At 40.1% G+C, this 144,179-nt stretch overlaps 1 protein-coding gene across 1 annotated transcript; it reads left to right on the top strand.

Annotated features, from left to right (window-relative positions):
* The first annotated feature begins 34,447 nt into the window (after nt 1-34,447).
* NEBL (nebulette) lies at nt 34,448-136,809 on the top strand. The gene is given in 37 exon segments (XM_075211934.1): nt 34,448-36,257; nt 37,200-37,330; nt 37,567-37,757; nt 48,807-48,945; nt 50,006-50,038; nt 54,814-54,870; nt 54,946-55,017; nt 59,266-59,361; nt 68,476-68,586; nt 74,255-74,365; nt 78,150-78,251; nt 81,055-81,156; nt 82,637-82,750; nt 85,409-85,513; nt 90,049-90,153; nt 90,304-90,411; nt 91,272-91,376; nt 91,584-91,691; nt 93,861-93,965; nt 94,116-94,223; nt 98,757-98,861; nt 99,014-99,121; nt 102,624-102,734; nt 104,081-104,191; nt 104,289-104,399; nt 111,650-111,760; nt 113,526-113,636; nt 115,016-115,126; nt 116,376-116,480; nt 117,065-117,157; nt 117,587-117,679; nt 117,808-117,955; nt 118,218-118,363; nt 119,407-119,511; nt 120,219-120,390; nt 131,343-131,467; nt 136,051-136,809. Coding segments are annotated over 34 exon segments (3,663 nt in total). The 5' UTR covers nt 34,448-36,257; nt 37,200-37,330; nt 37,567-37,757; nt 48,807-48,867; the 3' UTR covers nt 136,228-136,809.
* The last annotated feature ends 7,370 nt before the right edge of the window (nt 136,810-144,179 follow it).

The raw sequence follows: 144,179 nt of genomic DNA, 5'->3' as shown, positions 1-144,179 counted from the left end.
CACTGTTCTAGAATGTACTAGATAAATAATAGCTAGAATTTGATTGGTTGCTATGAGCAACAACTTTTTAAAAGGTTTTACTTATCCACCAAGTGTACAAAGTATTTCCTACAATAGAAACATTGGAAATATAACTAGAGTATTATTCAGCATGCTTTTGTCATTATAAGAGTGGAGAATATGAAATACCCTACACAGGGGCGGAACACTACATGGCCCTGTTTGGACTTCGCACTAGCAGAACTACTGCTATTGCAGGACATGTGTCCACTACGGGAACTCCTCAGCTCCAGATCCTGGGGCCGCTCCACGACTTGTTATGGCTGTAGTTCCACCACTGACATCACAGGACCTGATGCATTGAGGCACGTATCTGCCAGTGTTGTGTGTATCGCACGCAAAATGCCCAGAATCGGGCCATACGCAACTAAACGCAGCGACGTTCAATGCATCTACATACATAAAGCACATTTACTACAGCCTACGAATTCTGGGAGGGGGCGGGGAAGGGGGGTTCGCCCGCAAATGTACAGTAAGGATGTGCCAAACTCAAGTGCATGCAGCCACAGACGAATCCAGCTTTAGGCATCTCAAAGTTACTTGTTTTTCTACCGTATCTCTTGCTCCAGCTACTTTGCTAGTAGAAGTCCTGATTATTTTTAATGACAGTCTTGTATGCATGCTATAACATGTGTTTGCCATCAGCAGCAACTGTAAACATGTGTTTTATGTTAAGTAGACATTCAGGTCATCTTAATAAATGTATTTCATAGAAATAAAAAAAACGAATAAAAAAAAATAGAAAATGATATATATAAATGTTTTTGTTTTTAACTGTCTTTGATGCCTATTTTTAACTGGTGACATTAATTTAATAGTTTTTTTGTGTGTTCTTTTGTGAATGTATATTACCCATATCCTGCAGTGTCTTGTGTACTAGAGCAGACCTAGACACAAATTCATCACCAAACGTATCTTCAGATCCATTTCTTGTTGAATTCAGGAGTACGCAAAGCCGATTTCTGTGCGTTAAATCAAACGCACGATGCGCTCAGTATGCGTGCCATGATGAATTGGTTCCTCATTCCGATTTTCATTGAATATATCTATATCATATGAAACGCACCTTTATGTAGGTTTTACTTCAAGAAGCACATATCACTTATTTTTTCTAAAGTTAGAAAACAATCCATATACATTAACTGTTACTGTGTACTCACTGCTGCAAAGTCTGCTCAGACATGTACAATACATAATATAGTTTATTTATGTTCCCGTGTGCACTCAGACTTCCCGCTTACAGCTCCCCTGCTCTGCAGTGACTGACAGTGCGCTGTTCATGAGTGTATGTCCTCACCTCCCTCACGTACAAGTGGGGACATTAGAAACAGGTCCCTGAATGCTGTTTCACTGTATTCCGGCAGGAAATAGGACTGGAATGAATTAAATATGGGTTGCATTGAGCATTTGTACACCTGCATATTCTGCAGCCTTTATGCGCGTTTCTACTTCTGCACTTGTATTACTAATTTTACAAAAGTTTCTCTCTGCATGTTTAGTACATCATTCATTCTGGGTGGAAATAAGCAAACAGAGATTAATAGGTTATACATGACTGCCAATGATTCATGGGAGGATGCAACTTATAAATGATTTACAATTCTTATCTAGACTCCTAATGTAAACAGGCCTGTTCTACCAGGGCTGTATTTCCTGAACTAATAATTGAATAACTGAATATAAATATACATTTCCACTTGTTTCCACTTGTTGCTATGCATTTACCTGTTCTCATTTGAATCAGTACGATAATGAAATGAGAGAGTTTGTCCACTGAACTTAAAGAGCAAGTTGGTTTGTACAATATGGCATGTGAGATATTTAAGATAAAGCTGTGACCGGGGGGGACAAATTACTCATACTTGCCAACTCTCCTGGAATGTCCGGGAGACTCCCGCATTTTGCAAGAGTCTCACGGACTCCCGGGAGAGTGTGGCAATCTCCCGGATCAGCCCACTTCACTAGGAAGTGCCCCACTTCCTAGTGAAGTGGGCAGAATTAGCTGCCAAACGCAGCGATTCCCGGTGAATAGTGGCGTTTGGCCCCGCTCCCACTGTCAAATGATGCGTTTGCGTCATGACGTCACGGGGGCGGGTCCAAAATGGCGCACATTTTGGAGCCCCGCCCCCATCACGCCCACCTCCCATGGCAGGCTCCCGGGAAACCAACTAGTCAAAGTTGGTAGGCATGAAATTACTGCTTTTCACAGCAGACTTCTGTGAGTAAACTTATTAAAGAACAATACAGTCAGAGGACAGATAACAGAACAATAACTCTTACTCATCTGCAGAACAATGTGAAATAATGACACAATATAAAATACAAGACAATAAACATTCCCAAGCGTTTACATTATGTAAACGTTTTAGAATGTTACAAAAATAGAGATATAGGACTCAACAGCTTGATCACTGCAATGTGCATCAGACCCTCCAGTTATGCTTCCAATATTTTTGGATCTAGCACTGAGACATACTTCTTAATATTTATACAAAGCAAAATCAGGACACAAATAAGCCCCTCCCATGGTCTGCCCAAATGATGCCCAGGTATGCCAGAACCACGCCCACATTATCATGAGGCCACGCACCTCTCTGGGTCTGTGGAGCAGGACCCAGTAAGGTGCCACCAGAATAGGAGCTGTTGTGATGTAGGCTCAGATGATAGTGTGCAGTTCTATTTATCATTTAGACATTTGTTTCACTGTCCTTTCGTTCACTCCTGTATATATTAGGGATGCACCAAATCCATATAAACAATCAGACCTATTATAAAAGATACTGCCAAAGCCCAATTTTATCATAATCTACATATTCAAATCAGACATTGATCACATGTTATGTTTGGTACGGCTCCAGAAAGTTAACTAAATCTATAGGAGTATGCAGACTTTAATGATTGGGTTGAATCCCACACCAAAATCTGCAGATTACACATCTTTAGTATGTATAAAATTGTCAATGCCATCCCAAAGTTTCTGCCACCCAAATGTATGTATGTCTTACTCTCTCATTCATATCCACCACTCGAATATCTGTTTCATATCTCTATCTATCTATCTATCTATCTATCTATCTATCTATCTATCTATCCATCTATCCCTCCCAAACTTCCTGATTTAGGTGAGACACCAGCTCCTATTCTGGTGGCCCACCATCCCAATTGTGACAGCTTTGTACGAGGAATTGCCTGCTCACTGTTACTCTGTATGGCAATGAAGAGTTTTGGAGGGGAGGAGAGAATGGGGAAGCCTGGCCGTTCAAAAGCATTAGGCATGCCTCCGGGTGTGGCCGTGCCCCAATGTACTATGGCCATGACCCATCGTGCCATGGCCACGCCCCATCGTGCAATGGCCACGCCCCATCAATATAAATATATAATGCATTAACCTAATTAAAGGAACACTGAAGCGTGAAATTTAAAATATTTTGTGAATTAGTTGTGACCAGCAATTTTCAGTTCTACATCTCAGAGACAAAGAAGATAGTTTGAAGGAGACTTAGGGGCCTTGTCATGAATGCCCTGCCTGTCCCAGATACAGCAATCTGAACAGCTGGCCATGACTGGCGTCACCTTAGTCACTTAGCAATGAATACACCTTTTCTGCCACCACAAAGGATTTATTATGGTGTCCTTACATTCACCAAAACCACTTATTAATGTTTCACACTTAAATCACATACACTTGTAGCATAAGCCTCCCTGGGCTTCGTAAGTTCACAAGGAATCATTGAGAATACGCTAGATAAAATTTATTCAATCTGAAATTTTTTTCAAGGCTTAGTTACAAAAAAGTAATAACAAGACATACAATATGTTGCACAAATAAGTTTCAGAAAATAAAATAGGAAATAAAACCAGAGTCACTACTTACTTAGTTGACACTTGGTGTGTGTGAGGGATCACAATTGAGAAATGTGGGACATTTCAGTCTTGATAGATCTCCTCATGAAAATGCCCACGTTATTGTCTAAGGCAGAAGATTTTAAAGTTTTTTCCACATAGCTCTCACCTCCCACTTTTGGAGTTGAGCTGTCAATAAGGACAGATTGATCTCTCAAATGTCACAGGGCTTTCGATGTGAGCTATGGATGTCCTGAGATTTGGAATGTTCACAGGACCTGAATTCTCACCTCTGCTCGTTCAGCTTGGCTGGTCAGATCCACATCCTCTGCATACCAAAAAACTCCTCCGAGATGCTTATCTATCTCTTTCTGGCTAGTTTCAAAAGATTATTGACACTTGCATAGGTTCATCTAGCAAAGCACACGTTAAGATTACATTACAAGGTTACATACAATATACATTGTCATACATGAATTTAACAAAAAATAACAATCAGTCATTAGATATACTACATAATCGTCACAGGCCTATTCAATAATTAACAGGTTTTTGTCCAGTTATTTATTATCTGTCATTGCAATGATGACTGGTAAATGTTTGGCTCAATTTAATATAGAAGTCATGTTGGGACAGCGCACCTGATTGGGGGCTTTTCTCAGTGATTACTTTTTTAATGAAGACTCCGGGTTCTGACCCTGAGACGTTTCAGTGAATGCAGAACCTTGGGTCATGCATGTGCTGTTGCTATTTGTGGCAGAAGAGAGAGAGAGTGATCCGAAGTTCCCTCTCCTGTGATGCTCTCCCCATAGCATTCAATGGCTAACGCCATCTGGGTCAAGCTCCAAATAGTTAATCTTCTCCGTGCTTAATAAAATTGCCTTGTTAATGTGGGCAAGATCTCCTGCATTAGGCTTTTATTAAATTAATATTTTTCTTAAAAATGCTAAAACCATGCAGACAAAATCAGTTTCCACATGCTTTGTAGCTTCATAAACAGACTCCTTAGAGTGAAACTTAAACCGAATCCCCCATTGGTTATGCACTTAATCTGTTGTGCTCAGCATGACAAACAGATACTCTTAGGAAATTCAAACTTTTGGATCCTCTCTTGTGTATAGCAAGACAAGAAAATAGAAATGCATTTTATTAAAATTCTAAAGGGAAACAAAGACACCATATAAAACAACTCATGTGTACATTCCTAGCAGAGGAAGTCGGTTAAAGGGCAGTACTTCAAATTGGAGAAAGGATTCCCGGGTAATCCTTATCGTGCACTCTCTTCCTGCAAATTATGTTATGCCTCGGGCTGGATGTCACAAACTCCCTGGCTTTCAAATACGTTTCGACATATCTTGCTAGCTATCTATCTTAGTATTTTATATTCTAAAACATATATACTATGTGTGGCTGGATCACTTATAATGTACTCATGTAGAAATAATTTATTGTAGAAATGTATTTTAATTAGTGGTGCAGGCACCAATGTATATAATTGCAAATGCACTTGTTGTGTTACATTGGGATGTGTTTTGTATGGAAGTGTCATTATTTGGGTTTGTAAGTTTGCTAGAGGAAGTCTGTTTTGCTGATAGCAGGAAATGCTAAGTAAGTCTTTTTTTATGTAAAGTGACAAACACCTGTTTAGCCTGTATGCCCAGCAGGGGGGCCACTGCCTGGCTGTCTGGTGTGGCTGCATCTCTGATAATGCAAGCATCAGTTTTTAGCACATAACAGAGTAGTGTAAATATTGTTAACTTTGCATTGCATGCAAATCCATGTTTGGGGAAACATATTGTATCCTGATACTAAAAATAGCTCAGATGTTGCGGAACCATCTCGGATCAGGGGGCTGGCTTACCCCCTGCCAAGGAGTTTTGTCAGAACTGTATAAAAAGTGAGCTGTTTGAGCATGTAATGTATCATTCTTGTATGATCTATACTTCTGGAAAGATCGCTAGTACCACAGCGATCACACGCCACAGACTGACATGTGAACTGTCCTTGTTAGGACTACTTGAGCTAATAAACCATATTTTGCTTCAGGAACCTGTTTTGACGACTACTTTCCCCCCCTGTAAACTCCTGTGACCTACAGATTAGACCCAAATCTAATCCGTTCTCCAGTTGATCTGAGTTGGGCCTAGCATTCCAGTGCCAACGTTTTGCCCACTACCTGCAGCTCTGGCCAGTGTGATAGGCCAGGGGGGAACCATCCAGAGCAGCCCTGATCTGAAGGCAAGAGGTCAGGTATACCAGCCCAGATGTACCAGCAGGGGGGTACCCTAGCAGCGAGAGTTACCCACAAGGAAGCAGTTCTAGGTGTCGGTGTAGGAGCCTAGTGATGGCAGCAGGCTGCTCCTATTGCGACAGGAAGGACATGTTTGGGATAAAGAAAGGGGACAGTGGAAAAATAAGCCCAGCCAGTCCCCAGCAACAACAGACAGGGTGGCATAGGCGGTCCATCCTGTTACACTATGATTTCTTCTGCACGGTGGCTAAGTGGTTAGCACTTCTGCCTTACAGCGCAGGGGTCATGAGTTCAATTCCTGTCCATGGCCTTATCTGTGAGGAGTTTGTATGTTCTCCGCATGTTTGCATGGGTTTCCTCCGGGTGCTCCGGTTTCCTCCCACACTCCAAAAACAGACTGGTAGGTTAATTGGCTGCTAACAAATTGACCCTATTCTGTGTTTCTGTGTGTATGTTAGGGAATTTAGACTATAAACCCCAATGGGGTAGGGACTGATGTGAGCGAGTCCTCTGTACAGCGCTGCGGAATTAGTGGGGCTATATAAATAAATGATGATGATGATCTTCTAATGCTAGTGAGCACATAAGCATGGTTTAGTTAACGCCACAATAAAAAGGTTGCATGTTGCAGTCCCTGGTCTGGGGGATATTTAATCTTGGTGGTAGTGCATTTTAATTTTAACACCATATTGTGAGTCTTTGTAAGTGCACCGTGACAGTTCTAACATATTGTGTCAGAAAGTGTTTGAATGTGATACCAATAGTTATTGATATTGTTTATCCCAGCCAAACTATTTTTCTTTTTAACTTATATTTTTATTTTACTGCAGTCGCAGCTGAACAATATTCAACTGCTATGGTAAAAAATATCCAGAGTGATAAGGGTTACTTGTCGCACTAGAGTGCCTCCATTCTGCTCTGCTGAGCCGAGTAAGCCTAGAGTAAGCCTGGACTTTATGCGAAAAATATATAATAAAATAAAAGCTTATTTTCTGGGGGTTAGGCAATAGCACCATTCTCTCTGCAAACGTTTCAGGTTGAAAATAAAATAAAAATTAATTTACATTTATCAACTTCTCTATGCAAGTGCCATCCTGAGGTGAAGCATGTAACAGCAGTGATGCTTGATAAATAACCTCTATGATGTATAGGACTAAGGAACTTCAGGAGGTGCGGCCACTAAATGGAGCAATGCTGGCTCAGACGCCCCCGCCTCTCTCAAAAGAGCCGAGCAGAGGCCTCTTGTGAGCTGGCACATGCGTAGTGAGCTAATATGCTGGATCGCACATACTCAGAAGAGGTCCTAAATTTTGCTATGGGACCCTGAGATGAACTGTTCTGCCTCTGTATAAGACCATATATGCCTGGCCATTCTCCCGCATCTGGCCCATCTGCCCACTTCAATAAAATTGGAGCCGGAATGTACGGGCGGAGGGCCGGGGCTTCGCGATTCGTGCCATTTTGGCCCCACCCCCAGCGATGTAATGCTTGTTTGGGGTCTTTTTAAACTGTAAAAAGACCCAAAACAGACATTACTTCACAGGGGGCGGAGTCAAACAGGGAGCAAATTGCGAAGCCCCACCCCCTCCGCCCATACACCCCTCCTGCCCTCCAGGATCTCCCGGACTCGGCCAACATAAGGTTGGCAAGTATTTATAAGACAGAGTGAAGAAAAACCCAATCGCTGGAGAAAATTTTTATTTTCATTGGAATTGGAGCTTTTAGCCCTTTGATAAATAGGTTTTCCAGTTACCATGTTACCTTGGACATCTGAGCCATGGGTTGTGAGAGAACAGTGGGAGTCTAAAGTAATGGTGACGAATTCAATAGCTTCCAAATGATTTCTGTTTGTCACAGCTAAGAGTAGAGTGATTGTTCACTGTCCTTTTCCACGTTCTTGTTAAAGAATGCATGCAGTGTGTGCTTGGGTGAACTAATGTTATGTGCACTTATGTTATGTGCCGTTTTCTTTTTAAATGACCATAATATCACTTTATTAACAATTAAAAAAGAGCAAATGCAGTCCTGGTATAGACTTCTACATGGGGTAGCTGAGAATCAGTGAGCCAAGATCTGGCACTTAAATATATATCGAGGTTAATAAACAATACAATGTATAAAAATTACATAATTAAATAATAATATCATCTTTAAAATAATGCATATTAGAATTAAAACCTGGGGTATCTAAATTCACACAGCATAGTTTGACACAGTCACAAAAATATTTTGTACAAAGATTTCATACTGTTTGTGGTCTCCTAACTAGGAAGTGTTAATGTTGCTCTCAGCTGTAAAGTGCCTCTGATTAGGAATAAAAGGAATACGGCTAAAACCAAGCGTACTTACAAGAAATCTTAAATCTATTGCATCTCTATCGGAATGCCCTTACTGTGCATTGCCCACATTCGTCTGCCCTTTCTTTCTGCCGTTCGAGTTGTAGGTAGTCGTAAGTGTCATTTGCGTTCAGACATGAACTTCCTGCAATTATGTTCACTGTTCATGTCATACTTGTCAACTTTTCCTCGTTGGCTTCAGGGAGAATCCCGGGGGAGGTGGGGTGTGCGTGGGCGGGGCTTGATAAATCGCATCTTTTTGGTCCCACCCTAAGATGACGTGATATTTGCGCCATTAAGCCCCACCCCTTCCACTTATCTATTGCGGGGTAAGAACCAGGAGGTTGCCCTGCTCTCCCGGGAGACCGGGAGATCTCACAGAAATGCGGGAGAGTAGGCAACTATGCGTTAAAGAAAGTCAGCTAATGAGTCTCTAGAGACTGAAGTGTCTTTTACATTTCTGTGTCCGTTACTGAAGTCATGTGTTCTTACCTGTCAGTCTTTGATTGAATATTGGTCTCTATGAAAATGGCCACCTCCGTGGGCATCAATACATGTACATAGGACACATTTTCTGAACTGTGTCACCATGCCACAGATGGAGAAGCCAACCACGTCTTGTACTGGCTCAGCATCAGGGAGAATGCCAGACTCTTCAGGGAGTGAGGGGGATCACCCCTATTTCAGGGAGTCTTCCTGGTATTCAGGGAGAGTTGGCAAGTATGGTTAATGTAGATAACAGTTTCTCAAGCTGTACCAACATTAGTAATATTCAAAAATTCAAGGGGTACCAACCACGCTTTGCTATATTGTACTCAAAATAGCAATATAGTGTATTCTAATGAATATGTATATAAAAAGCAGATGGGATCTGTATTAAATATTTATAGATATAAGAGTGTACTTGCTAAACATATCTAAACAAAAGGGGATATTTAATAAGCATTTAAATTAGGATGAAGTTTGTGTACAGAGTACGTGGTTATAATTTACAGACATAAGATTGCGCTTTTTAATTATTTCTAGATAAAAGGGTTATGTGGTAAACATTTCTACACATCATCGGTCTACTTGGTAAACAAAATACACCAATAAATGGTGCTTTAATGTATAATTAATAAATGCACAGTGTTCTCATCAGTAATGGTAATTAATTCAGTAATTTCAACACACCTCTCATTTAGAACCCATTGGTATGGTGGTAAACGTTAATATGGAATGGTAGGTCCATCTGAAGTAATAAAATAATATGAGTGATACAGCACCTCCTCACTAGGTGGCGCTCTGGGCTACGGCCTAAACTACCCATGTCTTCAAAGTGCTCTGTATGATTGCATGTTCATCTATAGATACAGTGTATATATGAATTTGCATGCATGGTTTAGCAATGGAATATATTTGCGGTTTTGACCAATCTCACTGTGAATTAGGTATTAGAAAAACAGGGCTACCTTGGAGTAATTTCCTGACATATTGATAATAAGTGTGACAGAAAGCTTCCTGCTATGATTACCTGTGGCCTCGGCTGCAGTGCTCAGTAGGCAGCATTTCTCAGATACGCTTCTAATGAAGCCAGGGTTTGCTGACAATTGGAATGTTGTCCTTGAGAAGGGTCAGGTGAGGGACAAGTCTGATGCTGAGAGAAATATGTGGTATTTAGTGCTGACATTGTGTAAATAGCCCGTGTATAGTAAGTAAGTAATGGAGGGAAAGGTATGCACATTAAGGTACAGTGGTTATAGGGCAAACATGGCTTATGACATGCTCAGGTAACTACATTTGCCACTTGCCTGGGATTATACCAGCTGGGAGGAAACATTAACTGCATCTGCTTAACTTTTCAGTAAAACTATTTATAGAGCACATAGCAAGGATCTTATTTTCTGCAGGCTTAAGTGTTTGGGGCCTATTTATTAATTAACGGGATTTTGCCCCGTTAATTATCATCTGTCTTTGCAACGATGACCGATGACTTTTCTAATGCATTTATTAAAAAATCATTCTGGGACAGCGCATTTGATAGGGGGTTGTCCGGCAATGACTTTAGTTACCTTAGATCTGTGATAGTCTGCCTCTCCCCTCTGGTTACTATCGCAAAGTAGATTTACATATGCTCCACCTAAGTTCATGCATGCGCAAAGCCACAGGGGAGAGCAGGAAGGTTTACCGGAGATGCTTTCCCCATAGGGTAGAGTGGCTAACGCGAACAGCCTCAAGCTCTGAAAAGCTAGGCTTTTTGGAGTTTGTTGAATAACCCTAAACCGCAGTCCCCATTGAAAATTATGTGGACCGCGGTTTAATGCGAAAATTAGCCTAATGCAGGAGATATCTATGATATCCAAGCATGGAGAGAGGAGCGAGGTGATGAGAGCGAGCATGGAGAGAGGTGATGAGAGCGAGCATGGAGAGAGGAGCGAGGTCATAAGAGCGAGCATGGAGAGAGAAGCGAGGTGATGAGAGAGAGCATGGAGAGAGGAGAGAGGTGATTAGAGCGAGCATGGAGAGAGGAGCCAGGTGATGAGAGCGAGCATGGAGAGAGGAGCCAGGTGATGAAAGCGAGCATGGAGAGAGAAGCGAGGTGATGAGAGCGAGCATGGAGAGAGGAGCCAGGTGATGAGAGCAAGCATGGAGAGAGGAGCCAGGTGATGAGAGCAAGCATGGAGAGAGGTGATGAGAGCGAGCATGGAGAGAGGAGCCAGGTGATGAGAGCGAGCATGGAGAGAGGAGCCAGGTGATAAGAGCGAGCATGGAGAGAGCAGCGATGTGATGAGAGCGAGCATGGAGAGAGGAGCCAGGTGATGAGAGCGAGCATGGAGAGAGGAGCCAGGTGATGAGAGCGAGCATGGAGAGAGGAGCCAGGTGATGAGAGCGAGCATGGAGAGAGGAGCCAGGTGATGAGAGCAAGCATGGAGAGAAGGTTAGGTGAATGGCTGGTAGGCTTTGAGAAAGAGGTGAGTTTTAAGTGCCTGTTTGAAGAAGGACAAGTTAGGGGACAGTCGGATGGTGCCTGGGAAGTCATCCCAGTGCAGGGGGGCAGCTCGGCAGAAGTCTTGGATTTTGGAATGGGATGAGGTGAACTTTAACAACTTTAACCCTGGAATGGGGTCGAGGACATTTCATGTAGGGGTTGTTTGGGGGAGAAAAGGTCTATTTATTAATTGAGAATAGTGTATTCTCTAAGTGTATGACTGACTGTTTATTACAATATTTTTGCCCACAAATTACAAAAGTGATCTGTGGGCAGATGTAACACTCACAACATGGAAAAAGTTGGAAACCTATGTCAGTTTACATATATATACTTGTATATATACTAAATATGATATTCTGCTTGGATGTATCTGCCCAGCAATAAGATGTCCATAGAAATGTGAGTTTTGTATGAATATTATTGAGTTTTCAGGCTTCTTTTGTGCGATTTTGAGACCAAGTGCATATAATTCATTGTCTGCTTTGTGTCTATAGTACAAATGTATTTCACAGCATTTTAGTAATTGCCTACTAACAAAGCCCACATAAATGAGATCTTTGTAGTCTCAACTTACTAACTGCTGACTTCTAATAATTCAATTCTTTATTCTAGTTAATGTGATGAAATGTCATTGCAAAGCTGCTCACCCACTCCTTAAAGGAACATTAGATATTTATATAGTCCCAAAAGGGAAAGGATGGCTTTAGTAAAAGGTAAACAGGTTAAGAAAATACAAAGGGGAACTTTAATGAAAAAGCTCATTGTGCAAGAATAAGAATGTTGTCACCCATAGCAACCAAAGTATGTTAATGTTTTCTTGTAGAGTTTAGAAAATCAACATTTGATTGTTATGGGTTACAGCACCTTTGAGCCTCCACTGCCTGCATATATTGTGCAGCACTATACATACATAAATAATAATAATAATAATAATTAATAATATAATAACACTACTGTGCTCCCACCACTGCCCAGACCTATGGTGAAATGGTGACCTTTATATACATTTAACCTGCTTCTCTTTCACTCTAACTACCTTTCTATACCTCACTCCTATTTCTTACTCCTTGCTCCTCTCCCCTCAGTGTTCTCAGCCCTCACCCCCTCTTCCCACTCTGTGTCTCCTGTCAGTCTCCCCCTCACCTTTAGATTGTAAGCTCCCTTGAACAGGACTCTCTTTCCCCGTGTCCTCGTCTTGTTCCTTGTCCCTTTGCCCTTAGCCCTCCACCTCTTTTCTCCATTTCATCACTTGACTCCTGCCCCCACCTTTCCTCCTCTCTGCTGCCTCCTCTTCTTCACCTCTGTCTGACAGTGACTCCTCTTCTCCACCTCTGTCTGACAGTGCCTCCTCTTCTCCACCTCTGTCTGACAGTGCCTCCTCTTCTCCACCTCTGTCTGACAGTGCCTCCTCTTCTCCACCTCTGTCTGACAGTGCCTCCTCTTCTCCACCTCTGTCTGACAGTGCCTCCTCTTCTCCACCTCTGCCTGACAGTGCCTCCTCTTCTCCACCTCTGCCTGCCAGTGCCTCCTCTTCTCCACCTCTGTCTGACAGTGCCTCCTCTTCTCCACCTCTGTCTGACAGTGCCTCCTCTTCTCCACCTCTGTCTGACAGTGCCTCCTCTTCTCCACCTCTGTCTGACAGTGCCTCCTCTTCTCCACCTCTGCCTGACAGTGCCTCCTCTTCTCCAGCTCTTCCCTGATCCTGTAAATGTTGCCCACTCTACTGAGCACAGGCGCATCCCTTTATTCACTCCCCCACCTCTCTCCTTCCCTTCCTATCTCTACATTGGAATTCACCTCTTTGCCCTGTGCACTTCTCTCTGCTAAATTGGCACCTGTTTATACATTTTGCACTTTGTCTTCATTTTTTGCACTTTGCTTTTACTGCACTTTGTTTTGTACTACCTAGTATGCCATGTATTGTATGCTATGTATTGTCGCCATGTATTGTATGCTATGTATTGTCACCCTGTACTGTTATCCCAAGCTCTATATACGGTGCTGTGGACCCTTTGTGGCGCTTCATTAATAAAAGATAATAATAATACATTATGATAAACACTTAATGTAGTGTACACAATAAAGGCCAATTGCTCTAAATGTAATCATTACACACTGTGGAGGCAGACATTTTTCGTGTTGAATTCACTTTTATAAGAATACAACCAATCAGTTCACTGGGAACTGGTGACATCACTAGGCTCTAAAGCACAAAGTTTCTTTTTTTATTATGCAAATATCAAAAATGGTCAAGAGTTAATGGTGGTATTGGCATTTTTTATCCAGACGTTTCACTTGACTTCTCAGTCACCCTCCAGTGGTAGTTTTGCGGTTTAAGTTTTTTAACCTACAGTTCCCGTTGTTGAATTCTCCTCCTCTTTTTCCTTGGCATGGATTTCCAAGAACATTCCATCAAAGCAAACGAGGAAGAGAGATAGGACTAAAGGAATAAATAACCAACATTGTAAACGTTCAGGAACACATGGCTATTATGATATAATGTTTGTTTGAGGTAGACTGCTAAGTTAGAATGTTAACATACTAGAGTGATTTCAGTTTTAATACTGCATAGAATAATAATTTTCAAGTTCTAGAATGCACAGTCTGTTATTATATAGGGCTGTATTCTGTCCATAGGTAAACCTCTCACACACTTGGGACATAACTAAACATCAGAAACACATATCTTATAGCAAACATTTTCTGCATGCTTCTACACTCTCTGTTGTATCTCTGGTGTCATTGACAAATGGAAACATAATTCCTATCCTTATATCCTACCTTGCAGCTATGGAGCAGCTCAACATGATGTGCCAATGGCAAGGTTGGTCACATGGGGTTGTCACTTCACATTACATGTAATATCTGACCATCTGTGTCCTGTGTTCTAAAATAGAGTGAATAGAAAACAAATAAACCCTTCTAGTACCACATTGCTTGGCAGTACTCCCAACCGTCAGAAAACATATGTCTGGAGATGTCGCACACATTATGTTTCAATACCCTCTTAGACTGTAAGCTCTTGTTGACAGTGACCTTGTTCTTATTATTTCCTCATGCTTGGTATTTGTTTTACTGGAATGTGCTTATAATTGGCGCTATAAAAAACTTTAATAATAAGTGATAAGTGATAAGGGTTTATTGGTATTATAAAAATATTTTTTAATTATAATAATAAGTAATAAAAAAAAGAAAATATGTCTGGGTACTTTCTGTTTCGCTTATAGTTTTGAAATGGTGAAAAATATCTATGCACAGATTATATAGGACAGTTTGGTTGATTTCAACCATATGATCCAAAATTTTAGCATGTTTGTCCGATAACCACAGAATCAAATTACATTCTGATTCAATTGGATGAAAGTTGTCCAGGTGTTGGAATATCCAGTCGGTCTGTGATACACATTTTTGCATATATAGCATCATCGACCGAAGGTATTGTTATTATCGTAGATTTGTAAGGTGTCATAGTGCTGACATTCTTGAAAACAGGACATACATAAAACAGGCATACGCAAGGTAGACAAAATAAGTACAGCTATGAAAACATAGGGCAGGGAGGGCCCTGCTCGTTAGAGAGCTTACATTCTAATTGGAAGGGGGCACAGCTGAAACAAGAGGAGCGAGTGTGAGTGGAGAACGGGACAGTTGTGAGTGTGTATTAGTGTGAGTAGTATCATTTGAATTGGGTGCTGGAGGACAGTCAGTGTAGAAAGTGGTGCGGCAGATGTGGACAGAGGAAGATTGAAGTGGGGATAGATGCGTGAGGGGAATGCCAGATAGCAAGAGGTTGCAGTAGTCAAGGCAGGAGATGATGAGACAATGTATAAGAGCTTTGGTAGCATCTTGGGTATGAAAATGGGGGTATTCTGGAAATACAATAAGTTGGAGGCAACAGGACTGGAAGAGAGTCTGGATGTGAGGAATAAAACAGAGGGTGGAGTCAAGTGGAATTGGATATTTGAGGGGAGGTTGTGACTCTAGGAGGAGGGAAGATGATTGGCTCTGTTTTGAACTTTAGGTAGCATTGGGACATCCAAGTGGAGAAGTTCCATATTTGGCAGTTTTGGCCAGAATGGGTCTGATTCATTAAAGAACGTAAATGCCAATACATGCCATATTTTGCGTAAAATCGCTGTGCGTATGTCCAGAACTGGACTATACGCCAGTGAATGCAGCACCATCCAATTCATCTTCGAGTGCAAAGGACACTTACGACAGCCTATGATTTTGGGGACAGAAGGGAATGGGTGTATGCACAGGGTCAATGTTCGGTAAGGGCATACCAAGCTCCAGCACACGCATCAACGTCTGATTCATCCTTTGGGCATCTCAAAGTTGCATGTTTTTCTAATCACTTGCACCACCTACAGGTCTGGTGTCAGTGCCGAGTGATAGTGATGATGGCTGTGTATACACCTAGAACATGTCTTTGCAATCAGCAGCAACTGTATAAATGCATTTTATGTACAGTAGACATTAATAACATCATGATAAATGTATTTTATGAAAGAAGAAAAAGATTGGAAAAATGTTTTGTCATTATGACCATATTATTAGCAGGTGACATTAATTAAGTAATTTTTTTCTGTCCGTTCTTTTGGGACGTTATATTCCACATATGTATGGGACGTGTCCTGCAGTGTAATTAATGTCTGTTAGAGCTGAGCGGAACTAGACCCGTATTCAAAAAGAGCCATTTTTATTTAGAATTTTAAAAATAACACAATTTACGTTTGCTTTGCGTGCCTTAATGTTTTAGACTTAATGTGTATGACCTAATTCCGTGATGGCTAACCTGTGACACTCCAGGTGTTGTGAAACTACAAGCCCCAGCATGCTTTGCCAGTAGATAACTAGCTGATAGCTGGCAGAGCATGCTGGGACTTGTAGTCTCACAACACCTGGAGTGTCACAGGTTAGCCATCACTGACCTAATTTCAAACATACCTGGTGATTTGCTGATCCGGCCAAATGACCAGATTGGACCATGTATAGCCTGCCATCTTTTACTTTCACTAGAATGATAGCCGATTGTTATGGGTTACTGCACAGTCGCATTGATTCTTGCTTGTTAGAGGAGATAAGAGAAATGCTTCAAATTGTGTACAACTATTGCTGATTTTCATGGCCTGAACAATTTTTCACAGCAAGACACTTTAATAGAAGTTTCAGATAGACTCAGATACCATGAGAATGTTGGTGGAAAAGACATAATCACTTTTGATTACATAGAACAGAATATGAAGAGAATGTATAGGAAATGCAGGTCAGAATATTTTTCATCTGCCCACTATTAATAGACATTAATACACTTGCTCGAAACTGGAGGGAAATCTCACTATTTCCTGATCTCATGAACACATATCCCCCCACCATTCCTTAATACAAACAAAAACCAGAATAAAACTAACCAATCTCTTGATTTGCCCAGGCATCCGCTGCTAATCCTCCCACCCATGCCTTCAATTTTACAAGGCTGTGACTCCAGTCTTCCTTTAGTGAAAGGAAAATCAGGGCTCTCATAATAAGATGGACTGTTAGGGGTATATAATCACTTGAGTTCAATAGATAATTACATTTAAAGTACCTCTGTTACATCCTGTCAGTGGCATAGCTCCTAACCTTGCCTCGTCTTCATATTGTGCCATGACCACGCCCTATCGCAATGGGCGTGGTGATGGCACAATGGAGGCATTTTTAAAGTGCTTGACTGCCCTGTACTTTCCAAACACCATTCATTACTATGCCCCACAGTGCCATGCAGAGCAGCAGTGAATGTAACATACCTCCCAAATTTCTCACCTGCGGGACACAGCTGTCCCGGTTGGGATGGCGTGACAGAGCCCTTAAATCGGTACTGTCCTGCTTAAATTGGGACAGTTGAAAGTTATGCAGTGGATTTGTCTTGTAATTTGTATGCCTAAAGACTAACAGACAATTTATAAACTGTAAAACTATTTTACAGTTTTGCTGGGGTGGCGGTAAGCAAGCATTGCATGCTGGGCGCCACGTAATGATACATTTAAATTACTCTTGTGACCGAGTGAGGGGTCACAAAAGTACCATCTTCTGGGGCAGATGGCAGCAAACAGTAGCAATAAAGTCATACAAGTCCATTCATTTCAGTGTAACTGACCTCAGCCAGTTTTATTAGCACATTCAAATAAACCAAACAGAAATAAAAACATTGCCAGTCCGGCACTCACTACAAATTTCACGTAGACCCTCTCTCAAGGGTGAAGGACCTTATGTCTCACACATAAATCAAACACTTATTATTGCTCACCACAGCAGAGTCTCTCAGGAGGCATCCAACCTCCTCCCCATGTCTGAGAGACTGATTGCACATTCTAGCTGCATTTTAACAAGCATCACACAGGTGCAACTCCTGATTAGTCTGCTTAGAGACTGGGCAGACCAGAAGACCCGGTCTGGACCTTATGTATGGAGCTAACCCTGCTCTCTCCATGCAAAGCACCAGGGACCCTTACCATGTTTTGTTACAGCAGGGAAACACCCTCTGGGAAGCTTTTCCCACACACCTACACATTCTCTCTGGTGTTTTGACGTACACAAAACAGAAAGCCTGGGACACATACCTATGCCATTTAGCCTCATTCCAGTGACTCTGTCAAACTCTATTTAGATTTTAATTTGCGATTTACTATAAATTATATCCCTTTTCCAGTGTTGTGAGGCTGTCAGAGGTAGCAGGCAGCCATGCTTGTAAAAATAAAACAATAACCCTTCATAGGTCACAACAATCGAAATAAACCTGAAGCTCTCCAGTTATTAAGGAACTACAAGTTCCAGTATAGTGTGCCAGACAAAATACAGCAGAGCATGCTGGGAAGGGTAGTTTCACAACAGCAGAAGAGCCATGGGTTTCCAATCTCTGGACTACAGTAGGTGACCAGTAAAATTAAGAAGTCTTATAGTTAAGTTGATGACATAATTTTAAATGCAATTTTATGATGATAATTTACATTTTCCTATATTTGTGTTTTGTAGACACTATCCAAAACAGTCCTTTACCACAGTGGCAGATACTCCAGAAAACCTTCGACTGAAACAACAGAGCGAACTGCAAAGTCAGGTAATTCTGATGACACAAGAGCCCGTATCACTCGGTGAGAATTGTTCGGCACAGGCAAACAACATTTACCATGAGGATTTCTTACTTGCCGTTCTCCTATTTGCTATCATCTACTAGGTCCAGTTATGGCCATTCTTGGTCACTGACTCCAGGTTATCTGGAAAGCGAGTATTTTGTGGAACTAATGTGACTATTCCTTGCTTCTGTCTTTTGGGCCCAAATTCCTTGCAACCTTCTGTCTTTCAGACAAATACCCCCAGCACACTGCTATAGCCAGCAACAGATCTGCTATTTCTACTGTCGATAAAAATGCAAAAGTCTTAGTTAGCCTATAAATTGATTTGAGCAACTTCCATTTTCTTTATTTGTCTGAGAGGCATGTTGATGTCAGTAGCTGAGGGGGAGTGCTGACATTGGATTGCTATTTGGAGGCTTCTGAGGTACCTCTTTGGTAAGTTAGCTCTCAATTTAAAAACACATATGTATGGCCCAAATATATGGAACTCTCATTGTTTAGAGTAGGACCACCCTATTAACAAAAGCGCCGTGGAGTGGTGGGTGGCTTCAACATACATTTGCAAATGTGTGCAACAAAGACTTTTGCATTTTTATCTACAGTAGAAATAGCAGATCTGTTGCTGGCTACAGCAGTGTGCTGGGGGTATTTGTCTGTGTTTGTTCCTTTTAGGATAACCCCGTCCTTTCATGCACCGGATATAGCCTATAAATTGATTTGAGCAACTTCCATTTTCTTTAACCTTCTGTCTTTCCTCTGTGCCTCCAGATTAAGGGTCTGTTGTATTATCAGGATCCCCTTCGCTATGATAAGTTAGATTTTTTTCACTGTTGTCGTTTATTAAGGCGATAAAAAAATCTCTTGTCCTTGCAATTTATCAAACAAATATTAGTATAAAAATAAACAATAATTGTCTCTACAATTAGTGCATGTTTGCTAAGCTTCACGTTGTAACTATCACTAAATCAATAAAAAATGTTTTTGATGGAGCTCCGTTGGTTTGGCTTCATATAGGATATAGAGGCACGTGTCTATTCAGGAGGCAGCTGTCATTATATTCAGTGCATCACAGTCCTCCACTCCTGTACAACTCTCGTATAGCTCGTGCAACTCTGCAACAGAAATGGGGAAAACTACATCACACTAATGGTTTGTTTCACAAGAGAAGGAGCCCCAACTCTTGAAGTATGGGTGTAAATAGTCTCCTAAAATGTGAAAAACTCCTTAAGGCCCCTTGCCCTTTCAATTGACAGCAATGTGAGGCTTGACCATGATTAATTGACATGAGATTGGGCAGGGCTCAATCTCGCGTTTTGACTCATTTACAAAGCGCAATATCTTCTTTGGTAGAGCAATGTGCCTCGATTTGTGAAAGTGAGTTTAGATCTTCATCAGAGTGCATTGGCTTACAGAGCACGATGGCGGTATTTGCTAAGGAGCAGGAGTTTGCACTGGACAATGGGAAGAACTGGGTGGATTGAATGAGATTTCTTTTTGTTAAGAAAATTATTGAAAGGTGATGAAGGGGTGGAGATGGCGCACTTTTAGTGACTTTACCTGCTGTGCGGTGGGGGACATGGTGATTTCCACTCCACACAGTGTCTTGAATGTTTCACACTCTCAAAGCAGAAGGAAATCATGTCTCGTCCTACACGTTAATGGGATGCACACCTTGCCCAATGTAAACATAGCTTCAAACACACACATGTACTAAATGTAATAAGCACAGTCCCAGTGTTCTCTAATAATTAATTTGTAATAAATAAGCAGAGCAGTATCTTTAATTAAGTGAAAGGGCTGGTTCTAAACTGGTAGGAGGTTGGACTTTGACCTGACATTTACACTTTTGAACTTTTTTCCTATTCTGATTTTTCTGCCACTCTTCAGCCCTAGGTGCACCTCTAGTTTGCAGAGAGTAGGGGCTACACCTTGAGGTGCATCTAGGCGCACGGATGGAAAGCCAAAGTGTTCTGCACTGTCCATGCATGAATGCATACAGAAACATTGTACATTTTTTATTTCTATTAAAAAAGCATATATGAAATATGTTATTTATTAGGCCTTTTTTGTGTTGCTTATGGAATATGTTCTCTTAGGTGCATTTGGATAATAATTATTATTGGACATTGTTGGTCTATGATTGTCAAAAATGACCACTTTTGGTGCATATGTGGTCATCTTTTGACTGCACAAGGTGACTGCAGTGATGCCGGAAATGAACAACCAGATTTCGGCAACTTAGGCTTTCTATTCGTCTGCCCAAATTGGACATTGAATTGTATAGGACTGGAGAGCAGGGGCAGGCTGGAATGGGGGCAAGGGGGGCATGTGCCCCCCGGACCAGTCCCATAGTGGGCTACCTTGGGCTGGGACACTGAGCCACCTGCATTTTTTTTCCTTTAAATTAGGCTGCTGAATCGTATTGCCCTCTGTGCCAAAATTTGCCAGCCCTCCCCTGCTGGAGAGCCAAGTGTTCGGATCAGCATAGTTGTTTGATTATCTTTTAGATATTTTCTTCACACAATGAACAGAAAGAAAATTCCATAGGGCACAGTGACCAAAAACCTGCCTCAAAGAATCTGATAATAATAAAATCAGTTATCATCATTGTACAGTTTTTATAGTTTCAGACATACATAAGCTGACCATGAGAGCACTTTTGGCCTGTTATCTGCCTGTTAATCCAGGCAGATAACAGCACACACAGCCTGGAAGGCAGTCACCCTCCGACCTGATTTACCAGCCTGTCTGATAATGATCCTATCCTATGTGATTGGATTATTTTTGGGCATCACTATCATTTTGGCAACACAAGTGCTGTAATATTGGGCCAATTATTTATATTGCCTGCAATATCACAGTGTGTGTGACCATTATTATAAGGAGACAAATTCTAGAAAGTGTTGATGTCCGCTTTATAATAGTTTTCTATTATTATTAATATTATTATTATTATTATTATTATTATTATTGTATGCAGGTTTTGTTGTTGTGTGGTTGCTGAGTGCTGGAATGATAGTTTATTCTGTCCATTGTTCAATGATTTTCCCCATACACAACTAGGATATATTTGAATAGAGCTACTCACCTGTGTACATTTTGGGGTACATTTGACATGAAATAGAATTCCACGTGATACATTTGTATTTTTACCAGTGGTGGAAGTGGGGGTGTATATGGTAGTATGCCATACTGTCACTTCTCTTACTGCCTTCATTGTAAAACTATCTAATTCCAGTCACTTACATTCCATTACATCTTCCATACTGCCTCTTCTAATTTCCATACCGCTCTTATAATTTCCATACCATCACTTCTAGTTCCCATACCTCCGCTTCTAAATTTCCACTTCGACCACTGATTGTTACCATAGATTTTCACCCTTTTGCTAAATAGAGCAATCATGCATGAAACAGCTATACTGCTTGTACACCAGATTTGTACTCCATTGACTTCGCCTGAAAGTGTCTGAATTTACCAAGTCCGTAAGACAAATAATACACAAGACTTTATTGAGTCATTGCACAGGTCCAGTGTTAGTCACTCGGGATCTATATAATCACTGGTGCAGGAATGAGGTAATTCAGACTCGCCCGTTGCCTTCACAAATAGAACAGGGGAAGTACCTCCCTTCCCTTCTGAAGACAGCAGATTTTATTATGAAGCTGTAGATTGTATGGCTTTCATAATTTAAGATTTCCTGTATATCAATGCTGAATGTATAAATCAGACCCAAAAGAAGGATAATGTTATTTCTTATAACTGCAGGATTCCTGAAAGGTATTTAATATGTCTGCAAAAACGGAAGTATATACTGTGTATATGTACTAAATGCAATAACAAAATAAAGCAAGTAAAATAAATATAATACATATTAAGGGCCTGATTTATTAAGGAACTTGAATTAAGAAGTTTCTTATTTCAGTCTCCTGGACAAAACCATGTTACAATGCAAGGGGTGAAAATTAGTATTCTGTTTTACACATAAGTTAAATACTGTCTGTTTTTTCATGTAATTTTCACCCCTTGCATTGTAACATGGTTTTGTCCAGGAGACTGTAATAAGAAACTTCTTAATTTAAGTTTCTTAATGAATCAGGCCCTAAGTGTCTTATTAGGACATTGAATTGCTATGAGCCTTCAGAACAGTTTGAATGCATCTCGCCTAGTCTAGATTCTTCCACAAGAAGTTCCACCAAAGGATGATTTATTAATGGCGGTGGTAATTGCTCTCTTTCTGGCAGTGCTCCAGAATCTCTTTTGCCCATAGCTGCCCCTACTTGACGATGCCTTTCTCTCAGATTTCTATGTGAACATCTCAGACGCTCTTCCTGGTGAAACATCCGTAGACTGAGCAGTGATCACTGCTGCTCCTGGCAAACCTGTCCCAACCATCGCTTCTCTCAAAGTGATTGAGGTATTTTCCTGTAGCCCAGAGTCTCTTTACCAGTAGATCGCGGGCAATTGTTTCATGACATTAGCGTTACCCCATTTACAATTATCATACCCCACAGAGAGTATGCGTAAGATGGACAAGTGCAATCTGTGAGCTTTGCTTTGTCACATGACTCTGCAGAAATAAATCAAGGAGGCCCCTTGCAGGACAGATATCCAGAGCCTGAATTGTTATTAGTATTTAGTTTTTTGTATTAGCAAAGAAGAACTGATAACAATGGGCAAGTCCACAGGTGGAATCTGTTGTGTTATCTGATAGAGTCATGCATTATCATCATCCAGCATTTATTATATGGCAGCATATGTACAATACAGGAATTGTTAAAACAAATCACAAACACCGCACATATGAGAGATGACAGATCAGCCGTATAAAGCTGGATACAAATGCTGCATTACACGTAGTTCAGATGCGTGCTGCATGCCTTGATTACGTACTATGGCGGATTGCAAAACATTTTAAGTCATTAAGGAGCGTAAATCATAAAAAAGGAGTAACTTTGAACCTGGGCAAAACCATGTGGCTTTGGAGGGGGAGGTAAATTTAAATTGTAGGGATCGGTTTATAGTTGGAATAGGGCATGTCCTAGGTCAACTATAAATTTCAGTGTAAAATAAAGCTATCAACTATTTGTGTGCTAGATGAAAAAACAGCCAGTATTTAACTTATGGGCAAAATAATAAACTAATTTGCTCCCCTTGAATTGTAACATGGTTTGTCCCAAAGAACATTTACTGCTTTTTTTTTTGCCTTACTTTCCTTAATGACTCAGACTCTTTCTGTCTTTAGAGTAGATCACTGATTCCAGAAGTCTGGCCACCCCTGTGCTTGCTGTGTGTTATCCATCGAAGTACCTCATACACTTATCATCCTAGCAGGCTAGATGCCTAGGAGAGCTCATCTCTTCTGCCTGCTGTAAACAACATTTGCATTTTCATTTTAGAGGTCATTTAAAAGACTACAACCTACATTTTTTTTTCTAGTGTTTGTCACATGTATGTACAGCAAAGGTGATTTTAAAGCTGCTACAATTATTGTATGGTTTTTAAAACATAACATAAAATGTATAATATATGTGTGTTATTTGAATAGGTATATAATACATGGAAAAAAGAGCTTATGCTCGGCAATAGCTGTGACTTAAGCCCATGACAATGTTATGCTTGCCACGTATGCTATAGAAGTAGAAGTATTAAAAATTCAGAAGGCATACACACTCCGTTATCAATTCATGTGATCTTCATTAAAGCAGAACTTATCCCAGGATGAAGTTTACCTCCTGCAATGATTCTGATTCATGTAGAAGGCGGCACAACTTACTGTGTAATATAATATCAGCCAAGATACTAGTTATTCCTTATGAAAGAATTACCGGTATATGGTAAAATGCGCTGTCATTTAATAAACAGCAGCTTTTTTCGTGAAAAACTGACAATATTTATAGCATAATCTACTGTAAAATAAAGCTTTATTTATTAAGCAGTGTTTAGAAAATTTGTATCAAATGATGGAATAAGACACATGTTCCATAGTTTAAAGAGGACCTGTAACCAGAGGTGGTGCTCTAGGGGTCCTTATTTAAATGCCATTTCGAGCTATGCTTAAAATCTTAATATGCTTAAAATTGGTTACCCCCATTTGCTCAGGAGAAGGTCCTGTAAAAAGCATTCTCAGCATGCTAATCTTTACCTGGAAGGGCTCCATTTCTCCATCTTTAGTTGCCCTGCTACATATTAGCACTCCTTACTGGTCTGATACTGGACAAGGAAGCATAACCATTGTCAAGCAGATTAGGATGTTAATACCTCTAGGTCTGACTCTATTTGTTTTCCGTTCAGTTGGTAAAGATTTCTGGAGACTGATAACCACACAGAGTGGTTACATCAGAGAGTCTGGAACGTGATAGGAACGATAGACGTTCAGAGCGAGAAAGGGATAGAGAGAGAGAAATGTGGGAGGGAAGTGTTATGGCAGAGCATATGTCATGTTCAAAAGAGAGCTTAGAGTACATCTAGATGTGATGTGAATGGCAGATTCTAAGAACACGAGTCCACACTACAAGAGATTTATGTGTGTTCGGGTAGCCTAGTCCAAAAGATCATCTTGGCCAGGGAAGAAAGTAAGACGAACCGTAAAAAGTATTTTAATTATGTAAACGCCAAAAGGATTAAAAAAGACAATATAAGAACCCTAATAAGTGAGATGGGTGGATTGATTAATGATAATAAGGAAAAAGCAGAGGTATAAAGCACCTTCTTTTCTTCAGTATTTACTAGCGAGGAACAAATGGTAGGAATAATACATAAAAATAAAAATGCAATTGTGCCATTAATTAATATTTGGCCAACAAAGGAAGAAGTCCAAAGGCGACCGAATAAAATGAAGACAAATAAAGCTCCAGGTCCAGATGGCATACACCCAAGGGTTCTTATGGAGCTAAACTCAGAAATAGCTAGACTGCTATTGTTAATTGTCATAGATTCAATTTCATCAGGCTCAATACCAAGGGATTGGCGAATAGTAGATGTGGTGCCATTGTTTTAGAAGGGAATGAGATTACAACCGGGGAATTATAGACCTGTAAGCCTGACATCAATAGTGGGGAAACTACTGGAAGGTATATTAAGTGATAGTATTCAGGATTACTTGGTGCGCAATAAGATTATTAGTGGGAATCAGTATGGATTTGTGAGGGATAAATCAGGTCAATCTAATCTAATTAGTTTCTATGAGGAAGTTAGTGGGAACTTAGACCATGTTAGTACAGTAGATGTGGTTTACTTAGATTTTCTGACAATTGCAAAGGCCTTTGATACAGTGCCACATAAGAGGTTGCTTTACAAAATAAGGGAACTGGGCCTAGGAAACAACATTTGTACTTTGGTCAAAAACTGGTTGGAGAATAGGGAACAGAGAGTTGTGTTAAATGGAACATTTTCTAATTGGTCAAAAGTTTTAAGTGGTGTACCTCAAGGTTCAGTGCTGGGGCCACTTCTCTTTAATACATTTATTAATGACCTTGGTGATGGTTTAGAGAGCAAAGTTTCCATTTTTGCAGATGACACCAAACTTTGCACGATAATCAGAGAAATATGTAGTTTCTCTGCAGAGGAACTTGAATAAACTGGAGGATTAGGTGGCCAAATGGAAGATGAAGATTGACATAGGTAAATGTAAGGTTATGCACTTAGGGATCAAGCAATCTATAAATTAAATGGGATAAATTTAGGGAAATCTATAATGAAAATGGATTTGGGAGTGTTCGTAGACAGTAGACTTAGCAATAGTGCTCAATGTCAAGCAGCAGCTGCAAGGGCCAATAAAGTATTGGCATGCATAAAAGGGGGCATAGATGCAAGGGAAGATAGTGTAATTTTGCCATAAATTACTATAAATCGTTGGTAAGAGCTTATCTTGAATACAGAGTACAGTTCTGGGCACCAGTCTATAATAAAGACATTTTGGGTCATTAGAGTCACTAAGTTATGAGAAAAGGTTAGCTAGTTTAGGCATGTTTATTTTAGAAAAGAGGCGTCTAAGAGGGGATATGATTAGTATGTACAAGTACATTAAGGGTCACTACAGAGAAGTACCTTGGGAACTTTTTACCCCAAGGACTATACACAGGACAAGCGGTCACCCCCTAAGGTTAGAGGAGCAGAATTTTCACAACCAGCAAAGGAAGGGGTTCTTTACAGTAAGGGCGGTCAAGATATGGAATTCACTGCCAGGGAAGGTTGAGGTGAACAATTCAATTGATATGCTTAAGATAGGGTTATACAAACTTTTAGTGGAAAAGGGTATCCAGGGATTCGACTGTTAATTAAAATGAAGGATAGTAGTGGATCCAGGGAGAAATAGGACTGCAATATTGGGTCAGGAGGGATTTTTCCTGATTGAAACAAGTTGGCGGTTGCTTCATCTGGATCAATGTTACATATAAGAACTGGATCGCAGGACATCCAAAATAGGTTGAACTTGATAGACTGGTGTCTTTTTTGAACCCCATCAACTATTACTATCTTATCTCAAGCCAGATGGGGGGCCACAGCCACCTGCAGACTCAAAAAGATTTTTCTGGGAGAAGGGGGACTTTGGACTCCGCTTACTCATCCCACCATCCTACCCTGACAGCCATGTAGACAATGTGCTAAATTGTGAACATATATTGTTATTATTTACACTCTAGAGTAGAATTTGAGTTGTTTTTTGACAATGCACAGCAGATGCTACTTTTAAGGTATGTTTGACTAGTATTTTTGTGTTATCATACTTCATCTTCTGTTTGTCCGCTTCTACCCTGTTTTGAAGTGGGTGGGAAATAAAGCTGTCTGCAGCCAGTCAGATGGCTTCAACATGTGACCATTTCAGAGTCAACTGAAATGGTCACCGCAGCACTGACTACTTCAAGAAGTTGTGTGCTGATCTTATGGGAAGCAGAGCACTGTCCACTCGTATAGTTATGTTACTGAGGGCTGCATGTGACAGAGGCAGTGTATGGCGTGAACGGAGGCAGCAGAAAGCCACAGACTGAGAGTTTGATGGTGAAAGGAACAGTGTCCCCCAACAGCAGAGAGCAGTGATGTGAGATTACTGTCAAAATCATGGGGGAATATGGAGATGTTAAATGCATCTTTTTCTGCTTTTCCATGTTTGAAACTCCTCCACTTTTCTCAGGCCTCACTACCTCTGCATATATTGTACATGTGGTTTTATTTTTATTATGTGGTGAGATCCACAATATAACCTCTGTTGGTGAAGCCTGACAACAGGACCGAGAAACTATCAATCTGGGAGGATCCACTTATAAAGCCTGGAGTGGTTGAACAGGCAGCCAGTTGGAGAGATAGGCACCATAATCTGGTACTTTGTGCAATGGATATCAGACATATACTATATGAACAAAAGTATTTGGACCCTGGTCCATTACACTAACAGAGACTGTAATGACATTGTATTTAAATTCATATACTTTAATAAGGAGTTGGTCCCCTTTTTGCAGTGTTAACAGCTTCCACTCTTCTTGGAAGGCTTTCTACAAGACGTTGGAGTGTTTCTGTCGGAATTTGTGGCCATTCATTCTGTAGAGCATTTATGAGGTCAGACACTGATGTTGGATGAGAAGGCCTGGCTCACAATCTCCGTTCCAGTTCATCCCAAAGGTGTTCAATGGAATTGAGGTCAGGGCTCTGTGTGGGCCAGTCAAGTTCTTCCACAACGAACTCGTCAAATCATGTCTTTGTAGCCCTTGCTTTGTGCACTGGGGCACAGTTATGTTGGAATAAAAAAGCACCTTCCCCAAACTGTTGCCACAAAGTTGGAAGCATAGTATTGTCCGAAATAACTTGCTATGCTGAAGCATTAAGATTGCCCTTCATTGGAGATAAGAGGCCTAGCCCAAACCCTGAAAAACAGTCCCATACCATTATCCCTCCTCCACCAAACTTCACAGTTGGCATAATGCAGTCAGGCAGGTAACGTTCACCCAGCGTACTCCAAACCCAGACTCGCCCATCTGACTGCCAAACAGAGAAGCGTGATTCATCACTCCACAGAACACGTTTCCACAGTCCAGTGACGGAATGCTTAACACCACTACATCTGACACTTGGCATTGGTTTTGGTGATGTAAGGCTTGCATGCAGCTTCTCAAACGTGGAAACACATTCCATTAAGCTCCCACCACACAGTTTTTGTGCTCCCATTAATGCCAGTGGAAGTTAGGAACTCTTCAGTTATGGAATCCGCAGAGCGTTGGCGGCTTTTTCGCACCATGCGTCTTAGCAGTTGTTGACCCCGCTCTGTGATTTTACGTGGTCTTCTGCTTCGTGGCTGAGTTGCTGTTTTTCCTAAATGCTTCCACTCTCTAATAGTATCACTTACAGTTGACCGTGGATTATCCAGCAGGGATGAAATCTCACGAACCATCTTATTACAAAGGTGGCATCCTATCACAGTACCACGCTTGAAGTCACTGAACTCTTCAGAACGAACCATTTTGTATCACAAATGTTTGCAGATGGAATCTACATGACTAGTTGCTTGATTTTATACACCTCTGGCAACGGGTCTGATTGACACAACTCCATTCAATAATTAACAGGTGTGGCCAAATACTTTTGTCCATATATTGTATATACCCGCAGAACACTGACGATTGGCTGTAGACAGGGGCGCATGACTGAAATAAGGCGAGCTCAGAGAGGACAGAAACCTCCTGTGGAGCAGAAGGGCAAGTTCTACGAAATGACAGCTGTCATTTACAGCTTCTGCTGCGGCTCACCAGACAAGTACCATGTTCTGTAGACCCACATGACCTTGGGATTAAGTCCTGTGATGTCCGTTTGCTTTTTTTTTCTTTCTCTTTCTGGTGTCCGTGTAAGCCTGATAAATGTCAAGGAATCATATTTCTTGGCAAGGTGGTAATATTTATTGGCTTTGACAGCAGAAGAAGTTAGCAAAGGTTCATGAAACATAGACCCAGGTGTCACTGTAGCAGCAGATTGTGACAAAAACAATGTGCGACACTTCTAGTGCTACTGGCAAATACCTGTAAATGAGGGCAGAAAAATGCATGTTAAGTTATACTTATCTACTTGTCATACCTTTCTTCTATGCGGCATGAGAAAGAATAGATATAAGGGGCAAAATGTCTATGCTATTTGGATCATTATGCAGCTGACCCGTCCACTTGGTGTTTACAAGTGGTGGGTTGGACTTGATTGTGCAAATTGAATCATGAAGTGGGTGGTGCAAGGGATGTGATGATGCAAATTGTGTCAACATGTCCCTGCCCACTCCCACTCTCCAGGTGTCTGAGAGGTCTCTCTGCTAGGTGCAAAATATTTATAATTACAAATGGAACAGTTTTTCACCCCTTCTTTATTTGTTTGTTATATACTATTATATCATGATTTTAAAAAATGCATTAAAACTAAAAAAGCAGTATGATTGCAGCGCTTTTAAGGTACAAAATAGGTTGCTAAAAAAACGCCTGTCAGGCAGGATTTTTTAGCACAAGTGGTAAATATATAGGAGTGCCAGAAATTATTATTAATGCTTGGAATTGTGTTGCACATGTTTTATTAAGTAACGGTTGTCGTTAATGTTGCTCGCTGTTTGAACGTGGAACTAAACCTGAAAATTAAACCAATATTTATGATATGTTGGGTAGTGCGAACTGCATGGTTCATTTTCCTGGTTCATTACAACAGATTTATTGACTGATTAAAATATTTGCATAGTAATTCTTTATTGGACTGCAGCTGACCTTTTTATTTACACCTCTCGTTTAAATATGAGCCGAGCGTTTCCATGATGAAGTCCTGTTAGCAGTGCAATGTCACTTGTTATGTGTGTGATCACCAGCGCCCACCGCGGTCAGTGTGTCCTGTCTTCCCACTTAGCTGTCACGTGTATATATAGTCTATGTCTAAACAATCACCCTAAATACATATTATTATCAGGGCTGGATTTATCATATAGGCAAATTAGGCACTTACCTAAGGGGCAGTATAATAAAGGCTTACTGTTTATACTACCATTTATTTTCTCAGTAAAATGCAGAAGAAGGGCAGGTGTTTTATAAGGTGGCATGAGCATGTGGGGTACATGTTTGCTAATTTAGGCCATACTTGCCAACTCTCCCGGAATATCCAGGAGACTCCCAAAATCTGGGTCAGTCTCCCGGGTTCCCGGGAGAGAGGGCAATTCTCCCGATTCCTGGGCGGCTGTAGAAAGTAAATAGAGGAGGCGGGGCTTATTGGCGTCATGGACGCGTCATTGTGGTGCGATTCTTCGAGCCCCGCCCCCACACACCCACCTGTCCCCCGGACCTCCCAAGACTTAACTTGCCAATGTTGGCAACTATGATTTAGGCAGCATTTACTTACAGTGCTAAGGGCTGAATAGATTTTATTAAATGTTCAGCATGAGGTTTTCATTGGCAGCGCAGGAATTGGGGACTATAGGTGTCTCTAGTCACCAGGCACGTTGCGCTACCATTTCTATATCTGCCGTTATTGAGAAATCATTTTCCTGGACACCTGTGGTGTGATCATGGGGTTAGATGTAGATAACAGTGACTATGTGCCAGGTGAATGATGTAGTCATGGTTATGCATATTAGTATTTTTTTAACACATACAGTAGTCCTGAGTTTGATTCCCGACCATGGCCTTATCTGTGAGGAGTTTGTATGTTCTTCCTGTGTTTGCGTGGGTTTCCTCCGGGTGCTCCGGTTTCCTCCCACACTCCAAAAACATACTGGTAGGTTAATTGGCTGCATTTAAAATTGCCCTTAGTCTCTCTCTATGTCTGTGTGTGTGTATGTTATGGGATTTAGATTGTAAGCTCCAATGGGGCAGGGACTGATGTGAATGAGTTCTCTGTTCAGCGCTGCGGAATTAGTGACGCTATATAAATAAATAGATGATGATGATTAATTATTCACATTAATAAATATAATACGCTGTTTGGCTGTTTTCAAGAGCTAATTACATATCAATATTTTTATTAATGTGCCTTTATTACAATTACAATTAAAATAAAATATCTGTAAATCTTCTAGTAAAAATATAAGTTGCTATAAGCTGTTTGAACTTTACATTGACCATAAAAGAAAAAAAAAATAGTAATGCAAATATTTTTAATATTTTATGTAACTTTAGTTTCACCTTTAATACCTTATACACACATAGTATATTGCAAATACCAGTAACACTTGTACATATTATACATACACAGTACATCCATATGTGCACACTGAATACACCTATACAAAGCAGACACATCTGTCCTGGAGAAAATAAAATGAATGAATAACTAGCAAGATCATACACAGTGCCACTGTCTGGGCCTGATTAAAGGTTTTCTTAAACCTAGGCTAATACACTCGTAGCTCCCCTTCCTCGTCAGGCTAATAATTGTGTTCCCATGTGTTTGAAACTCCGCTCCATTTGGTTTATTAAAAGGGTCACGGCAATCTTTGTCACTCCTTTCGCTTTCATTAAAATCAGAACTGTATAGCGTAAAGGAGGTATGAACCATCGCTCCTAAAATTGAAGATGTGAAAGGGGGTGTCACACCAACGCCTGCCCCATCCTTGTCTCGCTGCCGTATCTCTTGCTCCAGCTACAGGGCTAGTCTAAGTCATGATTACTAGTGATGACAGTCATGTATGCATGCTATAACATGTGTTTGCAACCAGGAGCAACTGAATAAATGTATTTTATGTCCAGTAGACAATAAGATCATCCTAATAAATGTATTTCATGGAAAAGAAAATAATAAACAAAAACATTTTTTTTTAAAACTGATTTATCAGAAATGCTTTTATTACTAATAAGTGGCATTAATTAAATTTTTATTTTATTTTTCTGTGTGTTCTTTTGAGACTTTATAATCCACATAGTTATTGGACGCATAATGCAGTGTCTTGTGCAGTAGACCACAGCAGACCTGCCCCTGATTTCAGAAGCACACATATCTAGAGATCATAAATTCGGAATTATGCAAAGCCTAAATACGTGTGTTTAATACTGCACACAGCTTGTGCTCTGAATACGTGCTTGATGAATCAGGCCAACAAACTCCACACAGTAAGGCCCTGGTTGGGAATCAAACTCCTTGGGGTAAATGTATCAAGCTAAGAGTTTTTTTGAAAAGTGGAGATGTTGCCTATAGCAACTAATCAGATTCTAGCTGACATTTTGTGGAATGCACTAAGTAAATGATAACTAGAACCTGATTGGTTTTTCAAACCCGCCGGAAAACTCTCAGCTTGATACATTTACCCCCTGGTTATATTATACCAAATTATAAATAAAAACCAAACACTAATTAAAACCTATTATTTTAATGAGGCTTGGAATGGGGAAAGGCCACATAGACCCAAGTCCAGGTACCTGGCTTCTGATATAAGCCTGCAAAAAAAAAACATTAAGTGGCTACAAAATAGTTTTTTGGTTACAAAATAATCCTGCACAGAAAATCTATCACACCTGTTGAAATCGATTGTGTGCTACAAAATTAATTTTGTGGGCCAATTAACAAATTTTGATTGGTCAATTAACACAATTATTTATGAAAATGTACAAAATCAATTGTGTTACCTGCTGCAAGGTTTTGTTCAGATAATAGATTTTGTAGACAGAATATTTTTTTGAGAAAAAGCACCTAAACTGTAGACATATTAAGGGCAATTCTCTGTTATAACCCCATTCCTCTGGTATCCTGAACACAGCGCACAGCTTAGTGCTACTGGGGAGAGGGTGTTATAGGGATGTGGAGCACCCCTTAGGAAAAACATTGCTTGAGAAGTAGATAACACCTAACAGCCATTCATTCAATGCTTATTTATTAGACCCCTTATTAGATCCTTACTAACACCTGTAGTGGACAATGAATACATGTTTGTATTATATATATGATATTGATATATAAAGTGTGTTTTGAAGTAGTTTTCATTAATGAAATTGCTAAGGTGAAACCCCCTTTCAAAGACTCCCTGAAACTCTACACTGCTTGGCATGTAGCCCCTCTACTATGGTTTGTAACCTCTCTAGTACAACACACAGCTTCTCACAGTCTCTTTATAGAACTACTGATAGGACAGTCATTCTGCCTGTTACATGTCTCTGAGCCAGGGAAGGGTATAATTACGCCCTGCGGTCTGTCTATGAATGTGGCTCCCATCATCATCTATTTATATAGCGCCACTAAATTCACAGCGCTTACAGTCTAAATTTCCTAACGTACTCACACACACGCAGATGCAGACCAAGAGAGACTAAGGTCAATTTAATAGCAGCCAATTAGCCTACTAGTATGTTTTTGGAGTATGGGAGGAAACATACAAACCCCACAAAGGGAATCAAACTCATGACCCCAGTGCTAACCACTAAGCCACCGTGCTGCCTGTAGTTTTGAACAGAAAAAGAGAGACACTTACGTGACCTTAAGTTTGCATAGGCCAAAAATCCACATCTGAACCAATTACAATGTGCCCTGTTAATTTGTATTCAATGGGGATTTCAATAATGTAAAAATAAGTATTATAAATGAAAGATTTTGTTTAATAAAAAAAAAATCCTTTGCTGGGAACATGGGAGCACTGCCTGTGAATTGCCTGTCAGCATAAGGTAACATTCTGCCGCTAGCCAATCAATGGCTACAGTAACAGTGCATTAGGGCCATCAATGATCATGTCGTTTAGCGTGTGTAGTGGGACTGTGATTGATGCTTCTTTTTATATTACATACAAATATGTTATCACTCATGGATATAATAATTTATGTTGCAGGTGAAATACAAAAGGGACTTTGAAGAAAGTAAAGGCCGAGGCTTCAGCATTGTAACAGACACACCTGAGTTACAAAGGTTGAAAAAAACCCAGGAACAGATCAGCAATGTACGTTGAAGATCCATCTCCATGAAAGATTGGCGACACCGGTGTTGGTCTGAAACTGTTGTTGGTGTTTGTATGTGGAGATCTATTGAACGAGCCTGTGTTTGTGCGAGTGTGTGTCAGGTTCACCTATGTATAAATATATATTGGCTCCAGTTACAACATCATTAAGGTATTTAACCGTACCCGTACCCTAAAAATTGTAGGAACGCCCATTTTGTGGGCTGAACCAACAACCATGAATATGCTATCTATTAATATACTAGGGACCATTAACATTGTTGAGGAATGAGCTAATTCACACCTCTTGTCTCAGTGGTGGTGCTTATTGAATTAATCATACTTGCCTACTTTTGAAGGCAGCTGTCCGGGAGGGGGTCCGTCGAGGGGGCGTGACCAAGTGTGGTGCGCCATTAGGCTCCGCCCCTGTCAATCTTAAGCAATTTTAGCCAATCGCAGTAGGGGGCGGGGCCACGATGGCACATTTAGCCCCGCCCCCACCATCTTCAACAACGACAACAGCTGGATCCGGGATTTTTGCCTGCTCTCTCGGGAGTCCGGGAGAACTCCCAAAAATTTGGGAGTCTCCCGGACGTTCCGGGAGAGTAGGCAACTATGGAATTAATATGATTTTTTTAAATGAAAATTGGTTCAGTCCCAAAAATGTCTTCCACACACAATTTAAATTTGAAATTTCCAGCAAGCAATGGGAGAAATTTGATCCATGTCCGGCTTCCAGGTAGAAGTATATATTTTTTTCTATTTTCTGTTGGTTTTATTACGTTTGAGACCATTACCCCTAACCGCTTTTCCCCACACTAGTCTCCAGGGTCCCTGCAAATCACCTCTTTAGTGGTCTCTGATTTACAATAGTAACATTGCTTTATACATTTACTCATTAAACAAATGTAGATGACGTGAAGATATGTAATGCTTTAATGTACACAAACACTGTACTCTTGGGTGAAATAAATTGCTCACAGAGAGAGCACAAAGTCTGGAAAAAGACAATCACATAGATGGGATAGACTAAAGATAACAGACTTGTCTCTCTCCGTGCATCGCTCACGGATGACGTACTGTGTATTGTGGGTTTTGTTAGTTCTTATCGTTCTTGTAGACATAAAATGAAATACAGGTCTTTATAAGAACTTTTTGCTGGGACAACTTTGCACTTATTTTTTTTTTGTAGCGTAAGCAATTTCATTCCCTTTATAAGAGACGCTAAGCTATTTTTAACCACAAATGCTGAATATTGAAAATGCATCCTCATGTCTAATGGGTAAGTGAAAGGTTTGTTTATTCGTCGTACAAATATATTTCCTGGGGTAGTCCATTCCTAAAAGATCTTATTTCAGCATTCCACGCTAGAAACTAGAAACTTGGCATGAGGTTAAAAAGGATTTTGCTTTGCCATGCATTACAACACAAATGAAGAATTCTTTCATCGATTCCTTCTGGTATCTACTTCAGCTTTTTTTTGTGACTTATTAAGTAGAAGAATGTTCTGTATCTCACATATATGAGGTGAAGTGTCCTTTCCAGCACTCTCCAAGAGAAACATTAATAGAGCTGAAATAAAAAGCTTCAGATGACTTCAAGGAGAGTTTAGGAGCCTTGAGCAGCGTTATCAATTTTTCACGGATAACATCTTGGCATTAAAAATGTAAGTGATCAAGAATTGGATATAACGTAACAATTGTGCCATACTTTTCTACTGGTGCATTAACATTTGCATCTACATTCATCTTTTATCTACAAGACTGAGGCGCTAAGAGGAGAAGCCAAGTTCCTGAGAACAGAGGATTCATTGTGAAAGGTAAACACTTTGCTTAATGTTATTTAGTAACTTCAATATGCAGTACCTGTATGGTATTACTCACTTCCTGCTGTGGAGTATAAGAGTATTGTAAATCACCCAGGATGAGTGCTTTTATAGAAGTTAAAGAACTCTGTTTTAATATAATTTTATTGTGTTGTTGAGGTACCCATTATGTTTTATAATGTACATTATAAATACACAGATATGCAGACAATTATATTTACAGACATAATATAAATATAAATGATACACATTTACCTAGTGCCCATGTGACAGCAGGGATGACCTCTTAGCTTACCTGCCTTAATATGTTACTTAGTAGACTAGTCCGGCCTAAGGGATGTGGCCTGTTCACAATTCAGTAAGTCACGTTATTGCACCTTACTAATATCTGAATGGATAGTGCCCCTCAGAAGCTCTATAGGCCAGACTGGCTCCAGATGATTAAAAAAAATGTGTGTTGGCAGATTAGGAGCCCAGGGATTGGACAAAAAGCTGAGCATAAATATAAGAAAATATAACTCCGGCCTTATATCTTAATAATAACAATGCAGTATGCAGGTAAATATACTACCGGACATTAACATACATCAAAGCGAGTGAGTGCATTACCAAGGTTATCAATAATGTACCTGAAATACCTGCAGTGTTTCTTCCTACATAGATAAACCTCCCTGGCATGTTGAGCAAGAAAAGCCACTTCCTGGCATTAATGCCAGGTAGTTTGTTTTGTATTTTCAGTAAAGTATACTGCTTAAGCAGAATTGTCCCTGACTCCAAGGTGGAGTGTGTTGTGCATTTAAAAACGATATTGATGAAAGGACACGTTTTCAAAGGCTGGGACTTCTGATAGCACTGACAGGATTACCTGTAAGATTTCTGCAATAGCAGCATTTTTTGCCAGCTCTAACATACAGTTCTGCCATCCTCTCTCTCCAGCCCCTTCTCTTCCAAGGAAAGACATCAGAAAGCAGTCACAAGTGAAAAGGCGAGGACTGAAAGGAAATAATTGTCTTGTCCCTCCTCTGTTATAGCCAAACTCCAAAGGGACACCTGGCAAGGTTTATGAGGTACGGAAATTAGATCTACTTGAGAAAATAAGTTGATGGTTTCCAGGGGAATGCTACTGTTGAAAGCAAACTCTCATGAGCTAAATGGGCCTTTTGTACTGGGAATGTCTTTTATGCACTCCTGGTAGCTCTGTTGAATTTTAAGTTGCGGTGTCTTATTTTCTCAATCTGGCAAACAGTGGATTTAAAAGGCCCCAATTGTGTGACTTGCACTTTGTATGTTTCTCTTGTTGCAGGAAAGGATAAGCTGGAAATGACAGAAAGCAGCAGTTTGCCAACGTGCCATTGTTACAATCACAATGATAGCACTTTATTTCAAGCTGATTCAGTTGACATTTGTCTTAAAGTGTACTCATCGCATCTACGACTTACAATGGAGGCAGCTATGGTTGAATCAATCACAGGCAAGCAAAGCAGGGGATTGTAGGTAATTGGAATCTTAAGCCTGATATTCCATTTATTGCACCTGTTTGAGGGCACTGTGATTTGTACACTCTTCAGAACAGTACATACATTTTATTTTGGTACCTACACTGTATGTAGTATTATATATTTATTAAGGATCTTAACGTAAGAAACTTCTTATTTCAGTCTCCTGGACAAAACCATGTTACAATGCAAGGGGTAAAAATTAGTATTCTGTTTTCCACGTAAGTTAAATACTTCCTGTTTTTTCATGTAGCACACAAATATCAACTTCAAATTTCAGTGTACAAATAAGCTATCAAGTATTTGTGTGCTACATGAAAAAACAGTCAGTATTTAACTTATGTGCAAAACAGAAAACTAATTTTTACCCCTTGCATTGTAACATGGTTTTGTCCAGGAGACTGAAATAAGAAGATTGCGGCATCTAAGGATATCTAATAACGGTCAAATCAATGACTTACACAGTTGTAACACTGTATTTACTATTATATCGGCCTTTGCAGCAGCTGTCTTGCACTGAGCGCTGCTACTCAAGATGTCATTATACATTTAGCAGCCAAATGTAAATTTATATTTAGGAACCAAATGTATCTGTTTAGATGTAAAGACAGTAAACATCAGACTCTTAAAAGGAATAATCTTAAAGGAAAGGGGGATTGAAGGCCAGAAGAGGGAATTGCCTGTCTTGGAGACACGTTTTTTAGGTATATTTAAGACAAAATAAAAAATGAAAGCACTGAGCCACAAATGTAATTTTCTAAAACAAGCTTAAGTTGTCATGTAGCAATTGGTTTCAAAGCCGAATTGTAACAAATCTATTTTTAGCAACAGTCTGGAATTATTCCCCCAGGACAATCTTCTCTAACACATTTATAGGTGAGGAGTTAAGATATAGTTAAATAAGCTATTTGCAGATATCAAACCTTGTGCCAAGTTTGATTTAAGCAGCAGATTTAACATAGTTGGAATAGTATATATATATCTGAAAACTTTCCAATATGCCGGCAGACATGTATGGATGAATAAATTATTAGACAAACAAAGTAAAAAACTGGGATAAAGTTACAGTTTTGTCCATTTACACACATGCTTTTCTAATGAATGCCTTAAATTGAATTTACAAATGGTAGTATTTCCTGCATAATACCGTAAATGTAACCGCCGGCACAAATATTATATTACTGTTTGTGATTTTAGGCATTATTAAGAAAGAATGTATTAGTATTTTAAGAAAAAGTTACTTTTGAATGAGAAAAACACACAGGGCTAAATTCATTCTGGATGTAAGTTCGTTTGTGTAGTGCATGTTGTGTGAAATTGCTCTGCGTATGCTCTGAAACGGACGTTACGCCATTGAATGCAAGTGAATTTAATTCATGTCTGAACGCAAATGACACGTCTGCCTACAAGAGGTGGAACAGGAGAGGGACCAACGTAGGCCAGGTAGAATAATGACGTACTGATGTAAATGTATGATTGGCTTCACCCGTATCACTTGGACCAGCTACAGGGCAGGTGAAGGTGCTGATTGATGGTAATGACTGACATGGCATCGTTTTTTATTAACACTACACGTATGCATTCCAGTAGCTAGCACAAAATATGTGTATGCAAGTAAGATAGACTGTAAAAACACATTGGGCCCTGATTCAGTAAAGAAAGTAAAGCAAAAAAAATGAGTAACTTTGCACCTTGGCAAAACCATGTTGCATTGGAGGGGGAGGTAAATTTAAAATGTAGTGGCAGATTTCTAGTTGGGCTAGGGCATGTCCTAGATCAACTTTAAATTTCAGTGTAAAAATAAAGGTATCAAGTATTTGTGTGCTACATGAAAAAGTAGCCAGTATTTAACTTATGTGCAAAACAGAAAACTAATTTTCACCCCTTGCATCGTAACATGTTTTTGTCCAGGAGAAAACTTACTCATTTTTTTTGCCTTACTTTCCTTAATGAACAGACGCTTGGGCATATAATGTTTTGTCTGACGTTTAGGCAGAGTGCACTTTATACCTAGATTCAATTTGAAAAGTACATTGGATTTGAATACAATTGGAACTACGTTCAAGTTCCGTGATCTTTTGAAACACAACTTGAGTGCAGGTTGCGTCTTAAAATTAATCAGGCCCGCAGTGCTTGCCTTGGCATGGGACCTATACAGTTTTCCCACAGATATGGCATTGTGTCTTAAAATTTGCAATAAACCCAGATAAATAACTAGCAAACTAACTTATCAAAGTGCTGGGCACTCACTAGAAGCAAATGAGCAGGAAGGTGAGTGGCAGTGTTTTCAAAACAATTAGTAATTATATAAATATGATCATTTTAAAAAGATGGGGTTTGAGGACACCCTAGCAAGGTTGAGTCTTCAAACAGCTATTTCTAGAGTAAGCATTTGTCCTTGTGCTATAGCATGCAATGCATAGCAGATGAAAGTTGCATTACCACCTATGTGGAAGGACATTTCAGTTGGTCACTTTAAAATGTCTGTGGACGGGGATTGTGAACAGGAGGACCAATTACAAGCCACAATCTCCATAGCTGTGGGTGCTGATAGTTCCTGTTACTCCCCCCCGCAGCATCACCAGGTTTTAGACCACCGCTATGAGACGGATCACAGAGGACCGGAAAAAAACGCAGCATGGTCTCTGGGAATGGGAAGTAAGAGGTTAGTATATAGATGGTGATGCAGTTTAAAAACTATGCAATATGGCATGTTAAGGTAGCAAAGCTATTAGTGTTGCTGGCCGTCCATGGCTTCATAATGAAATCTTGCTGGAATCACTGTTCCCCCACGTTGAGTCTGTCTCTATCCCCTTTTGCTGTACAGTCATGCAAGTGTAAGCTGACGCGGGTGACAATTTCAATTACCGCCTCTTTTCTGTCCTGTGAACCAGGAGTGGCGGGGAGTAAGGGCTGTGGCGGGAGATTCCCTGCAGTTGGAGTATTGCAGCACTTAGATATCAGCCAACATATTGAGCTTCTGACCCCGGCCCCTTTGGTATGTAGAAGTACTAGTGCAGCCCATTTAGTACATTTTTGCAGGAGCGCTGTGCAGTGATGTCATGGCATAGGGATCTGTATTTAGAAAGAGTCCCATAACTGCTAAAATGGCCGTTACCGGTGCTTCCATGGGCTCCCAAGAAAACAAACGAGCCAGGTAGCCTTCAATCCGCATATTGGGGTCATTGTGAGCCTGTGGGACCTGGTTCACTTGCTATCACTGCTCCCCTCATTGCTATGCTAGGGAACCGATGTGTTCATGTTCGACCACACAGCACAAGTGTTATCATTCTATTCTGCCTTGTGCTGCCATTTGTAAATAACCCCAAATAATTATTTTTTTATTTTTCCTGTAACTCAAGCAGTATCTTGTATAGTCTGTCGCACATAAACACAGCAATATGAAGTGCCTGATTTTGTACAGGTCAATACCATTTTTACTGTGACCTACAGGTATCCTGTGTGACTGAGGCACATTATGTCATAGTTGGGTGGATAAGAGAGAGGGCAAAGCCGATCCATTTAGAGGTCACGTATGTTCCAGTTGTACATACATATCTACAGAAAGTACATCTAAGCTGCGGGTTTGAAAAAGTGGGGATGTTGCCTATAGCAATCAATCAGATTCCAGCTATCATTTTGTAGAAGGTACTAAATAAATGAAAGCTAGAATCTGATTGGTTGTTATAGGCAACATCCCCACTTTTTCAAACCCGCAGCTTAGTAAATCTAGCCCCAAGTTTGTTTTGCAAAATATAAAAATGAAAATAACACCATACACAATATGAATGACATTTCAGTAGTGATTTCTGAACAATTGAAATGTATCAGCAGCTATAGATTTAGTTATGTTGCCTATCACTTTATGGACTCTGTAATGTAATGTCTTCTAGCATAATGTGTAGCAGAGTATTCCTGGTTCACACTAGACAGTGACCATGTGATTGGCACAACTATTTATTTATTAGTGCAGAATGCATGCGTCCTTGCTTCAGTTCAATACCCTTGTTCATGCTGCCTAAGGAAATTGTATTGATTAGCACTTACCTTCAGCCAGAACCCATAAAATCAGCCATTGTCTCTCTGAGTAAACCCATGATAAGCTTAGAAAATGAGTTTTGACCTTATTGAATGCCGAGCAGGTCGAAACTGAAAACCAGTGTCTGTATGTGAAGGCTACTTGAGATATATATATATATCTATATATATCTATATCATCACCATTTATTTATATAGCGCCACTAATTCCGCAGCGCTGTACAGAGAACTCACTCACATCAGTCACTGCCCCATTGTAGCTTACAGTCTAAATTCCCTAACATACACACACAGACACACAGACTAGGGTCATTTTATTAGCAGTCAATTAACCTACCAGTATGTTTTTGGAGTGTGGGAGGAAACCGGAGCACCCGGAGGAAACCCACGCAAACACAGGGAGAACATACAAACTCCACACAGATAAGGCCATGGTCGGGAATTGAACTCATGACATGCTGTATATCAGAGAAAAAACAAGCCGGTATATTCCACATTATATATGGTACCAGCTGCTTGGCAATAAGCCCGCGCTCGGTATATCCCATATTGTATGTGGTACCAGCTGCGTGGCAATATAAATGCCCATATATGTATACAAAATAAAAAGACAGTTGTCAGCGCTTATCCTTTACACTGCATATCTGTGTATGTCTAGCAAAATTAAAAGATGAGGTATTAGTTCATATTTTGATCAAAACATTTAAGCCTGCATCCCAGCATCAAGGGCACCTCATTATTTGCAGGTCTTACACTGACCTATATGCTTTATACACCATTAAAATGCAGTTAAAATCATATGCACTCACCTCCCAGGTATAGGGGTTTACAGTAAGCAAGGGCTGGCTTGTGAGCCACACCCAAATGTGCCTTAAATAGGTTTGATGGACAGCTGCTATGACAATAAGGCAATATTTTGAAACAAAACCAAATATATATTATATACCTTGAGCATACTACTGGATGCTGCCACTTTTCCTGACACACTGCTACTGGGGTTATTGAGCAGATAAGCATCTGTGAAATTCTGAACTTTAAAGGTTAGCAAACAGACCTTTGGCCATCATTATCACTACAAAGGGCATCTACGTCAGTTAAAAAATAGAACAAATAAAACCCTTTAATCAACTCGGACTAGGGGGGAAATTTACTAAAAATCTTTTTTCGTTTTGTGCTTTTCAAATCGCCACACATCGCCAGCGGTTTTCACCCCCAAACAGCAGGATTTACTGCGTGTGCCTGGTTTGCATGCATGTAAAGTAAAATGATGATGATGTCATTTATGTTCATTGTCAAGTTTAGAGTGACAGCTGTTGTAGCAAACCCTGTGTAACTCTACACGGAGGGAGGGGGGGGGGGGCGTCATTCTGAACTGCATCTCTCCAAGAAGTTCACCTGGCTGCAGCAGGTGTTATATCCAAAAGACACCCTAGCAGATTACTACGATAGAGGTGCAGAGTGAGAGTTTACCCATTATTACACCACCGAAAACTCTCTGCAAGTGACTGATGCCTTCATTAATCCATTAACTCTAAATAAACTATAAGCATTTTTAAACCTGTTCAAACAGCGTTGTTTTCATAACAAATTATAGAAATAATGAAAACCCCAGCTGCATATATGGTTGATAACATTATATTATTCTGGTTTCCAAGAGTACTGTGGTTCGAAGTCAACTTCCGAAAGGATTTCTAATTTGTACACTATGGTCTGTTTGGCATCTCATTAATTGCCACATTTGCGTCAACCAAAGGTATAGCTACAATTGGAACAAGTGACTCACTGCTAATTTACCCATTTGTCCTTTATAGTCTGGATCATGAGCTGATAGTGATAAGTAAAAACTGCTGTCACATCATTTGTTGCTATATAATGTCCAGTGCCGCTATATTCCGTAATTGAGCGTAATAGTTGATGGGCCCCATTGTGTCGAGCTTCTATAGAATACTAGTGAAGGAAGAGGGGATTTTATTTTTTAACCAGGTATCGTCAACCTTGCTCAGTCAATGTAAGCTGCCCATTTCTTCCTTTTAGTTCTCAGATACATTACTTGGTTATACGAGCTAATTCCCACGAACAATTTGTTCATTTGAATGATTCAAAATGTAGTTGGCGGACATTTGAAATGGAAAGTTTTTCCTTTTCTTTAGTGATCTATAAATTTACCCAATTTTTTAATGATTGTTGTGGAATATATCACATTTCATTGGGATCATTCATTTTTAAAGCGTTATTTCTGGAATATAACCCATCTAACACCTATTATATATATCTCGCTCATAAATCCCCGGTATTTGACATCAAGCCTGGAACATTACCTCACTCTTGGCAGCTCTTGTGTCTCCGCTCTCATTATGTACAGTACCTGCTGACTTGGAATGACCTCTATGTTCTATGCTTTAAATTGGTTACAGTCATTGTTTAGATTAAGGCTGCTGTAGGCAATCAAAAACTCAGCGGGCTTCACAATGGGGAACCAGCTCATTCCACCCAGGGACCAACGTACCAGCTTAGGATAACTCGCAGCACATACTTGTAGAGATGTTATTTATTCAGGAGTTTATCTTACCCTGATGTGTCAGTTTTATTGGCCGCATCACTTCTGCAGAAGAATGAAAAGCTGCTTTGTAAGTATTTGTAGCAGTTTACAACACGACACAATCTGCCTCCTTCATACAGCAGACAGCGTACCACAGTGACCTGTATTTGGGAAGGTCAGCTTTCGTGTTGAACTGTAGTTTTTGTTTTAAGCATTATAGAAAATGTTTTAGCACTTACTCAATATTTAACATCATCATCATCATTTATTTATATAGCGCCAACATATTCCACAGCGCTTTACAATTGGGGACAAACATAGTAAACTAATAAACAAACTGGGTAAAACAGACAAAGAGGTGAGAAGGCTCTGCTTGCAAGCTTATAATCTATGGGACAATGGGAGTTTGACACATGAGGTTAAGTCTACATTTTGCATTTCGGCCCAGCCAGACTGCAAAGGTAAAAGTGAGAACGCTTGAAAGTTTGTAGACCAGAGGAGAGTCTTATTGTGCGAGGGAGAGAATTCCATAGAGTGGGTGCCGCCCGAAAAAAGTCCTGTAACCTGGAATGGGAGGATGTAATGAGTGTGGATGAGAGACGCAGATCTTATGCAGAACGGAGTTGGCGAGTTGGAAGATATTTTGAGACAAGAGAGGAGATGTATGTTGGTGCAGCTTTGTTGATGGCCTTGTAGGTTAGTAAAAGTATTTTATATTGGATTTACATTACAGCATGTATTAACAGCTGTCTTGATGAATATTAATCAAAGTCATAATTACCATTACCTTAATACGCAATGGCATTTTATATCATGCTTTTTTTGGAGTTTTTAGAGATAATAGAAGGTAAGGGATGGAACCTATTGGTTCCAATGACCCCTTACCCACCTGCGCTTACGGCTAGGAGCACCATCGTCGTCTTTTGGACTTTGGCTGCTCTATTTACTTAGTGTCACAATGTCTCAGCTGTTTTCATAACACCAGTTGATAATCAGCAATAGGTCTATGTCCTTTATTGTGTGAGTTTGTATTTATTTTATTTTTTGAATAAACATTTTTATTGGGTTTTACGAAAGGAAATGCAAGACATAGGGAAAAAGCAAACAAATCTCTAGGGATAGGAAAAAGACATCAATTGGATGAGCAATGAACAGAAAAGACATATCAATGTAAGGCACGGTTAACACTTCTGCCTCACAGCGCTGAAGTCATGAGTTCAATTCCCGACCATGGCCTTATCTGTGTGCAGTTTGTATGTTCTCCCCGTGTTTGCGTGGGTTTTCTCCGGGTGCTCCGGTTTCCTCCCACACTCCAAAAACATACTGGTAGGTTAATTGTCTGCTATCAAAATTGACCCTAGTCTCTTGCTCTCTGTCTGTGTGTATGTTAGGGAATTTAGACTGTAAGCTCCAATGGGGCATGGACTGACGTGAATGAGTTCTCTGTACAGCGCTACGGAATCAGTGGCGCTATATAAATAAATGGTGATGATAATGATACAAACAAAATTATGCATGTTCAATACGGCAATGGGAGAAAGTGAGGAAGGGAAGAGAAAAAAGGTAGAGAGAGGGGGAAGTCACTGTTCACTAGAGAGCGTATTGGTACAATCGTGCAATACTGAGTTTTTATTTTTAATAAGAATCAGGCTAATATTTTTATACTAAAATTTACACCAGTCTTATAGGACAACTAAATTCTAAAAGTAATTTGTTTTAATATATGGACAATGTAGCAAAATTGTTCAACCTGACATTCCACTGCAGTTCTGTTCAAAAGTAAATCATTACCTCCCCTCTGCATTCTAGACCATACTTACCTACTTTCTGTATTCTGATTCCGGGAGATGGGCGTGACTGGAGGGGGCGGGGCGGGGCAGGGCAAGACAAATCGTGTCATTTTAGGCCCCCCCCCCCGCGACAAAAATGACGTTTTGTCGTGGGGGGCGGGGCCAAAATGCCGCGATTCTGGCTGAATCGTGCCATTTAGCGGTGGCTGCAGCGGGATGCGGGAGATTTGCCAGCTCTCCCGGGACCCAAGGTAGAGTTGGCAAGTATGTTCTAGACAGCTGAGGCAAGTGACATCATTATCCCTGCCCCTGTGTGGGAATCAACTAATGCACACTGAATTTCTGTACAGCAAGTCTGCCTGCCTGTCCGTCAGTCACTGTCTGTTTGTTTAGTTAGAGAAACACCTAGCTCCCAACAGGCAACCTGCTGCAGAGGAGGGCAAGAGACCTTGCTGACATATTTAGTTAAGTATAAACACACCAGTTATTGTATGTATATTACTCTATTGCCCTGTAATGCACAACCTTTTGTTTTATATTTATGTCAGATAGTGACTTTACTTGCATTTAAGGACCATTGCTTTATATCTGCTTCTGCAGTGACAATGGTCCATGGCTTTAAAGATTTGACTTTGGATTTCTTTTTTTTGTTCCAATTGTCCAATACTACCTATGTGGTTTTGACTGTCGAATTCAGTTCTTAGTAGCTCTTCTTATTGTGTATGTTCTATAAGCTTTTTATTGTAGGAGATTAATTATAGAACAATATATTTGTTTTCACAAATTTGTTCAGTGATAATGACATGCTGGATAGGTAAAGTGTCCTAAGTATCAATGTTAATAAGGGCCTAAATTCACTATGATATCCCTGACCATCATAATGGGGAGGTGGACAAGTGACTCCCCCATTTGGGATCCATCATCATTCAATGAACTTCTAAATTGTAGATTTTGCAGGTCAAAATATTTTTTCTTCCTCTTTACCAAACAAGAGTGGTCAACCTCTAATCTTATTAAATTTTCTACCCTCTGCAAGATGAGCAGAATTATTTATGCATTAAGCTAATGGGGGGTGGGGAGAAGGGGTCTGGTTGACACATGTTATGATCTGTTTAGAAGCAGATTTAATTTTGCGTTCTGATTCCACAACAAACAAGCTTGTGGACAATTTGGTGGCACATTGTGATGCTCCAAATTGCTTACATATTTGGTACTTAGAACAATAGGATCTCATTCTGATTCAGAGATGCAGAAGCAGCAATAATAACAGGGTATGCCTCCCTGGATCCTTATAACATAAATAGTGGGTAATTATGCACCCTATTGACTTTTTGATAATCAATTAACCAACCTAATGATAAGCAACAGTAAAATACCATCAGCTTAATTGATCAAACTGGAAGCAATTCTCATACAATGAAATTGCATAAACGAAGAGTAATAATACAATGTGAATATGAGAGACCACCCACTGGTAGATATTACAAAGTTGCACTGGAATTTAGTGCAAAATACATACACAACTTCCATCAATAATAATAATGAACACATATGAAATTATATAACACATCTTAGGTCTGTGCTAGTTCATTCACACATAGTACAGATGGGTAGGAATCGATGAGGATTCTAGAAATCCATAATTTTCATGACATATGTAGAAGTCCTGTAATGATCTTCCCTATTGGTGGTAATCGATATAAAGTCCTCCAATATTGATATATGTTTAACAGTATAGTTCAATCCCATCAATGGACTTGTAAATTTAGCATTACATCATTCAAGTCCATTGGTGGGATTGAACTATACTGTTAACATGTATCAATATTGAAGGACTTTATATTGATTACCATCAATATGGAAGATTATACTGAGGAGTTCAGTGGCCATTTAGACCTTTATACAGGCCACAAAATTCAGAGGCGACTACTAATTTCATTAATCTAAATGGTTTAGGATCTGTATTCTCCTATAGTATAACATAAAAACAAAACAAAAGTAATCCATGTAGTGAAGAAAATCCTGATGTCCCATCATTGTTCTAATTAACTTAAGACATAATTGAGACAAAACAGAGCAGCATTTTCTGGGGAAATGTATAGAAGTAGAAATGACTAAAGTGCTGGCCCTAGTTAGTGAGTTGGACTTTGATGTGGGAATTATTATTTTCAGGTGAGCAGTTCAAAAGACTGGAAAGTGGGCATACAACTTGTAAAGGGCGCGATGGACAAGAAGGCACGATTACTTAAAGCGACAGTAAGGGGTCCCCATTTTTTGCAGTTTATAAATGAGTCTTGAGGGTAGATTTATCAACCTTCTAACAAGGTTCTAGAAAATGATAGCTAGAATCTGATTGGTTGCTATGGGCAACATCTCTAGTTTGCCTTTTTAGAATGTTTAATATTTCTACCTTAGCATGAGTTTGAGTATTGTTTAGAATCCACAACACAGGGTACACTATTCACTACATGTTTCCACCTTAACCTTGTATGTCATTATATTTACAAATCATTATATGTAATTATATTTGTGTGAGCTGAGATACTGCCTTGAGGGAAAACATGAAATATCTCAATTGAAATGAATAGCAGCAGTACCACCACTATGTTTAAAGCTCCTATATCTGGTACAAAAATAGGTAAGAATCAAACTATTTCTCACACTTACTCTTTTGTTACAGAGACGCCACTTTTTAGACATCTTTGTCTGTTTTTTCCTGACATTTTCAACCCGATTCCAGGATGCAGATGAAACAGAGGAGACAGACTCAGCAGCAATCTAGTAGCGGAAAGATCAAAAAATGGACTCAAATTCAAAAAAGGTAATTACACCTATTTCTTGTTATCTAATATTTATTTATTATTGTTTATTGCTATAACACCAATCATATTCCATCATTCACATCTGTGTCTGCCGCATTGCAATGTAAATTCCCTATCACATACACACAGACCAGGGTCAGTTTTGTCAGAATTAACCTACCTATAGTTGTTTGGAGTGTTTGGAGGATGTCGAGACAAACACGGGGATGACATACAGAGATAATGTGCAGAGATAATGTGCTGCCCGGCTGCTCTGATTGTGTTTTAAACACAATCAGAGCAGCGGGACAGCACATTATCACTGCCGAACGGACCTGCACATACTGTGCAGCCGCCGGCAGCCTTAGAAGCCTTAGAAGTTAGAAAGGGGGCGGGGCCTAAATCGCCCCCCTATATCGCCCGGGGTAGAAAAAATTTCTAGATCCGCCTTTGCACAGGGCTGTGAGGCAGAAATGCTGACTGCTTTGAAAAATGAGGAACTGATAGGTCCACTTAAACAAGTGTAATAAGGTTTTTAAAATTGCTCTGATATAACTGATAATTGTTTAAAAGCTGTGAGTTTTCTTGGGGAAAAAAAAAAGTTTGAAGTGAGCATGAAAAATCTGCCACCATAAACTGTTTTTCTTAAAATGTTGCAGCCAGGCAGAAAGATTACTTACCGTATTAAATATTAACCTGCTTTGAACTGCTGGCTGAGCAGACAATGAGTTATGCACTGCCCAAGCGCTGTGTTTTGCTGCAGAGCATAGAGCATGCTTCATTGGAATGGTTTGTGTTCTATGGCAGGCTTATCTCAGAGCACGCTGCTGAAGTTCATATTATCATTCATGCTGGCTTTCATGCCAGCCTAAATGCTATTCCTGAGAGTGTATAACCATTAATCTTTTTATACTCTTTCAGCATGGCAGTATTGTGTAAGAGACCTGTTTGTTGAAAATGTGCACAAATTATGATTGTAAGTTAAGAGACCCTTTCTTGTTTAAGGGTGTTAAAAGGTGAACAATAAACAAATACACTCTTTTTATCTAAAGTCCATTTTCTCCCCTCCCTTTCTACAGAAACACCAGCTCACCTCTCAAAGAGAAAGCCGGTAAAAGTGACTTATATGGATTTGTATGAATTACTAGGAATATTTACATATATATAGAGATAACTATTTTCAGACACATCAGTACCTGGCTCAGTGGAATTTACAATCTTGTTTCCCCACCAGAGGCAACTTAGTATGTATTTGGACCATGGGAGGGAACCAGAGCTACCATATGAATGCAATGAGTGTTACCCATGCGATTAGAGTTACCCATATGAATAGGATGAGAGTTACCCATATGATGAGAGTAACTCAGTGGTGGGATTCAAATAAATTAACAACCGGTTCTCTGCCCTAATGACAGTTTTAAGTGCACAAAAAGATATACCAAAAGGTAGTTTAATATTTCATGAATTTAATACTCCAATAAGAACAATAAAGAGTTACACAAAACTAGATTATGTTATAAGAAAGAGTTTTGTGCCATGCTGCTTTTACCCTTTACACTCTGCCAGGGGCGGATTTAGAAAGATTTTCTACCCCGGGCGATTTAGGGGGGGCGATTTAGGCCCCGCCCCCTTTCTGCCATTTAAGGCTGCCGGCGGCTGCACACTATGTACAGGTCCGCTCGGCAGTGACAATGTGCTGCCCGGCTGCTCTGATTGGGTTTTAAACACAATCAGAGCAGCCAGGCAGCACATTGTCACTGCTGAGCAGACCTGCACATAGTGTGCAGCCGCCGGCAGCAAGCCCCTGCTAGGGGGCGCGATTGCCCTGATCGCCCCCCCCTGGATCCGCCACTGCACTCTGCCAAGCTGCTTTTTCCCTCCTTCACATTGTGCCATGCTGCTTTTACCCCTCTTCACATTGTATCATGCTGCTTTTACCCCCGTTCACACTCTGCCAACCTGCTTTTACCCCCCTTCACATTGTGCCAAGCTGCTTTTACCCCTCTTCACATTGTATCATGCTGCTTTTACCCCCCTTCACATTGTATCATGCTGCTTTTACCCCCCTTCACATTGTGCCATGCTGCTTTTACCCCCCTTCACATTGTATCGTGCTGCTTTTACCCCCCTTCACACTCTGCCAAGCTGCTTTTACCCCCCTTCACATTGTGCCATGCTGATTTTGCTCCCCCTTCACATTATGCCATGCTGCTTTTGTCCATGTTCACACTCTGCCATGCTGCTTTTGCCCCACTTCACACTTTGCCATGCTGCTTTTGCCCCACTTCACACTCTGCCATGCTGCTTTTGCCCCACTTCACACTCTGCCATGCTGCTTTTGCTCTTCTTCACACTCTGCCATGCTGCTTTTGCCCCTCTTCACACTCTGCCATGCTGCTTTTGCCCCTCTTTTCACTCTGCCATGCTACTTTTGCCCCACTTCACACTCTGCCATGCTGCTTTTGCCCCTCTTCACACTCTGCCATGCTGCTTTTGCCCCTCTTCACACTCTGCCATGCTACTTTTGCCCCTCTTCACACTCTGCCATGCTGCTTTTGCCCCTCTTCACACTCTGCCATGCTGCTTTTGCCCCTCTTCACACTCTGCCATGCTACTTTTGCTCCCATTTGCCTCCATTCCTTCACTTACTTTTTCTATCGGCTTATTTCCTTTCTTTTCTTTTCTTCTTGTCTTCTTGCTTGCAGACTCCTCTCTGCACCGCTCCTCACTGAATGTCGAGCGTGACGTCATCACGCCCCACATTCAGTGCGGACGAAGCAGGGAGGAGGAGTGCGATACGACGATCAGGTGAGTATATATTTTTTTTTAAAAGGACCCTGCTCCCCCCACCAACAAAGAGGGTGGACTCAGTCAAGAGCCACCGGTTCGCCGAACTGACCTTAAAATTAGGTATCGGCTCTGGCGATCCGGTGTCGAACCCATATGATGAGAGTAACCCATATGATGAGAGTAACCCATATGAATAGGATGAGAGTAACCCATATGATGAGAGTAACCCATATGAATAGGATGAGAGTAACCCATATGAATAGGATGAGAGTAACCCATATGAATAGGATGAGAGTAACCCATATGAATACGACGAGAGTAACCCATATGAATAGGAAGAGAGTAACCCATATGAATAGGAAGAGAGTAACCCATATGAATAGGAAGAGAGTAACCCATATGAATAGGAAGAGAGTAACCCATATGAATAGGAAGAGAGTAACCCATATGAATAGGAAGAGAGTAACCCATATGAATAGGAAGAGAGTAACCCATATGAATAGGATGAAAGTAACCCATATGAATACGATGAGAGTAACCCATATGAATAGGATGAGAGTAACCCATATGAATAGGATGAGAGTAACCCATATGAATAGGATGAGAGTAACCCATATGAATAGGATGAGAGTTACCCATATGAATAGGATGAGAGTTACCCATATGAATAGGATGAGAGTTACCCATATGAATAGGATGAGAGTTACCCATATGAATAGGATGAGAGTAACCCATATGAATAGGATGAGAGTAACCCATATGAATAGGATGAGAGTAACCCATATGAATAGGATGAGAGTAAGCCATATGAATAGGATGAGTAACCCATATGAATAGGATGAGAGTAACCCGTATGAATAGGGTGAGCGTAACCTATACGATGAGAGTAACCCAGTGGCGCACGCAGGGGGGGTTTCTCCGCTAAAAAAGTGCCCTACATATTGGCATTGTACTATACATCAGCCACGGCGCTGTCTAAGAAACGTCCGCCGTGGTGCTGTATTGTATACAGCACAGCCGCTGACGCTTCTTTGACAGCGCCGTGGCTGATGTATAGTACAGTTCAGCCGAAGCGGAGCTGCCGCGCATGCGCGGAAGCTCTCTAGGGTTTTTTTTTTTGGGTGGTGGAGTAAATCCCCCCTGAAAAATCCTCCGTGCCCCCCTGTAACCCCTATGTATATGATGAGAGTTACCTATATGATGAGAGTAACCCATATGAATATGATGAGAGTTACCCATACGATGAGAGTAACCCATATGAGTACGATGAGATTAACCATTTCTAGGAAACAGAAGTGTGGTTGGCATTGATCACATAATCAAACATCATAAATATATAAGGGAATTGGATCAATTATCTGAAATGGTTGGGACTTCACATTTGAAGAATAAGGAATATTTGTATTATTTAAAGCACAATATCTACTTAATAATTAATTAATACTTAATAACATTTAGAAATGATACTTGTCTTTACCCACAATGCCCTTGGCACTCCCCTCCTCATTCAATATTTTAGCAGTGCTCCTCACAGTGACTGCAGGAAGAGGCACTTGTTGATCTTGCTTAAATGACATTTCTCTTTGTCACTGTGACATGGGCACCCTTCTAGTAATGCATACACAGACAACTTCTTGCTGGGTAAAATACGTTTTTATTGTTAGATCACAACAAAACAGCATACACTTCCGTCAGGGTGACACCAGGAAACCTAACACTGACTCGACATAGTCCCCCTGTCTAGACACCGGCCCCTGTCTGGCATCGGTTGCCCTGGACAAACACACAGCTCAGGTTTATATGCACCAAATCCTGCCCTTTGGTGTAATGGCTTCATTAGACCATGTCCACCACCTGTGTGTGTTCAGTCTAGGAGTTCCACTGGGTAGGGAATTAACACTACATTTATTGATATAAAATATGTAATTGTTGCTGTCTCTGCTTTGTTTTGAGAGTTCAGCTCAGCAGGGCACAGGATGAAAAGAGCTGTGTTATCATGCATTAAGCAGGCTGTGTGTAGCCCGGGCATTGCATGGTACACTGAGAAAATGCCATGTTCTTATATATATTTATAGCAGCTTGGTTAGTTAAGTGCATGCACAGGCATAATCTAGTTATGCGACAGGATGTTCACCATCAGTAGTATTTTATATAGCAATTTACCATTCCATTCCTTACATTTGTTAAAGTATATTGATTTAAATACTTACAGTTTAGAAATTCTTGGAGTATTCTCATTGCACTGCTGCTTGTGATCTAGAATTATAGATTACAAGTGACCTTCGTGGGAAAAACACAGTGTGCAGGTGTCCTAAGTATGTTTCAGATCTGTAACTTTTGTTTTTATCTTGGAGCTATCTTGTAAGCTGAACTAATATTCATGAGAATGTAGCAGATCAATTCACTAGCATCTAGTACCTTATAAAGAAAGATAAGTCAGTCATTTCCTCAGTGATGCCGCATGAAGTGCCAGCCCCCACTGCATGTATTGTAAGTGTTTTGATTTCCCCAGAACACATGTTCCTCAGTGTTGGTCAATCAAGGAGAACAATTTTAACCTATCATGGATAAGAATACAGTAACAAAGAATGACACAGCAGGTGAGCAGGCCCAGTTGCTGGGTTGTATAATCTAAAGGAGATGCAGAAGTGGTTGTAAATGAATGCTAGGCATCTGTTATTGGCGGAATACCTACATTTATATAATGATAAGTGGCATGCACCCAAAGCGAACAATATAACAGACCTTATATATTATGAAACTCTGCACGGATAGGAAGCAGCATTGTTGTGTAATGTGGGGTTGTTCTTTCAGGTCTCTGCATCACGACATTACACTGGAATCAGTCATCTAAATATATATATTATCAGTAGAAAGAGCCTGGCTGCCACTTATGCTGTACTACTCGCTATCACGGAGCTGCGTAGATAAGAGCCATCTAGCACCATATAGGGGCGAGCCCTTGACAAATTTAGCACAGCCAACAAGACCCCGTCCATTTCATCCATTCTTACAGCTCGTTACACCACGGAGTGTCTTGGATTTTGGATCTTTATCGTGCTTTTATATATATATATTTATTTGCTGTCCCTAAAGATGAAAGTCCCCATCATCATCGACTCTACAGTGGATGACAGCGATGAAGAAGAAAAGGTAAATATCTGCCTGGGGTTTGCTGGTTCTAATAAGTCAGTTATTTGTAAAATAAATGGTGTTTTTTTCTTTCAGGTTTTCCCTAAACCTGTCGTGGAAGACAGAAGTATTGAATTTGCAAAGAAATGTAGCGAGCTTATCAGTGATGTAAGTAAATGTCATCGTCTTGTTTTCATTTTTCATGCCTAGTGTTACTGCAGAACTTTGCCCTATTTGTAACAATACAAATGTTTAAATGTAACAGCAAAGTGTACCTTTTATAGTCGCTACATATAACTATTTTTATATTAAGAGATTGTGTATACTTCTCCAATGCCATGACCCACAGGGTCAGACCTTCAAGGTCAAACTGTATCTCCTCTGTAAAGCTGGGTATACACTACACTGTTTTCGTCCAATAATCGGCTGAAACAGCCGACATACGACCGCTCGTTCAAAAGTCGGGTCAGTGTGTGCAGTTACACGATGGTCGAAAGTCTGCCCAAATGGACGATTGTCGCCTCATTTGGTTGGTCGTACCGTTTAATATTTTCGTTCCAATCTCGTTTCCACTGTGTAGTGTGTATAAACTTCCGACCGATCCACAACAGTGAGTATGAAATTCTCAGTCATTGCTCAGGACAACATGGCTGTAAAAAGTCGCAAAAGGGACATCCGCTCTTCACTTTATCGTTCTAAACAAGGCTAGTGTGTATGCAGTCCATGGACCGAGCGATCGGACCATCGATCGCATGTAAAATCGCTCGGCATAAAAAGTTGGTCGAAATTTCTGTAGTGTGTACCCAGCTTTAGATAGTAACTTACAGATATTGCATCTAAGTCATTAAGGAAAGTAAGACAAAAAATTGAGTAAATGTTCTACAGCACAAACCATGTCACAATACAAGGGGTGCAAATTAGTTTATTATTTTGCACATAAGTTAGATACTGGCTGTTTTTTCAACTAGCACACAAATACTTGATATCTGTATTTTTACACTGAAATTTAAAGTTGATCTAGGACATGCCCTACCCCAACTATATATCTGTCCCCACTTTTTAAATTTACCTCCCCCTCCAGTGCAACATGGTTTTGCCCATGTGCAAAGTTACTCTTTTTTTATGCTTTACTCTCCTTAATGACTCAGGCCCCATATTTGCCACCAGAACTTATCCCTTTTCATTTCTTATGTCAAATACAATTTTATATAGTAAATTCTCACAATTCCCAGCAGAACTTTTTTTTTTACAGTTGTATTAAAATCATTCAAAATTGTAAAAAAAAGAAAGAAAAAAAAAAGCTAAAATTGGGATGATACACTTCCATGTAAAATTATTATATATGGCTGATGCTCTCCCTACTATAAATAATATGGATATTAGAAATAGCTGAGGAGTTCTGGGTAAGATCACATGCTTTTATATAGGTCACAGAAGTTTCAAGGTGACTTCTACTTTCTGTGATAATATACAGCAGAGGATACACTATTCTTAATAGACACTGAAGTGATGACACCAGAACTTACCGATTATAAGCAATTGTGTCAACCTGTTTATACTGATATTATTTACTGAAGTTTGTTTATTTTCTCCCACCACTAAATTTATGGCACAGTCTAAATTGGAATGAGGGAATTGGAGAATAATATTCTGTTTGACCTTTCAGAGCAGCAGCCAGTTGTGTCTAATAAGCTCATTTAGCAAACTGATAAAACAAATGACTTTATTAACCAGTGTTGTACCACAAACATTGTCAACTATGGGGAGATCACTATAGTATATTTAGTCATTGTCACTTCTTCTAAATAGGAGTGCTTACTTGCACATAATATCTGTATAGATTTCTACATTGCACTTAACATGCTAAGCAGGTCCTGCACTGATGAGCTCTAATAAGGCTGATGCAGACTGTCTTTAAATGTGATATATGGAAAGCATTGCAAAAACTTAAATATATGCAATGGAGATTAAATAGGGAATATGTTTTAAAAGAAAATAAATGACTTGGCTAAACTTTATATCAGTTTCTCATATTTTCATGATTCCAGCTTTATTCAACACAATATTTTAGAACAGGTGCCTCAGAAAAAAAAAATCAAATCAAATCTGTGGCAGGTGTATCTGCAAATGCGTAAAGCCATGAAAAAGGTTGTGAACCACTGTAATATATTATGTTATAGATATGTTTGTAAAAGAAAAAAGTTGTCTTGTTTATGTAACTTGTGCAAGCTAGGCCCAGCAATGCATGTTTTCTGGATATCCTCTTGAAAAAAAATAGCACATTATGAAATTAGCCATTCTGAAATGTTCGCAAATTGAATTGAATAGATTGAATTTATTATGTTTTTATTATTTTACCTCATCATCTGAATGATTATACATCTGTTTAATATTTATTTTATTACTAATAATTTTGCATTGGAATTTTAATGGCAGTGGGAGAATAATATTGTGGACAATGAGTTACACAGGGTACAGTTGTTTTACTTTGCATTAATAAGTCATTTTTGCATTAATATTTTTTATAGACTTCTGGTGCCAGTGTTGCTATGGCTGTCTGTTTCAAAATTGTCTTATTGCCATTTGCAAGCTTTCCATAGACAGAAATGGCAACAGTGCCATCTTCAGGTTATACGGAGATATAATACATCAGCACAATATTATTGTAATTTAATTATATTTATTATACATATTTAGTACAATGTACATTTGAGGAAAACTCTGTAATGTGATATACAAAAACTGCCTTATATTTACAAACTGGCTTAAATGTTTAAGAATGCTCTTCCTGTAGAATGTTACAACCTAAATGAAGATGTGTACATAACAGTTTAGTAATATATCTGGCAGCATCAAAGTGCCCTTGATTTAATCAACAAGGAGAGCATCACAACCGATGTGAATTTGATAACACATACTTGACTAAATAGAGATTTGGACATGTTCCAACATCAACAAGGGCTAGATTTACTAAGCTGCGGGTTTGAAAAAGTGGGGATGTTGCCTATAGCAACCAATCAGATTCTAGCTTTCATATATTTAGTACCTTCTACAAAATGACAGCTAGAATCTGATTGGTTGCTATAGGCAACATCCCCACTTTTTCAAACCCGCAGCTTAGTAAATCTAGCCCTAAGTCTCTACAAAAACAGAAGAAGCTTATAAAAGCCTTCCTCAGAGATGGCATTCTAAAAGAATGTTCTAAATTGGAAATGGTCCTAACATGTCCTTTATTACTTGTAAAATTCTACTCATTTAAATTGGGGTTATTCAACTATTAAGTCTATTTTGAAACTAAATGAAATGTACTTTTAAATATATGTCTTTTGTGGAAAAATCAGCAACTTGTATACTAGAGTCTATAAGAATGTAAATGTTATTCAAATATATTGTATTTTTTGTTACCATTATTTTGTTGTTATAATCTTTTTTTTAGACATTTTATTAAAACTTATTTTATTTCATTGTTTAAATAATGGTTCTCTTACAGTGATGTCCTCTATTTCTTTTATGGAGTGATTTATTTCCTAAGACTTATATTATTAGACTAAAAAAGTGTTTAATTTTATGGCGTCTCTTACACTAGTCTAACATGTAACATAAGATGCATCTGTAATGTTTGTAATAGTGATGGTTTATTTAATATAGAATTTGTCTAACCATATGAGATCATTTAAAAAGTGCAATGTATTAATGTCAGAGCATCTTATTGTCTGCAGTCTTTATCTCCTGCCAATCTGTTTGTCTTCAGGTTAAAGTGGGCAGGATAGAACAGATCATAGATAGGTGAAGTGTCAGACTATAAGTGAGCTAGTGGAACTAGCAGGTTCTCCAAAAGCACAGAGTAGTACTATGAGACTCGTTTTGAAACCTATGTGAGAACATTGCTCTTTCAAACACACCTCTATATGAAATGAAGTTTATAGATCCAACTAGTAACAAACTTTGCTTTTATACAACAATCACTAGACTTTAGTAGAATTTGTTATGTTAGAAAATTCTGAAATCTTCTTAATAGTGTTAAATAAACCAAGAATACAAGTATATAGAAAATATTAAGCCAAGTAGATCTGAAATAGTATCAGTTTATTTCTTTAGACCAGAGAAAACATTTTAACAAGGAATGTATTCATGCACTCTAGATTAATACTGTTTCAATGATTTAGCAATATTTACAACCCGTTTGTCTTTCTAATAATTAACAGGGAGTTTAAATCCCCCTACGCGGTGAGGATAATTGCAATCAAAAGTCAATAATAAAGACTGTCAAGACCTTACTAAGCAATTTTAAAACATTTTTTTTTTTTTTACACAAGCTCGGAATAACACTTAGTGATGACAAAACCCATTGGAATAATGTTGACCTATTTAGAGTACGTTGTTGAAAATTATATAAACAGTGCCTTTGACTTGCAGATAAGCTATAAAGAGAAGTATGAAAAATCCAAGGGCAAGTGCGAGTTTGTTCCTGATATTGCTCAACACAAAGCTGTCACAGATTCCATATCAGAGGTAAGATTAAGGTCTCTTTATGCATATGTAGCAATAGTTACTTTGGGGGTCTGAATACACGTGGGGCCCAGCTTTGACACTTGTATAAGTGATCCCAGTACTAAGCCAAACCAATAAGGATTAGACATGAGGTTACACAGGGTTTGAGGAACACTGGTTACAACCATTACTTCTTATTAAAAATATGATATGATCTTACTGGCACTGCATGTGGTTAATTCCCAGCAGAAGAATTGCTCAAAGGGACAATTGAATTCAAATTAGAGGGACAATTACCTGCTGAGCAATTTCACCAGGAGAATTATGATGGTTTATCACAGGCTATTGCTGAGCAAATCTCCTGAGATACTGTTTGCATTCAGCCTTGTTATCCGAATTTTTACATTTTGTATGAAATATCACCCAAAGTTTTCTGACTTATGCTGGATAAATCCCGGGTGTAACATTTGTGACTCTCCATAATTGTGAATTCCCGAGGACTGCCATTGGAAAATTCCATTCTCTTTTCTCTTCCTCTTTGCTTACATTTAAAATTTTGGATGCTCCTTCCCCTCATATTGCTTTAGTATCTGTTTGGTTCAGAGGAAGTGTGATTGTTGCACAGAAGCTTCATGTCAAGTAGACTGTTTACACTGTAACCTATCACTTCGAATGTTTGTAAAATGCGTTCGTTGTCAGGATCGTTGGAAGAAGATACAGTAGCCCAGGAGAAAATATGTGGGGAATGTGGTTGTGGTGTGAGGTGGAGGATGGATCTCAGAGTACCAAACCATAAAATCTATCTTGTGTCCATCCTCCCCACCCCTTCCCCCCCAATGTTGGTCTGTTGCTGTCCTCTTCTGCTGCTGCAGTCACATTGTGTCCTGCTCTGCTGTCCTCCTCTTTACCCCCTGAGCTCTGCTGTGTCCTGGTTAATTTTCTACTACTGCCGTGTCCCTCTGTTATCTGCTCTGCCGTTCTCCTCTTTTCTCTGTTCCCGTCACTGTCCTTATACATTGTGTCCTGCTACTGTTTCTTCACTTTGTGATCATTTGTCCACACTACACTCAAGTAAGGTGAAGGGAGAGAAAGGTTTAGGGCACAGGGGGAGTATTTTAGGACCAGGAGATAGTGGTAGGTAGTTATTATCTTTCTGCGAGCGAGGCAAAGTAAGTAGAAAAATTAGAACTCCTAAATCCTCTGGATGTGAGGATTTAGGAGTAGAGGGGAGGTGAGAGCTCTTGCTGGAGAAACCATTAATTAGAAAGCCCTACTACAAAACTCCATGTCACATGATACAACACTAACCATACTGCTAATTTGGGGTGGAGAAAGGTTGTGTTATTGTACACCGCATGTTTCTATTTGTGTCTTCTTCTGCAGATGTTTGTTTATTTATTTGTTTTATACCTTACCAAGAAACATTTGGCATTAAAAAACATGTAGAAACAAAAAGCAAAGAATTGTGCAGTAGTTTCAACATATGGTTATTGCTCAGATCCAGTACTGACATTTTATTTTTAGATAAAAAGCTGATGACAGTTGTAGTATAGCAGTCACACAGAATTTCACATCAAAATCTCCTAAGAGATGAACAAAAGGAATCAGCAAGTGATGGGCTTCTATAGAGTAAACTGGGCTGGCTTAGCATTAGGCAGAGTAAGACTATGTCTCAGAGCGAGGGGATTGAGCTGAGCAGAGTTTCTCTTCCTCACTGCATAAAACGAACTTCTTGACTTTCATCAACCAGAAAAATTTAATACAAAATTTACGAAAGAGCAAAAGCTGGGTCCGGCAGTAAAAATGCTGCTTGTGATATCATGCATCTATTTCTGTGCGAATGCACCCGGTTTTATGGGGAAGTGCATGGTCACGATGGTGACATCTGCGGGATGCGAAATTTACCATCATCTGGTGGGAGGAGTTGGGTGGATTGGGGCTTTGTTGAGTGTGGCCAAGGGCAAGATGACCTCAGTCACACTATTTTGGGATTCTATGGGACTGAAGGGAGAAAATGAGACCTCAGCCTATAATTGCAATAGAACCCCTTTCTTATCTTTCCAGTGCACTTTATTCCAGTGCACTCTTCTTGTCATACCTAAAGTGCACTCTTCTTGGCATACCTACATGAATGCAATAATAAAACATTCAAACAAGTCATTAAGACAGTCCCGATACCCCCTGAGCCTCATCATTAATATAAGATATAAAATATATAAATGAGGTTAAACAGAGCAGTGCTTTAGGACAAAACCTGAAAATTTAAAGTGACGTTTTTATTCCTTACACGGGGCTCAGTCCCAGCATTTTCATTTGTTTATTATGCCGTTTCAAACCTGTAGTCTATCCAATTGTGGAACAATTTCTGCTATTTCACAGTAGGGACAACTGGACTGTCTGCTGGTATAATGAGGCTGCTGGAGTAGAGGGGATTCTCTAATAGATTAAATGCATGACTAAAATCAGTGTAATATGCACTTATGAATTTGTGCATATACATCCATATACTTGTACAATCACTTTTATTCAGCTAGAAGTGTTCCTGTGACCCATTTTGGGGTTAGTGCCACCCCCTTCCTCAGGCAATGGCATGTGGCCTTTTTTAAATTTGGGTTGGAAATATATAAAATTATAGTTATCTAAATTACAAATGCAGTCATTACACATATAATTTAGAATATAATGAAATCAATGAAGAGATTTGCATATATGGTAGTGATGGGCCACAGGTGGGGCGAGGCCTGTATGTGACCCACAGTGACTTCACCTGTGGCCCCTGTCTCCTTTACGAGTCGTCAGTCCTTTCTTTGCTTTATCCTCTGTCTGCCAAGAGTTGGGAGGCTGAGGGTGGTTTTAGAGAATGTTTGGGGTGAATTGGTTTCAAAGGGCAATATGGGGGCGTTTTGGGTGAATGGGCATTGTGAGGGATCTAAGGGGTGTTTTGGGGTGAGTGGGGGGATTGAGTGGCATCTGGGGTCCCGTCTAAGGGCATGTGGGGTCTCTTTGTTTAAATTGTTTTGAGCTGTTCCTTAAAGGAAATCTGTGGCCCTTGGGAGGTTTAGAGGGCCAAACATGCGGCCCTTGAAATGTATCAGGTTGCCCATCACTGAAATATTCTAATGGAGGGTGGAATCCCTCAATGAGAATTAATGTGGCTCATACTTGGTACTTACCCACTCAAATTAGCTTTTGGAGTCATTTGAATTTGACATGCCTATAAGGTCTAAGGGTATAAAATGTTATTTATCATGTACAATTGATCCGTTTGTTGTTGTTTTGATGGTTTTTGAAGTGTGTTTCACAAGGCGCAGAGCAAATACTTCTACCCACTGGCGTTATGGTAGCATTTTTTCACAGTATAAATGTTAGGGAAAAACTCATATCAAGAACAAAACACATTTGCCTTACTATCATTACTACTATCAATTGGAGCTCACGTAGAGCTCCCCGAAGACTTTCACAATGTGGATAGAAGAACTAAAAAACAAATGCAGCAATTGCGGTTCCAGTGATCACACACAAGACCTATTTTCCCTGAAAATAAAAACAAAATTGACTGTACATAATTCAAATGTTTCTCCTAATGCATTACATAAGTGTGACTAAGATATACAACACTCCCGTCATTAAGAGGCTTATGTTTAATTATACATTCAGTATATAAATGAAGAATTTGCAGCTGTGGCTTAGCAAATGATATTGTACCTAATAAAATATACGGCCCTGTTGACATATCTCTCTAGTCAGCTGCCCAGTAAACCAGCATGTCCAGTATCCCTCACATAGGTCCATACTGCACATATAAACACAAAGGTCTAATTCTGATTTATGCTCAACAACTGCAGATAGCGTCTGTAATAGTAATCTTTCTATCCGGGATTTTAATGACATCTCACACAGTGACGAATAATTGATTTTCGGCCTTGAACGCTATAGACAGGGATAGTTTTATTGCTCAAAAAGATGTGGTTGACGAGAGCGGCTTAAAGCTGAAACATTGTGTTGTTCTCTATTCTCATAAATAAAGGTAATATAAATAGGAAACCTTTCATCTGTTAACCTGTGGCCCTAGTTATGACATGTTAATCCTCCTTAGAGTTGTATACATTGAGAATAAGAAAGCGCGGTTCATGTGTTGGCATTACAGCGTGTTCCCTGTAATACGGAGTTGAGTATATAGAGACTGGTTCAAGGTGCAGAACATTCACCAATTGTTCCCGATAGAAGGTCACACTGATGTGTGAATGGAGCTCTGCAGTCCATTGAATTGTCGTTGCCTTGCCATACTGTCATTTAGCTCAGTGTGTCAGATTCCTCGCCCTTTCCAGCATACAGCAAATGGCATTTTCATTATTATATGACATTGTTTTCTATCACAATTAAGTGTTGCTTCTGATCGTGTAAGGATGAATATGGCTGCTGCTACTGTACTTCAAAGGCAAAAACTTTGCTCTTGATGTACATAATAAATGTATGTAATAAAGCTTGACTTCATTTGAAAAACTAACAATAAGAATTCAAAATTGGCATCAGAGGAACCTTGAAAGTGGAGGAACATTAATACAGAGTTATGATAACTTATCATTATGGATCTGTCTTTTATTTCCTGTCAGCATTTGTCATAATAGTGTTTTATAAAGTACAGCGCTTGCATAAATATGTGTACACAGGGCCGGCGCTACCATTAGATAAACCTAGACAGTCGCCAAGGCTCTGTGGTTTAGGGGACACTCAAAGCACTGAATGAGTGACTTATTGTCACTCAATCATTTTTCCTGCGGTGATCCACACTGATTAGCAGCTGACGACTTCTGTTCCTCCATGTCAGTGATGGGCAGGCAGTGTGCGCCGTTTTATGATGTCACAGCCCAGTGTCACACACTCAGCCTGAAGGGAGCAGGAGATGCCGTCCTCTCTCCTGTCTGCTAAGTAAGAAGCAGGGTAGAGATTAAGGTGCGGCACCCAAGGGGACCCAAGCCATCTGAGGAAGCTCTGTGTGTACAGCTACTGACTTGACGCATAAGCACTTGTGTTAACCCTTAAATGCACTGTGGACTGTGGTGGCATGAGGGTGATAAACAGGGTACATAAAGGGCCTATTTACCAAGCTCCTAAGTGCTGCTGAAAATCCACCGAAAATGGCATTTAACATTTTTATTTATAAAAATAGGATCATCAGATATCAGAGATATCTGCTGTGGTCCTACTGTCATTGTACGCACATGCGGTCCCTATAGGTTTCTATGGGTGCTGTGATGATGCCTCATTTACCAAGTTCCAGAATCAAAGCTTTTCGGAACTTGCCCACAATTGCTAACGCCATCTGAAGATGGCGTTAGCTATTGAATCTTATGGGGAGAGCATTGCGGTAGAGCAGTGGTCAGGGAACAGGGGTAAATTACCACAAATGGGGTAAAAATTAAATTCCTGGGGGTAATGCTGCTGATTCACATACTGTCAGTTGGATTGTAGACCCATTTAAATGTAAAAATGCTGTTGTACCAGAAGAACCTCAAGGGTTGGCAGAGGCACTTCTTGAGCTTCGATGCAATAATGAAGCGGGTAATGCATTTGAAAACAAAGCAGATCTGTCATATATTTGGATGTCAACAGTTGCAAAAGCATTCAAAATTGCCCATGAGGAGGCAGTCAAAAAGTTGCTGCCTTTTGCAACAACCTACCTTTGCGAACAGGGATTTTCCACTCTAACGAACATAAAAACAAAGCAGAGAAATCGATTGGACACTAAAGACTGTATCCAAATTGCTCTGACATAAAAATGCCCCAATATTGATGCTCTCGTATCAAAAATGAAGCAACATCATTTCTCCAAAACCTGAAGTGTTGAAGTTGAAGCTTTCAAAGAAATTTTGAATAGATTCAATAAAATTTTGAATTCCAATATATAATAATATATGATTTCCTTCCTTTCAAATCACGGGGGTAACGTCAGTGTATCTAAATATATTTGGGGGTAAAAGGTAAAATAGTTCCCTGACCCCTGCGGTAGAGGGACCTTTGGAAATGCTGGCCACAGGGATGTGTGTTGCAGGCATATATTATAGCTAGGAGTCTGTAGTGCTGGGTTCAGGGCTGTTTGTTGTGGTTTTGAGGCTGTCAACTGTCAATATTTAGTTTTTTTCCATACTGTGCACACTTAGTTTATTTTTATATGTTCTGCTTTTATTTTCTATATATAGTCACGATAGTATTTGTGCACAGCTCTAACAATATAGGAACCCCAATCTTGTTCTGTGCCCTGGACCTCATTTTGTCTAAAAAATGTTTCTGCTGAAATGTAAAAAAATAATATAGAATTATACGTATCTCCTGGATGAAATCCATCCTAAAATGTAATATGCCTCTTTTATGTAGTCAGCTTCCATCTTAACAGATGAGTGCCTCAGCATGTAGAAGAATGGTTTAATAACTTAATCCATCATTTGATCATGCTCCAATCTAGAGCTATTGTAAAGTTTTCTTTTGAAGTTACACTGAAGACCGGAATGTCAATATGACTGAATGTTCTTTACCATCTGTAATTATTCAAACAGAAAAAAATAATGTCCACAAAATGTGTAAACTGATTCTATGGACGTCATTTAAAAAGCGCATTGGATGTGCAGAGCAGAAAGCCTTGGTTTAGCACAGGTGTAATGGTAAGACAACAGAGTAGTGCCCGTTATTAGGATAATCGTTAACATTACTTGCAAACACAATGACTATATAATATATAGAATGTAAAGTACATAGATAGTGATCCAAGCCTCAGAAAGACTTTTGTAGCGGAAAAGTTTGATACTCCAGCGCAGATGAACTCTGAGGAACGAAGAAAAAACATATACGGCCCGACGCAGAGTTTAACTTGACGCCAGTTTGCGTAATGTAAATTGCACAAATTTGCAGCGACCATGCCCATAAAGAGAACAGATGCGTATGACCTAATGCAGACTTGCGCATATCTGGCACTGCGCCTCCTTATGACTGGAGAGACGGAACACGGAGGAGGAAGGGAGGGAGGGGGTGCTGAGTATAGTAAGGGTGTGGTTCATACAGACCTGCAGAAACACACATATACTGCTAGAGAGCATGTGCAAATACATTCTGATAGTGCTGATTAGTCGTAAACAGGCACATATGTTACTGACCCATTACACAGTGTGTACAGCTCTGAATATGGGTGGAAATATGTTATTTTGGTGTGCACGTTTTTTAGAGTATTATATGCTTTTTTACAACAATTCTGCATTATCTCCATAATGTGTACCTGCTTATATAAATCTTGTACAAAAAATACATAAATGGTGTAGCCTGTAAGATCATCTAACTGTATTCATCCCAGGTGCAAGAATATTCTCAGTGTAACCCCATGGGGAAAAGAAAAAAATAGAAAATAATGCTCTCTGTTTATTTGAAACGGTTTGTTTTGTAAAAATAAACAATATTGCACTGACCCACTCAAACGTACAATGTGAGTTTAAGTAAATGTTCCAATATTTGACTTTCTTTAAATGGTGAATATGAAGACTGTCAGGCCATCATAAGGAACGATCTTCAGTGTAAATCAAGGTGGAAAAAAATCTGAAAGAAATTTGGGCGCTGATTCCATTCCACTCGCGACCCAAGGGTTGCAAGCAAAAACAAGCGTTAAAATTACCATACTAGCGATAATACTGTGCACTATTACCGTAGTAAAGGTAATAGTGTGCAAGCGCCGTAATTCCTAGAATAACGCGGCTGAATTGAATTGGCCCCATAGTGTGCTCTGTATGATTAAAACAATGGACTTAACATCATCAGAACTGAATAATTGTGAGTCCAGGTTGTCATGATGCACTGAAAATTACTGTTAGTGTTGGAATTGTTTGGGATATTGTCTATAAACATCAACATTCTTTGATTTCTGAAAAAGATAAGTCTGCTCCTAACTTTGTATGAGGACTCCTAAATTTGTATCCCTACTCATCATAGTACAGGATTTACCTGTTATCGTACAATGCAATCCTGCCACTTTCTAATTTGTCCATGTTTGCGGGTGGTTTAATTGGTCGAATTCCAACCATTTGGCTCTGGGTCCAAGTGGCCAGATCAATCCCAGTGTCGCTGTGGTGAGGTCAGAAACTGTCGGCACACATCATCACCATTTATTTATATAGCGCCACTGATTCCGCAGCGCTGTACAGAGAACTCATGCACATCAGTCCCTGCCCCATTGGAGCTTACAGTCTAAATTTCCTAACTAACACACACAGAGAGAGAGAGAGAGAGAGAGAGACTAGGGCCAATTTTGATAGCAGCCAATTAACATACCAGTATGTTTTTGGAGTGTGGGAGGAAACCGGAGCACCCGGAGAAAATCCAGGCAAATATGGGGAGAACATACAAACTCTACACAGATAAGGCCATGGTCGGGAATTGAACTCATGACCCCAGTGCTGTGAGGCAGAAGTGCTAACCACTAAGCCAACATGCCTGCACAGGTCAATAGTGATCATCTGCCAACCGCATTTACCAACATGTCTAATGATAAAATTAACAATGGTATTTGATTTTATTATTTTGATTATAATGCATAAGTAAATGAATGGACTGGACAATGACCCGGCCACTTGAGGCTCAGACTGAGCAGCAGGTTTGGCCGCATGTAGCCAGCTTAATGGGACTTTAACCTCAAGCTGTCTCTAGCCAGGGAAAGATATAATTTGATATAGTTTTATGTTGATCCCCCTGTGCAAGCTAAGAGCAAACTCATGATATTGTGTCTGTCAGCTAAGACAGAACTGTAAGGAAAATGAACAGTACACGTTGCTAGGTGGATTTACACCTTCTTTGGAAAAAATACCGGCCTTCTCCTCATCACACTATGGAAGGTTATATATTTCTTTAGACAATGCATTCATACAGAACAGAGAGATCCTTTCTTACTGCATTGTTTGAAAATCTGAAAAATGACTTACGGAGTGTATGTAGAGTGTATGTATACCTGTTTCTTCTTGTCACCCTATCGCTTGACAGCCATCGTGCAAAGGGTTCCAACACGGCTTAGCTCAGCTCCATTAAATGGGCTGGATTTCAAAATGTTTATGAGTATGTTCACATGTAATCTGATATTTTCCATTTATTTCTTCCATCTAGACAAAATACAAGGAATCCAGCAAGAAAGATCTGTCCAACTCTCTGTACAAGAGGATGCCAGCAACATTAGACATTGCGTTTGCAAAACAAGTTACACAGCTCCAGAGTGAGGTACTGTCTAGAAAACGTATCTGGTCTTCCACGTCTGTTTCTAGAACATCCATGTTTACTATTTGCAAAGAGTGGGGGACATTTATGAAAATCGGTGCATGGAGAACTGTGCTCATAACAACCAATTACATTTTTCTAGTACAGTGTAGAAAATTAAACCAGGCATCTGATTAATCGCTATGAGTTATAGCACCTTTTTGATCTGTGCACCGCTTTTCATAAATGCACCTCATTATGTTCCCTAAACTTTTGATAGTCGTCTCTTTGTGCTTTTCAATAACAATACATATTGGTCCTAGAAAAAAACCTAAACCCTTGATTCTTGTGGCGGCTGCTGTTTGTTTTGTGACATATTGTCTTTTTAGAATTCTTTATGTGTCTAAAAATTAAACTAATGGGCCCAGTGTCGCTATATAAATTGAAGTAATTATTTTAAATCACTAAACATCTAATAATACAAGTGTACCTAGTTTTGTAGCATTCATAGGGGCATATTCAATTCTCGGCTTTTTCCGCAGCGGAAAAACTATTACCGTTGTTCCGGTAACTACAGCCGGATTTCAGCTCGCAGCTCCCTGAGCCGCGAGCTGAAATCCAGCGTGAAAAGTACCGTAATAACGTTATTTACGCACACTATTACCGTAATGATGGTAGTAGTGCGCGGGGCGCGTTACTTTTGGCTGTAACGCCAACAATTGAATATGCCCCATAGATATGTAAAAGGTCCTACCCCTGACAGAAATAGAGATGTCCACTCAGAAAAGGCTTCATTCAATAGATAATAGACAGAAATTCTGCTGTGCATAGGAAAAATACCTTCCCCCACACAGTGGTGGATCCAGGGGGGCGATCGGGGCGATCGCCCCCCCCCCTAGCAGGGGTTTGCTGCCGACCGCTGCACACTGTGCGAGTCCGTTCAGCAGTGACAGTGTGCTGCCCGGCTGCTCTGAGTGTGTTTTAAACACAATCAGAGCAGCGGGGCAGCACACTGTCACTGCCGAGCGGACCTGCACATACAGTGCAGCCGCAGAAGTCGGAAAGGGGGCGGGGCCTAAATCCCCCCCCCCCCCTTAAATCGCCCCGGGTATAGACATTTCCTAGATCCGCCCCTGCCCCCACATAATAACCACTTGATGTCACATATTCTTGCTTTCAATAAGCTCCTAAAACATTTACATGTACATTTATTTATGTTACATGTAGCTCTTATGTTTGTGCCTAAACAAGTGAATGTTGCTAATTTTAGTTTACTTATATGCCAACTAACAATTTGTTGTGGTCAGGTGCACTGAGAGGGTTGGGGGTAGTTACAAAGTACCCAAGCTCGGGCCTCCCCTGGGTGTCCAGTGGTGGGAATCATGGTGGGGGTGGATTTCATTCTGGCCCATACGCACTGGATTATAGGATGGGCTAATGACAGCACGGACCACAAGATCACATTCGTTAGGTCACATTAGGCATCACTGACTTCTGCTGAAGCTGTGCGTGCAGCCTGGGGGGTGCACAATCACAGACGCATAGGCTGCACTTGTGGTCTAATAATTATGTGGGTTGTACCTTTAATGATATAATATTAACATTTTCACTTACACTTATTTTCAAGTTTCATATTAATTATTGGCCAACAAGTCAAGTGTCACTGGCAGACAGATTGTAGTGTTAGTCAACGGCATACTTACCAACTTTCTGTTGGTGAAATCCGGGAGCCTGCAGAGGAGGTGGGCGTGACGGGGGGGGGGGGGCTCCAAGTGACGTCATTTTGGACCTGCCCCCATGACGTGATGACGCAAAATGCGTCATTTGACAGCGGGGGGCGGGGCCAAACGCCGCGATTCACCGGGAATCGCGGCGTTTGGGACTTAATTCTGCCCACTTCACTAGGAAGTGGGCAGAATTATCCAGATGCGGGGGATTGCCACACTCGCCCGGGAGCCCGGGAGACTCTCGCAAAATGCGGGAGAGTTGGCAAGTCTGGTCAACGGACTGTGGACTGTTTGTCATTAACAGAAGGACCTTTGTTGCAGAAAACTGCTAACTACATTTGGTGCCAAGTTTCTAAGGCAACACCCCAAAAATAGGCTTTACACTACTAATAAATATTGGCCTTGTGTCATAAGCTAAACGTCCCCTCTGACCATTCACCATTCACTGCAGAAATTCATCCTATGTTGTGATCCTTTTTAAAAGGCCTTTTTAACCGTTAATGGTTAGTGGGAAATGCTGTAAGTTTGTAAATTCTGTTTCTATTTCTACCACATCTGTAATAGACCACAGAGCAAAATGGGAAATGGATGGCTGTGTGTTCAGTTTCTCTTGTTTACCTGTGATATTTGATTATGAAGTAGATCACGAGTAAATGCTTCAGTCAACTAGTTTCAATTCAATTGTAGTTTAAATGTAAATCTAAAAAAATGTATGTATATGCGGGGCTAAGGCAACCCGCTAAGTCCGGGGAGCGCGGCAGAAGTACGCAGCACTTATCAGGCCGCCCAGCTAGCCCCTCTGCGCTGAAACATTTTTTCCGGCTCGGGTGTTATGCCCCTTTTATCTTACGAGGCCCCAGTCTGAACAGGTATTTGATCAAGCGCAGGGGAGCAAAGAGACTTCATGGCACATGCGCCAAGTCCAGGCAGGGGCGGTGGGGGGCGCTGTAGATCCTAGCACCGGCCTTGTATATGAACGTTCTTTCATATAGAGGAGCGTATTACATCTGTGCTTTTGCTGTGGTCATTTAGAGCCCACACACATATGGTACCTGCCCCTGCATCCCAACAGTTACAAAATTGGCTGGACAGAGGAGTGTGAGTTACAGCACAGTACATATAGAGTACTCTAGATTAAATGCTCTGAGGAACAAAGCACTGGGCACTATGTAATAAAGAAATAACTAGGCAAGGAATAAATTAGTGAACTAATGCTGATTAGTATAATTGATGAGACCTAGGGCTAGATTTACTAAACGGCGGGTTGGAAGAAGTGGAGATTTTTTGCCTATAGCAACCAATCAGATTCTAGCTTTCATTTTGTAGAATGCACTAAATAAATGATAGCTAGAATCTGATTGGTTGCTATAGGCAACATCTCCACTTTTTCAAAACCGCCGTTTAGTAAATATACCCCCTAGCCTTGTTCCTCTACAGGACACCTGATACATTCTAGTTTTGGTTTGCAGACACAAGTTTTTTGCGATCTTTGCCCTGTACTCATTAATAGAGCTTATCTTATGGCCCGTGGGCCTCTATTTGGCGAGGTTTCTTCTATATTCAGCTAAAAGTCTTTTTAACTATGTGTTATCAGATCAGTGCTGGATCTGCTTCTGCAGCTTCCACAGTTTCTAAGCATTTATGTTACTGTCATAACAAGCATCACCTGGGCATGCATGACGTGTGGGCGTGAAAGGGTTGATCACAACAAAACAACCTGGTCTGGCTAAAATGTATTAAAATCCCCCCATATTATATTACATACTCACTATTAAACACTCAGTTCTGCCACCAGTAAGATTTGGTTCAAGAGCTGACATTCTTTAGGAAGTCTTTAGTTACTACCTGATTTATCCCAAAATCAGGGCCAAGGTTTTCATTATTTGAAGGCGGAGGTATGGGTGGTCAGAGTGTGACTGCAGAAGATTAGGAGCATGGCATAATAAGTTGTGATTTCCAAATGCTGGGATGTTGGGAGGTATGAATTAAGACAATTACAATGATAACCTGGAAGGAATGCAAAGCAGTGGTCGCCTCCTGCAGGATAATCATATTATGGCATGTTTTCTTTTCTGAAGCTCTGTAGTGAAATCTGCAATAGATCTATTCAGGTGGCCAAGTGACATCCAGTTAATAGCCACAATTGTGCTAAATATTGTGATTGTGCATAGGTGAGCTGATCCTATGCACAACTGAAAGAAACTTAATAAACAGTGCCAGCCTTCATCTGTAGTAAAAAAAAGTGCAGTCTCCTTGCTAGTCTTCCTTAAGCTGTTCAGGTCTCAAATCCTAGGACAGTGTTGGCTAACCTGTGACACTCCAGTTGTTTGTGAAACTACAAATCCCAGCATACCCTTCCAGCAATAAGCTGCTATATATTGGCAAAGCATGCTGGGACTTGTAGTTTCACAAACACCTGGAGTGTCACAGGCTAGCCAACACTGTCGTAGGACAACAGCCCCGATGGCTTTGTCAGAAGAACCACATATGCTTTTCATTTTACTCTAATCAGCCAGTCATCTGCCACAACTTGTGTAAATATTGCTGTGTAAATTGCCATAGGTTCAATGGTATTTGGTACAGTGACTGTATAAATCGATATGTCAAGTACAAGTCACAGCAATCCCAGATGTCTCTGGGGAAATTGTAAATCAAAGCTTTAATACCTGGTTTTAGCAAGTGCTTGTCTAAGACTCTTGTCTGGAAAAAAACTCAGTCAGTTCTTGTTGATATATTACAGCAGATGCTTTTTCTCTGGTCCTCTGAAATATGATGCTGAGTATTTTTTTCTCCTTCTAAATGCTACATTAATTTACAAGGTTGGAGACAAATGTGACAGTCACATTTCACAGGAATCTGCTGAAGAAACATTTAACACAGACAAATACATCAATAAAAGAAACACTTTTTCTATTGTCATCGTAAAAAATGAAGTATGTTTTTGGCAGAGATGCTGTTTTTTTCCGCTATAAATAAGATCAATATTTGTAAAGCTCTGCCATACAATTAGTCATGTATTGGATATAAAAATTTGTATTTCACATTCAAATGACATCATACATGCGGGGTGTGTAAGCGGATGGATGGGTGAATGCAATAATTTTCCCACAATTAGATACAGATTCACAATATATGGATTCTTATTTTATTTCCTTATTGTAACTTTATATCACCTTCAATGACTGAAGTCCTATACCAAAATGGTTAATGGATTATAGGGATTTTATTCTAAAAGGTTGTATGAGTAGAGTAAATTATGGAGTAAATAAGAAAATCGGCTCATTTTTCGGTTTGTCTACACTAATACAATAGCAACCAATCAGACACGGGGCCTGATTCATTAAGGATCTTAACTTGAGAAACTTCTTATTTCAGTCTCCTGGACAAAACCATGTTACAATGCAAGGGGTGCAAATTAGTATTCTGTTTTGCACATAAGTTGAATAGTGACCGTTTTTTCATGTAGCACACAAATATCAACTTTAACTTTCAGTGTAAAAATAAGCTATCAAGTATGTGTGTGCAACATGGAAAAACAGTCAGTATTTAACTTATGTGCAAAACAGAATACTAATTTGCACCCCTTGCATTGTAACATGGTTTTGTCCAGGAGACTGAAATAAGACGTTTCTTAAGTTAAGATCCTTAATGAATCAGGCCCACTATCTTTAATTGTCTAACTGACACTAGACAGACACAAGCTGATTGCTGATTGGTTGCAATGGCTCTAGGGCATATATGCACCTTTCAGCAATGTTAATAATAACTTTTCTAAATCAGTTAGGTTTCAGTATCATGTAGTTACACTGGTAAAGGTTGGTATCTGTTTGGTTGCTGTCACACTGTTATTGCATCCATCATGTTATGAAATAAGCCCCACAATCCTGTTCTCTCACACGGTGCAGTGACAAATGCCTGATAATTAACAACTGGTCAGTGAGATAATGTCGCTGTTTTCTGTGCAGGTTTTTTACAAGCAGAAGTATGATGCAGAGAAGGGAAAATCTACGTATGCGCAAATGTTGGAGCCGCCCGAAATGAAACATGCCAAAGAAGTGAACAAACACCAGAGCAATGTGAGTAATTATCCTGTTTATGTAGAGGAATTTTTCACTTGGAAATACCATACGTCATATATGCTGTGAATTGTGGGAAATAGTGGCCATCAGATGTTGTGTAAAGTCTAGAGATTTCCCCCTTGTAACTTGACCATGAAAAGAAAATGAAATCATAAATTAGCATATGAATGAGGTGGGATTGTAGCAAAGACAGGTGATTATTTAATCAACCAGGCATGCTATAAGAATGAAAATGAACACAATACATGTGATAATTTTCTGTTCTTTAATATGTGCTATATGAATCCGTCTTTAGGGCACATCTAGAATAACTAACTATTCGTTGTATATTTTATAAATGTGCTAATTTCAGAAAAAACAACCAACGGATACATTAGAATGCTAATGAAGCTAACAATCAGCAAGTTCTCTAGCTTAATATTATCCACACACAGTAAGACTTTGATTGGTTGGTAAATTCAAACACATTGACCAACCATTATACAATGTGTGACCCCTTCCAAAACAATCACAATCAGATTGCATTTGATTAGGCAGGATAAATATTAGGTGGGGTTATAACTACCAATCTCATATGTCTGAGGTCATTGGCGGACTCTTCATGGATAACTCCAGCTAACATTACATTTTTAACCATCATCCTCCAACTAGCAGAACCATGACATTTTATTGCAGGGTCCCATGCCATTCGAGATACCTCATCCCTGTCAGAACTACAATAGTTTTTGTCCTGGCATTGACAACTGTGAAGCAATTCAAATGCAAACAATGTTGTTACAGCTTCTAACAGGGAGCTGATTAGACCAAATCACATTTTTGTCCTCTCGGAACCTGCGTTAGAAATTGACACAGCTTTGTTTGAATTCGAACTGCTTCAGGTTGTCAATGCCAGGTAAAAAGTGTTACAGAAGTGGCAGGAGTGAATTTTTCCTACTTATGGGGACTCCTAACTAGCAGAGGACCCCGTGATTCTGCTACTTGGGGGTAGATGGTTGTTGGATAAAAAACTATAGCTGGTATAACTTTTGACCAGTATGATAGTGAGAAGAACGAAGTGATCCGATCAGATTACAACATATAGTCATAATATGTAGTATGTAGTATATGGTCAGCGTTGATTTTATGTCTTAATCAGACTAAATCTTAATGAAACGAGTCCTTGCACTATTGCAGTATGTCAATGTGTATTGCAGGGCTCGTTCCATATGAACTTGTGAAGCTGTTTTAACAGGGAATATATTATGTGATTCTGCACATCCGTTCAGATGTCAAGAGGTGCTAACATCTGCTGTGAAAGATCCATATGAAATGAAAGAAATAGATTAAGCTATTTTTACTGCATATTACTCAATAGCAAAAACAGAAGAAGTAATTTGTCCATGACATGTATGTTTCTAATTAGAGGTTATATTTCAAGGTGGGAATTATAGAGCAAATGAGAATACATTTAATTGAATAGGAGAAATATATTGCTATTTTTAAGAGAACCGTTTTTAAAGTGCCCCGTCTTCTACATAGAGTGGAGGCAGCCGTTATTGATTTAACAGACTATTGGGAGGAGTTGGGTGTTCCTTGCTAAGTACAGAGTAGGCTCATTGGTGCAAATACGAGGCTTAATTTAAAGATTTTTTAGAGGGCCTCATTTTTAGGGGAGTTCCTGTCTGTGTGGAAGAGGGCAAATGACTCCATTTTTGTATCAGCTCTGAGCTGTTAGGGTCTTGTCATATAATGGGATGCATTTTTTCACCTTGCAGTTCAATAGAGAAGCACATTTGCCCATTTGGTGCATTTAGCCCGGTGTTAAAAATATTTCTGCTTGTAAAATAGGCAATATCCTCTCGCTCTCATTACTAATTTAAGCCATAAAGGCGCTAACTGAGCAGTATGTGAGAGTAAATGAAAGAGGTTTGTTCAATGAAAGGGGTTCTTATAAAGTGGTGGGCAGACTTTTGTTAAGACGTTTCCACATTTGCACAGTGCGCCTCTCCGGATTGTCAACCGCCCCGCAAACCTCACTAGTGCTGTGCACTGTAGTCACCATTAGTGAATACAGTGCACAGCACCAGAAAGTATTCACTATTAGTGACTACAGTGCACAGCACCAGAGTACCTAATAGTAACTACAGTGCACAACACCAGAGAGTATGTAATAGTGACTACGGTGCACAGCACCAGAGAGTATGTAATAGTGACTACGGTGCACAGCACCAGAGAGTACCTAATAGTTACTACGGTGCACAGCACCAGAGAGTACCTAATAGTTACTACGGTGCACAGCACCAGAGAGTACCTAAAAGTGACTACAGTGCACAGCACCAGAGAGTACCTAATAGTGACTACAGTGCACAGCACCAGAGAGTATGTAATAGTGACTACAGTGCACAGCACCAGAGAGTACCTAATAGTGACTACAGTGCACAGCACCAGAGAGTACCTAATAGTGACTACAGTGCACAGCACCAGAGAGTACCTAATAGTGACTACAGTGCACAGCACCAGAGAGTACCTAATAGTGACTACAATGCACAGCACCAGAGAGTATCTAATAGTGACTACGTTGCACAGCACCAGAGAGTACCTAAAAGTGACTACAATGCACAGCACCAGAGAGTATGTAATAGTGACTACAGTGCACAGCACCAGAGAGTATGTAATAGTGACTACAGTGCACAGCACCAGAGAGTATGTAATAGTGACTACAGTGCACAGCACCAGAGAGTATGTAATAGTGACTACAGTGCACAGCACCAGAGAGTACCTAATAGTGACTACGGTGCACAGCACCAGAGAGTATGTAATAGTTACTACACTGCACAGCACCAGAGAGTACCTAAAAGTGACTACGGTGCACAGCACCAGAGAGTACCTAAAAGTGACTACGGTGCACAGCACCAGAGAGTACCTAAAAGTGACTACGATGCACAGCACCAGAGAGTACCTAAAAGTGACTACGATGCACAGCACCAGAGAGTACCTAATAGTGACTACGGTGCACAGCACCAGAGAGTATGTAATAGTTACTACACTGCACAGCACCAGAGAGTACCTAAAAGTGACTACGGTGCACAGCACCAGAGAGTACCTAAAAGTGACTACGATGCACAGCACCAGAGAGTACCTAATAGTGACTACAGTGCACAGCACCAGAGAGTACCTAAAAGTGACTACAATGCACAGCACCAGAGAGTACCTAATAGTGACTACGGTGCACAGCACCAGAGAGTACCTAATAGTGACTACAGTGCACAGCACCAGAGAGTACCTAATAGTGACTACAGTGCACAGCACCAGAGAGTACCTAATAGTTACTACGGTGCACAGCACCAGAGAGTACCTAATAGTGACTATAGTGAACAGCACCAGAGAGTACCTAATAGTGACTACAGTGCACACCGCCAGAGAGTATGTAATAGTGACTACAGTGCACAGCACCTGAGAGTATCTAATAGTGACTACAGTGCACAGCACCAGGTAGTAACTGATAGTAACTACAGTGCACAGCACCAGGTAGTACCTGATAATAACTAACTGTGTGCAAGTTGCCTTTTGAATTGAATCACCCCCTATACGTGCAGGTTTTTTCTCTAAGTCCAGACATTGAGTAACATTAGTAAAACATAATTCAGTTATGACAGTAACTAACATAACAGCACAGAATTGTCCAGCTTTACTGGGTGTTTTAGAAAATTCTGTAAAATTCTTGTGCAGTCAGTTTACAATTTGGAATATAACTGATCTTCCTGTCCTGATGATAACTTACGGTATTTCTCTTTGGTTGCAGGTTTCCTATAAAAAGGATGCACTGAATATACACAAGTACACAGAGGTGCTGGACAGACCAGACATACAGAAGGCCACAGAGATCTCCAAGATCATTAGCAATGTAATCGTTTCATTTCATTGTACTTATTATACCCACGTTTTACGTATATTTTACTTACATATTTTTGCATGGATCCAAACGGGAAGGAAAAATAAATTGAACGGAAATGATTGCCCCCATCAAATGCTTTGTGGCTGTAGTAAACACTGGGCCATAAAACCTTCAGTTCCAGAAGCCTGATGTCATTTCCCATAACTGGTTCAGCATCTGGACAGCGCTTCTTCATGTCTGCCCGGTCCAAGCCCTGCTTCAGGGAGAGAGGACCATCAAGTGAAGCCATGGTTAGAGACAGGAGAAGTCACAGACCTGTCATAACTAACTTCCTCCTGTACTTTTTCTGCTTTGTGGGTAAATGTATTAACTTCTGATTTTTGCAAGTCGCTTAATAATGCCTTTAAAGCCTTTGCCGCTTTAAATTTTCACTGCAAGCTCTCCGAATAGTGGCGGCTTTCAAAAATCGGAGTTAATACATTTATCCCATAGAGTTATTATCACCGCCCTGTTATATAACACAGATATGCTTTACTGTTTGCATTGGTATCTAAAAATATAGTTGTAGCTAAGGATTAAACTTGTGTCACCATATTGACCATCGGCAATAAACAATGGACTGATTTTGTAAATATATTTAAACAAACGAAGGACAAGCAAAATGATCTTGTGTAATGCTCTCCATTAACAATAAAAGTTTCAGGAAAGCATTACAATTTAAGTCGTATGAAGGTGGAAAAATCCCTTTAAAATAGACTGTGTATGCAGTCTTATCGGTGTCAACAGGAAGAACATGCAACACCTTCCTCACCATGCCCAAATAGTGCATGGTTCAAAGTAGACTTTTGACATTTTGTTACTCAGTTTTGTCCTGAAAAGATGTGCGCTTTAGGTAAAGTTGTCCAATATTCTGTAGGTTGCCATTCTTAAATTAAATTAGTGGTAGCATGTTATTTTTCTATCTCCCTGGGGTAATTCAGATGTTCTTTTGGTGTTGGCTAATGAGAACCATCATGTTCCTAGTGAGGTTCCATTATGCAGACCCCAAGGCCTGTGGTGAATCAGCCAGAAGCCACTTATATACCAGGATGATTCTGCATCATGAGACCTTGTCACCAATTAAAATAAATGTCCTAAAGACAGTAGCTGTTAGCCCTAGTTATACAGAGTTTTAGCTTTTACTGAAAACTTCCCGTGATCTAACAAGGTTATATGGCTACCACCCCCTCCACTCTACTGAAACCGCCCTGGCCAAAGTTACCAACGACCTCCTCTCAGCCAAATCCAGGGGTCACATTCTCATCCTCCTCGACCTCTCTGCGGCCTTTGACACCGTGGATCACCCCCTCCCTCTGCAAACTCTTCTCTCTCTCGGCCTCTCTGGTTCTGTCCATGCCTGGTTCTGCTCGTACCTCGCCAACCGCACCTTCTCTGTCTCCACATCTGGCTCTGCCTCCACCCCCTCCCCTCTCCCGGTTGGAGTCCCCCAGGTCTCTGTTCTCGACCCCTACTATTCTTGCTCTACACTTCCTCCCTCGGGACTCTCATCTCCTCCTACGGTCTTCAGTATCACCTCTATGCTGACGACATTCAGCTCTACGTATCTTCTCCTGATCTCTCTCCCACTCTCCTCTCTCGTGTATCTGACTGCCTCTCTGCCATCTCCTCCTGGATGTCCTTGCGCTTTCTCAAAATTAATATCTCAAAAACTGAACTAATTGTCTTCCCTCCCCCCAGGCTCCCCTCTCACCACAACCTCTCTATCGTGGTTAATAATACAACCATCTCCTCTGTCACCCAGCTCCGTTGCCTGGGTGTCACCCTTGACTCCTCTCTCTCCTTCGTCCCCCACATCTAATCTCTAGCCCAAACCTGCCGCTTCCAGCTGCGTAACATCGCCCGCATCCGGCCCTTCCTCTCACAAGATGCCACCAAAACCATCATCCACGCTCTCATCATCTCCTGCCTCGACTACTGCAACCTTCTCCTTACTGGCCTCCCCCTTTCCCACCTCGCCCCCCTTCGTTCTGTTCTCAATGCAGCTGCCCAACTCATCTTTCTCTCACGCCGCTCCTCCTCTGCCTCCCCTCTCTGTCTCGCCTTACACTGGCTCCCCTTCCCCTACAGGATCCTTTTTAAACTCCTCACCACCACTTACAAAGCTCTCTCCCAGTCTACTGCCCCCTATATCTCTAACCTCCTCACCATTCACACCCCTGCCCGCTCCCTGCGCTCGGCCAATGACTGTCGCCTCTCTTCTACTCTGATCACCTCTTCCCACTCCAGAATCCAAGACTTCTCCCGAGCTGCTCCCCTCCACTGGAACGACCTCCCTCGCTCCATCCGTCTCTCACCCAGTCTATGCTCCTTCAAACGGGCACTTAAAACTCACCTGTTCCTCAAAGCCTACCAACCATCCACTTAACCCTTACCTTGTTGCTCCTTCGCTAACCTCCTTCTCTCGTTCTCCCCTCTCTCCACCAGCCCTGCCTTTCTCTCCCTTACTTTAATGGCTCCCTCTTGTGCCTGTTTGTCCACCCTCCCTTAGGATGTGAGCTCGTATGAGCAGGGCCCCTCTCCCCTCCTGTCTCCATACCTGTTCTTCTGCTCCATCTTCGCCCATATGTCTGCCCGGAGTTCTGAAGTCTTGGTACTTTTTGTTTATTGCTCTGTACTATGTCACCCTGTATGGTCTCCTGTTTGTATTATGTACGGCGCTGCAGAAACCTTGTGGCGCCTAACAAATAAATTATGATAATAATAATAATAATATATGTCCGAACACTGAGTGCTAAATTGTCTCTCCGTGTAGGTTGATTATAGGAAAAGCAGAGGTGACCTGAACAGGGAGTCCATGGTCATAGGAAGACCGGATTTCGAGCATGCAAAAGAAGTGTCAAAGCTCAGCAGCCAGGTAAGTAGTGATCTCAGCGTTCCATGTTGTCTTACATCAGTGACTGGACCACAGGAAGTTCAGAGCATAGTTCAGACTAGAACGAATACATAAGTGTAACTTGACGACAGACACACCCCTCCGGCACTTGCATCAAGCGCAGTTGCATGATTTAATCTTGAATAACCTAGCTAATTCAGCAATAAAAATAAATAATATTTTTTCATCTTTGGTACATTACACTTAGCAATCTATGGTCGAGCGATTACCAAATTCTCAATAAGTGTCTGCAAACCATTCACAAACCTGTAATTAAAGCTGTTCACTAGTTTAGATGTTTGTCATTATCATCATCATTTTTATCATTCGCTACTTACTGCGCCCCTGTCCTCCCGCACATAAGGCCACTTTTTCAGGGGTATCTGTGACTACATCCCAGTCTGAATCCATACAAAAAGTAACATGGACACTCCAAAATGCAAACCGCATATTTGGTATCACAAATAATAAAGTTCTTGATATTATAACTTTTTTCTTATGAGATGACTTAAATCTATTTCTCTTATGTGTCATTTATTCTACCACATCTAAAACACCCCTGATTATTCGGGGGCGCCTCTCTAAAGTTTTCCCGTGAGTGGTTGACTCATCTCTGTGACTTAATAACTTTCCATTAAAGAAGCTAGAGATCAAATGACCTTGAAGGTTTCTGGACTTTTGAAATATAACTACCGGATTCTCAGTAACAACGTTTTCATGATGGGGTCTATTTTCAATATAGGGCAGTGTTATATAGCAATGATGCCTTTAGTAAACCATCAGGATATCCATTTTCTTTAAAGGAATCTAATAGATCCCTAGCTAGTGTTTCAATGACTTGTTGAGTTGCTATTAGAGGAGGTACAAGACTTTGGCCCCAAGCTAGTGCCTTAAAATTGCACCAAAATGACATTTCCTGCTAAATTGTAAATTAAATAATAATTTGAGTTGCGTTGGTATTATGATTTTTTTCCTCTTATTTGCAGTCACATCCCAAATGTATTACAACACTAATCCAAGCATCCTTGAAATGTTGACTTTACTGCCATTTCTATTTTTTATGTACAACTTCTACATCTATGTGATCAATTTAAAGGATACAGAACCCATAAGAAAGTTTATGTAATGTGAAAACACTTCTCCAAAACTCATCAACATATACACAACAGTTTCCATGCAATGACAGAATGGAGTGTTTTATGTCCCAGCTGTTGAGCTAAGTGCAAGCTATTGTGTTGTAAGAGTCCTATTTCATAGAGAAACTGTAGTTTGTATCCTTCATAGACTTTATTCTACAGTGCACTGATAAAGTACTTAGCCAACAGACAGCTTCATCTATGACAATGGTTCACACACTTTTTATCCGTGAATATTAACTGGTTACTTTACTACATAAAAAAACCAAACAACTCCGATTTATTGATGTTGATATTTATTTTCTTGATTTTTTTTTTTTTACCAGGTGAAGTACAAGGAACAGTTTGTTAAGGAAATGAAGGGTAAAACGCCATGCTACAACCCGTTAGACAGTGCTTCCTTCAAGCAGGCCCAAGCTGCAGCGGCGCTGGCCAGTGACGTACGTACTTCGTGTCATTGCTATTTACCACTTCTACATACATGAAAACATCACATGTAAAATATTGTACAGTTTTAATTTGGACATTATGGCTTCTGGTTTTGCAAACATGGAACATCTTGCTGGGACATTTAGGGTGGAGTCACTACAAAGCTTGTCCTTACCATTGTACTATATCTATCAGTTATTGGCCTATAGTTTGGCCACACACTTGCTGAAAATGCCTCAATGGTCCTTGTGTTATGCAAATAACTACCTGCAGGGCTGTAAGCTAAATATCACTGAAAGCGTGCTCACTTCACAGCTAAAGAGACTTCAATTTGACAAAAGTTTTTTTTTTTTTTGTTTTAAAACCACGCCCACATAACACTTTTTAGACAGTCCAGATAGCAGCTGAGGCAATGATATGTAGTATTTGGGAAGACACATAAGGACACTGAAACTCTCCTGCAAGTGTTCCAGCTCCGTATCAGTATATGGCTACATAACAGTGGTTGTCCTTTCCATTGTTAATCTGTACATAGCGCATACTTGCCAACTCTCCCTGAATGTCCGGGAGACTCCCGAAATTCGGGTAGGTCTCACGGACTCCTGGGAGAGCAGGCAAGTATCTCGCATACTGCTATTTGATGGCCAAAATGATGCGATTCGCGGTGAATCGCGTCATTTTGGCCCCGCCCCCCCGCAGCAAAACAATGTTTTTGTCGCCTGGGTGGGGCCAAAATGACGCTATTTACCGCCCCCCGCCCCCTCCCGCCCTACAACCACGCCCACTGTCTGGGATCTCCCGGAATTCAATGTTAAAAGGTTTGCAAGTAAAAACATGATATCTTAGTGTATATTTTGGCCAACAAAAGAAAGCCTATAACCCAATGTTAGGGGTTCATGTGTTTCCAGTAATTACACTCTGATCCATTTGCTGATCATCAGTGAAATAAACCTCATTAACCGGCTAGAACGTTCAGTCCATATTGACTTACACAATATGTAATGTTTGAAATTATGTTTTGTTTTTTTACTTTCCGACATGGTAGACAAAGGCTGGTGACTCATTTTCCATTAAGCACCTTTTAGAGTTTGAATAATACATGCACCACATCTCTTATATTGAACAACCACACAATTATCCTCACACAACCTTACCTTAAATACAGTATTGAGTTTTTATTCTGTTGTGCTCTTTTTTTTTTTTTCTATCTCAAGTAACTACTATATCAAATGAAGGGATATGTTTTATATAATATCCTGCTTCTTTTTATGTTAAATAAAATCTTCAGTGGGTAAAAAAACTTCATTATGGTGTAGGCATTGTGTGGTTTCCATGCTCCGCACGCTGACTATGTGGTTATAACATTAGTTTTTTCTTACATTCATTTTTGTGGTGGATAAAACGACAAAACTCTTACTGTAAAGTAGAAACATTGTTCTGTGGAGAAGCAGAAATTTGCATATTTCCCAGTATCATCATCATCATCATCATCATCACTATTTATTTATATAGCGCCACTAATTCCACAGCGCTGTACAGAGAACTCATTCACATCAGTCCCTGCCCCATTGGAGCTTACAGTCTAAATTCCCTAACACACACACACACACACACACACACACACACACACACAGAAAGAGAGAGACTAGGGTCAATTTTGATAGCAGCCAATTAACCTACTAGTATGTTTTTGGAGTGTGGGAGGAAACCGGAGCACCCAGAGGAAACCCACGCAAACTTCAAACAGATAAGGCCATGTCAGGAATTGAACTCATGACCCCAGTGCTGTGAGGCAGAAGTGCTAACCACTTAGCTCGCTTTCTAGCATACTGCACGGTGGCTAAGTCCTGCAGCTGAGAATTGTGGGTAGGAACATGCGAGTGACTTAGTCCGTTGCATCCTCTGGATGCATGTTAGGCATCTTTCAACAACCTCACTCCCAGTGGCTGGCTGGGCTGGGAGGTAGGGGGCCGGTCCCATAGTGAGCTACCTTGGGCTGGGTCAATGGGCTAGCTGCATTTTTTTAACCTTTAAAATGTTCCTAATAATCTGCTGAGCCGAGTCTTGCTCCCCCCAGGCTAAAATTTGCCAGTTGGCCCCTGTTCACTACTAATTTCTATGCCATCCATGAACAATATGGTGTTCCCTCAACAAGTTTATATTTACAGGGGGCAACACAGCTGCTGAGCTGTCATTATCACTTATATACAACTCTGTAGGCTCCAATCGTAGCCAAGATCCTTATCTTGTTCTGATGACAGCTAATGCTGTGATTATCTTTTACTATACAGCGAAAGGATTGCAGAAACTTGGACCTTGGGCACAGTGTGGAACAAATACTGAAGAGAAAAAATTATCATTACATAGTTCTATAATAGGAAATATATTTACTCTATTATTTCAGTTATTATTATTCTGTCATGGTCTTCAGGAAGCCACACGTGGACCTATCTGCAAACCGCTCTGTCTAAGACTGCCCATACACCGTACTGAAGCACTCAGTGACATTGTATTATACTGAAGTCACACAAGAACCAATAGAGCGTTATTTTCTACATCAATCACTTTTATTCTGGTATTGCTTTGATGAAGTGTATGTTGTAGATATTAATAATGTTCTAGTGAGTGCTGAATGTGGCTCACTTCATCTTAACATCCCTGTGTTTCAGGTGAAATATAGGAAGGACAAGCAGAATTTATACGACCCATCTGTAGACCTTCCAAACTTGCTTTACCTGGAGCACGCCATGAAGACCAGTAAGATGCAAAGCAGTGTAAGTGCAGGGGGGAAAGACCATGGATTTGCTAACAACTATTTAAAACATTGGGCTTGATGCAGAGTTAAATATATGGCTGTTTGCGTAGCGTAATTTGCGTGGATTTGCTGTGCATATGCAAATTCAAAATCAAGCAGCTATGCAGAGTTGCACGCAGTCACACACGCACCTGAAGCGACGTGACAGTGGAGGAGAAGGAGTTGATCAAACATAGGCCTAGTACAGTGAGGGGGTGTTCGCAGAATTGTGGGTCAATTCAGACTGGAATGCTGATACGGACACCCCAATTACAGCCGTATTATTTGTAACAGCCCCGACACATGGTTGATGATGACAATCACCAGCACTAGCTACACGCTTCTGATTGTGAATTTAGTTGCTGGGTGCTTTCTTCGTCGATCGTGCATATATTATAGGATTTTGTGTGTGTGTATTTAAAATAAAATGTTACCTTCAATCGTACGCGAGAGGGAAGGTTATATCTGCTGTATTATATGAAGCCTAATGGCAAATGCATTTTTCCCTATAAAACAAATGTTTGAAATTTTGATGACCTGGTTATTTGCATGTGTATGTGGGTGTAAGTCCTCCTGCTTTAAACCTGGCGTATATGTTACAGATGCAGAGCTGGGCGCATCTTGAGATGCATTTATACATATGGGCGAAAAGATGTTATTTTTGCGAGTGCATTTTTGAGCTGTAAATTTAGGTCCAGGCTGCGTTCAACTCTGCATCAGATCCATTGTCGTTGGTAACCATGAAGTTAACAGTCAACACTATGGACAGTTTGGTTGACTAACTGTCCATTCTGCGTATGGCGTTGGAGTAATCTAGGATTCTCAATGTCATGATTATATCTGCACTTGCATTTTGGTGAATTTTACAAAGATCCTTATATTTAGAAAAGAGGAATAGCCACAGAACAGGATGTAGCTGACACTTTTCTGTCTCTAGTTCTTAGGCGACACATACAGAAAACATTTTTCTTATTTGTAGTCATAATAATTTAATTTAGTGGTATTCACATCTCGCAATGCATCCTAAAATGAAACTGCTTTCCATGGTCAGGTAAAAAGTCCTTAGTGCTCCAAGGTGATTACCACTCTCTGAGACCCCAGCTTAGATAGTTAGGCTGTGGATGCAGTCAGCCTCCCCTCTCTACAGCTTGTGATGCAGGGGCTGGCGGGGCAGGGGGCCCCCCTGACCGGTCCCATAGTGGTGGGCTACCTTGGGCTGGGTCACTGGGCCACCTGCATGTTCTTGCCCCCCCAGGCTAAAATTTGCCAGCCCTCCCCCGGTGTGATGCCATCTATTCAGAGATGGTATCAATCATATTCCACGGAGTGCATGCCGGAAGCATAGAACCGTGTATAAGTCTTATACCAAAGCATATTGTTTATGAACATGGCATTTTTCTTGCCAGGGAAACCCAGCGTTCACCAGCTAGTTTAGTGGTATACAGATTTCTTCAGGATACACAGTTTTTCTGTGTATCCTGTGTATCCCACATTACAGCGTTTCAGATCATGTTGCATTCCACCGTTTCAAGCAGAATTGCATGTGTACTAATACATTATTAAACAATATACACACAAAATAGGACACTTTTCAATACAGAAAGAATTACTAGGGAACTCGTATATCATTTCAAGTATTTGCCCTATTTGCTACTGAGTCATGGTAAGTTTAACTCTTTACATGTAGCATTATCTTGTTAGCGAATACTGACGTAACTGCTGTATGAGTGTCTTCCAGACTTAAACAGCTAAAAGCTATTTTTTTTATTTATTTTTACTAATAGTTTCCAATAATGTGGATGGCCACTTGGGGGCACTGTTTCACAAAGTATTCATTGTTTGAGTCTCCTTTATGGTTAGTAACAATGGCTTCTTGTAAAGTTAAAAATTTACGGGAAATTCATGTCAATGTAACAAGCAAATGATCAGTTTGGATTATTTTGCCAATGCTTATGTGGTTTATGAAATTTGCACTGCCCAAATCTGAATTATGTCTCCTACCACATGCAGGCTGCTGCGTGGGGCTTATTAACATCCTAGACAATGACAAATCATTGGGCGACTTATGGCGGCAGCTCGTGCCCTTCACCGAGATACAAATCATTATGTGCTGTAACCAATGTCATCAAGGCCACCCAATGACTAAATAAATAGAGGTCCCAGTCTCCAGCAATTTGCTCAAGTCAAATAAAACCACTTTGTTTGCAAATAAACTAAATCCTGTTATATTCTAAATTTGGCTGTGACAGGTAACCAGCAATTTTCAAAATCACTGCAGTTTTAAATTTGTAAATGAAAGCTCAGTGTTACATTTCACATTCTTATATAGGTGGCCATTTTTAGAGTATAATTAAAATGATCAGCCATATCTGTTCGTAATGTACTGCAACATCTCTTTGTGTAAGATGCATAGTTTAAAACAGCAATCCTACATAGATTTATTTTTTAAGTAGCAAGTTGAGTACATTTAAGCAAGCATCTTTGATATGAAATCATTATAAAATTCTGTCTTGCTGGAGGAAAAAAATATCTTCCATTCTGCTATACAGACACATGCTCACAGCTCTCAGCATGTCATGTGTTGGCAGCAGTGGCGGATCGGGGCGATCGCCCCCCCTAGCAGGGGCTTGCTGCCGGCGGCTGCACACTGTGCAGGTCCGTTCGGCAGTGATAATGGGCTGCCCGGCTGCTCTGATTGTGTTTTAAACACAATCAGAGCAGCGGGACAGCACATTATCACTGCCGAACGGACCTGCACATACTGTGCAGCCGCCGGCAGCCTTAGAAGTTAAAAAGGGGGCGGGGCCTAAATCCCCCCCTTCCTGTATCGCCCGGGGTAGAAAAAATTTCTAGATCCGCCCCTGGTTGGCATTTGGGGGAAAAGGAGGCTGTCTCAGTTCAGACAGTACTCAAAGGGGCGTTCCAAAGCCCCTCTACTCATAACACCGTGTGCCATGTGACTGTGGTTGCCATGGTAATCCAGAATCATAAATTATTAATAGCAGCCTGAAGTAACCATAACAAGGGAGACTGGTAAATACTTGCCAGTGATTTATGTGAAATAGCAGGTGGTGGAACAGAAGCAGAAAAGAAGAGTACGTGATGAGAGGATATTAAAGCTTGTTAAAAGTTAGAACAAAAGGGTATAGAGAAGTAACAGAAGATAGTGCAATACAGAAATGGTGCCAGGCAAATTTAAAAGAAGTAAGGGATTGTGTCACATCCAACACAATATTCAAATCTAATGATGCACATAACCATAGTCTTAAACAGGAAACAAATCTTTGTGGTGTCATGTGCCAAATTGCAGTCTTAATACCAGGGGCATGCTAGTATCATTAGACATGTCCACTACTGGCTACATGATAAGGGAGGAAAAGGAAGTCAGTTTGGACTTTTTTCAGTGGAAATATAGTGTAATATAATTTGCATCAAATGAAGAAGCCAGAGTTTCAGGGTGCACAGACATCATGCTTTGGGCCATACAGGTTATGCAAAATTGCCTCCATCTGACTCCTATTGTCACTTCCAGTCTCTCTCTGGACCTGTAATCACTGTGCTGGTGGTGATTCTGGGAAAAGAGTAGTATATTCTACAGATGCCATACCAGCTTCACCACATGAAGTTCGGTGCCTAAGCCTAGTGTTACGTTGGTCAGGTCAGAAGCCCGCAGTCCTCTGAGGTGCGGCAGGAGAAGAGCTGACTCCACTACTTGGACCTGGAGCATGCACGATGCAGAGTTGTCAAGACTGGACCCACTGTCATGACTCATTAGCACATCCTAGTACATCCTGTGCAAATATGCCAGTGAGCAGCTCGTCCCCAGATCTGCTCTGCCGTACTGAAGCATTGCCGATGATTATGCACCATCCTACCATGTGGCAGTGTGATTAGCTCCCACACAAAGATGGTGGTGCCTGGGAATTGCCGCCCACACCGTGTTGTACGCTTAGGGACTGGAATATCTTATGATTAGAGATCCTCAATGACCCTGGAGGCTGCAGTAATTCTTCAACAAACAGTTCAAATACCTGGTGGTTCTTCCCTCTGTATATCTCCCAATGAGTCCCTTCTCAATCTAACCGCCCCTGCCTGGACTTGCCAATTTAAAATTAAGGTGAAAAGTTTTTGTTTTACATTTTACATTTTTGTGTTTTAGTTGCTGTTGTTTTTTTACCCGCCTATCAAAAAATTGGTGATATTTGATAGAGATCCATAGCTTATAAGAGAAAGTTTCATGGTAATTTGTCCACCCCGATTGGCCAAAATAAAGTTGTTTTTCATTATCTTGCGTGAAACTGCTCTACGCATATCCAGAAAGTGGGTCCATGCATATGTGTCTGTGAAGACTTGCGTGGTTCTAGCATTTTCACCCCTGGAGAGGCGAGACAGGAGAGGGAAGGGGTGTGCAAACACAGGCCTATGCTATGCGTCTGCTATAGGGCAGGAGTAAAAAACTCACTGATGATGATGACTTGTCGTAAACCAAACATCAATGTTTGCTATGTCTTTCAGAACGTGTATAAGAAACAGTTTGAGGAAAATAAAGGGAATTACCATTTTGCTTTAGATACAGCAGAGCAGATTCACCATAAAGAAAATGCTGTACTCCAGAGTCAGGTGAGTGAGTGTTTTATATACTACAATACAACTCTACAGAATACTTTTAGTTTGTCGGGAGTCTCTTTTAATAATTTTATGACAATGTTATCTTGAATGAATAATACGGTCATTTTATTAAACAAATGAGTATTTAATTTTATTCTACAGGTCAAATACAAAGAAAATTATGAAAAATCAAAGGGGAGGTCCATGCTTGAGTTTGTTGCCACCCCATCATACTATATTTCAAAGGAGGCTCAGAAATTCCAGAGTGAGGTTGGTGGAAGGTTGGAGCACCTAGAACGTCTGGACACACGTGGTAGAACACACAGCTCACACACATTCTAAAAACACTAACTCTTTTTATTAAAGGGCAACTCCTGTCTCCAATAAAATTTTATCTATGGTCTCCCAACTAGTTGAACAGCTGGGGTCCCTCATCCGCCACTTGCCCATTATGTACCACTGGCAAACCGGCACTCGTTGTGTTCGCTAGTTCTCAATGATATATCCTGCATACCTTTCATTGAAGTGTCAATATTTGCATCTCTTCTTTCCCCTCTCCTTTGCACTTTCCTTCTCACATTTCTTTTCTCTCACGTCTCCACTCTTCTGTGTTCAACGTTTTCTCTCTCTCCTTTTCACACTTATGTCATGACGTGGAACAGATCCAATAAGGGAGAAGTGTTGTCTCCTTTTCACACCTTTTCTTTCTGCTTTTCACATATTATCTTGCTCCTTTTTACACTTTTTCTCTCCTCCATTCCTTCTACTTTTCACACCCTTTCTCTCTTCTTTCCTTTTGTTTTTCCCTGCCAGTTTTACTTTCTCTATCCTTTTCACAGTTGTTCGATCTCCTTTTCACTCTTTCTCTTTTTCCTTTTCACACTTCCGGGTCTATTTACTAAATTGTGGCAATAGGACTGGTTTTCTATTACCACTTATCACAGTGATAGTAAACCTCCTAAATCCATGGTTTAAGAAAACATCACCAGAGAAGTTGAGTGATACAACCCATTGTTTATAAAATAACGTTTCATAGTAAGTTTTCCACCCACACAAAAAAATACAAATGATTTACTATTCATGAAGACAAAATGTTTTATAACTTATTGTGGAGCTTTAATGTCTTACAGAACACTTATAAGAAGCAATTTGAGGAAAATAAGGGGCATTACCATTTTACTGTAGATACAGGAGAACAGATTCAACATAAAGAAAATGCTGTGATCCAGAGTCAGGTGAGTGTGAATTTTAAATATTACCTAATTGAACGCTAGAATAATTAGTTTATCATGGGCCTCTTTTAATCTTTTTAAAACACTATCATCTTTTAATTACTTTTAGTTGGTCATCGATATCTTGTAACTATTTGACAACAATTTCTATTATTAAATTTAATATATACTGTGACTATATTCAGCAATTTATTTTACTTTCTTCTCCAGGTAAAATACAAAGAAAATTATGAAAAATCAAAGGGGAGGTCCATGCTTGAGTTCGTTGACACCCCGTCATACTTTATTTCAAAGGAGGCTCAGAAATTCCAGAGTGAGGTTGGTAGAATGTTGGAGCTTCTAAAACTTCAGCACAAACATGGTAGAATACAAACCTAACACAACTGTTAAAAGCAAGAACTTATTTTTTAAAATTTATCCAACCTCCCCAAACTAAGTACCTGGGGTCCTTCAGCAGCTCCTCCACATGTAGACCCAGGTTCACCATACAGAGAATGGTGCCAACACCTAGTGTGACACTGGACAAGTAAGGAGTTCACTCTCCATTGAGGAGAGGTTTTGACTACACTACTTAAACCTGGAACATGCTCTATTGTAGTAGAGGCATCAAGGCTGGATTCTCTGTTGCCACTCAATTGCCCGTCCGGGTGCTTCCTGTGCAAATATGACAGGGAGCCACTACTCTGAAGATGGAATACTGGTCTGCCTTGTTGCACTAAAACATTGCAGATGAGGCAGAAGACAGTCTCAGAGTCATGCACTATCCCTTTATGTGGTACTACGACACAAAGGAGGTGGTACCTGAGGATTGCCAGTTAGGTCATGCTGTATGCTCAGACTCGGGGACTTGACCAGAAAAGACGCTTTGAGCTGCATGAACTAGTGAGGTTCTTTAACACCTATGGCTCCATCATTGCCTGATGTTTCACTAGGTACAGAAGCAACTTTGCTTGTAACAGACTTGGCTTTGGAGACCACTCTCACGTTCTAGAGAAGCCTCTCGCCCTCACCCGCAGTACTACTGTGTGTCTTGATAACAGATATGAATATCTCAAATTGACAGTGACATAGTAAAAAACTGGCTTTGCCAGTTCCTTATCCTCTGGCGATATGGCTTCCTCCAAAACAGCTGTACTTCTAGATGAAGAAACTATTACAATTGAGGTTGAAGAAACAAAATCTCCTGCAAGCTGCATTTTGCAGCAATCTCTTTCCCTAAATCAGGTTCAACAACACTTGGAGCAGCAACTGGTAACCTGTAGGCTGCACTGACTCTCCACTGTACTGGTTGTACTGCCACAGAGGCCCTTCCCTCTGCAGGTCTGCTGGCGACATCACTGTAAATACCAGTCTCTTCAATCTAATCCTCCTGCCCAGACTGTCCATTTGAAACTTTGGGGAAAAGTTTTTAGTTTTGTGTTTTTTAAAAACTTTTAAAGATAACCTTTTGGTGGTTCTCTCTCACTACCTCTTTCTTTTTCATTTTCTCCTTTTTCTTTTTTTTTTTTCTTTCATTCTCTTGCTCTTTTTTCTCACTCACTTATTTTTAGCTCTTTCTCTCGTTTTCTCTTTCCTTTTTACTCTTGTTTTCACACTTCTCTCATTTTTTCGCTTTTCCTTTCTCCTTTTCACTCACCATTTTGTCTCCTTTTCACACTTGGGGGTAAATGTATCAAAGTCCGGTTTCTTCATCTCGCGAGAGATCGGCGTCTTTGCGGCTAAAATTTAAAGGGGTGATGGCTTGTAAAGGCAAACTTGCCTTTACAAGTCATCGCCCCTTTAAATTTTAGCCGCAAAGACGCCGATCTCCCGCGAGATGAAGAAACCGGACTTTGATACCTTTACCCCTTGTTCTCTTTCCTATTCATTCTCTCTGTGGGTCTACCTCTTTATAAATCTGCTGCCTTCTTACAGCAGCACGAATCTACATTTTATGGTGTATTTTGCGCAAATGACACCTGATATATCCTGGCGTGGAACGGAACCAATATGGGAGAAGTCCGGTATAACAAAAACTGATAGTAGTTTTTCACGGCAAATTTTGCCTGAGAAATGCTGATTTCTGCAGCCAAATGCATAATGGGGCGAATATTCAGTTTTGAGAATGTAGCTCGCATCAAATGCATACCTTTCTAGTGAATACCAGCATACATGTTATTATATAATGATGTGTTAGAAGGAACAGGTGGGTAAGTCGTAAAATATACTGTACTTTTTTAATAACTCTGTTTTGTGAACTCTTCATTTTGATACCCCATTAAGAAAATATTAGTGGGTTGAAATCCATACTTTATAAAAGTTTTTTTTGTTTTTTTTTGTTTTTAAAAATGGATATTTTCAACTACATGAACTACATGCACCCACTTACAAACTATGACTGATGTAAAACTCAGTGATGTTTTATTATTGTTTAAGTAACGTATTATGGATGTAGAGAAATTTTTTTTAAATTTATAGTGGGACATCAATATTTGGTATCTCTTTCAGAGCATGTACAAGAAGCAATTTGAAGAGAATAAAGGAAAATACCATTTTGCTTTAGATACAGCAGAGCAAATTCATCATAAAGAAAATGCTGTACTCCAGAGCCAGGTTAGTGGGTATTTTACATATTACCTGTATTACAAATGTACTAATTCATTTTATCTTGTCATGGATGTTTGATAATCATTCATTTGATTTTCATTTTGATTTAATGTTGATACTTTATTCAGAAAATTATTACTTTCTTTTCTTCTACAGGTCAAATACAAAGAGGAGTATGAAAAATCAAAGGGGAGGTCTATGCTGGAGTTTGTTGACACCCCGTCATATTGTGTTTTAAAGGAGGCCCAAAAATTTCAGAGTGAGGTTGGTAGACAGTTGTGACAGATTTAATAAACAGGAAACCCAGTTTACAATAAGTTGTTATCCAACCTCAGTTGCTCACTACTGACCTCTGACACTTGGGGCTAGATTTACTAAGCTGTGGGTTTGCAAAAGTGGGGATGTTGCCTATAGCAACCAATCAGATTCTACCTATCATTTTGTAGAAGGTACTAAATAAATGAAAGCTAGAATCTGATTGGTTGCTATAGGCAACATCCCCACTTTTTCAAACCCGCAGCTTAGTAAATCTAGCCCTTGGTGTGTTTACCCGGTCTCCATTATATATCCTGAATACTTTGCTTTGGAATGTCAATACTTACCCACCCCATGATATTTCTTTTGGTACAGTTTATATAAATATATATGCCTTTAAAGAGAAAAAATAGTGTTAATAATAGTAATAATAATATTTGTAAGACGTACCACCCAGTTGCCCAGTTTGATGGAATTGTGTCAGATACTGGACTCGGAGAAAGTCGTGGCTTGGCGTGGCTCCTCTCCCTCTCTGTTGACAATAACACCCTTTCCCCTGTTCCTCAAGTCCACTTGGGTTTAATCCTTGACTCCTCTGATCGGATAGTGAAAACTTTGGCCAACACTAAGAAATCCATTTTATTTGGAGTGGCTCTGACACTCATCCCTGTACCTCTGCCTCCCCTCTCTGCCAGTACTTCACTATCTCCGTCTGCTTCAAAATGCAATTCAAACTCATTACCCTCACCTACAAAGCTACAATTTTTCTTCTCCCCTCTACATATCCAACCTCATTTCCATACACACACACTCTGCTCTGCCGATACCTCACTTATTACCTCTTCCCACTCCTGCCTTCAGGATTTCTCCTGCACTGCTCCAAACCTCTGAAACTCACTCCCACATCTTATTAGACTATCCACCAAGCCTTCAACATGCCCTTAAAACTCATCTTTTCATTCAAGTCTGACAGCCATCCTCCTAACTCTCCTGTTTCTCGTAAAGTCTGGTATAATGAGCAGGGCCCTCTCTCCTAGTGCGTCCTTATAGAATTATGTAATTTTGTGGGTTGTAATTATATAAATTTGTTGTTTGTATTTTTCAATTATTTCTCTGTAATCTATCTGGTAGACACTGCTACTGTTGGTTGTTGGATGGGATCTTTATGGAGGCTTCTTTGCTCTGAAACTCCTGGTATCCTCACTTTATATTAAGTGACCAGGGAGTTGGGCTTATTAATGAAGGGCTGCATAACAGCCTGTATGAGTGTCAATTTATTTTCTTTTGTAATTTCTTTTCAGCAGGGTTCCCTTCTTCACCCGGACCTTCCTCAGCTGGCTATTGTAGCCAGGATCTTGAAGGCAAGGGGTTTCTCATCCAAGGTTGTGCACACCATGTTGAGGGCCCGTAAACCAATTTCGGCAAGGATCTACCAGAGAGTGTGGAAAACCTATATCTTGTGGTGTGAACACAGGAGTATCCATAGTTCAGAATTCCATCTTTCTAGATATCTGTCCTTCCTACAGGGGCGACTGGATGAAGGACTCATGTTGAGTTCACTCATAGTGCAGGTCTCTGTGCTGTCTATTTATTTTTTCAGAGATGTATGGCGGTCATTACTGTCCTTCAGTGTGCGCCATTTGAACCATAAGAATCCGTTGGTTTGAGGTGGTTGACCTGGAAACCACCTTCTTGCCATTGCCTCAGCTAGAAGGGTTACTGAATTAAAAGCTCTTTCCTGTCGATCTCGCTTTCTTCAGGAAGACCAGGCGGTCTTGCGTACTGTACCTACCTTCCAGCTGAAAGCGGTGTCGAGCTTTCATCGGAATCAGGATGTAGTGCGAGCTCTTCGTATTTACTTGGAGAGAATGTCCAGTGTTCGTCTCATCGACTCTTTGCTGGTTTTATGTAGCAGAAAAGAGGTTGGTCGGCTTGTAAACCGACAAATGCAAGATGGATTTGTTCTAGCATTTTTCAGCCCTATTCCACTTTTGGCTAAACAGCTCCTGTGTCTGTCTCCACACACTCCACTGGGTCGGTGAGTGGTTCCTGGGGTGCGCGGCATAGGGCTCAAGTTGAACAGCTTTGAAATGCAGCTACCGGGCCCTCTGTTATACCTTTTTAAAGTTTTTTATAGTTTTCAGGTTTTTGTATCCAAGGATGCGAGCTTCGGACGGAAGATTTTTTACGTTCAGGATTGGCTGAGAGTACCCTCCCTTAGGGGTGGCTTTTGAACGTCCCATGGTAGCAGTGTCCTTCAGATAGAATGACAGAGAAAATGTGATTTTTGTATTTACCATTCAGTCCTATTCTCTGAGTTCATCTGGGGGACACTGTGTACCCACCCTTGTGCTCAATGTTCTGATTGGTTGTTGCACTGTGTTGTTGAGTATATATTGTTACCCTTCTTTGTGATTTTAAAGTTGAACTTATTTAAGTGCCTGCTCCTTGATCCCATCCTACAACCCATGGTAGCTGTCTCCGCTAGATGAACTCAGAAAAAAGGATTGGATGGGAGTACAGAAATACCATTTTTGTCACTTTTGTACTTGTGTTATTTTGTTAATTTTTTGTATGTTCTAACCTCCTATGTACAGCGCTGCGGAACCCTTGTGGCGCCTTATAAATAAAAGATAATATAAGAAAGTGGTTTTGTTTTGGTGAATCAGAGCTTGGTTTGGGTTGATCGTTGAAGGGGCATATTGTCAGTTCTACACTTGTTTAGTTAAATCAGCTCTAAATGTTAAAAAAATTCCAATAAATTCTTAAACTTCACATAGACTAAAAAATTCTAGCTGAATATGGAGAACAGGTTCGGCCATGTGCAAGTTGGTTTAATTATGTTTGCGCTTGTTTGAGTTTAAATGGCTTCATTGTACAGAAATGTAATGATTTTTCCTGCAAATGGTGAATGAACTTTGAGCTCAAACTCCAACACAGTAATCTTTGCTGTTCAAGTTAAACTTTAGAAATACTTTAAAATGTAGATATTAAACCTGAAATGAACAGCATTATATAGTTTAATGTTATTTGTTTTACTGTGAACTTGAGCTTTGAACTAATATTAAAGGTTCACTGTTCAAGGGTAGGAAAGTTTCTGCAGGCCAACCCAAATCGAATCAGCTCTAAAATCACTATTGTACCGTGAACTGATTTGCGTTAAGCATTTCTGATACGTCGGGCTCAGTTGAGCCAAGTAATAGAGATGATAAAGCAATGGATGGAATTATCTGGATTCATATAACAATATAATTAATGCAGATTTTCAAAATATACGCTGTGTGAATTTATCAGTAGATCTGTCCTGAAATAGCGTTATAAAGGCTGTTTTATGTGTCTATTTATAATAAGGGTATATTTTAACTTTACTTTTATAGACAGTACAGAGAAAATATTTGTCCCTTGTGTGTTTTTTCACCTTTTAATGTATTACATCATGGAAGAAAATTGGATTTATTCTGGACCTCCTACCACTGAACAAGACAAAATACTCACTATATATTAAAAAAATATGTTTTTCTTGGTGGCACACAAGATGATCCCACCAGCCCTTGCATTATGCTTGTGTGGCTTTATGAACAACACAGAACCATTAATAACTGTGCTGTGGTCATGCAGCATACCAGACTGCTGGATGGGGCCTACTGACATCTTGGGCAATGGGAAATCATGGGGAAATTGATTCCGGCTGCTTGCGCTGTTTGAGGAGATGTAAATCACAGTCTTGTGTGCAATGAATGAAGAATGTGCTATGTTCATACTTCCCAGCTGTCCCGATTTTGACAGGACAGATCCAAATCACAGGCATTCGAAGGGGCGGAGCTTGTGTGGATTGGGTGGTTTCACCCAAAGTGGCCATTTTATAGGAGTCTCTGGGTATGGTTTGTAGTAATTGAGGGTGGGGCTTATTTGTCCCTATATTCTCTGTGTCTCAGTGTTGAGAAGTATGCTATAGCCCTTAATGTTATGAGTATGACCAATTAGACTGGGAGTCTCTGCTCATGTCCAATAAACCCACAAACCTACATTTGATTCAGAATTGTCACTAAAACCAAGGCTGTCATAGAAACCTCATTTGTGTTTTTAGTTGTGTTTGTATTTGCATATAAATCTGCTGGTTATCTCTCTATATACCAGAGCTGGTTTACAAGTTATTGTTGCAGAAAATGTAATATAATAATCTTCTTTACTTTATATTTTTCATAATTCTGTTTTGTCAGCTCGTCCTTTCTTACCCCCTCCATTACTGTAATATGGGTTTTATTTACCCCAGTATTAGAAGATAGATGATTTTTGTAGTAGATAGAAATCCATAGCTTACAAAAGAAGCTTTTGGTCATTTTCCCACCATGATTGGCCTCAACAAAGTTGATTTTTCAGGTAAATGCACTCACACTCTGTGAGTGCCAGTTCACGGCTCAGTTACATCTTATTATTTTTCATTTGTACATTTTCACACAAAAAAAAGGAAAATCAATACAAGTGATTTATTATGGATGAATATGAAATGTTTATAAACTCAATGTTTGCTATGTCTTTCAGAACACGTATAAGAAACAATTTGAGGAAAATAAGGGGCATTACCAATTTGCTTTAGATACAGCAGAACAGATTCACCATAAAGAAAATGCTGTGAACCAGAGTCAGGTGAGTGTGTATTTTAAATATTACCTAACACAGCTGTAGAATATACTTCTAGTTTATCATGGGCCTCTTTTAATCATTTTAAAACACTGTTATCTTGAATAAATAATACTGTCACTTTATTCCGCAATTGATCATTTTATTTTCATCTACAGGTCAAGTACAAAGAGAAGTATGAACAGTCCAAGGGGAGGTCCATGCTTCAGTTTGTTGACACCCCGTCGTACTATGCTTCAAAGGAGGCTCAGAAATTCCAGAGTGAGGTTGGTGATGGGTTGGGGCATCTAGAACTTATGGACACACATGATAGACTACAAAGCTCTAACACACTTTAAAGTCATTTTACATTACATGGTAGCTGCTGTCTCCACAAACTTCCCCTGAACATATGGGGTATATCAGCTGCCATTTACCCCACTACTTACCAGTGGCACCCCACACTCTGTGTGTTCTCCAGGTCTCTCTGTTATATACTAAATACTTTTCATTGAAATTTTGAAACTTGCACCAGTGATGATCATTTGGCTTCCCCCTCTCTGCCTTGCCCTACACTGGCTCCCTTTTCCCTACAGAATGCTCTTTAAACTTCTCACTGTCACCTACAAGGCCCTCTCCATTCCACTGCCCTTTATATCTCTAACCTCCTCTCCATTCACACTTCTGCCCATAGCCGGATTAAGGGGGGGGCACAGGGGGCACGTGCCCCGGGCCCCCCTCTCTCTGAGGGCCGCCAGCCGCCATCTGATCGGATCACCTGTCAGTTGGTGATCCGATTCTGTTGCTTTTGCTTTGCGGCTGTGGGGTCCCCCTGACGCAGGCGCACCGCCCCCGCAAAATTTGACAGCTGTCCTGATGTACAGCAGTCACGGTGCTGCTGTACATCAGGCTATTCTAAGATGGCCGAAATGGAGCTGCTGCGCATGTGCAGCAGCAGCTCCTCACATGCAATACCAGAAGAGACTGTCCGGGATGCTGTGCTGAACGTGGGTTAGTAAGTCCCACTTTCACTTGGAGTATGTATGTGTGTATTTATGTGTATATGTGTAATATATATTACATATATATTACACATATACACATAAATACATATACACATAAATACATATACACATAAATATATATATATATATTATAATATGTGTATGTATATGTTAATTGAACCTTTAATAGAAGAGGCATAATTACTTTAATAATTACTGACAAAATAGGGGATCCCATAACATATTTGTTGTGTGTGCCTACGTATATACATATATTTATATATATATATATATATATATATATATGTAGATAGATAGATATATCAAAATTATTGACATGTTAGAAATGTTTCTTTCATTTTAATGTGCGGCATCATTGTTCTTTATGTATGTGTATTTATATGTATACATATATATACATTTATACACATACACATACATAAAGAGCAATGATACCGCACATTAAAAAGAAAGAAACATTTATAACATGTCAATAAGTTTGATATATATATATATATATATAAGTTAAAACTGATGTAATTTTATCAGTGTTTTTTTTTTTTTTTTTAATGTGCAGTATCAGTACTATTTTCTGAGGCGGGCTGGGGCGGGAAGAATAAAAAAGACTATTTTGGGCCGGTCCCTGCAATGGCCCAAGTCTCTATTACTTGGTGGATGGCCCCTCCTCCGAGACCAGCTACGTTCTGTCACTGGCTGCAGATTCTTACAATCCGTTCCCCTCTTCCCCTATGTGTGGCTACTATTGTTGTCAGGGACGTGCACCACGTGACAGGTGCCGTCCCATTTGTGAAGAGAAACAAGGCCATACAGCGTGCAGATAAAACAAAGTTAGTGGCGGTAGTATGTTAATATAATGTGTGTGTGAGGGGGGTAGTATGTTAATATAATGTGTGTGTGAGGGGGGTAGTATGTTAATATAATGTGTGTGTGTGAGGGGGGTAGTATGTTAATATAATGTGTGTGTGAGGGGGGTAGTATGTTAATATAATGTGTGTGTGTGTGTGAGGGGGGTAGTATGTTAATATAATGTGTGTGTGTGAGGGGGGTAGTATGTTAATATAATGTGTGTGTGTGAGGGGGGTAGTATGTTAATATAATGTGTGTGTGTGTGAGGGGGTATTATGTTAATATAATGTGTGTGTGTGTGAGGGGGTATTATGTTAATATAATGTGTGTGTGAGGGGTGTAGTATGTTAATATAATGTGTGAGGGAAGGGGGTTTTTTAATATAATGTGGGAGGGAAGGGGGGTTCTTAATTTAATCTTGGATTGCAGGTAGATGCTAATTATTTAATGGGTGCTATTTTATTTGTGGAGTGATGGTGGGGCAATTTAATGTAATAGTGTGGGCTATCAATTTAAGATGGGGTGATTGGACCTTTTAAATTTGATGCTGGGGTGGTTTGGAAGCTCATAAATGAATGTGGGGCTGTTTGGGGAAAATTAGGTCTGTTTATTAAATGTGGATATGAATTATTTAATGCAGTGGATGATTGTGCAAAATGGTTATATTTTTTAAACATAAATGCCATTTAATTTATTGATAGGGCTGTTTCGAGGAAGGGAAATATGTTTATATATTAAATGGGAATACTATTGATTTAATGCTGGGGTTGGTTGGAATTTTCTAATTTTCATGTACCCATTTTTTTTTCCAAATATGGCCCCCATCATTCCAGTATCCAGACAAGCAGCAACTGAGCTAAAGACACCAGCAGCCACAGGTGGAGAAAGTGACAAGAAGAGGTAGGAGAGAGCAGGGCAGTCTGCCAACTGTCCTGAATCTGGTCGGGCAGTCCTGAATTTGGGTGACTGTCTCAGCGTAGTCAGGATTGGGTCCGACTACAAGGACAGTTGGGAGGTATGTCCTGCTTCACCTTGTACTGCTTGTGAAGGCAGAGCTGCGTGCACCTAACAGCAGTGCACACAGTATTGCCTGTGTGTTTGTCTAAAATGATAACCATGTTACATCATAGGGGCCCCCCTGCCTAAAGTGCCCCGAGCCCCCCAGAGCCTTAATCCAGCTCTGCTTCTGCCCGTTCCTTGTGGTCAGCCAATGACCGTCGCCTCTCCTCTGATTACCTCATCCCACGCCAGAATTCAAGATTTCTCCCGTGCTGTCACCTCCGCTCCATCCGTCTGTCCTCTAATCTGAGCACCTTCAAACGGGCTTTCAAAACCCATCTGTTCCTCAAAGCCTACCAGCCATCCGCCTAACCTTCTCCATCTTTGTTCTCCTCACCTCCCACTTCCCTGTCTCCACTTGTACTTGATACCTTCCACTGACTCCTGTTGTGCCCACTGTCTGTTTCCTATCCCTTTAGTCTGTAAGCTCTTATGAGCAGGGCCCTCTCCCCTTCTGTCTCTATACCATTTCTTCTACTCCTACGTCACTGTACTTGCTGTGCTTGGAGCTATTGAGTCTTGGTTTTGCTCGTCTTGCTCTGTACTGTTGTTGCCTGTTTGCTCTACTATTTGTACTGTTTTTTGTGTTTTGTACGGCGATGTGGAAACCTTGTGGCGCCATATAAATAAGGAATAATAATAATAATCATTGTGTTTCATATTAAATAAATATTAATTTGTAGGAACATACTGTAATTATTATTACTATTTATCTATATAGCACCAACACAGCAGTGCTCCAGTCAGAATATTATGCAATTATATTCTTATGTTGAGTGAGATACTGTTACATGTAATTACTACTTTAGTTACATGATATATGTAGTTATTTATTTATTTTTTACTTTTTAATTACCAGAATTTATACCGTATGGATTTTGAAAAAGAAATGAAAGGGAAAGCGTCAGTGGATCTAGACCTCACACCAACTTTCCTGAATGCAAGGCATGCTACAAACCTGCTGAGTGAGGTAAGCTTGTCATATGCATCTTCTAGGAAAGGTATATAATGTTACTTCTATTACATAACAAACAAATGTGCAAATCCAAGAGAAGTAACAACACTAAGGGGTATATTTACTTGTCTGTGGGTTTGAAAAAGTGGAGATGTTGTCTATAGCAACCAATCAGATTCTAGCTGTCACTTTGTAGAATGTACTAAATAAATGATAGTCTGATTTGTTGCTAAGTGTAAAAGCATAATTACCAGATGTTTGATAGTCTGTGCAATCTTCGTTTTAACAACTAGTTTTGGTTTAACTTCAGCCAAAACACTGCAGTGGAGACACAGTTTTTCCTGTACACAGGTAATAATTAGGAGATATTGCATGCTGTTGCTCTTTTCTCAGTGACTTTCACTTGTGCATCTGTTTCATGCTTTTTGGTGGTTTGACAAAAAAAATATTAATACTTGGTAGGCCCAAGTGTTATTTATTTACCTGCTAAGGTACGTTGTTTTGCCACCTCCTGGTGTACATACGTTAGTGCTTGCAACAATCTCCTTTTTAAATCAGTCTTGGTGGCTAATGTAAAAACATACCCCAGACCAGGATGCTGATGTTTAAAGAAGACCTCAGTCCAGGTGGTTAGTGTAAAATGTATATCCCAAACTGGATTGGTAGTGTAAAAAGCAGAGACCTTATTCTAGGTGACTAGTTTAAAAAGCAGACCCCAGTCAAGGTAACTAGTTTAAAATATAGATCCCAAACTAGATTGATAGTGTAAAAAGCAAAGACCTTATTCTAGGTGAATATTTAGAATGTAAGCTCTCTGATGAGCAGGGTCCTTCATACCCCTTTGTTTTTATGTCTGTATTTATTTTGTCTACCTTGTATGTCCCTGTTTTATGTATGTACTGTTTTCCTTACTGTACGATGCTGCAGAACATTGTGGTGTCTTACAAATCTACTATAATAATAATAATAATAGTAATAATATTAATAATAGGTGACTAGTTTAAAAAGCAGACCCCAGTCCCAAATCCATCACTTGTCCAGTTGTACCACTGCGCTCTTATTTTTTTGCCCACTCACTACCGAGTGCAGGAACTCACACTGCTAATATAATTGGTGACAGAGTTCCTGTTGCTCCTCCTACAACTCCTGAAACTCTGCCATTGGTTCCCGGAGTTTCTAAAGGGGGAGTATGCGCAGGAATGTGGCACCAATCTGTGAGGAGCTACATGTGATGTCACCTGTCACATGTCCAAATATGCAAAAACATTTGTAAATTCAGCTGATGTACCCGATCTAATTCATGTGTAAAGGAACTAGTCTAATGTTCAAAATAATGTACTTATCTTTCTTTTCATCTATAGAAGGAGTACAGAAAGGATTTGGAAGAAGGGGTCAAAGGAAAGGGTCTGACTGTTCTAGAAGATACACCTGATTTAATAAGGGTGAAAAATGCTTCCCTAATATTGAATGAGGTAAACTGTAGCAAAAAGAAAAGTATTGAGATGCATGACATTTATGTATGGACATGATGTATAAGTAACACAAGTTTGGTTGTTTGTCTGTTTCAAGAAAGAGTACCGTAAGGACCTTGAGAATGACATTAAAGGAAAAGGCATGGAGTTCAGTGCCGATATCCCAGATATGATACGAGCCAAACGGGCCTCTGAAATAATCAGTCAGGTAATAATAGTCCGACCAATTTTTTATGTTTTTTCATGTTTTGGTCTTTAACTTTTACACAATGGGAAATAGTGCAAAAATCTTTAATGTTTTGCCTGGCTGCATTGTGTGCATCAGGATTTATGACATGAGGTGAATGACATGGCAGACAACCCAAGGTTCACAGTAAAGTTATATATTCATCATCAAGTATTTTTCATTAGTGGTCAGGCCGCAGTTACAAGCACTGTAAGGTTCAGTGATGCAATCATGCAATGTGCAAATGTTCTTTAGATTATTGCGGGTGGCTGTGCCCATTGTCTGTCTGTGTAAAAGGGTTTTTAGGGTGTTTATGGGGTTTTAATCTCCTTAATAGTCTGGCAAATGTATGGATGACCATTCAATAATGTAATTTATGACTACTACCGTCAACCAACTCCTCGCAAAGGTAATTCTGATTTAACCTAAGAAATATAATTCTTATTTTCTCTTAAATCCACAGGATCAATATTCATATAATAACTTATGCTCATATCTTCAAGAAAAACTATGCACAAAATATAGTTTCATTTAAAACGTGTTGTATTATTAACATTCTAATTGTAAAACTTATGTATATATTATAAAACAGTAAACAGTGTATTTATACAAACTCGGCAGATTTCGTTTCATACAATACATTGCAGTCAATTGCCTGTTTTATAAATATATAAGTCATTATGTGTGTGTTTTTACTAACAATTGTCTAAAGGTGTGTGTGTGTGTGTGTGTAGGGGGAGGAGGGGGAACCTGTGGGGGAGAGAGAGACACAAGCACACATTTAACCTTCCAAATGTTCTCACATTTATCTCAAAACTTCTACCATTTATCCATCTATTATTTCATTTCATTTATCTCAGTCAAAGTCATACAGCCATTATTCACTATCTACATTCCCTTCACATGGAAGCTTCTAGATTGCAGCCATTTTACAAGCATGGAGCTTCTAGATCCATTTTCTCTATTGTCTGAACTATGTCTGCTCTAAACACATGTTATTTCACCTTGCTGCCATATTAGCAACATCAACATTTCCAACAATTATCCATATTATTTCAGAGATTCAGAGTTACAAACTACTTTTTGAGCCAACAGTCTAACCAAATTTTATATTGAACAATCTGACCACTTCCTGAACAATCCAATCATTTGCTATGCATCTAAGTCCTCATCTCAGCCACACTCTTCAACAGCAGCATAGCAGGCTTTCCAATACCATCTAAACGTTTTCTTCAATTTGCCATGAAATACTTTTCCAACACAACCATTCTAACTAACAAACAACCAATGCACAACCATTTCCATATACTTACTATACATTTACACTAAACTGCATTACACAAACTATAACCACACACTTCCTTTACACAGCATTTGCAATTTCCGTTAGCCTTTTCCAAGCACTGATAGCTCACAATATTTAAAATGGCCGGCTTGCTTTGTTAGAAGTTACAAGCACGTGTTGGTCACATGTGCTTGTAATGGCCTAATTGACTACCAATGAACAGGGCACAGCTCTTAAACGTCTAGTAATATACTTGTAAGTCCACCACAAATATCTATTTTACACAAAAGACATCTATTCCAAATAACCTTTGCAACAAACACAAATGTATGTATTCATCATTCAAATGTATTCTAGTTTTAATCAATAATAATGTTGTTTAACAAATTTTTATATATAACATAACAGCAAAGCTAGAGGAAAGTGTTCGGCAAGAGAAATAGAAGTTAACTCCAATGTTGGGTCTGTTCATTTATAGTAAGGAAATGGCAGAGATGGGGCGGCAAGGGGGCATTACCCTCCCTGGTCAGCCTCTTCTTCTCAGTCACACTAATTGGTGAATGCTATTAACCAGACATTAGCTTTCATTTTTTTATTTCATTTTATCGGATTGGATGATATAGACGACAGACGTTTTTTTCTCAAGCAGCAACTTTAATAAATGTCCCCCAATCTATATAATTAAATGTTAAATTTTCTTTAGGTACTGTGCAGTTATGTAAACAGCATTAGTAGGTAACATTTTGTAGCTTTAGAAAATGAACAGAATAATTATTGTGTTACTGTCCATTAGTTCACATCATGTTACTCTCCTTGGAAATTAAATACATTATTTAATGTTGTATGAGGTTCGATAGGTCATTATCATAATTGTTAAAATTATTTACTATTAATAAAACTCAGATAAAGGCCGCATATAATTACTGTAATTATACTAATGGGTACAAAGTAGTTTTTCCATATAAGCTAATTACTCTCTGGGCTTGGAGCTATGGCAGAAAACGTGTTTAGGCTGATGCTAAGCACACACTGCGCTATGAACATGGATTGTATTATATACCGTATATTAAATTTGTCTGCAAACACACAGGGTACAGGAAGGGTACGATTTTCTGACGGTGAATATGTTGACACTTATACTGTTCACATCAAGATGGTGACAGTGCAAATGCTGACATATAATTATTTTATCCAAATGTTTAAAATTGTGACATTGTGACTGTCGACAATAGTAATGTCAGCACAAAAAAGTTATAAAAAAACAAATGCAAACACTAATAAAGCTTAAAACTATCACCCCTCGAAAAAGCAGCGAGCACACAAAGGGTTAAACATAAAAAACCCCGTGCCCACCCCCTAATTAGATTAAGCCTAGTGCTAGCAAAATCGGGGGGACAAAAGGTGTGGGGTCCCTCTGATTTTACTAGAACCAACACTAGGCTTTGCCGGCCGGGACTGGTGGCGCTATAGCATGGAAACCCGCAGCATGGGGCTGGATTCTCTAGGGCAGGGGTCAAGGAATTTTTTTACCTTTTATCCCAAAATATATTTATATACGCAGACGTTACCACCTTGATTTGAAAGAAAGGAAATCATATATTATTAATTATTGGAATTCCATACTTTTGTTCCCCCTTCTCTTACTTCCCTCACCCTATGTGCCTCCAAAGTTTTGTTCCCCCTTCTCTTACTTCCCTCACCCTATGTGCCTCCATAGTTTTTTTCCCCCTTCTCTTACCTCCCTCACCCTATGTGCCTCCATAGTTTTGTTTCCCCCTCTCTTACCTCCCTCACCCTATGTGCCTCCATAGTTTTGTTTCCCCCTCTCTTACTTCTCTCACCCTATGTGCCTCCATAGTTTTGTTCCCCCCCTCTTACTTCCCTCACCCTATGTGCCTCCATAGTTTTGTTCCCCCCTCTCTTACTTACCTCACCCTATGTGCCTCCATAGTTTTGTTCCCCCCCCTCTTACTTCCCTCACCCTATGTGCCTCCATAGTTTTGTTCCCCCCTCTCTTACTTACCTCACCCTATGTGCCTCCATAGTTTTGTTCCCCCCTCTCTTACTTTCCTCACCCTATGCGCCTCCATAGTTTTGTTCCCCCCCTCTTACTTACCTCACCCTATGTGCCTCCATAGTTTTGTTCCCCCCTCTCTTACTTACCTCACCCTATGTGCCTCCATAGTTTTGTTCCCCCCCTCTTACTTACCTCACCCTATGTGCCTCCATAGTTTTTCCCCCTTCTTTTACTTTCCTCACCCTATGTGCCTCTGTTATTTTACTTCCTTTTCTATTGACTTTTTCTCTTCTTTTTTCTTCTTCTCTGTTCTTATTGTCTTGTTTTCTTCTGCCGCTCCTCTTCTCTGCTCCTCACTGAAAATGATGTCGGGCTGCCCGACATTCAGAGGGAGAGTGGAGGAGACTGCTGGGAGCCGCCACGTGGTCATGTGATTGAAAAAAAAATCACATGACCGCCGGCGGTGTGTCTCTGCAGCATTACCCCTGACCACTGATCTAGGGAGATGGGGACCGCCAAAAAAAAAGCGGACCATACCCCTAGGGTTACCCAGCCTGGGGTTCATTGTATTTTTTATTTACCATATTGTGACGCTGGGTCCACCGCTAATACTAGGGTTAATGTGATTGGGAAGGGGGGTGGGATGTTTTCTAGTTAATATCTATGTGGCTTTTTTTTTATATTTAATATTAACTATTTTGTGCCGGAATGAGTCCGCTGGCTGCCGCTGGCATTGCCCTTTGCACGTCGACATTACAACTGTTGACAGTCACAATGACATCATGTTAAACATGTTTGCAGAATGAATATTTCGACATTTACACTGTCACCATTTTGGTGTTATCAGTATAAGTGTCGACATTCAGCATTGGCAAAATAACTACATCCCGAATATTATATGATAGGAATAATACAATACCAAAGTGACATTAATATGAACACAAACAAACACCTAGAAAATATATCCTTATATTTAGAGAGTAGTGATGTCACTTGTGTTACCTGAACACGTTCTATGATGGAAAATATAACTGTCCGTGAAGCCCAAACACACCTGGATATGAGGAGCAACAAATAAAAGCAAATATTTGTCTATTCTAATGAATACTAAAAAGTCATCTCGGAGTTCCATCACTTGTTTAAATGCATTTGGCTACGTGCCTCAGGTCTCTATTTCAAGCATCTCCATATCCGAAACAAACTTTTTGGCATGGACTTGCTCTATGTGTTTTTATGTTATATAAGGGGTATCTTATTCCCATTATATTTCTCAATGATCCAATAAGGATAAGATTTTTGTTTTAGTAACTTTAACAATGTTTGGCCCTGATTTGCCCTTTGTGAGTTAGTAATATTTGGTAGTAATATTTTCCAGTGAAGGTTGCAGGGTGGATGAGATATCATTGGCTGTCAGGGCCAGCGCACACTCCATGTAAGCGGGCTTCCGCTCCTTGCATTCTAGCGGCTGCACACATGAAGCATAGCAGAGAGATAATACTGAGAGGTGTGTGTTCTCATGGAGCATAGACAGAACACACAAATACAGCAGATCAGATGCAGGCTGGCTACACTTACTAAAAAAACTATGGGCATAAACAATATTATACCCACTCGCTTAAATATAGGACATCGGATTTGTTGCCATATGTACACAGAGACACACACATCAATGTGCATTTCAGTTTGCTCAGCATTCTTATATTATTTCAAAGGAAACAAAAGGAAACTTTGCACTTTTTACATACCGGGTCTTTGCCATAGTATTGTGTTCAAATTTCTAGTGCCTTCCTAAACCCTAGGAGATGGCAAAATGGATTTCATTTCATTTCATTAGGAGATAATTGCTTGAGTGTCGCATAATGGATATCTTTCCTGCAGGGCCGTAACTAGGGCTGTGCGACAGGGGCGACCGCCCAGGGCGCAACGCTGAACGGGGGCGCAATTTAGGAATATTTTAGGTTAATTTGGTTAAAATTGAGGGCTAGGGGGGCGGTATTTGTCTTTCTCGCCCAGGGCGCTAGAATTCTAAGTTACGGCTCTGCTTTCCTGAGCTTGTTCACACAAGCTTGGCTGAGTAGAGTTGCCTAGGTAAGAAGGACATCTTCGCTATGAGAGTGGTCTACACTGGAACAGACTAGAAACACTGTGCCCCCAGAACCACAGGATTAATAAGAAATATTACTCAGCACAGCTTTAAGGCTATGATTCTACGATCAGCAATAGTCATAGCTTTTTCTAGGCTACCTCAACCCACAAGCTCTAGAGCAGGGTATTACCAAGACTCTGTTTTATCCTGGATAGACTGCGACTCATAATCATCATCCCGGTGTACAAGACTGTGCATCAGCCAAGCTTCAGGGGCAGATCATTATCATCACCATTTATATATATATAGCGCCACTAATTCCACAGCGCTCACATCAGTGCCTGCCCCATTGGGGCTCACAGTCTACATTCCCTAACATACACACAGACACACACACACAGACAGACAGACTAGGGTCAATTTGTTAGCAGCCAATTAACCTACCAGAATGTTTTTGGAGTGTGGGAGGAAACCGGAGCACCCGGAGAAAACCCACGCAAACATGGGGAGAACATACAAACTCCTCACAGATAAGGCAATGGACGGGAATTGAACTCATGACCCCAGTGCTGTAAGGCAGAAGTGCTAACCACTAAGTCACTGTGCTTCTCCGTTATCAGATCTCAGTGAAGACTGTTGTATTGGAAGTGCCAGTACTTGAAGGAAGTAGTTAGGATGAGAAACATGTTACTTAACACAACTAACAATATTTGTACATACAACAGTATTTCATGTTTAATGCGTTAGAGGAAGCAAGTTACTGTATGGTTCAAATGATTCCTAGTAGGTGATACACTTCTTCACAGTATTCCTAGATAGGCGCTGCCCCTTCTGGAATGCAGTCACTCTCACCATCTACTCTGCAACCAAGAAGTACGGGGGATACTAATTAATTTAAAAACAGAGCTATATCTGCTGTGTGTATTACCCACGTTATTCATGTATATAACCTTACTACATGCAGCATCCTCATAATACCCAACATTCTCTACGCTACGGGTGCCTGGCTCAGACTAACCAGCAAAACTAAAGTAAAGGAAATAAACATGTAGGGCCTGATTCATGAAGGCACGCATACTGAGCGCAATGTGCGTTTGTTTCAGAATGCAGTGTGCAAGGAACGTATGTGCATTCGTGTACTGGTGCATACAGATGTAGGGCTGCTCTGCTCTACTGCACAGTTTACTACTGCAGGTTACATCCAATACCTATGTGGAATATAAATTCTCAAATGAACGCCCCAGATAAGAAAAATATTCAATTAATGTCCCCTGTTAATAATCATGAAGGCATTAATACATTTATTAGTATGTTTTTAATGTCTACTGAACATAAAATACATTTTTACAGTTGCTTCCGATTGCAAACACATGTTATAGCATGCATAGGAGACTGTCATCACTATTGATCAGGACTATTCCTGTAGCTGGAGTAAGAGATACGGCTGAAAAACAAGTATCTGAGAGATGCTCAGAGCTTGAATCGGATGCTGCTGCGTGCACTCGCGATTGGCACATCCTTACTGTACATTGCCTATGGCCAAACACCCCTTCCTCGCCCTGTTCCCTCCATGGCAGTAGTGTCCTTTGCATGTGAAGAGGAATTGAACTGGCTGCGTCCTGTGGCGTATGGTCTGTTTCTGTGCAGAGTGAAATTGTGGGTTATATGCACAATATCGCCGTTTACATCCTTTGATGAATCCAGCCCAAAGTCTCTTCTACTTTGGAACTCTTTCTCTGTAAGCCTTTGGTTGCTACGTGACAGATAGAAACCTAGTTTCGTGGATTGTTATATTGGATATACAGTTCTACAATGTACATTTCATATTTGTTTCCTCTGAGCAGAAAGAATACAGGAAAGACTTGGAAACAGAAATCAAAGGAAAGGGAATGCAGGTGGGAGCTGATCTACCTGAAATCCAACGTATCAAGAAGGTTACTGAATTAGTTAGCCAGGTTGGTACATGATATGGTTGTTATTTTCACATGCACATCTGTGATACATGATCTAGAGATCTGTATATCCTGTAAATAATGTTTCTAAAAAATAAAACACAAAAAAAACCCAAAACGTGTTGGCTGTAACTGTCATCTATAGATAAAATAAAGTGTTTGTAAATGTAAACATTTGAGGAGCCACGTGTATATGTAGCTGTTGTTTCCTTTTGCAAGCCCCTTAGATAGATTCTATTGGTGTCTGATTAGCACGTAAAAGGATTAATGCAGATCAATTTAAGCCACAAATGGTGCACAACAGCTAAGGAGTACTTGGGTGATTTGTGCTAACTTGATTTCTGATCTAGATATTCACAATGCAGTCAAATCTGCTGCATTTGTAGCTCTGGGACTTTACACTCACAAACCAAAATCACAGAAACTCCATTCTGCAAAAAATACATTGGACCTCATATACGGAGCTGTGACTGGTGTGCAGAGCAAAACGCCTTGGTTTTACACCAGTGCGCCTACATGTTCTGCACAACACATATCACAGTGCAGCCTATTCTCCGCTCCCGGGAGACATCCTTGCAGACTAGAAGTGTGGTCTTGTGTTGTGCCTAGAAAAGTCTGCAGTGGCGCAGTGTGCATAGATGTAAAGTCTGACTTTCCAGTACTTTAAAACCACCACCTTTCATTACATAAAACGTTTTAGTTTTTCTCCTAAAATGCTTCTCGGTGTAGCGTCATTCCTGGCTTAAATTAACTATATGAGGGATATTGTGGTTACCTCAATTACATGTAGCAAATTCAAGGACCGTTGTAAAGCAGACATGTATCACATGTGAATAGAATAAACAGGCAAATAGAGCTCACCGTGTTGATCAATGGTAATAAATTAAGGTGACGTTAAATACAACACTCTGAGAGATTATATACCAGCAATGCAAAATACTAAAGTTGAAATCGTTCTAAGTAGCTCCGAGGCTTTAAAATAACAATATCTTTATTAATTAGACCAGCAAGTCCCTATGTTTCATGGTCGTCTGATCACTTCCTCATGAAAGTCGGAATCCATTGTAGCTCTTTTATGTGCTTGAAGTTTAATTTAAATTGGGCACAATACGCCCAAGCAGGTGCTTCACTGGCAAAGTGTAAATTGTAAGGTACAAAATGCATTCCTTTAAGAACAGACAATGAGACCAGGGGGCAAGTTTTGACTTTAAACACATTGCCGCTTTAAATTTTGCCTGCAGAGTTGCCGACTATTGGCGATTTGCAGAAATCGGACCTTAATACATTTACCCCCAGATCTCCACCAACTCAGAGTTGGTGCAAAAAGCAACTAATTTTGCGGAGTGGAAATGGCAACGCGCCTTACTGCACTGATAGGAAAGCGCCTATAAATGCATCCCCATCACACCTTTATCCAATTCGAATGATCTCAGTTTGCAAAATAAAATCTGTTTTATTTGCACTGACCCTCAAAACTAGGCGCACCAGTTCGTCTACTCCGTACTTTGCTCTGTTTAACTATTTCCATCTGCCAGTGGAAAGTACTGTTTTGCTCCACAAACCCATACGGTTTGGGGAAAATCTATGCGCACTTGTGCAAACTGAGGTTCCCAACACCAGCAAGAAGGATTGTACATTGTTTCCCAGCTGTCTTGCGCTTTGTAAATGAGGCCCATTGTAGTATTGTACCTGAAAATGTTGTAGATTCTCAGTGCTTAAAATTTGCACATAACATGTATCATCTTTAAAAATGGTATTTTCTTTGTAGAAAGGATACAAGAAAGACTTAGAGACTGAAATCAGAGGGAAAGGAATGCAGGTGGGCCCCGATATCCCAGAGGTGCAAAGAGCAAAAAGAGCCTCAGAGATTGCAAGTGAAGTAAGTAACCTTGTCAGTATTAGTATGTAAGTTATGTTCCTAAGGGTGGTTATCAATTGGCATTGCGATTTTGTCAAAAAAATCAGGTGCAAACCGAATGTGTAAATGCATATAACTAGGCTATGTGTTTGTTTATGGTATGTGGTTCACCTGTGGTAAACAATTGATATGCGCATGATTTTCATGTGTTTGAATGAGTTTGTGAATGTGTCCAGACGCAGTAGGCACAGAGCTTTTCCAAGTCATTTTAATCGGTGGTAGTCAGCATATTAATGCTGACTACCCCGACAAGACTTACCCCGACCTGAGGATTCCAAAGGGCTCCTTCAACATGCCGACAGGATTATCGCTGTTGTTATGGGAGTAATGTAAATATGCATCCATGTGCAATGTAGAAGCCTTTGTAAACTACATTGTACATGGATGCATACTTACTTTACCCCCTTTACAACAGCGATAATCCCGTCGGCATGTTGAATGACGTCATCAATTGGAGCCATCTAATTACTTCATCGTGATTGGCTCAAGTCGGTGCGAAGAGGAGTCGTCATCGGTGACGGTCCGGAAGGAGCCCTTCGGAATCCTCAGGTCGGGGTAAGTCTTTTCGGGGTTCTCGGCATCGATATGCTGTACCCCACCCATTTTAATAGCCTATTCATATCAATAAGGTTTCCAGTATGTAGAAACCCCATTGAAATAAATCACAAGTGGTTTAACCTTGATAGCTGTAATTGGCTGGAGGTTAGTGGGGCTCCCGGATACTGCCCCCTTTACTCAGACATCACAAGAGAGTAGTTGAATCTCTATTCATGTGGGGGGGAAACAAATACCAGTGTTGTGCAGTTCTACTAATGTCTGTGGCCAATTTATTTCTATGACCCATTCATGTCTATGGTGTTTATATATGTAAGCCTCAATACCTTTGAAATAAATGGGTTATAGCAATAAATTGGCCATATAAAGCAATGGGAAAAGTACAGCACATAGCTCTTTCTTTGCACTGCTTCACAAAACTAGGTAAACTGATGTGCCCATTCCATACTTATCAAGGAGTGTCCTCACTCCGCCTAAGTCTCAGCTGTTTTGGGCTTTGTAAATGAGGCCCATTGTAGTATTGTGCATTAAAATGGGGTAGGATCTGTGTGGAGCTCATGTCAAGTTGAACGCAAATTTCTTTTTTCAAGTATAATACGCATTTTTATATCTGAGCATCCGCACAAAGCACTAATCTTGGAACTAGTGCTTTGTGCGCTTGCACAGAAGTAAAAAGCATAATATAAACCAAAAGTACAATTTGCTTTCAACTTAACATGAGCCCCAGTATGTTTCAAATGTACAGATATCATGTAACATCTTTAAAATGTATATTTTCTTTGCAGAAAGCATATAAGAAAGACCTAGAAACTGAAATCAAAGGGAAAGGAATGCAAGTGGGCCCAGATATCCCAGAGGTACAAAGGGCTAAAAAAGCATCTGAGATTGCAAGTCAAGTAAGTAAGATGTCTTTTGTAGATATGTAATTGTGTAAATGTTCTACAGTCGTCATCATCATCATCATTTATTTATATAGCGCCAACATATTCCGTAGCGCTTTACAATTGGGGACAAACATATTAAACTAATAAACAAGCCAGACTGCAAAGGTAAAAGTGACTCATAAGCTAAATGATCCTGTCACACAACAATGTTGGTCAGAGGGTAGTTGTCTTGTGTGAAATTGTGTAACAGGCTAAAGGCGGTGAGGTTGAGAGGGTGGTTGAGGAATATTATAAGCTTGTCTGAATAGGTAGGTTTTCAGAGAACGCTTGAAAGTTTGTAGACCAGAGGAGAATCTTATTGTGCGAGGGAGAGAATTCCATAGAGTGGGTGCAGCCCAAAAAAAGTCCTGTAACCGGGAATGGGAGGATGTAATGAGGGTGGATGAAAGACGCAGAACGGAGTTGCCGAGTTGGGAGATATTTTGAGACAAGAGAGGAGATGTATGTTGGTGCAGCTTTGTTGATGGCCTTGTAGGTTAGTAAAAGTATTTTATATTGGATTCGGTATAAGACAGGCAACCAGTGTAGAGACATACAGAGTGATTCAACAGAGGAATAACGATTTGTAAGGAAAATCAGTCTTGCCGCAGCGTGCAAAATAGATTGTAGGGGTTTGATTCTGTTTTTGGGAAGACCAGTAAGGAGGGAATTGCAATAGTCAATGCGGGAGATGATAAATGCATGAATTAAGGTTTTTGCAGTGTCTTGCGTGAGATATGTGCGAATTCTGGAAATGTTCTTTAGATGTATGTAGCATGATTTAGATATAGAATCAATGTGGGGAACAAAGGATAGGTGCGAGTCAAGGATTACACAGATTACAGTCACGTCCATTCCATTAAGTGTGCATAGGAAGTGACTTGAAAATCTCCCTAACTCTTATCATTCTTTTCTTGAGACTTTCTCTGTAGCAGTTCACATTCTGAGCAGAATTGTTTTTACACTGATAAGCTCTAAATAGAGTAAAACAGTCTATCCGGAGGTGGACTTTAGGCAGAACCCTATGTTTTTCTCTAATAACTCAGTGTATGCATTGACTCAAAAGGCTGCCATGTTAATGTTATGTCCATGAAGTCTGTAATCCTGATTATTTGCATATTCTACTGAGATAATAGCTGGAGAATGATCTGTATAATTTATAGAAATGTCAGTTACTTGTTCATTTGTCCTGATCATCCAATCATTATTTTTATTTTTACAGAAAAGATACAAAGATGAAGCAGAAAAAATGCTCTCTACCTATTCTTCTATAGCAGATACTCCTGAAATAGAGAGAGTTAAGAATGCTCAAAAAAGCATAAGTTCTGTGAGTCTAACAGTCAATGTTTGATGAAATGTATTTATTGTGTACTTTCCCCTCTGTACAGATAGTGATGCATTTTTAACCCTTCCCCCCTACATTTCCTGTCCTGGTATTGGGTGATTGCAAGATAGGTAAAGGGAAGTTGGGCGGGGCTTGATGGGGCGATTCACATCATCAATTGGACGAGACAATTTGTGTCATCATGTAGCCGCCAGCATGATTTGTCTCAGATCTCTGTGGCCCGTCAGCACTGATAGATCCTTTGGATCCATTGCCAATCTAATGATGGTTTATCATCACCATCAGATAGATTCAAAACGTCTATAATATATCCTTATTTTTCCACCAGCAAAAAAAAAGTTAATAACATTAATTTGCAATTCATCTTATTATCAGTTGGGGGCAGTGATTTAAAGGTGAAATTCCCTTTTAAGATTTAAGAAATACATTGTAGAAATTATTTTCTTTACTTTAATTTTGAGGCATAATAGAATGGTACCAATTTGATACATATCCCTGTCTGTATCCGCTAGCTTATACATGCCGTGTGAATACAAAACAATTTGACATCTTATTTTTGTGCTCAGGTATTCTATAAAAAAGGATTAGGAGCTGGCACCGCTGTGAGAGAGACACCAGAGATGGAAAGAGTTAAGATCACGCAGAAAAATATCAGTGGGGTGAGTAACTGCAGGAAGCGGGATCATTCCATTTCATGACTGATGAAGAGTCCTCTTAAACTAAAATCTAAGCTGTGTATATCTGAGTGGGAGTAAGTACCCCACTAGTGGATCCACAGAAGACAGAGCCCCGACCCAGACAATATTTTGCAGTCAGATTGTTCTAGACTTGCTAAAGGGTAAAAGAGTGAAACACAGATGGAGCAGCCTGTATTGCAACATTTAACAATGGCTGACAAATCTCATGAATTAAGTGGATTGATTTCACTGTAATAGCTTAAGCCATTGACATGTGGTTACATGCTGTGAAATGTGAGTAAACTGAGTTGTGCGGTGTACAATACAGTATACTCCACCTGTATGCCAAAGTAGGATTTTACTGCCATATTCTACATTTGTCCTTACCCCCATTGTATTTTACTATTGCAGGTGAAGTATAAGGAAGATATTGGACCTGCTACGGCAATACCTGACCTCCCAGAAATCAAGAGGGTTAAGGAGATCCAGAAAAACATTAGCAATGTATGGGAATGAATCACTGATGAACTTAGTGGCTCAGTTATAGCCCAGTTGACAAGTGTATTACTTCACAAAAAGGTTTTGGCTTTAGACACCGATAATGATCAGGTTACTTTATTGTTGATTTACAGGTCCAGTACAAAGAGCCACTGAGCAAACCTACTCCGATCAGCATGACTCTGGAAATGGAACGATCCAAAAGGAATCAGGAGCAGTTCAGCACGGCAAGAGTCTAGTGTTATACATCTCAGTGACCTTCAGGCTTCTCTGTTGCAGAACAATAATGAATAGTATAAAGTTTTCACCTGCTGTATTTTAATACAAGACTCTTTGTCAGACTCCTAAAATTGGTTATCATTAGAAGAATCACCAGTAATAGGTTCCTCTAACTGATCTGTAAATGACTTTATCTAATGAGCGCTAAACCCTGATAGGCTGTATTAAGAATTTGATTTTCAGTGCAACCCTACACAAGGTGATTTTTTCGTAACAAATTAGTTTTTTAACACTATCATGTCCAAATTGCCCAGGTAAATGGTTGCAGTGTCCCTGAAGTGTTGTTGATGAAATGCCTTATTCCTTTTATCTCTTCAGGTTCATTACAAAGATAAGGTCGGAAAAGTCACGGCTGTCAGTCTTACCCCAGAGATGGAAAGGGTTAAAAAGAATCAAGAAAACATTAGTTCGGCAAGTGTCGTTGGCTGTCCTGTAAATAAGGGGTGGGGTTTTTAAATGGCGGGGTGAAGTTTAGAAGGTATGTTTACTACAGGCCAAAAAAAAGTATGTTTTCAGTAAGGTTAGATCAAATCAATTCCCACTTATGTGAATATGTGAGCGCATAAACATATAAATACAGGTTAAACACCTTCCTATTTGGGAAGATCTCTAAATCAGCAAGGTCTTAGCAAGCAGTAAAGCTGCACATGCACAGTATCTTCATATTAGACCAAATTGGTCACAGAATGTGCATGAGGATTGAGTAGATGTTGGTAGGGACTGGGAGAAAATATGGTTGGAGGATGCCTACGATCTGACAGTATTTGTGGGCAGTCCTTGACCTCGCCAACTGAGGCACTAACACCAGTAGTTAGAAGTTATCTCTTCCTGATGGACTGTCCATAGTTCAGAATATTTAGCTATAGCTTTGAACTCGAGAATTCTCTCCAATGCAGCAAACTGCATAATAATTCCTGCACCACCTGATCCTAAAAACTCTCTAATCAGACATAATTTTTTTTTAAGTATGCATGCTAACTAATATATAAAGTTATGTAATCTGATTAGCTAAAACCAATAGATGCTGGTATAGAGGGGTTTATTTTATAACTATATATTGAAAATAATTCATTAAGATGTCACAAGAAATAGGAAATGATTTCTAGGCCATAAAGCGATATTATTATTTGATTGTTGATCTAAAATTCTGGACCACAGTTTGCAGTTTGAAGGTAGTTTACAAATATTTCCTGTTTAAAGGACTTGCAGTCTGAGAGAGATGACCAGAAATTATCTATTGTCGGACGAACAATTAAAATGCTGGCTCATAAGCTTGGTGCTTAATCGCTAAAGCGTTGATACATAATAATATATAACATGTAATTACATATTAATATATGATTTAGTATATATAATTAATACATATTACTAATATAATAATAGTAATGATTGTAGCCTTGGAGCCAGTGGCTACTTGCTTTTGTACTTTTTTATATCTTATTGTTTTCCTACAGGTAAAGTACAGCAGCGACGCACAACAAATGAAAGGTAGACCTAGCGTAATTCTAGATACACCAGAATTGAGGCATTGCAGAGATACTCAAAACAACGTATCCATGGTAGGATGCTTCAGTGTTCTATATTTAAAGTGCACTTTGCTTTGCAAGGCTGATATCAGTGCATCCTATAGCTGGAAATCACAGTAATTACCCACATATATACCGGAACAGTTTCACTGACATTGGATTGTCAAACATCATTTTACAACCATAATAAAGTATTTTGACTAACGTGATTTTGTGGCTATTTATTTTCATTAACTTGCATGGAATTGAACCTGACACAGTGTGAGTGTGATGCATGCAGCGTGATGATCCGCACGTCTGAACAAGTAGCTCATCTGGGCTTACTGACACTGGTGACTTTGTATGATATTAAAATGTATATCTTATCCACTGCATGAAAGGCAAGCTTACACAATATCCCACCATATATTGCTAGTATGTTCTGATCCCACTGGTGATATATCTTATCTATGTTTATATTAATATTTCTATTGCAATAGCTCTACTGTGTAGATTGCGGTTCAAGTGATATTAATGTAAACCCTTTGGGAGAAGAATTGAGTTTTTTGTTGAGCAAAGAAGACAATGTAAATATATATTCTATGTGGAAGTGGAGATAAAATGTTATTAAAGATGTTTTCATGTGATACATAGCACACTGTATTTAGCTATTCCACCAGTTCTCCACATCATGATCAAGACTTTTAATGTCATTTTCAGCCTTAACTTAGACATGTTTTTCATGTCTATTTTTATTTCAGATAAAATATCATGAAGATTTTGAGAAGACGAAAGGCAGAGGGTTCACCCCGGTAGTAGATGATCCGGTGACAGAGCGAGTAAGAAAGAACACACAGATTGTCAGTGACGCTGCTTACAAGGGCGTCCACCCCCATGTAGTGGAGATGGACAGGCGGCCAGGGATCATTGTGGGTAAGTTCATTACTTTGTTTTAATAATTTGCGTCCGCGATGTCCTCATCTTTGAAGTGGATGGAACAATCAGAGCATCAGAATGTTCACAGCAACACACACGTTAGTATTTATTGAGTGGAGTGAGCTGCACACTTGTTGGCTTGAGTAAGGCCGGAACTTCATGTGAGCCGGAAGCCACCGATTGAGAGTTACACCACTAATAGCAGTGTAAGGCTCCTCTCAAACTGATATGGGAAGAGGAAACGCCTCTGTATGAAATGAATTCGCATATTTAACTAGTTTCATTTTTATTTATGTTACACTTATTTGGTTGCTTATAGTGCATTTATCACCTGCACACAGTGGAACCAGTTACTTTGTTGCATCACTGAGAGATGAGGCATGAGGCACACAGTGGTTGATTCTATGAATAGTATCTCTTACGATTCCTTAGTACATGCAGAATTAATCATATTTTTCATATCAGGAGTGCCTGACATAAAACTGCACTACCACCTAGGAAAAACTTTCCCCAGGGGCTGCCAAATGTGGAGTATTTTCCCAGGACTCTGCCAGTTCTGTAATACTGAACCAGTAAATTAATTTTGTTAATCACCTTTAAATAGCGGCAGAACAAGCCGCAACTCTTGCTTATTCCTCCTGCTTACAACCCATTACCCCCAGTTTTCTGCTTGTTTGCCAGAGAAACGTAGGGACCCCAGTAAGAAAACGCTAGACAGACCAGCCCTCTGGCAATTGTATACCTTAGGAAAATATTTTTCTAGGTGGTGGCGCAACTGTAAAAAATACATGATAGAAAATTCTAAACCTGGTCTCACAATCTCATGATTGTTTTTGTCCAGTACATATGACCTTAATAAAAGTAAGCCCCTTGCTGCAGAGATGGACTCGTGCTCTCATTCAGCAGCCTCCCCCGGAGTGAGCGCAGAGGAGGTGTAGGAGGCAGCTCTCCAGGAAAATGCACAAGTCAGTCTCTGTCGCTGACCAGCAGCATTTTCATACAATGCAGAGGCATGTCATACTCACTACAGAGATCAGGAAGCAGTGTATTATTTAGGAGCATATTTATAAAAAAAATTTTTTAGCAATAAAAAAAAAATCACTTATTTCCTCTTTATGAATAAACTATCCCAGGGAAAGCTGAGCGATACTCAGCTGTTCTGTAAAATACTCTCCCGGAGTGGGTCAGGAGAGGGTTAACTTACTGCTTCGCTGGTCCAGTCTCAGGGGATAGGCGCATACGTGTCACACCTATTGGTTCGTGCATGCACTGGGGATCTAAAAGCCAAGACCACACTAAAAAAAAAAAAAAAGAAAAGTAGATTAAAACTTAAAAAATAAAAACCTTTCAACATTAGAAAAAAATGATTAATTCAAATTGTAAAGCATTTTTTAATGATTCTCCTGAGATGGCGATAATAGAAGAAGTACTGCAGTAGTATCTGTACCAATGTGATGCTTGTTAAATAAGCTTCCCCATGCAAAGCTGGCCATAGGGCTTTCCATCCTTTGATAAATGTTCCACTTAGTTCAAGTTAGGTCAGTCATACTGCACAAACAGCCTTTGTCCGGAGAATAACAGCTCATATTTAATGGACATTTACTGTAATTGTGCAAAATTTCTGGCAGTAGTCTACAGTCTTATTATTCATAATTTTAGGTATAAATATCAACTGCAGGAAATAATTAGTTTTCAAATTAGTTTGTTTGCATTCATGACTTTTGGATATCACCCAAGATGCCATAATAGTTTTGTCTCAGATGAGAGAGAGAGAAATCCTCTAATGTCACACTCTGTCCCCAAACTCACCCCATCCTCCCTCTCACAGAACAGTGTATGAAAATATTTTAACAAACTATGAACCAGTTTTACCTTATTATTGACAGCTGCCATTAAGTGTATTAATGTAATATACAGTACATTCCAGAGAATGTGCTGTTCTGCATCCATTTATTTTTTCAGTATTTCCCAAATATTCTGTGTATTGCAGTAATTGCATCAAAGGTGAGGATGTTGTGTTTGGTGCACTGCAGCATGATTAGTGATTTAAAAATAATAGCTTTTTCTAATATTCTTAAAGATTATTTTTTCTAAATGTAAAAATTTTAACTTTTCCCCTTTTGGTACTGCTGGCTAGTTGGACAAGAGCTTGAATCGTTTCCCCTGGTTGCCAGGGGATATTTTTTTATTTGAGCCATCCTGTTGACATGCCTATTCCTCCCTGCATCAGGCAGCAGCACTAGTATGATTGGCAATGGGCTCTCAATTATGATGACATGGCAGCATGTACTACTTGATAAATGAAAGCCGAGATCTCCTTAATGTTCCCCTCAGTACTTGGAATAAAGGTTTGTTACACTTGCCGAAAACGACTTCCCATTATTGATACACAAAGCAAATTGTTATATGGAATACTTGTACTACAGGATCTGTTCTAGAGGGAAGAGGATGATCGCTAGAGTTTTACTACCATCCACCATGGGTAACAAGATTAGTAATTAGAGAAAGTATGTGGAGGCTCCAATGTATATATTATTTGAGACCAGGCAATATATTCATGCACCAAGTGATGGTTATTCACAAGGAAAGACATTATTACAGCAATTTACCTCAGGATAGTCTACCAGCAATGTTCCCTAATGTTTTTCCCCTCTAAGCGAAGCAGTTAACAACCTAAGCAGTATTCAACCAGTATAAGCCTAAAATCTGACCACCAGCCACCCCCTGAAGAAACAGCTGAGAACACTGCAAACGCTTTGTCCATGCAAGAGAAGGTGTCTGTGGATACAGCAATAACACAATAGTAATCTCTGCACTATTGCTCCAGTTTCAGATGTTCAAAAAGCTACACCGGTCTTGTGGGTGAAGTACACAGTGTAACAAAACAAAGCTAGAAAAGAGCCAAAAAAACCAATATCATTTTTAGACACTTAGGGGGGGGTATTCAATTGTTCCTCCGGGCGCCGCCGGAACGAGCGTGTTAAAACTATTACCGTTTATACGGTAAACTTGCGAGTAAAAATCGTTAATACGGTAGTTTACTCGCTGAATTTCATCTCGCAGCTCCATGAAATTCAGCGAGTAATTACCGTATAAACGGTAATAGTTTTAACGCGCTAGTTCCGGTGGCGCCCGGAGGAACAATTGAATACCCCCCTTAGGGGCATATTCAATTGTTAGTTTTCTGCGCCGCGGAAAAACAAGTACAGTTAATACGGTAATAAGTAGCTGGATTTCAGCTCGCGGCTCAGGGAGCTGCGAGCTGAAACCCAGCGATGAAAATTACCGTATTAACTGTTTTTACGCGCACTATTACCGTAGTAACGGTAATAGTGCAACGAGCGCAAGATTTTCGGTGTTTCCGCCGACAATTGAATATGTCCCATAAAAACATTTAACTTTTATTTATTAATTTCTGGTCTAGTAAAAAGTTTATATATTAACCTTCCAACATTTTTATATATATATACATACACAAACAGAATACAAACAACTTGCAGCTGACTATTCTTATTCTTGTCTGCAAGTAAAACTTCAACATTTATACATTACTATAATCTGCACTGATTACGGATTGCAAGCTTCTGAGTGTACTGCGACTTTGAGAAGTTTAATCTCAGTAGACAAATGCAGCATTCATTTTTTCCTTTCTCCACACAGCACAAAATTCCTAGAAACAGTATTCTGCAGTACTTTGTGCACACTGACACCATAAATTGTTTAAATTGTAGTCACAGCAGGTAATAGCGAGTGACTCCCACTGACAATCTGGTCAAGGTTTTCCACCTGTAGGCACTGCAGGCTAAAGGACTCAGCTCATCACCGCATTGGCGCTTGATTAATTACTTCTCTCCTCAGATACCGATACATGAAGCAACAGTAATTTCAAGGGCATCAAGATTTTTACAGTAGACAAGCTAATACAGCCGCTGCGTTCAGCAATTTACAGTGAACACTGACACATTATCTCTCTAAAAAGGAAGCCACTGTGTCTTCTCAGTGCATGGAGAATGAAGAAGCATGCGAGATGTTGTAGAAGGTAGCGATGGTGCCCCTTAGGGGGGAAACAGTGGTTACAGAGGGCCGATCCATCCAATAAAATATTTACAGTTAGAAAAATAGTGGTAGGAATGGGGAAAGGGCTGGAAATAACTTTAAAATCAGTGAATGCAATATGGTAAATTCAAGTCTATGGTGTAATACACATGAAAATAATAAACCTTAAGGGCTAGATTTACTAAGCTAGCGGGTTTGAAAAAGTGGGGATGTTGCCTATAGCAACCAATCAGATTCTAGCTGTCATTTTGTAGAAGGTACTAAATAAATGAAAGCTAGAATCTGATTGGTTGCTATAGGCAACATCCCCACTTTTTCAAACCCGCAGCTTAGTAAATCTAGCCCCTAGTCTCTGTACTGAAATAATGTTGGCATTTGTCGATTTTCTTTCTGGTTTTAGTTTTCTTTTTAACATAGCCTTGTTAAAATGTAGAAAGATTTGTTAAACTAAAAAGTAGAAATAGTAATAAAACATGGAATGAAGTTTTCTTCCAAGAAATCCATTTTAAAATAAATAATTGTTTAGGTCTTGTTTTTTTTATTTGAGTCCTCAAGTACCAATGACAGTAGAGGTTTGGGGTGGGGCGGGGTCGTTAATTAGTGTTACTGTGTGGCTTCCTACACCACCAGATGGAACAGGTGAATGCTGGACTTGTGTTCTGCACTCTATTCTGTACAGTTATTTTTCCACCTTTCCTGTCTACATTGTGGTCACTATTGTTGCCTGCACCTCTCTTTTCTTCCTTCTGTTTGCTTTTCTCATCTCATCCTTTATCTTTTCTCACCAAAGACCTTAAAGTTTGGCGTACTGACCCAGGCTCCATCTTCGACATTGACCCACTGGAAGACAATATTCAGTCCCGGAGCCTTCGTATGTTATCTGGTACAGCTGCTTGAGTTATTCTTCTAATTATGTGACAAAAATAAACCACCTGAAGTTACATCACACGGGAAACAAAAATACTTCTGCCAAACAGTGCGGAGATCTTTATATGATCATCCCATCACTGCTGACGTAAGATGCCAGTTAATGTCACATAGGGGCTTTGTGCGATTACATGCTGTAGCCTAAGCTTATACACAAGACTCACAAAGTGCCCACTTGGCATTAGCCTTGGGGTAATGTTACTAAGTAGAAGGCTGCATATTTCCAACTAGATAATTGCAATGTTCATAAGAGTCACTCCTGTGGTATCACAGAAGTGAATCAGGAATACCTACACCTTGTCACACACAACATTTCCACACCATCTACACACCGAAAAATGCAGCATTGAATTAGTGACGTATGACCCAAACCTTAGGGCTTATACACACCGGTATTTCCCATGTGCCCATTCGGTCTAAGCTGTGTTCAGTGAAACTGAACGGAAATCGTAAATATGGCTGATTGAACCCTATGTGGAAAGTGATGACAGTACATAGAGTATTCAGTGACCACCGTATTGGAACAAGTACTGTCAACACCTTCTTCTCAGGCTTCGGTGCCCAGTTTTGGGTCAATTACATACACCAAGGGGTGGACCCACGCGTGTAGAGAAGCTGTCTATGTGTATAAGCCGGCATACAATAATAGGTACTTCTCTGCCAGCTGTCCACCTTTGCTTTGTTTCGTGCCATCTACATGTTTCTCTGTGTTTCATATATTTTCCTTACTGTCCGTCACAACAGTATTCCTTCATTTTTAGAAAGAGCCAGTCTTGGTAACAGACACTCTTGTCACTCTGCTGGGGCTGCTGGATTGAGTCAGGGTGATGACAGGTCAGAAGTATCTGAGATGAACCCTAGTTTCTCTTACTGCAGTGAGGGAACCAGGGCATCTGATGAAGGAGGTAACAAATACAATGACTTTTTTGTTGAAAGCAGCCGTCCCTTCTTTATTAAACATTAGCCCTGTGGTTAATACTGTCCCTAAACCGCCTGATGACTGCTGGAGTGTTGGGTAAACATGAAAACCGTATATGGGGCTTAATTGTAATATGGTTCGAAGATGTGCTGCAACTCATAACAACAAATCAGATTTCAGCTTTCAGTGGTCTTCTGTAGTCAGACTTTTGAAAGCTGTCATCTAATTGGTTGCTGTGGATAACGGAACATTGTGGCTCTTTGCCCATTAAATAGACCCTTATGTGTGATAACAATAGAGTTTGGGCATGTCTCTTCAACCACACTGAGCCGACAGTATTGACCAGAAAAGGCTTATCACTGCTAGAAATATGTGGTCATCTTAAGGAGAATCACATTTGAATATTAATTTATGCAAATATATAATATGTAACATATCTTAACATAATAACGAGTTTAACGGGTCAATAAACCTCATGTGTGAGTTGAGTTATATGAAAGAGCAGGTTTGGATATGTGGAAATGCCGCATGGTCCTAGGGAGGCAGAATTGTAAGGGCAGCAAGGTGCCACTTGTTTCACCATCAAATGACATTTTGATTTACTTGGGTAACCTCCCCAACATTAAATGTTTTAATTACAAATAGAATGTGTTTATTTCTATTATATACATTTGTATAAGAAGTGGAGGAGGCTCCTGCTAAAATGCTCTAAGGCTAGGTGGCTGGATTACAGACAGCATAACTAGGAGGGCTGTTTGCGCATTGTTAATATGCTGCTCACAGAGGAAGTGTGGAACTGTGAACACCTTTCTGTGCATGTTTGATTGACACGTTAGAATGCTGTCCCGCAGGCACGGCATTCTGGGACGTCAATCTGATTTAAGTGTTGCTGTCACGCAGCAGGGAGCTGCTTATTAGAAAAATAGCTCTCTACTGCTGATCCCTGACATTGCATTGTCTTTTTGGTGCGCTCAGAAAGCACACTGTGCTGCAGCCAGAAGTGTCATGTGTGGGACAATGCAATGGGGCTAATCTTAAGTGAAACAGTGGTGTGGAGGGCAGAGCCGTAGCTAGGTCTGTGCAAGAGGGACGACCAACCGGGACGCAATGCTGACGGGGAGCGCAGTTTATGAATGTTTTGGGTCATTTGGTTAAAATTGAGGGCTTGGGGGCGGCAGTTTTCCTTCCCACCCCAGGCACTAAAATTTTCAATTACGGCTCTGGTGGAGGGTTCTGGAGAAACCTCCGCTAAGTGTGCGCCTGCCTTCCTGAGAGCAGAAATGTTGCAACAGCTCCGTTTATTCTAGCAGCCGCATCATTTCTGCACCTGGAAACAGAGCTGTAATTGCCCTGCTCTCCATATAATGACCCTGGCTGTGGGTGTCGATTTGAAGAGTAGAACAATTATAGCTCTGCCTGTACTTCTTAAATAAAGCTATCTCTCCCCCGTATGCTGGCCTCTGTGTGTGCGGGGGACAGCAGCAAAGGTGGCAGTGGTCTAGATACTGACCTCAGTCCCCCAGGTGGGTACCACCACTATAGGAAGCCTTCTACAACTTAATAAGTAGTAAAGAAAGTGAGGTAGATAACAAGGTTAAATTAAGTTGCTACTGCCCATATTTGAACCGGTTTATGCACTTAATCAACTTGTATCTTAGGTTTTGTGGCCCTTTATCATTTATGGTTGTTACAAAATACTAGTACAGGGGACGGCTGTCTTGAATATTATTACCACCGTGGTGCCGTGGTGCTGTGCAAAGCTTCACATGCAACTAATTCTAACATTGTTTGCCGTCTACGGATGTGTTTGTTAACAGATTTAACACATTTATATATTATTTAAAAAAATGGCCTTCGCATGAATGATAACAATAAGGCTATTTATGATAATTAAAGCAGCAACTTAAAATTACAGCTGATCCTGTTTTTAAACTTGGTACATAACCGTAATAAAAAGTGGCATCATTCCCATTGGCCGTAATGGGTGATGAGCATTTTGGTTTACTGGTCCCTTTGAGTGTAAAACTAAAGGTTGCTGGGTAAATATTATTATCATCCTGTTACTCAATATTGTTCCAATGTATTCCTACCAGGGTTCACAATTATGGACTCATTTTGCCCTATCATGGAAACTTATGTGGCTACCGCTATTTGGTAAACTCCAATATTAAAACTTTTCCGGTACACTCTATTATATGTAGCCAGTAATAACTCTGTGACTATTAGTTTTATGAGCAGAGGCTGTGGTATCAAGGAACATGCAGTGTAAGTTTTGGTATTGACATTGATGAATATATAGAGGTAAGCATGTTTAATGCAATTACTTGTCATATAAGTTTTCTTTAAAAGGATATCAAGGACAAGACATTACCATTATTGTATTGTGATAATGTTCTGTGCTGAAAGACAGTAGTCGGTGGAATAATAGAATGGTTGAACATCTATGTGGTGTAATACAGATCAGTTGTATTTTTTTTTTACTGTGATCAGCCGGCAAAGGTTTAAAGGGAAGACAGTGCTCAGTTCCATGAAAGGCAGCCACTTGGATACCACTTACAATACTCTATATTAAAGAATAATTCCACCCAAAGCTGAAAATTCAGTATTGTGCGACGTTCAGTAAGTTAAGCAAAAATACTAAATATTCTTGTCTGGGGTCCAGCATTCCTTCTGATAAATTGGGGCACCTGATGTCTTTAATTGTCCAGCAGCACTAATACTCAATTCTGCTGGGATGGGCCTGACTTCAAACAGACAGCAAGTTGTAAATGCCCCTCCTCTGTTCTCATGGAGGAGGGGCTATGACTCTGACAACACTGGTGCCTGTTTGAAACAGACAAGGGGCAGTAAAAGCGAAGGGTGCATCACTGGACCATTACAGACGTCAAGGGCCCCACGGCATCAGGAGGAACAATTGACCCCAGGTAAGTAATACTCGGTATTATTGCTTCACTTAAACACCTTTATCTTAAAAATTGTTATTGTTGTTTTGTGATATTTATATGTGAAATGCTTATCCGTCTTAAGGTATCCTCGTTTAACATTTATCTAACATTTGAGATGCTGTAACTTTTTTCCAATTTTCCTATAATCAAAACCATGTATTTTTTATTTTTATAGCAAACTATTTATAATGGAAATTTGCATTTAGCATCAATGTGTAGTTGCCATGTTTTAAATCAATGCTGCCCATTGTTCTATTCACAAATCTATCATCTGCAGTAGATTAATGTTGTGGAACACTGGCCACTGATTGGGCAAAACTGATTTTAAATATGTATGTAGCTATTTTCTGAGATTGAAATACCAGTCAGAAGTTCTGATTGCATTGAGGTGAACCATATCACTGCACTATATGTACCTATAAAGCATTTGTTAAACACTGGTTTGGAGAAAAATATGTAATAATGGTTTAATTTTTAAGTTTATGGTATTAAACTGTGATCAGCCATTAATCAGAGAATACAGCAGTTCTCTCTGTAAAATAAAAAATCACAAAATGCATCAAAGGTTTTCGGCAGGATCAAAGATTTCTCCTGCCATAACCCACTTGCCGTTTCTTAACGTATTCCCCATAGATTAATAAGTTCTGCAATACATCAAGCTTTGCATTTTGCAGCAAGGTAACACAGTCTCAGGATGGTGTTACCTGTCATTTCCTATGGGATCCAGCTGAAGCCTCTCCGGCTGATCCCTCACCCGTGGAAGTGCTGTGTGCATTTGTGATTTGCAGCGATGCATGTTTACTGGCACCGCATTATATTAATACATAGAGCCCTAGGAATCACAGCACAGTACATTCAACTCCAGTGGCTGGATGAAGCCAGGACACTGCAACGCTCATTTAGAAGTGGACAGATTTACAATCCAAACTTGCGTAGGAAAAGACACACGTAAAAAAAAAACGTATTTACGTGCATATGTTCAATAGGACGCATCATGAGGTGTATCCAGGCCAAAAACACTAGCACTTGCACCAGTCATATGTCAAACATACAAGTGTGTATAATTATGCCACACAATAGTGTAGAGATAACATAGAGATGTGGCTTGTCTGTGTTAATAGTAAATGCTGTGGTTGTATTACCCTATTTGTACACAATATAATAATGTAATAAAGTGTCATATAAACAAGAGAGAATATTTTGTTGAGTTATTAATGTGAACGTCACATTTTTAATATAAAATGAATTAAATACAAACACGAATGCAAGTTAAATTAAGCTACACCTAAACAACTAAGCAGAGCAGTGATAGGTCACTAAACATCTTTCTAATTGCATTATGCACAAGTACTACTAAACCCCCCCCACCCCCCCCCCCCCCAAAATGACTTCTTCAGATGTGAATGATGAAGGTAAAATACACTGTGCAATCCTAAGATTCATGAAATCGGAACAAAATAAGCCCTGAGCGCATTCTGCCTAAACCCCGCCCACAAATGTGGAAATTTAGGTATTGCTCCATCCACTTTTGTTTAAGGATGTATAATTCAACATTTAACTGAGATTCCATTGCAGCTCAAATAAAAAGTAAAGTATTACCTCTGCACTTCTTTACAAACATCTAATGCTCCTCCCTGAAACTGGTGTGACATCACTAGCCCTGCCCTCGTGTATGAAAATCAACCAATCTGCAGGGTTCATTTCTGCGAAGCAAGTCTGCAAAGCTGTCAGTCAATCTGAGTTAACTATATTAGAGAAGCAGGTCCCTACTAAAATGGCGACTTGCTGTAGAGGAGGGAAGCAGTGTATGTTTGATATATTTAATAAAGTGAAACACTCCAGTTATTAAATGTCCGTTTAGCTCAGTAATACACAGGCTTCCAGATATATTCATTTAAGAGGATCTAGATACACTTTGATTATGATTATAATGATTACACACATATATATATATATATATATATATATATATATATATATATATATATATATTATACATACAATGAGAAATACTATTGAGAACAATAAGTACATCTGGTATTTTGCTCTTTTGTTTTGGTGTTTGTAAATGTTGTAATTGTTCATTTGTTTTGTGATTGCAGCCCCAGTGTTTCCTGGGACTTATCAGCCTTCTCAGTCCCATGGCTATAGCTACATGCACCAGTCAAGTATGTCCTCTGTGAGGTCCATGCAGTCCCCACATGCACAGTCACCGTCACAGAGTATGGTAAGTACTGGTCCCAGATGGGGTGTGTGGATCGCTCCTGCTGACATGTCTTCATATACCGTATTTCCCCATGTATAAGACGCACCTTTTTCCCCCAAATTTTGGGTTGAAAAAAAAGTGCATCTTATACACTGCAAGCGCTACTTACCTCAATGAAGAAGTCGGCACCTGGTGTGAGAGAGGAGTCCCCGCTAATCGGAACAGCGTGTCCCCGCTGGCTGTGTTGAACGGCTTGTCACCGCTGATTGCAAAAGGACCTTAAGGTCCTTCAGGTGCCTCCTACAGTCTCGGAGCTGTCAGTCTTTATGTAATACATCTTTTTTTTCATTTTGGGCCCCAAAATTAAGGTGCGCCTTATACATGGGTGCGTGGTGGGGAAATACGGTAATATATGTTCCCTGTAACTGCATATAGAATGGTCTCGTATGTTACAGACACTCTAATCTCTTTCGTTTATAAATCCTATAAAATTTATTTAAGAGAACAAATCTATATATCTTATAATATTCCTACTCTAATGCTGACCCCATAAGCCAATCCTGTCACTCGACAGCGAGTGACAGAATCCTTTTCCAATGTGGTGACGCACATGGATGTGACAAATCAGTTTATAGCCTTCCTCCTCACACCCACTGTCGGACTGGGGCATGAAGGGTAACATATGCTCAGGGCCCATAGAATGTGTGCTGAAGAAGGGAGCATGATCAGCTTACCGAGGGGATTGGACAAGCCATAACTCCCAAGTTCTAGAATCCCCACAGCTGAACAATTTAGACCCCACCCCTGTTCTGTCCAAATTCCGCCCGCAAATGGGCAACTTTGTATAAAACTTCACCCACTTTTCTGTTAAGCACCGCCCCTTGTACAGTCTGCGAATTGGGATGTTCTTTCAAAATCGGGACCATTAGGAGGTACGGACAAGTCCACGCTGTGTGAGACTAAGGGGTATATTTACTAAACTGCTGGTTTGAAAAAGTGGAGCTGTTGCCTATAGCAACCAATCAGATTCTAGTTATCATTTATTTACTAAATTCTACAAAATGACAGCTAGAATCTGATTGGTTGCTATAGGCAACATCTCCAAACTCTCAAACCCTCAGATTAGTAAATAAACCCCTAAGTCTTGTAAGTAAAAATTTGCATGGCACGTAGCGCGCCCCAAAAAGAAAAATAAGGGTATTAAGAAGAATATATTTTAAAGCAAAATAAACTTCATAGGGGGGTATTCAATTGTTAGCGAGATCCCCGGAAAAACAAGCGCTCGAAAAATATTACCATTAATACGGTAATATGCGCGTAAATACCGTTATTACGGTAGTTTACTCGCTGAATTTCATCTCGCGGCTCAGGGAGCTGCAAGATGAAATTCAGCGAGTAATTACCGTATTAACGCTAATATTTTTCGAGCGCTCGTTTTCCGGGGATCTCGCTAACAATTGAATACCCCCGTATACTTGGTTAGTTAAATAGACCTGCACCCATGTCCCCCTCAATATACCAGCACCATCTTCCCCAAAATTGATGCCAGTGGTGCCACAATATCAGGCAACAGTCAGTCACTGTTGAATGACTCTCACTCAGGGGCGCACGCAGGATTGTCAGGGGGGGTCCCCCCCCCCCCAACAAAAAAAAGCAAAAAAAAAAACCCCGAGAGAGAGCTGCGCATGCGCAGCAGCTCCGTTTCGGCAGCGCTGTCCTATACAGCAGCCGCAGCGCTGCCAAAGGCCAAAGAAGCGTCCGTGGCGGTGCTTTATACAATACAGCACCGCCGCGGACGCTTCTTTGACAGCGCCGCGGCTGCTGTATAGGACAGTGCCGATATGGTGGGCACTGAGTTAGCGCAGGGGGGGTTTCTGGAGACTCAGAAACCCCCGCTGCGTGCGCCACTGCTCACTCTCAATTCTTTATCTGCATTTATTTGAATGGCTTTGGTTCTTTAGCTGGTGAACTGCAGACGAGATCTGAGAAAAATGTTATGCTGCTCTTGTCTAAGATTTACATCGCCATCTAGTGGCCATCATGTGTTTGTACCTTTTCTATAAACAACATCACACTAAGCAGCATAGTACATTCTAGATTGTGAATGCATTTATGGTTTTCAAATATTCTAAACACACATGATTTCTAGAGGGGGGTTTCCATATGCTTGTTTTTGGAGCAAAGAAAAAGAAAAGAAAAAAAACCAATAAACTTGCAACATCGATTTGTACTTGTTTTTTTGCAGTAAAAAAAACAATTGTATTACTTTGGAGTCATGTACTATCTGTGACTCCATGGTGACTGGTATTTTCCAAACCTACTATGCAGTTTTTATGTAACAACCATACTTGCCAACTCTCCCGGAAAGTCCGGGAGACTCCCGAAATTCGGAAACAGTCTCCTGGGCTCCCACGAGAGCTGGTATTTCTCCCGCATCCTGGAATTCACTGTGAATCACGCCATTTTGGAGGGCGGGAGGGGGCAGGGCGAGGCCAATCGCGTCATTTTGCCCCCGCCCCCCGCGATGTAAATGACGGTTTCGCGGGGGCGGGGCCAAAATGTTGCGATTGGTCCCGTCCCGCCCCCTCCCACCCTCCAGTCACGCCCCCTTTCCCGGAAACAAGTTTCCAAGAGTAGGCAAGTATGGTAACAACAGACCAATGAAACCTGGCATGATTCACCTGTTTGCAGGACTGCAACACTGTTAGTAATGTTGTGATAAATACTAAAGGAGGTTAGACATACATGCAGCCAAAAAATTCTTAGAAGATATATCCAAGTCCTTTGTAGTATTGTTCAATTACTGCAAAGATGTATTTGGCCAAATCGCCGATAAGTCAAAAAAATTATAATAATAATTCTTGCATAGCATCAGAGTACATTAATGTTTCTGTTATACTTCCAGATAAATATGTCTCCAATGGATGATCACATGGATAAAAAGGAAAGAAAAACATATAAGTGTAGCACATAGGGTGAAAGACTCAAACTTCACCATAACACATATAAATCAGATAACCAATAATACATCATTATAATAATCATACACTATGGGTATGTGACTGAGTGGTTACATAATTACTACGATACGCAAATCACATGAGAAGAAAAGAAACAATATGTGTTCAGGGCTCTCGTCCCTTCAGATGCACTTATAGCCCTACGGCAGTGCACCTGTAAGACATACATTCATCCACCTTCTGCATCTCTTCTCATAATCTCACGTTTTGTAGATGTTTATGCATATAAAACAAAAGAAAACCAACATCTGGCATTATACATTGAAGGCATTTTTTAATAAAAAGTGATCAGTAAAAAATAAAAAATTGCCTTTAAAGTATTATACATTATACATTACATAGTTGTGTCTTTATATCTGTTACATTACATAGTAGGGTTTTTATATCTGTGTACATTACATAGTTGTGTCTTTACATAGTTGTGTCTTTATATCTGTGTATATTACATAGTTGTGTCTTTATATCTGTGTATATTACATAGTTGTGTTTTTATATATGTGTACATTACATAGTTGTGTCTTTATATCTGTGTACATCACAGAGTTGTGTCTTTATATCTGTGTACGTTACACAGTTGTGTCTTTATATCTGTGTACGTTACATAGTTGTGTCTTTATATCTGTGTACGTTACATAGTTGTGTCTTTATATCTGTGTACGTTACACAGTTGTGTCTTTATATCTGTGTACGTTACACAGTTGTGTCTTTATATCCGTGTACGTTACACAGTTGTGTCTTTATATCCGTGTACGTTACACAGTTGTGTCTTTATATCCGTGTACGTTACACAGTTGTGTCTTTATATCTGTGTACGTTACACAGTTGTGTCTTTATATCTGTGTACGTTACACAGTTGTGTCTTTATATCTGTGTACGTTACACAGTTGTGTCTTTATATCTGTGTATGTTACATAGTTGTGTCTCTAACCAGGGCCGGATTTACCACTAGGCAACCTAGGCAATTGCCTAGGGCCCATCGGTCCCCAGAGGGCCCTCCCAGGGTCAGTGGTGAGACCAACCTTTAAAAATGGGCCGCTACTTATGGGCCATTGCTATGTGCTTGCCCCCCTGGGCTAAAGTCTGCCAGCCAGCCCCTGAATAGAGGTACATGTTATGCTAAAAACTATAGTGCTATGGATTTTTTCAGGGAGGGGCCCCAAACTTGTATCTTGCCTAGGGCCCCATGGTCTAAATCCGGCTCTGTCTCTAACTGTCCCACTGTACCTAATTCTTATTAAGAGACCCAGAATGTAAAGATCTGTCCCTAGCATTACCCCTATTTTTAAATACTGACCATCTGCAGCCCAGTTCCTCTTATTCTGTATAGTGGGTACAATTCTCACCATGTATTATTATTTGTTTGTATAAGTTAATATTTATTAAAGATGAAAATTAAAACTATAGCTGTGTCCAGAACACATGTCTGGATATATGCTGTGCACTGTGATCTGTATGGGCAGAATGTTTCTTTTGTGTGTATCTTTGGCCGTCATCTTAGTAATCTACATTTACTGTATTTATACAGCAGCTTCCTCCTCAACAACCGCATGACACGTTTTTCTCCCATTACTATTTCTCGCACAGAGAACATACAGAGCCATGTTCGACTACAGTGCACAAGATGAAGACGAGGTCTCCTTCAGGGATGGTGACTATATTGTCAACGTGCAGCCTATTGATGAAGGGTGGATGTACGGGACTATACAGAGAACGGGCAAGTCCGGGATGCTGCCAGCCAATTACATAGAGCCTGTCAACTGAGAGCTGTACGTTTCTGCAATCAGCATTCTTTTATTTGGGAGCATCACAAGGATCATGAATTGTTTGACAATTATTGTTTTTAAACTTGCAAAATTAAGTTTAAGCTTACATGCTTATTTTTTAAGCACTAGCATAAAAAAATATAAGACAAACACTCATATTCCAGCATAAAAACTATATAAAAAGCACTTAGATAAATACTTTTCTGCTTACAAAACCCAGGGAAAGGAATAAAAGAAACACATTAGAGGCTTAGCTGAAGGCTGTAATAGATTATGGGATTTTATACAGTTTATTTCTTCCATATACAAACACTTTCATACATAAACTGAAGAGGGCTGGTAATTGCTGACAATCTCAGATATAGCAGTGCATAATGTAATACTGTTATAAAATATTCTGCTATATACTCATATTCTCATCTGTGTTCACGGCGTGCGTTTTACATTGCACCATAATTAAAGGGGAATCTAATTTCTCAATAAGTATTCTAATTTAATGCTACATGTTATATCAAGAATTATTTTTTTAAGCATATTTTAATTCATAGATTCTTTAATTTTTTTAAGGGATGTCTTGTGATTACATTCAAATAGAAAGATAAAAGGTCCGCTGCGTAGAAGTAGATCCTGTCACTTTTTATATAAATCTTTTTATATATAGTGTCTTTTGCAGAGCCTTTAATGGAAATTTCAGCCCCTGGGGCAAGAAGGAAATCTGATGCCCCCCTAGCCCTCAACTGTTACCAAATTAACCTAAAATATTAATTTCCGTGCGCCCTTTTTTGGCTTTGCTCCCTGGGAGGTTGCCCTCTTGTATAACCCTAGTTACAGCCCTGGTCATTTGCCCTAAGTAAATGTTTAAAAAAAAAATAATAAAAAAAAATGATTGAAAGACAGGAGAGCTGGGTCACAGTATGGAGGCAGCCGGGAATGGGCATATCACTGTATGGTGCCCGACTCTGAAGCCAGGTCGGGGTGGTTGCATTTGCATGCGCTGTTTTTCTATGTTCTCCCCCAAGGACACGCGGAACGATTGGGTGCCCTCCGACCTTCATGCCACATGCTGCACTCCCGTTCTATTGTTAGCAGCACTTGCTGCTTTAACAAGGGCAGCATAACACAGTTAGAGACAATGTGCCAAGGGACAGGCGCTCTATCTCGCTGTTTGTCTAAAATAAAGGTTCTCCATCTGTAGTGCAAGAACAGTTTTATCTGAAAGCTGACAGCCCTCCCTTCATTTCCAAATGAAAATGACCTTATATTGAATCAACTGCAGTTATATCACAAGTGTATGTGTCACCTGCACACAATCGAGACCTGTGGTAGTCATTAACACGGCCATGTAAAACCCAACATCGTTTTAAACGATGGGAGAATAACGATGGGTGTAAGCCCGACAGTAATTAAATCACTGCTTACCATATATGAGACATGAAGTTTTTCTGAAGGTTTAAATCACCTCCCACCAGGTGCGGGCTGGCAAATTTCAGCCCGGGGGGCGCACAAGCGGCCGCATCGCGTGTCATGGGATGCGGCCGCCAGTGCGCTGACACGGCCGCATCGTGTGTCATGTGATGCGGCCGCCGGTAATATTCAAGTAATATGGCATCCATGGGGAGGGCGGGCGGCCGGCCCAAAAAGCGGTTAGACTGCCCCCCCGGCCCAGCCCGCCCCTGCCGTCCACCGTCAAATCCGAATACCCTAAACAGCTACAGTACCAAATTACGTCATTTACTATGGACACAGTGAAAATGGCGCTTTTAAAGCGGCAGCAGCTGGACCCCACGCCATGTATAATGGAATACAGGCATGGGGTCAGAGTATTGCCGCTTTAAAAGTGCCGTTTTCACAGTGTCTATAGTAAATGACGTCATTTGGTACTTAGCTGTTTAGGGTATTCGGATTTGACAGTGGACGGTGATTTAAACCTTCGGAAAAACTTCACGTCTCATATATGGTAAGCAGTGATTTGATTACTGTCGGGCTTACACCTATCGTTATTCTCCCGTCGTTTAAAACAATGTCGGGTTTTACAAGGCCGTTCCAACATACCCCATCCAAGGAGACAGCCATGTTGTAGTCTGAAATGTAGGCAGTCAAATCGCTGTCACTGAGGCAAAACGTTCCTCATTCCTTGCGTGATACCTCATGCCTCTTTAGCTCCTTGTGAATTGATAGGCAGCATCCTCATAAATCAGCCCACAAAACAGCTGCTTCTGCTTTGTGCAGGGGATGGGTGCTCCTCTAACACTAATCAATTACACATTGGCTTAATAAGTGTCCCCATGTCTTCAGGTTGTACAATAGAAGAGGTCAGTGTTATCTGACCATTTATATACCTGCTATATAATCCTCATGGTTCCTGAAGTGTAAATTTTAAGTTTGATGTGGACCTGTTAGTTATGCAGAGTAACACATGTATGATAAGACAGTAGATATCAATAACATTATATTACATTTACTGTCCAGTAAGTTACACAACCTTATGGTTTCTTTCATAGTCCTCTCTTTACATCTCGGATAGGCAATGGAAGGAGATATTGTAGGGTGGGTATGACTATTAGCCTCGGTGTCTGGGGTTTTGCTCAGGTCTGCAAGATCTGTTTTTTCACTCTTTATTAAGTCACAACTATGAATTAGGTTAAGATAAGTAATTGTAATTGCTGGTTTTTTTTTTTAGTTTTTAGCTAGAGCAATCTAATTAATGAGAAATGTTTCCCCAGCTATTGGGAACCTGTACACATAACGTGCTAGGTCCTAAATCCTGCTACTGTTACAGACTTTTTACCTCTGGTCCCCTCTGAAGGAGTGAGAATTAGATCATGTAAACGGACATTTACAATACAGGTCTCTGATTGCAGATGATAATACATTATTATGACTAATTCCGATCATTTTGCAATGACAACCTTAGGTCAGTACTGGTAAGACGGCCCACTGGCTCCTAATTTGCATGTTGCAGTCTGTGGCAAAGAGGACGGAAGAAATAAACGGAGAGAGTGTTAATGTATTACAAGTGATTTACGCTATAAGGGTGCATTTGTTTTAAACTTTATTTTGGTTTGTATGAAATGTGCATTACAGATGCACAGAAGTGCCTTAGTTACCCATCCTGTACTTATCATCATCAACCTGTATTCTTTAATTACCCATCCTGTATAGAATTTGTTACAGGACAGTGCTCGCAAATGATCCCTTTCAGTATAGTGGATTATTTCCTTCTATACGGACAGACCATTGGCCCACACCTGACCCATATGCACAGAACTGCACACACCAGCACTATGGCTATACCCCTTACAGCGGCTCACAGCGTTACTTACATGATTGTACAACTAGTATAAACATCTCTGAATAAACTGGCTGTGTTGATTACACTTCCAAATTTCCTGCACTCAAAAAAAAATCTCTTCTCAACCAGATACACTTCATTGGCCGCATGGTGTGTCCCTCTAGCCGCACATTACACTTAATCTCAGTAATAAGTTAAAACAATACATTTAAGCAAAGAAAGAGGCACCTATATGTGCTACAAGCTATAATAAACATATCTGACAATAAAGCAGAAAGGAGCCAGGGACAGCAGGTGAGTTCTCAGAGGGCCACATGTGACCCTAGAGCCACCTATTGCCCATCGCTGCTTTAGGCATTGCCCAGAGCTGCAGAAAACATACCCCCAACCACATTCTTTGTCCGTATATAACCATGACTGATGGGTACCCGTATTTTCACTGTTGTATCTTACAGACCTGTAATTTGCTTTTTCCCGATAGTCATGGAGCCTGGTCCCGTTACATACAAGTACACAAAGATTCAGAATATGGGGGAGGGTGAGAGGAATGGAAACCCTGAACCAGTATTTCTGAAGTGTGTAAACAGCATACTGGCCTACTCTCCCGGAATTTCCGGAAGGCTCCTGAATTTTTGGGAGTTCTCCTGGAGTCCCAGAAGAATATGCATCCTCTCGGATGTCGTGAAGCGGGGCATAATGACACCATTTCGCTTCACTAAGCCCCACCCCTGCTATGAAATGCAGTGAATTTCGGCATTTTCTTGCAGGGGGTGAGGCTACTGTGACACAATGGCGTTGCCACGCCCCTCCCACCCCCTGTCACATGACTTCTTTTCCAGGCGCTCCCAGAGGAGGTGTTTGAAAAGTAGGCAAGTATGGTAACCAACCCTAAAGAACACGAAGTATGTTTGGGAGGACATACTTGCATTTATTGATTTGTACCTGGACATATCCCTGTTTTTCAGTATTGACCACATGCACAAAAAATCCTATTTTTCTGCATGCTAGATGCAATTCCCCCATCTATTCTTATTCTTTAACTTAAAAAGTTTACAGTTATTGAAGTAGATTACTTAAAAGGCAAAAATGTCCACTATTATTACATTCAGTAAACAAAACATGATCGGGATTGTAGTGTACCAAGGTCCACTGAGACCACATTGCACACAGCGTATATAGATTTATCTCAGCAGCAAAGTGTCCCTGGGAAATATTTTGAAATATTGGCAGCGATGGGAAGGTCAGACTGTCTTCTTTAAGGTCAAACTTAAGTTTATTAAAACATGTTTTGTCCATTTTTATCCTGATTTTTTTTTTCATATTGAGGCCACAACTGTGTTATTGCGCTGAATAGATCTGAGAGGTTTGACTCAATTTAAGGAATCAGGGAGATGCGTATTTTTAGTTTTAAAACTGCTCAGATTGGGGGGAAAATAACATTAAAGTATAAACATATCCTCCGTTCCTGTTCTACACTGGCAAACTCTAAGGTGGAGATTCAATCTGGCGTGAGGTGTCTTTGCGAACATTCCGGAGACACCTTGAATCCCTCCCTTAGAGTTTGCCTGTGTTTTATCTGGAATCTCCGCTCCATAGAGGTGCGAGGAAAAATGAGCAGAGATTCCTGCCGTAATTGCCACCAATTGAATCTCCCCCTAAAACTAGGGTCACACAGTGCTGCTACATTGTTAGTATGGGGTAGGTTCAGACACTTTGGGGCATATTCAATTCCGATCCAATCCGCGGTAAAATGCGCTCTACTGCCGGTAATACGGTACCGCGGATTAGGTTCGCGGCCGTTCTGGCGCAATCCCGCGAATCGGGATCGGAATTGAATATGCCCCTTTCACTCTTACTAACCACAGGTCAGACCAGGGGGGGATTTACTAATGTGTCTGTGATTTTTAATGATCTTCTTAGTAAAACGAAGCTTTTCTGGCGGTTTTGGATTTAATCTGGCAAATTTAAAACTGCAAACAAAATGCTGAAAAAGCAGCAGTTTCTAGATACTAACAGTGCAGAGAGACTGAGTGTATCTGGCTGGAAGTACAAAATATTATCACACCCACTAAAGTTCAGTAAACAGTTTCTATATCGCAGTGCTGCTTCAGATTTATTTAAGCTTTAATATATGAATTATACTACTGACTGCTTCCACAATTAAATATTTTTTAAAAAATATATATAAAAAAATAAACACACTGGATTACGTCTTTTAATGCTCCAAATTAAATGTATTAAATGTACTTATTAAGGATGAGTTAATCATGTATTACAGGCTTGGGCAACGTGTGGCTTACCAGCTGTCGTGATATGGATATGCTGGGATCTGTAGTTCCACGACAGCCACAGATAGCCTACCTCTCGTGTACAGTGCAATGTCATGGAATATGTAGTATTTAGAGACATTGATATGGTGCACTTGCAGGCTTATAGTTACAAAAAGCATACATTTAATAATAGACTATATACTAACATAATATATTGCTAATGCTGTCAAATTGTGATATTTTAATACATACGCAACAATATATGCAGTTAGAAGCTACAGCAAGATGCGTCACGATATTTAGACAATCTTTGGTAAATGCTGATTAAGAATGTTCATTTTACCTTTATTTTTTACTTAGCTTAAAATATTTCTAGGTCAAATGTGCTAATGTGTTATGAGGTCAGTACAGTGGCTAAGTGGTTAGCACTTCTGCCTTACAGCACCGGGGTCATGAGTTCAATTACCGACCATGGCCTTATCTGTGTGGAGTTTGTATGTTCTCTGCCGTGTTTGCGTGGGTTTCCTCCAGGTGCTCCGGTTTCCTCCCACACTTCAAAAACATACTAGTAGGTTAATTGGCTGCTATCAAAAATTGACCCTAGTCTCTTTCTGTTTGTGTGTGTGTTTGTTAGGGAAATTAGACTGTAAGCTCCAATGGGGCAGGGACAGAAGTGAACGAGTTCTTTGTACAGCGCTGCAGAATCAGTGATGCTATATAAATAAATGATGATGATGAGGTCTAAAATACCTAAAGTGACCTCATTGCTTGCAAACACTGGAGATGGCCATTTTGTGTACTGGACAATATTCACCAGAAGGTAGCCGATTACTTCTCTAGGAATCCATTGCATCACTGACATCCAACATTCAGGAAAATGCAGCCTATCAGTTCACTAGAAACTAGTGCATACCTCTCAGCCAATTTAGACTAGATTTCCCTATTCTAATGGATTATCCAGCCAGTCAGTATTTTCTCCTGAATGCTGGAATGTTTGTATACCGCTAACTTTCGAATCTCCACAGCAGAGCAGTAGTGGACGTGTGCGTGCGACAAATCAGAGGTGTATTTAGGGGAGGGGGAGAGTGATGGGGGCACACTTGCAGGGAGTGCACCAACGTGACGTGGCTATATCCCCTTTTAGATGTTCCAATGAGCAAAAACTGAATGTTAGGAGGATGCCTTTGACATCACTAATGAATTAGGCATAAAGTGCCTGTTACTGCTCAGGCAAGGAGCAAGCCACGGCGGTGTATGTAGCCTAACCTGTTCTAGGCAGATAAAAGATAAACTGATTAGCTAATCTAGGTTTTACAGTACATTAGCGCTGTTGGCATCATATGGCTAAACAACCTTTCAGTTGACTGTTACAAAGCAAGTTTGTTTTGGAACAATTTGTCAAACGTTTTGCTTTTCTGTAAAGATCTACACGGCAAGACTCAGAAGCACATTAGCACATTAAACAGAAGTGAATTATTTTTTAATTGATTTTTAAGTGTTTTTTTTTTTTGTTTTTTTTATAGTTTCTGACTAGGAGTCAGACTGGGAGTCGGGCTGTAATTAGCGACAGAAAAAAATCATGTAAAAAAAAAAATGTACTTTAATAGGTTTATTATTTTATAGGTACAGAGTGAATTATTTTTTATTCCAAAACATTATTTTGTGTGGTTTAATATAATCAAGGTTTTTTGATAGGTTTTATGGTGCCAAAATTATTATACTATGATTTTCTCTTACTATGCCTGTGTGATTAAAATGTAAGACAAAAGAAAAGTCTAATTGCTTATATTTACAATTCAAATAGCTAGCCAGTGCCTTTTTAATTTCCACAAATTGTGTTCTAATAATGCTCTACACGGTGTTCTTAATTTAAAGTGAATATGAGTATTTAGAGAACTGCCATTTTGTTTCACCTGGATCAATGGCAATGTGGGAACATTTATTAAAACTGGTGCAAGAAAGGTGGTTTTGCCCATATCAACCAATTAGAGGTTTGCTTTCATTTTCTAAACTGGACTTTAAAACAGTTGCAGGGGTAGATTTATTATAAAACTTTCTTAAATGGACAAGTGGAGGTGTTGCCCATAGTAACCAATCAGATTCTACCTATCATTTTATAGAATGTACTAGATAAATGACAGCTAGGATCTGATTGGTTGCTATGGGCAACACCTCAAAGGTTTAATAAATCTACCTCACCGTCTAATTGGGGCAATGTATAAAGGTGTCATCCTAAGTTCAAGTTTTCATAAATGTCCCCCATACTGTAACATTTATACTGAGGTGGTATTATTAACATACTCTACCAAACTTATACTGTCATCTGTTTTCAATAACAAACTATAAAGTAAGTAATGAATTATAACTATAGATGCAAAATGACAAGCC

This window comes from Mixophyes fleayi, chromosome 5, assembly GCF_038048845.1.
Source record: "Mixophyes fleayi isolate aMixFle1 chromosome 5, aMixFle1.hap1, whole genome shotgun sequence".
Classification (NCBI taxonomy): domain Eukaryota; kingdom Metazoa; phylum Chordata; class Amphibia; order Anura; family Limnodynastidae; genus Mixophyes; species Mixophyes fleayi.
The sequence above is the reverse complement of the archived record's forward strand: the minus strand, read 5'-3'. Positions and strand labels throughout refer to the sequence as shown.